Source organism: Amblyraja radiata, chromosome 1 (genome assembly GCF_010909765.2).
Source record: "Amblyraja radiata isolate CabotCenter1 chromosome 1, sAmbRad1.1.pri, whole genome shotgun sequence".
NCBI classification, from domain to species: Eukaryota; Metazoa; Chordata; class Chondrichthyes; order Rajiformes; family Rajidae; genus Amblyraja; species Amblyraja radiata.
The window spans coordinates 61,545,277-61,663,739 of NC_045956.1; the positions used below are offsets into that span (position 1 = coordinate 61,545,277).

The 118,463-nt window shown below is 43.4% G+C and overlaps 2 protein-coding genes across 3 annotated transcripts in view; one reads left to right on the top strand and one right to left on the bottom strand.

The window, feature by feature from the left end:
* The window catches only part of stpg2 (sperm tail PG-rich repeat containing 2), a 104,985-nt gene extending 104,407 nt beyond the window's left edge, over nt 1–578 (bottom strand). The window contains exon 1 of the mRNA XM_033030237.1: nt 228–578. Within this exon, the coding sequence (XP_032886128.1) occupies nt 228–351 (124 nt within the window). The 5' untranslated portion in view covers nt 352–578. The remainder of the gene's footprint in view (nt 1–227) is intronic.
* Nucleotides 579–26,120: 25,542 nt separating this feature from the next.
* On the top strand, nt 26,121–106,595 carry rap1gds1 (Rap1 GTPase-GDP dissociation stimulator 1). 2 transcript variants are annotated; one of them, XM_033022658.1, is made up of 15 exons: nt 26,121–26,537; nt 37,413–37,517; nt 49,885–50,007; nt 59,468–59,593; nt 62,901–63,047; nt 70,020–70,148; nt 70,606–70,731; nt 77,990–78,133; nt 80,432–80,563; nt 86,101–86,235; nt 88,166–88,291; nt 92,945–93,084; nt 93,833–93,959; nt 98,964–99,092; nt 105,927–106,595. In XM_033022658.1, exons 1-15 carry the CDS (start codon nt 26,534–26,536, stop codon nt 106,052–106,054), a joined length of 1,821 nt encoding a protein of 606 aa, XP_032878549.1. In that variant the 5' UTR covers nt 26,121–26,533; the 3' UTR covers nt 106,055–106,595. The 2 variants fall into 2 exon arrangements, with proteins under 2 accessions (XP_032878549.1, XP_032878558.1); XM_033022667.1 differs by lacking the exon at nt 62,901–63,047.
* Nucleotides 106,596–118,463: the final 11,868 nt, after the last annotated feature.

Genomic DNA, 118,463 nt, shown 5'->3' on the forward strand with positions numbered 1-118,463 from the left:
TCTTGTTTAAGTCTGCAGTTTCTTGTTTCTTTAACTTTAGGCTTGCCCCAGAATACAAAGTGCTGGAGGAACTCAGAGGATCAGGCAGCATCTGTGGAGGGGGAATGGACGGGCGACGTTTGGGGTTGGGATCCTTCTTCAGACTGAATGAGTGTGTAAGAGAATGTATGAGAGAGTGTCAGGGGGAGATTGTGAGTGAGTAAGAGAGACGGGGAAAGGCGGCTCACCTCCATCCGTGCCGCCACACTGCGCCCTGCTGCGGCCGGCGTTGTACGAGGCGGGCCCGACTGTCGGCCCGGTGCTGCCGAGCGCCGAGGCGAAGATGGTGTCCCGCGGGGCTCGGTCGTACATCTTTGCCCGGGGGGTGAGAGATGGTGCTGAAGGGAGAGGAAGGGGGTCGATAAAACACCCCGGGAGGGGCAAGAGGAGCGGCCGCGAAGTTTACACGCAATTCCAGTCAGCGAAAGTAGTGAGAGAGAAGTCTCTCTCGTCTAGTCAGGGCAACTGATGGTACGGTGCCGGCTGCCTTGCCTTGCCTTGCCCCTGAGTGAATGTATCAATGTGATGTATCCGCCTCCCTGTCTGTATCCCCCTCACCGCATTGTTAGATTGTATCCGCCTGACTGTGTCGCCGCTGCCATGGAGACCGACGCGAGCCTCAGCCTTAGCTTTATTATTGTCACGTGTACCAAGGTTCAGTCAAAGCTTTGCTTTGTTTTGCAATGCCATCAAATAATGCCACACACAAAGACCCTGGAGATGCATCCCTGGAGCAGTCTGAAGACAGCTCCCTACACCAAACGTCACCCCGTGCTTTTTCTCCAGAGATGCTGCCTGACCCGCTGAGTTGTCCCAGCACTTGGGTGTTCTTTTGTGTATTAACCAGCATCTGCAGTTCCTTCCTACAAGGTCCGACCCGAAACTTCGCCTATCCATGTTCTCCAGAGATGCTGCCTGACCCGCGGAATTACTCCAGCACTTTGTGTCACACTCCATGTGTAGGAAAGAACTGCAAATGCTGGTTTATACCGTAGATAGAAACTGGAGTACTTTGATTTAGATTTGAGTTAGATTTAGCTCTTTGGGCTAAAGGAATCAAGGGATATGGGGAAAAAGCAGGAACGGGTTACTGATTTTAGATGATCAGCCATGACAATATTGAATGGCGGTGCTGGCTCGAAGGGCTGAATGGCCTACTCCTGCAACAATTTTTCTATGTTTCTATGTAACTCAGCGGGTCAGGCAGTATCTCTGGAGAATGGTTCAATGGTTTCTTTATTATCACGTATACCAAGGTACAATTTTTTTTTTTAATTGACTATCACCATACCTGGTCAGACAGCACCATCCCCAGTCAGTACGAAATGTACTGAACAGTCCACTGAGTCAATATGCAAGAGTTTGGCCCTGACTACGGGTGCTGAATGTAGAGTCTGTACGTTCTCCCTGTGACCATGTAGGTGCTTCTCCTGGTGCTCTCATATTCCAAAGACGTTCTAAAGGTTTTGTAGGTTTATTGGCTTTAGACTTTAGTTTAGAGCGGAAACAGGCCCTTTGGCCACCGAGTCTGCGGCAACCAGTGATCCCCATACATTAACACTTTGGCATAATCCGACACACTTGGGACAATTTGCAGAAGCCAATTAACCTACAAACCTATACGTCTTTGGAGTGTAGGAGGAAACCAGAGCACCCACGCGCTCACAGGGAGAATGTACAAGCTCTGTAGTCAGGATCAAACCCGGGTAAGGCAACAGCTCTACCGCTGCTCCTCTGGGATGCTCTGGCGTGAGTTGGGCCTGTTTCCATGCTAAATGACTCTATGACTCTAATCTGAGTTTTTGCTCTGTATTTCATTCCAAAAACATTTAAACTGCAGAGACCATGGAAGAAAATAAAAGTTTCTATTAACCAATCTAGACCTAAAGAATTGTCTGTCCATTTGCTCCACAAATGCTGCCTGACCCGTCGAGTTCCTCCAGCACTTTGTATTTTGCTGAAGTTTCCATAACATGCTGATTTAGGTCGCAGTGTTTGCATTCACCCTTCAACCACAAGGTGGCAGTGCTGCCCACTAGCTACTTAGATTAACCCTGTGATGTAATGAGCGCTGTTTGGTTTAGGTTTATTATTGTCACGTGTACTGAGGTACAGTGAAAAGCTTTGTTTTGCATACTATCTAATCAAATCAGATCAGGCTATACATAGATACAATTAAGTTAGAGCAAGGGAAAAGATACAGAGTGCAGGATATAGTTCCCCGCATTGCAACGCATCAGTTCCAGAGACAAAGTCCAATGTCCACAATGGGGTGGAGGTGAATCAGACAGTACCCTAACTTTTGGAAGGACTGTTCAGGAACCCAATAACAGAGTCCACAAACCTGAGTCTGATGGTGCACGCTTTCAAGCTTCTGAATCCTCTGCCCGATGTGAGCAGGGAAAAGAGAGAATAACCAGGGTAGGACAAGTCTTTGATTATGTTGGCTGCTTTCTCAAGGCAGTGTGAAGTGTAGATTGAGTCAATGGTGGGAAGTCAGGTCTGTGTGATGAACTGGACTACGTTGATAACTCCCTGCAATTTATTGCTGTCTTGGGCAGAGCTCTTCCCAAACTAAGCTGTGTTGAAATCTGCCAGTATGTTTTCAGCAGTGCATCTGCTTCTAACTTTGTAAGAGTCATTGAAAACAAGCCAAATTTACTCACTCCTGCGGAAGTAGAGACATTGGTGTGCCGCCTTGACTGTTGCTTCAATGTGGTCTGTCCACGACAGATCATTGGTAATATTAATACTGTAGAGAACTGTACAGACACAGTCTGGTGTTCAAAGTCAGCTTTAATCATCGGTTATGGTGGTGCAGTACAATATGTTGTTAGTTCATCTCTACCACCGGTGTAACTATGTAATATGGGAAGTGAGTGTTAGTATAAAGTGTACAGTAAGGTGGAGCTAGTGTTAGTACATTACTCTGATTGGTTCACATGCAATAACCAATCTACATCCTTCCCCATAGAGAATAGAGTTGTTAAAACACATGCCGTTAAACATACTCACCATACCTGTCAGGCGGTCTGCTAACCCGACTCAAACGTGTACGGACAAACCCTTCCCCCTCCATTCCAGAAAAGTTAGTAGGGCTGGGTGGTGGAGAACCCGAGAAGGAGTACGCAGCCGGGGAGCCTGGAGAGAAACGGCAGGACGAGCATGCAGGACTAGGGGCACTAGGGGATGAGGGAACCGAACGACGCAGGGAATACATGCTGGGGTCAGGGGGTCTGGGACCGGGAGGAGATGGTGCGTAAGGACCGGGAGGAGATGGTCGCGGTTTGTTCACGGGCAGAAGATGTTGACGGCTGTGCCGGTACAGAACACAATCGACGTTGACAAGGTAGGAACGAGGTTCCCTGGCAGGCCCCTCAACGAAACCCAGTCGGGTATGTCCAACTGCAGTCTGCAGGCGAACCACTTGACTTTGCAGTAATGGTTTAAGTGGTTTGCTCTACTTGTCATAGGAGCGCTTCTGGACATCATGTTTCTCCTGAATGTGCATCTGGACCGCAGCTGGTTTGAGCACCTGTGGCTTCAGCTGTTGCTGGGCGACGGGGAGCTGGGGCCGTGTCATACGAGACATCAGCTGCTGGGCGGGAGAGCCTAGAACACAACACCATCCCTGGAAATGTTTCTCAGGTTTAACAGATCCAGGTAGACATCGGAATTGGCAAGATGCGAACGTTCCATTAACTGTTTCGCGCTCCTGACAGCACGCTCAGTGAGGCTGTTGGATTGAGGGTATTCGGGGCTGCTGGTAACATGCTGAAAGTTCCAACTTTTGGCAAAGTTTTTAAATGCCTGGCTGGTGAACTGTCTCCCGTTGTCAGTTTGCAGTCGAACTGGTACGCCGTGTACAGATAAATGTCTCTGAAGCTTTTGTATAACCATCTCAGACGTAATGGGAGGCAGCAGATCAAGTTCAAACCAATTGGAATAGGAATTGACCAGAACTAGATAATGTTTACCATGCCATTCAAAAATATCCGCAGCGACGGATTACCAAGGTAGTTCTGGAGCGGGTTGTTGCAGGAGAGGCTGTTTCTGTTGATGGGGTGCCAAGCTGTTGCAAGTGGAGCAGGATGCCGTTTTTTCACGTATGTATTTGGTCATTTCTGGCCAATAAAACATGCTTTGGGCACGGGCAAGTGTAGCCTCAGTACCTGGCTGGCTGCTGTGGACATCTTTGTAGTATTCATCTTGCAGGGATGAGGGAATCACAACTTTGTGACCCTTGATAATGATCCCGTCTTGTATCACCAGTTCATCGCGAACTAAGAAGAATGGCTGTATATCTAGTGGTGTGTTGGATTGTTTTGTGTGCCAACCACTCTTGATAATGGAGGAGAGCAGCTGTAGCGTTCTGTCAGCAGCTGTGTGTTCCGCAAGGCGAAGCAGTCTTTCCGTGGGAATGAAGTCGACTTTAAGCACAGCAAGCTCGTCGCACTCAAAAGGATGTTGTTCACAGGACGCCCGTGGCGCTCGAGAGAGAGAGTGTCGGCAATGAGCATGTCTTTGCCCTTTTTGTAAACAATCTGGAAATCAAAACACTGGAGCTGCATCATCATGCGCTGCAAACATGCAGGAGCTGCGTGAACAGGCTTGTTCAGGATGGTGACCAGGGGTTGATGGTCAGTTTCAATTGTAATAGTTTTCCCAAAAATAAAGTCTCTAAACTTGGAACATGCAAAAACGACGGCTAGCAGCTCCTTTTGAATTTGGGCATAGCGCTGCTCGGTGTCTGTCATTGTGCGAGAGGCGTACGATATAGGTAGCACGTTGCCATCAGCTGACGTTTGCAGACAGGCTGCGCCTAAACCGTATTGCGAGACATCACAGGTGATAGTGACTGGCAGCTTGAGGTCGAAATACGTCAAGGTGGGGGCGCTGGCTAGCTGAAGTTTTAAAGAGTCGAACACTTGTTGGTGTTGCTGGTACCAGGTCCAGGCAGTGTCCTTGTGAGTGAGCTGTCTCAGTGGCGAGATAAGTTCGCTGAGGTTGGGTATGAACTTGCCCAGATAGTTAATCATACCCAGGAAACGCTGAAGGCTGTGGGAACCGGCAGTTCATTGATGGCTGCAGTTTTCTTAGGGTCCGGCTTTAACCCTTCGCTTGTGAACACATGTCCGATGTAGGTAACCTCTGAGACACGAACCTTGCACTTCATGGGGTGGAACTTTAGGGTGATCTCATGTGCCCTGTCCAGAATAATTTTTTTAATTAGAATCGTGCTCCGCTAAATCATGGCCGTACATCAGAATGTCATCAACGATGATAGCACATGGGTAGCCTGCGAACAACTGTCCCATAGCTCTCTGAAAGACCTCGCTGGCCGAGTTAATTCCAAATGGCATTCTGAGGAACTTGAATCTGCCAAATGGTGTGGCAAATGTAGTGAGGTTTGAGGATGCGTCATCTAGAGGTATCTGCCAAAACAAGCTTTTGACATCTAGTACTGAGAACACTATTGCACAACCTATTTGTGCTGCAACGTCTTCGATGGTTCTCATCGGGGGCGTTTAATAGCTGTGTTCAGGTCTCTTGGGTTAATGCACACACGGAGCTCATCTTTGTCTTTCTTTTTTGTAACAGCCATGGTGGAGACCCAGTCTGTGGGATCACTTAATTCAGTCAGTACCCCCATGGACACCATGTGTCGCAGTTCGGCTTGAATTCTGTCACGCATAGCATGGGGTACGCCGTGTGGTGCACGGACTGCTGGGACAACAGTGGGGTCAATAGTCTTCTTCTTATCGAGTCCACACACAAGATTAGAAGTTGTTCAGCCAGAGCTGAACACACTTCTCGGCATCTGCACAATGGTGTCTGTCTTGCGCTTCTTGTGCGTCTTGTGCGTGGTGGTGGAAAGATTGGTTGAAACAGGGCCGCGACGTGAACGCTCTTTCCTTGACTCCGGGGGTCAATAGTGATCCTGTAAGTCATTGGCAACTTGCCCAGTTTGTTGTCGAACAAATCCTGATAGAGGGACAGGAGTTGTTGTGTCGGTTCGTCAGATAGGCATAGCTTGTGGATAGCGCGTCCGAAGGACACTAAATCCAGGTCGTGGCATGCATGGATTCCCAACAAAGTCTCAGAGTTTGATTTCACAAAGTAGAAAATCAGGTTTTTAGTGACATTGCCCACTACACACTTGAAATCAGCTTTTCCGAGAGGGTGCAGAAGCTCCCCCCGTAGGCATGCAAGGTAGAGGCATCCTTAGTCAAGATCTCATTATTTCTTATCTTGTTATAGACCTTCATGGACATTACGTTCACGCGCGCTCCCGTGTCCACTTCCGCAATAACAGACTTGTTATTGATGTGTACGGTAACAGCAGGGTCCAAGAGCTTACCAGATGTGCGCAGGAGAGTGAACAGCAGGACTATTGTATGAGATAATTGGTTCATTCTCGTGGGCAGCTTCGAACTGTTCATGGGAGTCAGAGACTGTTGGGTCTTGCTGCAGCAGGTGTAGATTAGACTTTGAATTCGCACTACTGTTCCCACGAGAACGACAGCAAAATGATTCATTTTCTTACAGTAATGGCATGATTTGCCGTTTGCTGGACAAAGCTGGCGACCTCTATTATGGAAATAGTTGCAGTTAGCGCATCTCTGCGGTGGCTCATTCACAAATCTTTTAGTGGCAGCTGATGCGGTGCGGTCAGATTAACATCATGTTTCTGAGTGCCAAGCTGATCACCCAGTGGGGCTACAACCTCCGACATACGGCAGGCATGCACAGCCTGTTCAAGAGTCAGGTCAGCATTTCGGAGTAGCTCTGTTTTGAGCTTCCAATCACACATGCCGTTAATGATTTTGTCGCATATTAACTCATTAGTTATCTCACCAAAGTGACATCTCGAGGCCATGTACTTCAAATCACAAATGAAGCGTTCCACAGGTTCATCAGGATGTTGTTGGTGTGCAAAGAACTTTGCTCTCTCCAGAATGCGGTTCGATGGCAGGTCACATAGCTCACGGAATTTACGTAGCAGCACGTTAGGGTTGCGCATTGTCTCAGCTGGGACCACCACCTGGCCGTTCCCGTCGAGCACAGCTGGTGCGAAGTCGAAGGTTTGCGTGCGAATCATAGCCTCGGGTCCAGCCAGGTTGAGCAGGAGCGATGCCTTGACTTCATCTGGATCGTTGCGATGGACGATATTGATGTAGTGCTCATAGTCAATTTCAAAGAGCCTCCATCGCTCGCCTATGTCTGTATCAAAGATGAGCTGGGTTGGCTTGCGGCACAAGTGAGCCATCGGAGTAAAAGATCAAGACTAATAAAATGCAAATAAATCCCGATAGACAGACGCAATGGGTAATTTCCAGCTAATCTGACACCATGTAGAGACCTGTACAGACACAGTCTGGTGTTCAAAGTCAGCTTTAATCAGTCATGGTGGTGCAGTACAATACATTGTTAGTTCATCTCTACCACCGGTGTAACTACCTAATATGGGAAGTGAGTGTTAATATAAAGTGTACAGTAAGGTGGAGTTAGTGTTAGTACATTACTCTGATTGGTTCACATGCAATAACCAATCTACAAATACCAAGAAACTCGAAGCTATCAACGATTTCCACTGGCACCATTTATGCTAATAGGGGATGTACCGCATCAAAAGGAACGAGAGAATGGGCAACTGTGCTGACAGCATCAGAATGGGCAGCATGGTGGCACAGTGGTAGAGTTGCTGCCTCACTGCACCAGAGACCCAGGTTCAATCCTAACCTTAGTTGCTGTCCGTGTGGAGTTTGCATGTGATCATGTGTGAAAGTGGATACTTCACTTTCCTCCCACATCCCAAAGACGTGCTGCTTTGTGGGGTTTTTGGACTCTGTAAAATTGCCCTAACTGTGTAGGGAGTGGATGTGAAAGTGGGATAACAAGGAACTAGTATGAATGGGTGATCGGTGGTCAATATGAGCTCGGTGAGCTCGGTGGGCCGAAGGGCCAATTTCCATGATGTATCTTTCAGTCAATCAACCATTATTTTGGATTGCGGATACAAGGAACTGCAGATGCTGGTTTACAGAAAAAGACAGAAAGTGCTGGAGCAACAGCAAATCAGGCAGCATCTTGGGAGAACATGGATTGGTGACGTTTCTGGTCCTGTCTGAATAAGGATCCCATCCTGAATCGCCACCTATCCATGCTCTCCAGAGATGCTGCTTGGCTCGCTGAGTTATTCCAGCACTTTGTGTCTTTTTTTCATTGTTTGGGGCTGCTTTTTCTGCAACAAGATAGGAAACTGAGTGAGTTTGAAGTTAATTAAAAACTGTCAAAGAAAAAATAATGTGAGATTTTGCTCAAAAGCAATTAAATATATAGCGGACTTATTTAAGGTCAGAGAGACATTCCTACTGCGTGAAGTGATTGCCTTTTAATTATTGTGTTCAATGCACCCACTGTTACTGAAAAATTCTGACTGCTCTGACCTGCAAAATAGCTTTCAGCAAGTATGCAGTTCATTTGGATAACGATAGCAAAAATTGCAAACAATCTCTCACTGTGAGAGCTCTCACAACAGGTTGTATTGAGCAGTTACTGATTTTCAGCAGTGCAATAATGGGAATCCTGTGAGCTGTTATATTAAAGCATATGAATGAGCCGGCTAAAAATGTTAACATGCTAATTATGTGTATAATCAAATGCATATTATGTCATAAAATGATCGATACTGTGTTGAAACATGGAACTGCAGGTGCTGGTTTACAGAAAAAGACACAAAGTGCCAGAGTAACTCAGCAGATCAGGCAGCATCTCTGGAGAGCGTGGATAAATGACATTTTGGGTCTGGACCCTTCTTCAGACATTTTTTTCCCGAAGAAGGATCCCGACCCGAAATGTCATCTATCCATGGTCTCCTGGGATGCTGGCTGACCAACTGAGTTACTCCATCACTTTGTGTCTTTTTTTTCGATACTGTGTTACTGTGGATTATATTTGTATAATTATGTATAATAATTATTATTCATATTAATCACTATCTACAATCATAATCAAGTAAAAACAAGCCCAGAATGCCATCTTGGTTGGCATGGACAAGGTGGGCCGAAGGACTTGTTTACATGCTGTATAACTTTATGACCCTTAAAGGTGGCACATAAACCTGAGTTCAGTCTGAGTGAATTATAATCATATAAAAATTACAAAACTACAAATGCTGGAAATTTGAATTAAAAGTAGAAAATGCCACAAACTTCAAAATCTTTTCAATGTTTCCAGAGTGTAGAAGGGTCCTGACCTGAAGCATCGTCTATCCATTCCCTCCACAGATGCTGCCTGATCCGCTGAGTTACCCCAGCACTTTGTATTTTACTCAAGATTCCAGCCTCTGCAGTTCCTTGTGTCGTCAAGTGGAGGAATTAGATTGATTTGAGAACCAGCATTGATCTAATAATGAAACGTCATAAAATATCACTATCAATTCCTTCTTAAAAACAGATAACGCCCAAATGAATTTAGTCCATTAGTCCTATGAAGAGGTTGAACAAATTTGGATTGTTTTCTCTGGAGCATCAGGGGTTGAGCGGGTAACCTGATAGAAGTGTATAACATTATGAGGGGCATTGATAGCGTAAAAAGTCAGAACCTTTTCCCCAAGGTGGAAATGTCAAATACTAGAGAACATATATTTAAGGTGAGAGGGGCAAAGCTTGAAGGAGGCAGTTTTTTACAGAGGCTGATGAGTGCCTGGAATGTGCTGCCAGGAGTGGTGGTGTAGGCAGGTATAGATACCATAATGGCTCATAGTAGGCTTTTAGATAGGCACATGTATATGCAGGAAATAGAACGATATAAATCACATGCAGGCAGAGGAGATTAGTTTAACTTGACATCGTGTTCGGTATAGACATTGTGAGCCGAAGGGCCCGTTCCTGTGCTGTACTGTTCTATGTAAGTGCCACATTAATGAGAATAAGGTACGGGAACAGCACCAGTACATTTTTTTTTTTCTGGTTTGATTGCACATTCCCAGCATACATGATTTTTGCCATTGTGCTTTTAGAGGCGGCAAGATATGTATAAAATTGTACGCAGTTGCCATGGAGAAACTCGCTTATTGTGTTCATTTTGATTGACATCACAGTGGATCAATCCATTGCCAAATTGAATTGAGGGAGCATCAGAAGAAAGGTTGGGGATATTTGAGACTCTACCTGTCTATCGAAGGGTCAAACAGGCAGACTTAGACAGCCAGAAAAATCTCACTCTTTGTCCAGCAGAGAGAAAATCAAACCAGGGGTGTAACTCAGTTGAGAGGCTGGCTGCTAGTTTATAAAATATGTTCTCCACATAACACCAGCAAAGTCATGTATGTTATTTTACTTTACATGCTACGAGCACTGGGTGGCACAATGGAGCAGCTGGTAGTGCTGCTGCCTCACAGCACCAGAGACTCGGTACGACCCTGACCTTGCGTGCTATCTGTGTGGAGTTTGCACATTCTCCCTGTGACCATGTGGATTTCCTCCGAATGCTCCGGATTCCTCCCACATCACAAAGACGTGCAGGTTTGCAGGTTAGTTGAACTCTGTAAATTGCCCCTAGTGTGTAAGGAGTGGATGAGAAAGTGGAGTAACATAGAAATAGTGTGAACGGGTGATCGATGTTCGGCATGGACCCTGTAGATCAAAGGGCCTGTTTCCATTCTATATCATTTATTCAATTAATCAGTGAAAAGATATATCTACATCATGGGAAAAGCTTACCTGTATCTTTCAGCAAATTTTCCATGTAATTTAAACCAGTGTACTACCTGCAATCACCCAGACGTCAGTAAAGTAGGGAACCATATTGCTGCCCCGCTGAGTTCCTCCAGCACTTGGTGTTTTGCTAAAGTATTAATAAGCTTACTTTGCAAATGGACAGGGGGATGCATGTGGTTGAATGCATAAAGCTTTTTAGCACAGTAGAAAAATCGATGCTTCTATGATTCCTGAGTCCATTTCCCAAATAACATATATAATAGCCAAAATGTGCCCCAGACTACCGGCAGTGCTAAGCCCATTCAAGGAAATGTGAGTGCCATTTAGCCCAATGGATTATGATTATTGATTTACAATTTTGTACTGATCATTCAAAGCTACCTAAGAAGCAGTGTTTTTCACACCACTGGTGTTATGTTCTGTGTTGTTCCCCTGTGTGTCTGAGTGGAAATATTACTCTCTCAACAAACATCTTAAAACATTACCGGGTCATGGAATCACAGAGCCGCACAGCACATAAACAGACCCTTTGGCCCAACTCATCCATGCTGACCAAGATGCTCCACTAGACCCACTTGCCAGCGTTTGCCAGTGTTTAGCCCACATCTCTCTAAACTTTTCCTATCCATACACGTGGCCAAATGCCTTTTAAATGTTACTATACTATTAATATAGATATTATTGTCACACCTCCTGAAGTCAATAATCAGCTCCTTGGTCTTGGAGATGTTTAGGGGTCGCTCCATCAGAAAGTTCAGGATCCAATCGCATATCCTGGTGGCGGTGGAGGCCTAGCTGGTGGAGTTTGGTGGTGAGCTTGGTGGGGATGACCGTATTGAATGCAGAGCTATAGTCAACGAATTTACTTATTGTAATTTAACATCTAGCCCAGCGAGTGACTGCTGTGAACAGAATAGCTGACAACAAGGGAAAGTCCATGTGACAGTTTGGAAAGACAGCTGACAGGAGGGAATAGACCCCACTGGAGCTGTTATGGGTTAGCACCTCATTGCAGTGGCGTAGTTTGTAAACAGCCTCACTGCACCCTTAAAAAGCTACGACAAATAAAAGAAAGATACCCTTAGAGTCTACGAGAGCGGGGGTGGAAGAGGACTCATGGGTGGATTATCCGGCTACAGACCACGGAACGGAAAAGACTACGAGTAGGATTAGTACATCAATGAAGGACAGCGCCTCAGTGGTAGAGGGAAGGAAGCTCCAGGTCTGTTCTTGTGGTTGGCAGAGAGTAAAAACAGCAAAGGGCCTCTGAATACATCAGGGAAAGAAGAAGTGCTTGTTAGAGGGAGTGCAGGGACATCGCATTGAGCAGTACTTCTTCAGGTCGGTCAAGTCATTCGAGTGAAGTCCAATGACGGGTATAAAACCACAGTTCACAGGATATCATTACCCCTGTTACTGATGAGGAGGGAACAAGCTCTGTAGAGGGGGATGGACTGTAGGTGGTGGTGAGGGTAATCTGCCAGTCAGGGAGAGGAACGGTGGGCTGAAACCTAGAGTTAAATGGTCTAGGGCAAGTGAAAGGAAGGAATGAGAAACTGTTAATATAGATTTGATAAAGGTGCTAGAGAGTCTGAAATGGGGCAGTGGAAAACAAGTTAGATAAGATGGGAGAGTTTATTTATCAATATGGTGCCGACACGACAGGATTAATGTTATTGAGAAAAAGAAGGTGCAGGCTCTACAGGTGGTTAGATCTAGACAAGAGAGAGATATCAAGAGATTAGTGAAGGAGACGTGACAGTTGAAAAAGCAGTGGAGAAAGGCTCTGTAGAGTTCCAGGATCAATGGTAAATTTAGTGAAAGCATATTTCCAAGATGTCTGAATGTGTTTTAGTACAGCAGACTTTATGACAGTATGGCAGAGACTAGAGATGGGCATTATGGCAGGTGTACTATTTCCATGTTAGCGTTTACAATGGCGATGGAGCTAGGGATTAGAGCATCACGGTGAGTCATCAACGGGGAGAGATGGCAGGACGGACTGCGCCTCCCTCCAATCAGGCCTATACCTTCCACACCTTCTTTGCCCGGTTCGATACTGGCAACACCACCAGGTGTGGAATAACCCCGGCCATAGCGGAGGGACAGGCCTTAACACTGAGCACTCAGGAGGTACAGTGCGCTCTGCGTAGGATCAATCCACGCAAGGCTGCAGGCCTGGATGGAGTACAGGGAAGAGTATTAAAGGACTGTGCTGTACAGCTGGCGGAGGTATTCACGAGAATCTTCAATCTATCTCTATCTCTGGCAACGGTCCCCAAGTGCCTGAAAACAGCCACCATAGTGCCGGTGCCGAAAAAGTCCAAAATCACCAACCTCAACGACTACCGGCCGGTTGCCCTGACTCCAATCCCTATGAAGTGCTTCGAAAGGCTGGTCCTCTCCCATATTAAATCCAGCATCCCTGCCTCACTGGACTCCCATCAATTTGCATACAGGGCAAATAGATCGACAGAGGATGCCATCTCTCTGGCCCTTCACACTGTCCTGACTCACCTGGACAGACAGGGCACGTATGTGAGGATGCTCTTCTTTGACTATAGCTCTGCATTCAATACGGTCATCCCCACCAAGCTCACCACCAAACTCCACCAGCTAGACCTCAGCTCACCGATATGCGCTTGGATCCTGAACTTTCTCATGGAGCGACCGCAGGCAGTGAGACTGGGCCCGCACCTGTCCTCCACCATCACCCTGAGCACCGGCACACCACAGGGTTGTGTACTAAGCCCCATGCTCTACTCCCTCTTCACTCACGACTGTGTCCCTGCATTCGACACCAACACCATCGTGAAGTTTGCAGACGACACAACAGTGATTGGGCTGATCACCAACGGTGATGAAACAAACTACAGAGCGGAGGTGCAGAACCTGGCGGACTGGTGTACCAGTAACAACTTGGCACTAAACACCTCCAAGACCAAGGAGCTGATTATTGACTTCAGGAGGTCCCATTCTGGAGAATACGCCCCAATCTCCATTTACGGGGAAAGTGTGGAGAGAGTGTCCAGCTTTAAGTTTCTGGGCACTCACATTTCTGAAGACCTCACATGGTCCACAAACACCGCCGCGCTGGTCAAGAAGGCACAGCAACGACTGTTCTTCCTGAGGACATTAAAAAAGACTGGTCTGCCCCAACAGCTGCTGACAACGTTCTACCGCTGCACCACAGAGAGCATACTAACGTATGGCATCTCTGTGTGGTATCTCAGCTGCACGGAGGCGGAGAGGAGAGCTCTTCAGCGCGTCGTCAACAGAGCGCAGCGGATCATCGGGACAGAGCTACCAGCCTTGGAGGGCATCTACCACACGCGGTGCCTCAGGAAGGCCCTCAGCATCCATAAGGACTCATCACACCCCTGCCACGGTCTGTTTCAACTACTTCCCTCCGGCAGACGTTACAAGGCCTTCTACGCCCGAACCTCTAGACTCAGGAACAGTTTTATCCCAAGAGCTATAGCGGCTCTGAACCGGCCCTAATGAGTGCCCCCCCACCCACTCCCTTTGGACAGTCTCCCTCAGATGGTCACGTCAATCAATTCAGCTTGCTTATTTATGTATTGTATTTATTTACCTTTCTTGTACATCAGTGGAGCTGCACACTAAATCTCGTTGCACTGACGTGCAATGACAATAAAAGATATATTATTATTATCCAACCGTTTCTTAAATGATGGGATAGTCCCTGCCTCAACTGGGAGCGGAGGGCACGTAATCCCTCAACGTTACTCCTCATAAAATAACGATCAAACTTCAAACTGGTAAGTTCTCGTTTAATCTTACTATTTTACTTCGGAGTCACGTGAGTGACTACGTGAAGATTTTAATATCTGTGATTTCATGCCGTGGAAACGAGTCCATGCATCACATCTGCCTTGATTATGGGGAGAATAGTGTTAACATCATTAGACATCAAAAGATATTGAAAACCCAACGATAAATATATTAACACCAAATTATAGCCCCTATGTATGGGGTAAAATTATATTACAGAACTTAAAATTGTTTCTGCAAATGTTCCAGGTTCAATGACTGGATTGTTATAAAATCGTTGGAAAGTTTTCTCCGTTGACCATCCTGCTGTCTTGAGGATTTGGTCCATAGGACCATCCAACTTCATAGCTGCCGATGTAGCTGCAGCCCTGGTGGAGTGAGATTTAAACATGCTAGTGTCTACTCCAGCCTTTATTAGGACCTGTTTTAGCCATCTAGAGATGGTCTGGACTGTCACTTTTTTGAGTGGCTGTTTGTAGCTGATTAAAAGTGACATTTCTTTGCCTCTGATGATCTTAGTATACTCCATATATAATAGTAAGTGTGTTACAATACAGAGATGATCATCTGTCGGGTAGGCCCTGAATTCTGTTTTTAGGCCTGCTGACCCCTGTCTGTTCTGTTTGACTAATTCATTGATGTGAAAAGTTAAATTTCCAGATGAAATAGTCATGTTGTCCAGCCTTAGTTTCTGTAGCGACTGGACCCTTTGTGCCGTGACCAAGGCCATCAGCATGACTGTTTTCATAGTCAGTTTCTGTAGGGACAGAGCTGTAGCTGGAGACCAGTTTCTTAACATGGTCAGTACAATGCTCACATCCCATATTTGGGAGTACCTGGTTCTTGGGGGATTAACATTAAAAATGCCCCTCATGAGTTTGGTTACCAGGGTGTGTCCCAACAGAATGCCGCTCTGTTCCTTGCCACAGGTATGTTGACAGAGCACTTCTGGCGCAGTTGATGGCACTATGACTGAGCCTCTCATCGTAATGGAGGCTTGCCAGGAATTCCAGAACAGACGGGATGTTCATAGATCTGTGGGTGATGTTATTGTTGTGACAGTACTTTTCCCATTTCTTGATGACACCAAGTACTGTTTTTTGGTGGACTGTCTGTGGGCCGCTGAAATAATATCCACTGTTCGGTCCGTCAGTCCCAGGTGTAGTAGAGGTGCTTTCAAACTCTACAAATTAATAGGTTTATATAATTATGACATGGGTAACTTCCCCTTGTTGCGGGATGAACCAGTAAATTAAGTCTATGATGGATGGTGATGCATGGTTCTAATACCATGTCGAGTATCACCGGGACCCATAGTTGAGTAGGCCAATCGGGTACTATCAAAATACCAGACGCGGAGTCTTGCTGTATTTTCCTTAATACCCGACTGATGAGGCAGAAAGGAGGGAATGCATAAATAAACAATATCCCCCAATGCAGCGAAAATGCATCTGTTGCCGCTGCCCCAGGTTCTGGTTCCCATGAACATAATTCGATAACTGGTGTGAGCCTGGATGCGAATAGGTCGATATCTGGTGTTCCATACCGTGCTGTAATTTCAGCAAATACATTTTTATCCAACATCCATTCAGTGTTTTCATTGAATTTGCGTGACCTGTTGTCTGCCACTAAATTTAGTTTACCTGGTAAGTAGGTAGCTGATATCCAAATATCTCTCTGGATACACTATTGCCAAATTGTGTTGGCCAGATTGTCACATGATGTCGATTTGTTTCCACCCATATGGTTGATATATGCTACCACGGTGGTGTTGTCAATTTGTAGTCTAACATGCTGGTGATATAACCCAGAACAATATGACTTAAGGCCATGGAACGCACTTAACATTCCCAGGTAGTTTATGCCCAGTGTTTGTAATAATGATGCCTCCTGTGCATTCCATCTCCCCCACAGCTGGAGATGGAATTGGTAGCACCCCAACCAAGTGCACTGGCATCAGTTTGTAGTACCATAGACGGGTTGCTGATAATGTTTGGATTGGAACAATGCCTAATGTTATCTTTCCCCCATTTTAGTTCCATTATGGCCTCTGTTGGTAGCTTCATTGGTCTGTCAAAATGACCACCATAATTTTTGAGTGGTCGTATTTTAGCCCTCTGTAATTTTTGATAATGTAAAGGTCCGATTTATGTGGCTGGAAACGCAGCCACTATTATGCCAATTATTCTTGCTACCAGTCTGATGGATGGTTTTGTGATGTCAATGATTTTGCTGCAAGCCTCCATTAAGGCTGTAACTTTTTCTTTCGGCAAAGTCACTGACATGTGAACTGAGTTAAGGGTGTACCCCAGATGATCCATTGTGTTAAATAACATCTGTGGTCACCTCTAATGGGTACTGTATAGTAAGCATCTTTTAAATCGATGCTTGCCATGTGGTAACCTTAGGAAATCAATTGCATAGCAGTAACAAAGGTTTCCATCTAGTAATGAATATATAGTACGAAAGTATTCAAATTAGTCAAATCTATGATGATGCGGCAACCACCATCTTGTTTATGATAAAGATTTTGGACACGAATTCCTGTGATTCGTGTTGGGTTTCCTCCATTACTCCTTTTTAATAAGGCCACTGTAGTTCAGCATGCGCTTTTGATTTTTCTTTGCCTGTAAGCATGAACATTCGGTTCGGTACATGCTGAACTGGAGGGTTATGTTTTTGTATAAATTCTATGGTATAACCCTATACTTCTGAAAATATAAGTGTCGGTAGTTAATTTATTCCATGCATCCAGATAGAATTGTAATCTCCCACCAACCTCGTAAGGAACCAGACCCACCTACCTCCATGGTTACTATTGGTAGGTTTGTTACTTTTTCGGCATCCTCCGTGGACATTGAGGCGCCGGTGTCTGGATCTGTAGTTGGGTCGGTGTTGAGGTTTAGCGCATTCCCCAGGAAGGCCGGTCTGGGCCATGGCCTAAAAAAGACCGATGTTGAGTGTTCCTGGCCTTTGAGCTTTCACCAGTTTGTCTTGGCCGACTGGTGGTGCGTAGGGGTGCTGTTTCTGGCCAAAGTAGTTTTTAGACGTTGCTTTAATGAGCCCCAGGGTTTTACCCTCTTCGTCAAGTTCTTTTACCTGTTTTGATAAGTTGCCTCCAAATAGTAATATTGGTGGTTTGGAGGTTCCAGGTTTGCATAGGCCTGCAAATTAGGGTCTAAAGCCGGTTGGATGGCACTCTTCCTAATGCTGTTTACTCGTATTGGTAGTTGCAAAATAAAGCCGGTGCATCCTGGTGATCTTGTGTCATGTCTTTTTCGTTTATTGTGCGGGCGAAAACCGTAATTCCCGCTGTTAGGACTTTCAGAACTTTCTGTAGTTTCAAGTCCCTGGCTCTGATTGAGGCTCCGACATGTTTTCAAATACACTGGTTGACACTGGGAACATTCAGTGATTTGCAGTTCCCTGGTGGTAAGTGTCTTGCTGTGGTGTCCAATAATGCCTGTCCTTATAGCTGGTTGAATGACAAGTAGTCGATACTTGCAGCTATTTCAGGTTCCAGGTTTTGGCCAGTTTGGTCGGGTTGAATAAACTGGGACACCATATCCAATAGGTTTTCTTGCACCCCATGCGCACTAGGGGTATGTTCCGCACACCCCTCTTCAGGGTCAGCCCAGAATTGATCCCCTGTACTCCCCTCTGATGAGGGAGAAACACTGAGCAGCCCTACAAGAGGTACTGCTGTAGGACTTACTAGCTGCCCACTGTGACTAGTCTCCATCTCCCGGAGCCTGTCACTTTGGAGTATTTGCTCCAACAGCCGCTCCAACTGGCTCCAATGCTCTCGGGCACTGGCCACTCGCAGCTGCTCCTGTCCTCAAGCCGCTCCAACCGGCTCCAATGCTCTCGGGCAATGGCCGCTCGCGGCTGCTCCTGAAGCCGCTCCAACCGGCCCCAATGCTCATGGGCACTGGCCGCTCGCGGCTGCTCCAGTTCCTGCAGCCGCTCCAACCGGCTCCAATGCTCACGGGCACTGGCTGCTCGCGGCTGCTCTTGTTCCCCCCTCCCAGCCGCTCCAACCGGCTCCAATGCTCACGGGCACTGGCCGCTCGCGGCTGCTCCTGAAGCCGCTCCAACCGGCCCCAATGCTCACGGGCACTGGCCGCTCGCAGCTATTCAGAGTCGGACTCATCGGAGTCAACGACTCTGTTAGTTTATTGCTTCGCTCTACCGCACGGCCGTGGCCGGTGCGGGAGCGAAGTCGGGCACAGCTGTTCCCATTACGGGAGATTGGCGTGCCGTTGGAACTGCAGATGCTGGTTTACAAAAAAAGAGACACAAAGTGCGAGAGTAACTCAGAGTGAAGAAGGGTCCCAAACCGAAACATCACTTATCCACGTTTCCCAGAGATGCTGCCTGACTCGCTGAGTTACTCCAACACTTTGTGTCTATCTTCGGTATAACCAGCATCTGCAGTTTTTGGTCTACATGGTCTTAAGAAGGGTCCCAACCCGAAACATTATCTATCTATGTTCTCTAGAGATGCTGCCTGACCTGATGAGTTACTTCAGCACTTTGTGTCTGCAGTTCCTGGTGTCTACTATAAATAAATGCAGTGCCAGTAGTAAACACACAATGTATTCCAGAGGAAATTAAACATCTGGAAAGAAAAACGTCAGTGTGAATTGGTTGGGATAAATGTTCTTTACCCTTGTGTTTTAATTTCTGAGCAATTCTCTGTAATGCCTACTGGGTTTACATTACATAATTGCCGAAGAGTGCATGCAGTGGAGTTTGAGCAATAGCCCACACATTGCCACGAGGACAGCAAACAGTCTCTTCCAAGTATGATGCTGGGAAACAAAGGGATTAAAGAATCCTCTTCACTCTGAAAGAATTCTGACTCATTTTCAAATTTGACTGCCTTGCAGGATTGACAATTTCCAGTCTTTGGTACATAGGAAACTGACATTTTGGTTGACAGAATCATAAAGGTACATTGGTTTGGACGGTTTCTTTCAGATCACATGATGATGAATTATAACGATGGGCGTCTCAGGGTCAGGTGGTCAAGAAGGTTTGAGAGGCTTTGTGAAGAGTGGGATAGTCAGAAGGATCTGGAATTTCAGATAGTGGAGAGAATCGGAGCAACTGCAGATTGGGAGTGACCTGGGAGTGTTAGGAAAGTCAGGATTGAAAGGTCAGTAAGGTGGGTGAATCTATCAAAGTTGGGCCAATAATTAGTCTCTCGTAGTGAATAAACGTAATTAATGGGACCAACTTCTACGGATGCACCACAGAAGGCAGACCGTCAGATTGCATCACAGCTTTGTTTGGAAACACTCTGCCCAAGACCGAAGACATTGAAGAGAGTTGTGGATGTAGCCCAGTCCATCATACAGACCAGACTCCCCACCATTGACTCCATCAACACTTCACACTGCCTTAGGAAAACAGTCAACATAATCAAAACCTGGTCCCACCCCAGTCATTCATTCCTTCTCCCTGCTTCCATTGGTAACAGGGTACAGAAGCTTGAATGCGCGCACAATCAGACCAGAACAATTTCTTACCCTCTGTTATCAGGCTTCTGAATGGTCCTTCCATAAGCCAGGGTAGTGTCCAATTCACCTCTACCCCATTGTGGATATTGAACTTTGTCTAAGGAACGTTGTCAATTTGATAATATGAGAAAAGAGAGGATTGTGCTGTCATGTCTTTAGGAATTTGTGTGAAGTATTTCTAACTTCACTTAAAAGATATGGCTCTATATTTTAAGCTATGTCATCTAGTCCTGAACTATCCTATGACTAAATTTATATGGTTCTTTTAACAAGTTAATTAAGTTTGCCCTTTCACCGTATAAATTTCAGAAACTACAACATTACTTCATTTAATTTGGAGTCTAGGCATTATTCTACCAAACCTTTATTCACTCCTTCTGAGGCAAACATAATTTTTCCAAGAAGCAATGCTCATTAAGAACTCACTCAGTATTGGTATTGGTTTATTATTGTCATGTGTACTGAGTTACGGCGAAATGCTTTGCATTCTTTCCAGTCAATTCATAACTGTGCATGAGTACAATCAAGTCATACACAAATATAAAGAAAAATACCACAATACAGAATATCGTGTTACAGCCTTATAATGTTACAGTTACAGAGAAAAAGTGCAAAGTTTCACCATGAGGTAAGTTGGAAGATCGGGACTACACCCTAGGAGAACCGTTCAGTGGACTAATAACATTCAGGAAAAAGCTATACCTGAATTTGGTGGTATATGCTTTCAAGCTTCTGAAGAGGAGAAGAAGAGGGAATGACGAGTCTAATCTATTTAGGTCTTTACTACAATGTAGAAACACAGAAAAATAGGTGCAAGAGTAGGCCATTCGGCCCTTCGAGCCAGCATCACCACTCAATATGATCATGGCTGATCATCTAAAATCAGTACACCGTTCCTGCTTTTCCGCATATCCCTAAGAGCTAAATATAACTCTCTCTTCAAAACATCCAGTGTATTGGCCTATGGCAGAGAATTACACAGATTCACAACTCTCTGGGTAAAGAGGTTTTCTCATCTCAGTTATAAATGACTTCCACCCTTATTCTTAAACTGGACTGTTCCAATATTGGGAACATTTTTCCTGCATCTAGCCTGTCCAATTCTTTAAGAATTTTATATGTTTCTGTAGGATTCCCTCTCATCCTTCAAAATTCCAGTGAATACAAGCCCAGTCGACCCATTCTTTCATCATATGTCAGTCCCACCATCCTGGGAATTAACCTGGTGAACCTATGCTGCACTCCCTCAATAGCAATAATGTTCTCCCTCAAATTAGGAGACCAAAATTGCACACAATACTCCAGGTGCAGTCTCACCAGGACCATGTACAACTGCAGTAGGACCTCCTTGCTCCTAAACTCAAATCCTTTCGCAATGAAGGCCAACATGCCATTGGCTTTCTTCACTGCCTGCTGTACCTGCATGCTTACTTTCAGTGACTGATGTACAAGCACACACAGGTCTCGTTGCACCTCTCCTTTTCCTAATCTGACACCATTCAGATAATAATCTGCCTTCCTGTTCTTGCCACCAAAGTGGATAACCTCACATTTATCCACATTATACTGCATCTGCCATGTATCTGCCCACTCACCCAACCTATCCAAGTCACCCTGCAGCCTCATAGCATCCTCATCGCAGCTCACACTGCCACCCAGCTTTGTGACATCTGCAAACTTGGAGATGTCACAATTAATTCCCTCGTCTAAATCGTTAATATATATTGTAAATAACTGGGGTCCCAGCACCGAGCCTTGAGGCACACCACTAGTCACTGCCTGCCATTCTGAAAAGGGCCCGTTAATTCTTACTCTTTGCTTCCTGTCTGCCAACAAGTTCTCTATCCATGTCAATATCCTACCCCCAATACCATGTGCTCTAATTTTCCACACTAATCTCTTGTGTGGGACCTTGTCAAAGGCTTTTTGAAAGTCCAGATACACCACTTCCACTGGCTCTCCCTTATCCATTCTACTTGTTACATCCTCAAAAGATTCCAGATGATTAGTCAAGCATGATTACCCCTTCATAAATCCATGATGACTTTGACCGATCCTGTCACTGCTTTCCAAATACGCTGCTTTAACATCTTTAACAATCAACTCAAGCATCTTCCCCACTACTGATGTAAGGCTAACTGGTCTACAATTCCTCGTTTTCTCTCTCCTCCTTTCTTAAAAAGTGGGGTTTACATTGGCTACACTCCAGTCCACAGGAACTGATCCAAAGTCGAGAATACATTGGAAAATGATCACCAATGCATCCACGATTTCTAGGGCCACCTCCTTGAGTACTCTGGGATGCAGACCATCAGGCCCTGGGGATTTATGTGCCTTCAGTCCCAACAGTTTACCAAACGAATGTGACTGACTAATGTGGATTTCCTTCAGTTCTTCCATCCCACTAGACCCTCGGTCCCCTCATATGTATAGGGAGATTGTTTGTGTCTTCCTTGGTGAAGACAGAACCAAAGTACTCCTTTAATTGTCTATTAATGAAGACAGAACCAAAGTACTCGTTTAACTGTTCTGCCATTTCTTTGTTTCCCATTATAAATTCACCTGTCTCTGATTGTATGGGACCTACATTTGTCTTCACTAATCTTTTCCTTTTTACATATCTAAAGAAGCTTTTAGAGTCAGTTTTTATATTCCCTGCAAACTTTCTTTCATGCTCTTCCCCAACTCCCCCCCCCCCCCCCCCCACCCCACTTAATTAACCACTTTGTCCTCATCAGTTGAGTTCTAAATTTCTCCCATTCCTCCGGTTTGCTGCTTCCTCTGGACAATGTATATGCCTTTTCCTTGGATTTAACAGTATCCTTGATTTCCCTCGTTAGCCACGGTTGACCCGCCTTCACCGTTTTATTTTTTTGCCAGACTGGGAATTTATTTTCTGTGTATACTAGTGCTCTATCTCTTGCTCTCTCTATATATATATATGGCATAATTCAAGTAACATTTTGGAATATTTTTTGGATAGTTAATGGGATTTTGAGTAATCGGTAGATGTGTCTTTCTATGCATCATCAAAGATATTAATAATAAATTTGAGATTTCTACTACAGTGATACTACTGAGACAACTTCTCGACATGAGGACCTGCCAAATATCACGGGTCTGACTTTTGCTGCTCAACATGTTTCTGAACTACTTTAATAATGTCTGTAGCTATTTTCCTTTTGATCAACCAGTTTCCTTAAAAAATATTATTTTGATTGGGTTTGACCTATTCTTTACAAACACCAAACAATGTGGCAAAATATTGGGGAGGTCAAGACGCCATCTGTGGTTTAGTGTAGTTTATTGTCACGTGTTCCCGAGGTACAGTGAAAAGCTTTTATTGCATGCTGATCAGTCAGCGGAAAGACAATATATGATTACAATCGAGCCATTCACATTGTACAGATACGTGATAAGGGAATAACGTTTAGTGCAAGATAGAGCCAGTAAAGTCCGATCAAAGATAGTCCGAGGGTCTCCAATGAGGTGGATAGTAGTTCAGGACTGCTCTCTGGTTGTGGTAGGATGGTTCAGTTGTCTGATAACAGCTGGGAAGAAACTGTCCCTGAATCTGGAAGTTCAGCAATCATCAGGCTCTAGAACACTACACAACATTAACTTCAGGAACTATGAACTTGTATGGACTGTGTATTTAGTTGCATAACGAACTTCAAGAGTTGCTTTACACTAGTAATATGGTTATGAATTTATTGAATTTTATTTTATTATCTGTTGGATGGCACAGTGGGGCAGTGGTAGATTTGCTGCCTTACAGTGCCAGAGACCCGAGTTTGATCCTCACAACGGGTGCTATCGGTACAGAGTTTGTACATTCTCCATGTGACCGCGTGGGTTTTCTGCAGGTGCTCCCATTTCCTCCCACTCCAAAGCAGGTTTATAGGTTAATTGGCGTATATGGGAATCGTTGGCTGGTGCGGACTTGGTGGGCCATAGGGCCTATTTCCGTGCTGTATCTCTAAAGTTTAAAGACTAAAGTGAGTACTGCATTTCCCAGTCTGCTATGCTGCTGCAAGTGAGAATTTCATTGTTCCATGTCAGTACGAATGACAATTGAACTCTCTTGACTCTCAAGAAAGAGACCTAACAGATTCAATGTCAAATCATTCAAAGTTCACTAATGATGCCTTGGAAAAGCAGCCAACATAATCAAAGACTAATCCCCTTTCTCCCCACTCCTGTCCAGCAGAAGTTACAGAAACTTGAAAGCACTCACCATCAGACCCAGGAACAGCTTCTAACCCTCTGTTATCAGGCTTTAGAATGGCCCTTCTATAAGCTGGGGTACTGTCTGATTAATCTCTACCCCATATTGGACTTTGTCTACAGAACTCATGCGCTACAATGCTGAGAACAATATTCTGCATTCTGTATCTCCCCCTTTTGCTCTATCTATTGTACTTGAGTTTGACTGCATAGCATTTGTATTATCTGATCTGTTTGAATGACATGCAAAACAAAGCGTTTCACTGTACCTCAGTACACGTGACAATAATAAACCTAAACTTACACCTAATCTATGCTGACCGAAATGTTTTCATGATCAACCAGTCGTTTAGTTTAGTTTAGTTTATTGTCACTTGTACCGAGGTATAGTGAAAAGCTTTTGTTGTGTGCTAACCAGTCAATGGAAAGACAATACATGATTACAATCGAGCCATCCACAGTGTAGATACATGAAAAAGAGAATCTATCCTTAAATTTATTCACACTAGTTCTACATTGTCCCACTTTTGCATCCACACCCTACACGCTAGGGACAATTACAAAGGCCATTTAACCTACAAACGCACATGTCTTTGGGATGTGGGAGGAAACCGGAGCACCTGGAGAAAACCCACATGGTCACAGGGAGAGCATGCAAACTCCACAGACAGCATCCAAGGTCAGGATTGAACCAGGGTCCGCAGTCTACAACTAGAGAGTGGTCCTGACCTACCATCTACCTCACTGGAGACCCTCGGACTATCTTTCATCGATGAGGTAGATGGTAGCTCGGGACTGCTCTGTAGTTGTTCATAGGATGGTTCTGTTAGACGAAAGGTACTCTTCTTTCATTTTGAGGGTGGCCTCATTCAGGTAATGGAGAAGGCCAAGGACAGTATGGTTGGCGGGCAATGTGAAGTTTTCTGTGTATACTATTGCTCTATTTCTTGCTCTCTCTATATATATATGGCATCATTCAAGTAACATTTTGGAATATTTTTTGGATAGTTAATGGGATTTTGAGTAATCGGTAGATGTGTCAGTATGGTTGGCGGGCAGTCTGAAGAAGGGTTTCGGCCCGAAACGTCGCCTATTTCCTTCGCTCCATAGATGCTGCTGCACCCGCTGAGTTTCCCCACCAATTTTGTGTACCGGCAGTATGGTTGGTATGGGGATGGGAAGGGGAGTTAAAATGATTAGCAACCGCTTAATGCAGCAGGCCTTGGCTGTCCAAAAGCAAATGTTTGGCTAAACGATTGCCTAGTTTATGCGAGGTCTCGCTGATGAGCAGGAGACCACATCAGAAATACCGGATGCAGTAGATGAGGTTAGAGGTGGTGCGCGTGAACCTCTGTCTCACCTGGATGGACTTCTGGAGTCCCTGGATGAAGGTGAGGAAGGAGATATAGGGACAGGTGTTACCTAGGGAGGGGATGGTTTGGGTGGGACGCGACAAGCGGACCAAGGAATCACGGAGGGAGCGGTCTCTGTGGAAAGGGGTGGGGATGGGAAAAGGTGACTGATGTTGGGATCACATTGAAAGGCCTGAGTGACCCAATGGGCCGAATTGTCTTGTGCTGTAGCTCCAATACAGGAGGCGGCTTGATTGACATCTCGGGCGGCCGGTGATGCCGACGTCCCGGACAACGCCCAATCAGAGGCGACCATTGGGGCGGGATCACCGAGCGGCAGCCAATGGGAGACGGGCTATCGCTGGTAGTCCCGCCCACCCCGACGGTATTGGTGCGCGCCCCGGAGATGGACGGGGTCCTCCACCAACGGGCGGCCGACGGGGGCGGGGCTAAGGACGCGCAGTCTCAGTGTCGCTGGTGGTGAGCAGCTCACGGCGGCGGCTCAGTGGCATCGACCGGTTGAGGGGAAGGAAGGAAGGAAAGGAAGCAGCTCGATACCCGCGGCTTGTCTCGGTCCCACCCAGCGAGTGAAGGCGTCAGTCAGGGCGCGGTGTCGGGTTGTACCTCATCGCCTGGTCCAGGGCGAGCGAAAGGCCGGCCGGCTTCACGTCCCATCCCCATCCCGGCGAAGAGCCGCGCCCCTCGCTGAGCTTCTCCACCGGCGACAACGACAGCGACAGCGACGCCGACCCCCATCCGCCCGGCTCCATCTTCCCTCCTCTCACGACCCCCTGAGGCGCGCGCGTGCGCGGGCGGACTAACGGCCGCAGATCCGTCAGCGGGGACCGGCCCCGCGCCGCCGCCCCGCGACATGGGTGAGTGGCGCGCGCGCCCGCCCGCCCGCCCGACATGGGTGCAAGGCGGTGGCGGGGAGGGGTGGATGGATGGAGGTAGAAGGGGGGGGAGGAGATGGGGAGAAGGGTGGAGGGGAAGAGAAGGGTTGAGGGGGGTGGAGGGGAAGTAGAGGAAGAGGGGGGAAATGAGGGAACGGGTTAGAGGGAAGATGAGGGTGGAGGCTGGTTGATGAGGGAAGGGGATGGAGAGGGTCGAGGGGCAGTGAAGGGCAGTCTCCGACCTTGCTCTTGCACTCCATGCCTTGGCGTGTCGGAGGCTGAGGGGTGATTTTTATAAATGTATGAAATCATGAGTGCATAAGGTGAATGTGAATGGTCTTTTACCCAGGGTAGGGGAATCAAGAACTAGAGGACATTGGTTTAAAATGAGGGGATGGGGGAAGATTTAATAAGGAACCTGAGGGCCAACTATTTCATGCTGATTGTGCTGGGTACATGGAAGCAGTTGAGGCAGAACAATAGCAACATCTGAGGGATATTTGGACGTACATGGATAAGATGGATTTATAAGGAACTGTGCCAAACACGGACAAATGGGACTAAAAGGGCCTGTTTCTGTGCTGTATGACGACACCCCCTTTCATATCAGCCTGCTCCTTTCCCCTCCTTCCCATATTTGTCTCCCATTCACCAGCAGATACTCAAGGAACGAATGTTTTCAGAACCACATTTTAAACTCAATAGAAAACGTTGTTAAGGTACATCCCCTCTGTGCTCATCACCCATCCTATGTTTCCCTTTTATCTTTCCCTTCCATCTATATCCCGCTCCAGCTTTATATTCCCTCTCTCCTTATCTGACACCTTTTTGCTTCCCTTTACATCTCTAACCTTTGTCTAATATTTGAATGCCAATTCCCAACCCCCATTCCCTTCACAGGTGCCTGTCAATTTCCCTCATATGCTGCCTGACGTGTTTTGTATTTTGCTCAAGATTCCTTGTTCTTGTTTCTTCACCTGCACTTGACAGTTTCCTGCTGAATCCTCTATAAAACTAGTGGTCGGAGAGGAAATACAGTTCATACAACAAATAAATCAGACCTCAATGCATGCCACATTTTGTTCTGTTTCCTTCTCAGCTGCAGATGTCACTTCCTTTACACCAAGTGAATGTGTGTGAAGAACAATTCCTGCCATCACATTTTAGTTGAGTAATTGTCCCAATGGGTGTTGGTTTCTTCCCCCAGTAGGTTAGCAGCATTTAAATTAGCTTTTTAACTTGCCGTGATGAGGATGGGGGAGACTAATGGGGCCCTGCACTAAATTTCCTTTTGTGTTAGAGGGTGGGAGAAGAAGAGGAGGAGAATGCCCAGATAGTTTGATGCAAGGGTTTGACCTGGAATGTCAATTCAATTCAACTTTATTGTCATTGCACCGATACAAGTATGGGTACAACGAAATGCAGTTTAGCGTCTGTTCGTAGTAATAGTGCAATATAGAAATAAAAATACAGAATAAGCAAACAATGTGGACGGAGAGACTGGAGAAATCATTCCTTCCCAACTGCAGATGCTGCTCAGCCTGCTGAGTTCCTTCAGCATTTGTTATTGCTAAAATATTTATTTCAATCAGATTCCTACTGACGTTTGTGACCTTTTGAAGAGATTGTTTAACGAATGTTGGTTTATACATAGAGTGGTAAGAAAAGTTGTAAGTTGCAAGTCATTGGCTTGCCTTGAGGCAAAGTGATCTGTAAGACTCCACGATCCTTGCCGTATTATTTATAACTGTTTTGCACAGTAAATGGTATGACTGAGAATAGGATTACCTTTGAGTGATTACCCCGTGGTAATTTATTAGTCAACATTTCTCGGGTATCAGGAATGTAGCGCTTAACCCAGAAAGGAATGGCCTCCTTTGCAATTGATTATCCTTTGAGTGGGTTTTAACATGTCTGCTTCCTTTTGCTGTCAAGTGCCTTGTCTTGTTCTCATTATCCTTGATAGCAAAACCAGATCCTGAATCTATTTCCACAGTGGCTACAAAATGAAGAAAGGATTAATTTCAGATAGTTACCAAACTCTTCTGTGCATCTTGGGAAATATCTGCAGCTTATAGAAACATAGAAAAATAGGTGCAGGAATAGGCCATTCGGCCCTTTGAGCCAGCACCGCCATTCAATATGATCATGGCTGATCATCTAAAATTAGTACCCCATTCTTGCTTTTTCCCCCATATCCCTTGATTCCTTTAGCCCTAAAAGCTAAATCTAACTTGAAAACATCCAGTGAATCGACCTCCACTGCCTCTGTGGCAGAGAATTCCACAAATTCACAAATCTCTGGGTGAAGAGGTTTTTCCTCATCTCAGTCCTAAATGGCCTACCCCTTATTCTTAAACTGTGACCCCTGGTTCTGGACTCCCCCAACATCGGGAACTTTTTTCCTGTATCTAGCCTGTCCAATCCTTTAAGAATTTTATACGTTTCTATAAGATACCCTCTCATCCTTCTAAACTAAAGTGAATACAAGCTCAGTCGACCCTTTCTTTCATCATGTATCATTCCCGCCATCCTGGGAATTAACCTGTTGAACCTACGCTGCACTGGCGCAATAGCAAGAATGTCCTTCTTCAAATTAGGAGACCAAAATTGTACACCATACTCCAGGTGCGGTCTCACCAGGGTCCAGTACAACTGCAGTAGGACCTCCTTGCTCCTAAACTCAAAGTCTCTCGCAATGAAGGCCAACATGCCATTAGCTTTCTTCATTGTCTGCTGTGCCTGCATGCTTACTTTCAGTGACTGATGTACAAGCACACCCAGGTCTCGTTTCACCTCTCCTTTTCCTAATCTGACACCATTCAGATAATTTGCCTTTTCTTGCCACTAAAGTGGATAACATCACATTTATCCACATTATATTGCATCTGCCCACTCACCCAACCTATCCAAGTTCCCCCTCTAGCCTTAACAGCATCCTCATCGCAGCTCATACTGCCACCCAGCTTTGTGTCATCTGCAAACTTGGAGATGTCACATTTAACTCCCTTGTCTGAATCATTAGTATATATTGTAAATAATTGGGGTCCTAGCACCGAGCCCTGTGGCACCCCACTCATCACTGCCTGCCATTCTAAAAATGACATATTAATTCCTACTCTTTGCTTCCTGTCTGCCAGCCAGTTCTCTGTCCATGTCAATACCCTACCCCCAATACCATGTGCTCTAATTTTGCACAATAATCTCTTGTGTGGGACCTTGTCAAAGGCTTTTTGAATGTCCAGATACACCACATCCACTGGCTCTCCCTTATCCATTCTACTTGTTACATCCTCAAAAAATTCCAGAAGATTAGTCGAGCATGATTTCCCCTTCATAAATTCGTGCTGACTTTGACCGACCCTGTCACTGCTTTCCAAATGTGCTCCTATAACATCTTTAACAATCGACTCGAGCATCTCTCCCACTACCGATACTAGGCAGACTGGTCTATAATTCCCTGTCTTCTCCCTCCTTTCTTAAAAAGTGGGGTTACATTGGCTGCCCTCCAGTTCACAGGAACCGATTCAGAGTCGAGAGAACATTGGAAAATGATCACCAATGTGTCCACAATTTCTAGGACCATGTCCTTGAGTGCTCTGGGATGGAAGGTTCCTTGTAAATGATTTCGTACAGAACTGTCAATCTTTGTCATCCATTCCTAACACTTCCAAAATTAATTATAAGGTGTGACTATCTTTCAATGCTAACACCAATTCCTTTAAAATATATTCATAAAGAAACAGTTCTGAAAGCTGATGTCTAGATTGAATAACCAAGTAGACTGCAGTAGTAGCAGTTTTCATGAAAACGTGTTCTTTATGGAGCATGGCATACAACTTCAATATTTGTTCATTTAAATGACTAACAGCCACTTGGCACCCAAGCATAATGACATATGATTATAGCAATGTCTGAGTGAATCAGATTATATTTCAGCACCTCAGACAATTTCAATCCAAAGATCTTGTAGAAACAAGAATAAACCGAGGCAGCCAGCCATGATAATGCCCGGGATGAGTTGCTACATCAAATGCTTTTAGCATAATCCATTCTGTTGCACAAGTGGGTCGTGTAGATTAAATGTTGCCCCTTGTATAGAAAATTATTGCATTTTGTCAGTGAGTTATGTCATGGTATCAAATAGCCTTTCAGTATAAATTTGCATGATTTTAAATACTGCAACAGATGAAAATTGCTGTGTTCCTGAACTGTTAATTGTTGAATTTAATTATGATTCTCCCTGCCTTTCAAAGCAGATTAATGGCTCACTCATTAACTGATTTAGCATATGGATTTGGTCTCTACTGCAGATGCTGTGCACTCTGATCTGGTCATAGCAATAATAGAGGGGTTCATAGGGATGGTTCATGGGGAAGAAGATAAGAAGAATTAAGAAATTATTTCACAGTAATTGGCCCATTGCCAGTTTGAAGCCCTATGAGTTTAGAACTGAAGTTATTCTCTCTCCCCCCCCCCCCCCCCCCCCCCCCCCCCCCCCTCCATTGGTATGCAGTTTATCTGGTACATTTGCATGGAAGGTAGAGCATTTAAAACATTGCTCGAGCTTTTAGCACAGCTAGTGATATCTAACAGTTTGATATTCAACCAAATTAGGCCATAAACCTCCAGTTTTAGTCCCTTTGGGTAACAGTTGCCAATTCAGCTGTTAGTGCAACAATTTCCTTAAATATTCCATTGTTTTTTAATCTCTATTGCAGAGAACTCTTAGTTTGCATCTTTTATATAACTGCACTGGGTAACTTGTACGAAGCTTACGTAAAAACCATTAAAAGGAGAGGCATATTTATTGAGGGGGAAAAGTAGCTAATTTTATCTTGAACAAAAATCTTGATACCAAACAAATATACTGCATTAAATTGAAAATCCTGGAAACATTCAGGAGGTACACGTGGAAAGAGAAACAATTCACATACACATTCACTTATGAGGAGAGAGAAACAACCTTTTTTGCATTCATTTTCTAATGTGTATGCAGTGAAAATCGTTGTTTACTATCCAGTCAAATTGTACATGAGTACACTCAAGCCAATGGGTAGTGCAAAAAGAAAAATATACCAAGGTGCAGAATATAGTGTTATAGCGTTACAATTACAGAGATAAAGTGCAAGCTCCACAATGAGGTAGGCTAAACGATGAGGACTACACTTAGTTTATGGGAGAGAAATAATCTGATAACAGCAGGGAAGAAGCTGTTCCAGAATCTGGTGGTATGTGCTTTCAAGCTTTTGTATCATCTGCTCGGGGGAAGAGGGGGGAAGAGCGAAAGACTGCTGCGAAAAGGGTCCTTGACTATATTGGCTGCTTTCATGAGGCAGCCAATAGTGATCCATTTGTTGAATTTGGCACCATATTTGAATATCTTTGGAGATGTTGAAGCTTAATATTTTGTTGATCAAAATGTAACTGCTGAGAAGGATTGTAATTTTGCAGAAAACTTGATTTTATTATTTCTTTCTGCATTCTACATCTACCTGCATAAATCTAGTGGCTAGATTTGTTCTAATATATTTCTGACATTTTATGGGTAGGTGAGGTCTTGCATTGGTCTATTGCTTTTATTGCCTTTTATAACAATCGGCATGGTGGAGAGGTCCAGGGTGTGGATAAAGTAAGCGCTGTACATATCATGTGAATTTGAAGGTAGCAATTATTGGCAGAGTCAAATCATTCTTTCTTGTGCTGCAGCAGTTTTATTTTAATTATCCAGGAACAAGGTGCTGTTCAGTCTCATACAATTCATTATGAAGATTTAAGTCTGGACAATAGATACCTCTGAAATTCATAACACTATTAATTGATTTTTTTTTTTGCCTAGTAGTACTTTGATTGTATCTGGGCAGAACACAATGGATGCAAAAAGTAATTTGGTTGATTGGCGAAGCCAATTGCAATCATTCACCTGCTTCATACTGCAGCTGATTCCAATTCCTGGAAAAAAGAAAGTCGTTTATGTCGCACCTCTGAACCTCTGAGATACTCTACAGCATTTTGTAGCCAATTATGTACTTTTGGAATGTATTCAGTTACGTGAACCTGCATCATTTACCACATCACGAGTTCCCACAATACCAATGTGATAATGACCAGAATATGTTTTGATAATGCATTAATGTCAGATAGTGGGATTTTCATTTTGTGTTCTGGGAAACATTAATGAATCATCATGTTTCCATAATTCATGTGGCAGTGCCTTTTCAAAGGTTTGAATCAGTTAAATGCTATTTTTTTGCACTCCACCTCAGTCTATCTTTTTCGTTTTCCACTGTTGTCCATAAGGTTTTTGTGTTCAATCATGCATATTGATTGGTTCCAGCAGCTTCCTCTATGACAGGCGACTGGATATATTCAGTTCTACATTTTTTAGTTTTCCTCCCTTTTAAAACAACGGAGGCTAAAGGAGGCTTGAAGGAGACTCAAATACGCTGTTTAAAATTATGAAGTTCCAGTAGTGGTAATAGTTCTTCACAAATCTCTCTTTAAATTTCCTCCTCTCAACTTAAACCTATGCTTTCCAGTATTTGTATTCCACCCTGGGAGGAAAAAACACTCTCTATATAAACTTATAATATTATACTTGGGTCACCCATCTGTGTCCAACATTCCAGTGAAAACAATCCAAGTTTGTCTCATAACTAATAAACTACAATCCGGACAATATCTTTGCGTCCTCTCCCAATCCGCCATGTTCTTATAATTTGGCAAACAGAACAGCAGACAATTTTCCAGATGTGGTCAACTATAGTTATATACAGCTGCAGCTTTTGTATTCACTACCTGAGAGTTGAAGGCAAGCATGCCATACACCTTCCTTACCACTCTAATCTACCTGTGTGTACCCCCTCCCAAAGAGCTATGAATTTATACCCCCAAATCTCTCTGGACATCAGTGCTTCTCAGGATCCTGCCATTTACTGTATAATTTCCCCTTTTCATCCAAATCATTAATATATTACAAACAAGAAGTCCCAGCAAGGATCCGAGAACAGTACCATCGGTCACAGTGCTCCAGTTAAGAAAACCCCCTCCACTGCCTTGTCTTATGTGACTAGGCCAATTTTGGATCCAATTTGCCAACTTGCTATGGATTCCATGTGCCTGGACCAGTGTACCAGAATGGACCTTGTGAAATGATTTACTGATGTCTGGACAACATCTGCCCATGAATCATCTTTGCCACTTAAAAATTGCAAATTAAATTTACCATACAGGAGCTCCCCTGCACAAAGCCATGCTCATTATACCTTGAGTCCGTGCTTTTCCAACTGTAAATCCTGTCCCTAAGATTCTTCGATAATTTCCCAACTACTGACAATAAATGCTGTCCCCAAGAATCTTCAATAATTTCCTTACCACTGACAACTTCCTGTGTTTTGCAAATTTTCTGATTTGCTCAGTTTGCCTCAGCCATTGTTGCACCACTGTCCAAAGGCAATCTTCAGTCTGAAGAAGGGTCTCTACCCAAACGTCACCCATTCCTTCTCTCAAGAGATGCTGCCTGTCCCGCTGAGTTACTACAGCATTTTGTGTCCCAAGGCAATATTTGACTTCCTTTTCCAAGCCCATTTTTGCAATACAATCTACTTTCTGCTCCCTTCATTTTTTTTTTTAACCTTTATTGTAATCAGAATATTGGCTTGAGTGGCTGGGTTCAGTGCTGTAAGAGTTTATGCTTGTGTCATCTTTGCCTTTACTATTTACACTCTCACTTCAAAATCACCATTGTGTTATCCATGGAAACCCTGTGATTGACCCATGTGAGCACTTTGGGGTACTTATATTTTTGGTTTGTCTGACATATTTCCATCTCTGAAGGTCTACAGTTCTTTCGGTGTTCTTTTCGAGCTATCTTCTGTGAATGGTGCATTATCACTTAGTGATAGACAGTTGTAGTCCATCCTGAAAGACAGTTATAGTCCATCTTGCCATCCTTCACTGCCTCCTTTCATGGTTCAAATTCAAGTTCAAGTGAGTTTATTGTCATGTGTCCCTGTATAGGACAATGAAATTCTTGCTTTGCTTCAGCACACAGAACATAGTCGGCATTTACTACAAAACAGATAAGTGTGTCCATATACCATGATATAAATATATACACACATGAATAAATAAACTGGTAACGTGCAAATAACATAAATGGGTTATTAATAATCAGAGTTTTGTCCGAGCCAGGTTTAATAGCCTGGTGGATGTGGGGAAGTAGCTATTCCTGAACCTGGTTGTTGCAGTCTTCAGGCTCCTGTACCTTCTACCTGAAGGTAGCAGGGAGATGAGTGTGTGGCCAGGATGGTGTGGGTCTTTGATAATACTGCCAGCATTTTTGAGGCAGTTCGTGTGGATAGCTTGTTTATCTCAGTAAAAGTAGTAAATCTCTGGAGATACTTTCCTTCTGGATTAAAGTACCCATGAGTTCACAAGCAAGTACTGTTGCCTCTCAACATCTATATCATACAAAATTCATACATTACAAAATTCTTAAGGGGTTGGACAGGCTAGATGCAGGAAGATTGTTCCCGGTGTTGGGGAAGTCCAGAACAAGGGGTCACAGTTTAAGGATAAGGGGGAAGTCTTTTAGGACCGAGATGAGAAAAACATTTTTCACACAGTGGTGAATCTCTGGAATTCTCTGCCACAGAAGGTAGTTGAGGCCAGTTCAGTGTATATATTTGAGAGGGAGTTAGATGCGGCCCTTGTGGCTAAGGGGATCAGGGGGTATGGAGAGAAGGCAGGTACAGGATACTGAGTTGGATGATTAGCCGTGATCATATTGAATGGCGGTGCAGGCTCGAAGGGCCGAATGGCCTACTCCTGTACCTATTTTCTATGTTTCTATATCATATATCTATCTATATACTTTTAAAACTGTGTGTGTGTGTGTGTATGTTTGTGGGTGTATGTCAGATTGGATTTTTGGCCTTTGATTCGTTGGTTCGCCAAAACCACACGCAAAAACTCTGAGATTTTTTCCATTTCGCTAGCGATTTCACTTTTACATTCGCTCCCCATTACATTTAGAAAGTTTTCTGTACACATTTTTAATAATGGCGGCTGCCGCCTGGCTCTCCTCCAGAAACGCCGACATTTTTCACTTTTCGTTGCTGCCGACTGGCACTCCTCCACTCCCCCCCGGCCCGGCTCTGTCACGCTGGCGGAAGGCACACATCGGCTGGTTCCCCGCTGCTTTTCGACGTCCCTGCGGGCTTGCACTCCGAAAATCCCGCGCGTCAACGGCCTGTCGGCCCGCAGGCGCATTGAGGGCGTACGCAGCGTCTCGACGGCCGTACGCAGTGTCTCGACAGGCGTACGCAGCGTCTTGACGTCGTATGCAGCGTCTTGACGACGTACGCCTAGCGCGTGGCGTTGCGCGATGACGTCAGGCCGCCCCCCCCCCTTGCAACCGCGCGTGGAGGGAACAGACCCAACGGGTCTGCACTTGGTCTAGTATACCTTTAAAACTGTGTGTGTGTGATTTTGCATGTGAAACGTATCTCCTCGAAAACCAGACGCAAATTTTTACCATTTCGGTAGGGATTTACCTTATGAGTTCGGAAATCCACTCCTTGGTCAATTTTTCCTCCCAGATTTTGAATGAAATTAATCACAAAACTCAATTAAAAAAATCTAACCGGCGTTCACCAGCTGCTGACATCACAATGCCCACATGCTGACCAATCCAGGCCCACCTGCATCCTGGCCCAGCCCCCCGCTGCTGTGGATTAAAGGCGCAGAGATATCGAGAAAGTTCTGCAGAACAAAGATTCTACAGCTGCGTTCCGCTGTAGCTTCTTTGTTCTACAGATCATGGGGCAGCGACTCCTCACGTGCTGAATTTCTCCACATAAGTTCCGCTGAACTTTCTTCTCACAGCTGGCGCAGCTCGCGAAGCCCCGCCCGCCTGCGCGTCCCTCCCATCCCCTGCTCGCTCATTCTAGCTGTGGGTTTCCAGAGAGTCAGAAGCCCACAGCTGGACTCCCACGCCCACTCCAGATTATGGGGTAAAAGGAGCAAATTAATAATATTAATATATTAACAAGGGGGGGGTAGTTAGCGTGTGTGGGGGGGTGGTTAATGTGTGTGATGCCGCAAGCTTCCCCCTCCCCCCCCTCAACCGCACGTTGGGGGAACAGACCCAACGGGTCTGCACTTGGTCTAGTATCTATTAAAGCTGTGTGTGTGTGTGTGCGCATCAAACAATTTTACAATCAAACTGCTGCATGAGCCAAGTGCCACCTCACAGATGTCCAATCACAATGGATCTCATTTACATATATCACATCACAATGGGACGGGTGAGGAAGATTGGAACCTTCACGTGGTTCCTCTAAAACCAAACTGCAGCATATGTAAATGAGATCCCATTGTGATTGGAGGACTGTGAGATCCCATGTGACATCATAGGTACAAACTGCCAGAATCTCCCATCAACTATCAGAGCAACTGTCAAGTTATTCTTCTCAGTGGGGTTTTTAAATGTCAGTAACGTGAAATATAACATCAATCTGAACGAAATGACGATAACTAGATAGATAGAACATTGGTTTAGGTTTATTATTGTCAAATGTACTGAGATACTGTGAAAAGCTTTATTTTGCATGATAAACAAATCAGATATACCATACGATAGTCAACCAAGTACAATATAAAGCAATGGGTAATATACGGTGCAGAATGCAGTTCTCAGCATTGTAGCGCATTAGATCATGCTAAATGTTTCCTATGGCGAAAATAAGTTTGACTATATACATGCACAATGTTAAGTAATTATGATATTTGCTTACACACCAAAATATAAGTCAAACACAAATCTTTTATTTCCATCCTACCCCAAAAAAACAGAAAACCTAAATGATGCTCTGCAAAAACTGAAGCTAACTGCTGATGGTACATCCGATAGCATAGAGGGATGCCTTGACTGCCTCCTTCAAGCTCTGGCACACAACAGTAAGTGGTTTACTTGGTGTACTTTTCACAGAATACTCTTATGGTCTAAAATGTTGCCTGTTCCAGCTGTTCAATACTTGAATGATTTTCCATGGCATAACTTGAGCGTCCAGTTACACATTTTTGTATTAATGCTGTCTATAATCTGTTAGAACAGAATTAGCAATGCCTCAATACGGTTTGGGTTTTCCTACAAGAAAATGCTGTTCTCCGTTGGGATGGAACAGATTTAACAGATCTTTCACCTTTCACAGTTCTTGTACCATTCCTTGAATGGATGGAACATGCTGAGAAAATATGCCTATTATTCCCTTGATTGTCTTGGTTCTATAAATTAGCCATGTCAGTTTCCAGAAGATTTGACTGGGACCTTCAGTGCCAACAAGCTACTAACTCTTAAATTATCAGTCTAAAATGATACCACTGGTTGTGAAGCCCTATCTCTGACTACTGTCCTGAGAATCCACATTGAGCAAATTATGTTATTTGGGAGCAGGGTTATAGCAAGTGAAAACTAAATTAAAAAAGATCAGCTGATCCATCATGCCTGCCTGCACAGATATGGCTGGACAATGCCGAAGTATTACTGCATATGAATGTACATTTGCCCCGTCAATCATGTAATCTAGTGGAAAGGCAAATTAATGAGGAGAAAATAACTTGGCTCCTCTGTGACACTTGGTACTGGGATATCTGGTACTCTGCCATTTCTTTCTTTTGTTACACTGAGCATAGTAAAATTTAAATGCTTATTTTGATTAATTTCTCATGTTTCCATATCAATCTGGTAGTTTCTATGTGGTGCAAAATAATTGAATGTCTTGGAACATATTCAATTCCTGTATCCTCAAGTCCTGAGGATTCCATTACAAGGAGTTCAAATATGACATAGATTACAAAAAGCTGAATTACCTTGGCAGTAATAGGTGTGAGCATGCAAATGTTGTATTGGTTACTTGCATTGTTGCGTACGCAATATTAATTTAGTTTTTTCTTACTGAGAGTAAAGAATGGACTAAACAATTGTGTGAGAATTCCCATGAATTATGTTGTAAAATATGATTTCTCACTGCAGCTTGATTTTCTCTTGGTGCCTTTAATGTGAACAATCAAGTGTTTACAGGAGCATTATTAAAATAAATGATGAAATCAAATTTCACAAAAGGATTTGATTTTTTTTAAATGTTAGGCAATGTGTTGAATAGTTAGAGGTGTTTCCACAATTTTGAGACATTTGGTAGTTTAAAGGACAACTGCCAATGGAGTCATTTTAAAATTGTTTTAGTAACAAACTTGTTAGAGTTCCAGTCAATCAAAACTGAGGGAGGAACTCGTGAGAAGTAGCCAAGTGCAGAATTGAAGCCATTGAGCAGAGCCTCGAGCAGAATTGGGTGATAAAATTAATTGATTGGAAGCTACTGCATGGAATTGGGCCCCTCAGCTGACCATCGATCACTCGTTCACAAGATCACAAGTTCTATGTTATGCCACGTTTGCATCCAATCCCGACACATCAATGCAATTGAGCCAAATTAACCTATAAACCCGCATGTCTTTGGAAGGCGGAAGGAAATCAGCGCATCTGGAGGAAAACCATACAGTCACGGGACGAACGTGCAAACACCGCACAGACAGCACCTGAAGTCAGGATTAAACTCAAGTCTTTGGCACTGTGAGGCTGTAGTTCGTTCAGCTGTGCTGCTGTGGTGCCTGTGTGAATTATAGAAGTGAGCCAGTCTGGTAATGGCACAGATGTAGTCAGACACGGAAATCGCTATCAAAACATGGGGGGGGGGGGGCACTTTCTTGACGGCCGCGCGAGGCTTCGGTCGTGGGCCCTATGGATGGTAACATCGGGAGCTGACCTGGTTGGTGACCGACTCTGAACTCCAGCAACAACAGCTTCGTCCGCCCCGAATCGTGGGGCTTGAATCAGACCGTTCACGGGGCCTTTTATCGGCTGGCGGGGGCATCAACATCAGGAGCCTACATCGCCTTGATGCAGCAGTTTGACTTTAAGGCCTGCGAACAGGCCGATTCAGCCTTCAGAAAGTGCCTGATAAAGTCCAGATCACAAAACATGGGGGGGGTTTGTCCCCATCTCTCAAAGCATAGCGGGGGCGTGTCCTTCCGTTTCCCCCCCCCCCCCAGGGTTTCCGCCCATGGATGTAGTGTCATACGATACGATAGAACTTTATTTATCCCAGGAGGGAAGTTGATCTGCCAACAGTCATAAAAACACAAAATGCATGAAATTAGAATGGAAAGGATTGGGGATGCACAAAGATTGTGAGGGGGGAGGAGAGGAGTCAATCCACCCCATGACAGAAGAGGGAGGAGTTGTACAGTTTGATAGCCACAGGGAAGAAGGATCTCCTGTGGCGTTCTGTGCAGCATCTTCGTGAAGGTTCTCAGGTTGACCACTGTCATGAAGGGGGTGATCTGTGTTGTCCAAGATGCTCTGCCGTTTGAGGAGTATCCTCCCCTCATAGACCATCTCCCATGAATCCAACTCTGCCCCAGGACGGAGCCAGCCTTCCTGATTAGTTTTTTTTTAATCCTATTTGCCTCTGCAGCCTTCGCCCTGCTGCCCTAGCACACAACAGTGAAGAAGATGGCACTGGCTACCACTGATTGTTAGAACATCTGCAGCATCTCACTGCAGATGTTGAAGGAGCAGAACCTTCTCAAAAAGTACAGCTGGCTTTATCCCTTGTACGGGCCTCAGCATTCCTGGACCAGACCAGTTTACTGTCCTGGTACACTCCAAGGTATTTGTACTCCCTGGTAAACTGCACATCCACACCATTAATGGAGATGGGGGACAGGGGTGTTCTCACCATTAACTCCTTAGTCTTGTCAGTGTTGAGCTGCAGGTGATTCAACCCACACCACCCAACAAAGTCGTTGACTACACCTCTATTCAGTTTCGCACCCCTCATTCATTCAGCCCACAATTGCAGAGTCATCTGAAAACTTTTGCAGTCGGCAGGAGGAGTCCGAGTTATATCATAAGTCCGAAGTGTAGATGGTGAACAGGAAGCGAGAGAGGACCGTCCCCTGTGGGGCCCTATGTTGCTCATTACCTTTTACAGGACAGATCTGAAGCCGGACATATTGTGGTTGTCCAGTCACGTAGTTGTTGATCCAGGACACCAATGGTTAGTTTGCTCCCTAGCAGTGCAGGCCAGATGGTGTTAAAAGCACTGGAGCAGTAAAAATACATGACGCTCACAATGCTCCAGGTGAGCATAGGAATGGTGGAGCAGATGGCATCCTCAACCCCCATCTTTGTTTGTTAAGTGAACTGCAGGGGGTCCAGGTAGGGTTTAACCAGGGGTCGCAGGTGAATGAGCACCAGCCTCTCCAGGTCCTCTGGTACAGGAACCAGGGAGGATGTTTTCCACATCGCAGGAACCCTCTCCAGGCTCGGGTTGAAGATATGCTGCAGTACTCTGCACAACTGGCTGGCACATGCCTTGAGTACCCTAGGGCTGACACCATCGGGACCCGTGGCTTTGCCTGGGCGGAGTCTGCTCAGCTCCTTCCTCACCAGCTCAGCCTTGAAAGTCAGGTGCGACAAAGAAAGGGCAGAGTGAGTGGACCAGGGGGATTGAGCGGAGAGTGTCGGGGAGCAGGGGGGAGGGTGGGCAGAGGCCCCACCATCAAATCTATTTTTTTTTTAAACAGGTTTAGCTCGTTGGCCCAGTCCTGATCGCTTTCCCTCCCCAGGCCACTGGTCTTCTTATTCCCTGTAATGCTCTTCATACCGCTCCCCACATCCCTCACTTTGTTCTGCTGACCTTTCAGCTCCGGCTTCCTCCTGTAGTCGTCCTGTCTCAGTCTCGCCTTCAAGTCTTTCTGCACCCGTTTCACCACCTCCCTGGCACCATTCCTGAAGGGCCTTTATGTCACTGGTGACCCATGGCTTGTTGGGGAAACAGTCTCCTCAAGGACAACGCTATCTACACGGAACTTTACGGACTGGTAACAGTCCGTGTCCATCAATGTCCTCTCCATGAGGACTACAGAGTGCGTCCCAGTCTGTGACCTCAAAGCAGCCCTGTAGAGCATCACAGGCCTCCTGTGATCAATGCGATCATGGCTGATCATCCCCAATCAGTACCCCGTTCCTGCCTTCTCCCCATATCCCCTGACTCCGCTATTTTTAAGAACCCTATCTAGCTCTCTCTTGAAAGCATCCAGCGAACCGGCCTCCACTGCCCTCTGAGGCAGAGAATTCCACTGTCACCACTCTCTGTAAGAAAATGTGTTTCCTCGTCTCCGTTCTAAATGGCTTACCTCTTATTCTTAAACTGTGGCCCCTGGTTCTGGACTCCCCCAACATCGGGAACATGTTTCCTGCCTCTAGCGTGTCCAAGCCCTTAACAATCGTATATGTTTCAATGAGATGCCCTCTCATCCTTCTAAACTCCAGAGTGTACAAGCCCAGTTGCTCCATTCTCTCAGCATATGACAGTCCCGTCATCCCGGGAATTAACCTTGTAAATCTACGCTGCACTCCCTCAATAGCAATGATGTTCTTCCTTAAATTAGGGGACCATAGCTGCACACAATACTCCAGGTGTGGTCTCACTAGGGCTCTGTACAACTGCAGAAGGATCTCTTTGCTCCTATATTTGATTCCTCTTGTTATGAAGGCCAACATGCCATTCGCTTTCTTCACTGCCTGCTGTGCCTGCATGCTTACTTTCATAGACTGATGTATAAGGAGCCCCAGATCCCGTTGTACTTCCCCTTTTCCCAACTTGACGCCATTTAGATAGTAATCTGGTCACAGGCAGCCTCTGGACCATTGTCTTATACCTGAGCAGGAGGTGAACCAGGTTGTTGTCGGAGGTCCTCGGCTACTCTAGTGACAGTTATGTTGAGGCTGCTCATTGTAAAAGCAGCAAATGCTGTAAATACTCAAGATAAGGTAGCATATGTCAGAGCAATAGGTAGATGATCTCAACTTTCGATTCTGACAAAAGATTTTCAATCTGAAACTTATATTTCTGTTGTGAAAGTATTTGGTATTTTCGTTTTCAAATTTACAGGAATATTTGCGTTAGGGTTACTAGGTGTGGTTTAGCAGTGACATCACTTTCTCTAGCAATTTGGAAACACAAAATGTGTAATGAAGACTAGAGATGGGAGATACACACAAAATGCTGGAGTAACTCAGCGGGACAGGCAGCATCTCTGGAGAGAAGGAATGGGTGACTTTTCGGGTCGAGACTGATGTCAGGGGAGGGTGCGAGACAGATAGAATGTAGTCGGAGACAGTGAGACCAGTGGGAGAACTGGATAGGGGAGGGGATAGAGAGGGAAAGCAAGGGCTATTTGAAGATAGAGAAGTCAATGTTCATACTGCTGGGGTGTAAGCTACCCAAGTGAAATATGAGGTGCTGTTCCTCCAATTTGCACTGGGCCTCACTCTGACAATGGAGGAGGCCCAGGACAGAAAGGTCAGATTGGGACGGGTATTAAAGTGCTGAGCAACCGGGAGATCAGGTAGATTAAGGCGGACTGTGCGGAGGTGTTCAGCGAAACGATTGCCGAGCCTGCGCTTCGTCTTGCCGATGTACAGAAGTTGACATTTGGAACAGCAGATACAGTAATGATAATGCTCTAAGGCGCTGGCAAGGCCGCATTTGGAATAATATGAACAATTTTGGGCACCTTATCTGAGGAAGGATGTGCTGGCTCTGGAGAGGGTCCAGAGGAGGTTTATAAGAATGTTCCCAGGAATTAGTAGGTTAACCTTTGATGGGCATTTGTCGGCACTGGGTCAGTACTCGCAGGAGTTTGGAAGAATGGGGGGGGGGGGGGGGTCTCATTGAAACATACAGAATCGTGAAAGGCTTGGATAGAGTGGATGTGGAGAGGATGTTTCCACTGGTGGGGGACTCTAGGACCAGAGGTCATAGCCTCAGAATTAAAGGGCATTCTTTTAGGAAGGAGATGAAGAGAAATGTATTTAGTCAGAGGTTAGTGAATCTGTGGAATTCTTTGCCACAGAAGGCTGTCGAGAAGAACAAAAGGGGAGAAGGCGGGAGAAGGGTTCGGAGGGAGAGATAGATCGCCCTTGATTGAATGGCGGAGTAGACTTGATGGGCCGAATGGCCTAATTCTACTATCACATGACCTAAAAGAACTAAGTGTTTAATTGTTATATGTGCCGAAAACAAACCAATGTAATTACTTGCAGCAGCATAACAGGTCTGTGAACCTCAGACAACACAGTGACAAGGTGGAGCAGCCAAGGAGTTGCTGCCTTACAGCGCCAGAAACCAGGGTTCGATCCTGACTACGGGTGCTGTCTGTATGAAGTTTATATATTTCCCACAAGACCGCCTGAGATTTCCCCGGATACTCCGGTTGCCTCACACACACACACCAAAGAAGACAGTTTTGTAGGTCAATTGGCTTTGGTAAAAAATTGTACATTGCCCCTAGTATGTAGGATAGTGCTGGTGTATGGGGATTGCTGGTTGGCGTGGACCTGGTGAGCTGAAGGGCCTGTTTCCGTGCTGTATCTCTAAACTAAACTAAACACAAACAAAAAAAAAGTTTAATAAATTAAAAAAGTAATATTCGTTTTTTTAAAAAGGCCAACATCCTCATTGCAACAAAGACAGTTTGTAGTATAGTTAGTGTTTGTAGTGTTCAAGAGCCTGGTGGTTGTTGGGAAGAAGCTGTTGCTAAACTGGATGTCATGGTTTTCTGACTGACAAGACAGACAAGAGACATTTATTGTCACATGCACCAATTGGTACAGTGAAATTTGGGGTTACCATACAGCCATACGAATAAAAAGAGAAGAACAGAACACGATAGTCTTTAACATAAACATCCCCCTCACGATGTTGAAGCAGCTGGCCCAACACTCCGGAGCTTCAAACGCCGATCCCAGGTAAGGCATCGCCCGCTCTGCGGTGAATCCAGTGTTGCGCCGTCGCTGAGACTTTGGCCGGTCCCCAGCAGGAAAGGCCGCGGCAATCCAGTTGGTAGGCTGGGGGGAGGGGGGGGGGGGGGCGAGGAAGCGACTCGGAGAATAGTCGCATCTTCGCCAGGAAGTGACTGGGAAACTGTTTCCCCCTTACCCTACCCACCTCCCCCACATAGAAATACTCAAGAAACCTCCACAACATACTTTTAAACAGACAAAAAATTTAAAAAAAGATGGAAAAACAGACAGACTGTAGACTGCTCGATCACTTTGTTGATGGCAGGAGTGAAATGAGCTTGGCCAGGGTGGTTGGTGCAGGTTCTTGATGGTGTGGAAGCTAACACAGTATGTTTTTTCCAAAGGACTATAAGTAAGAAACTTGGCAGCACAAGAAGTAACAGTGAGTATGTGGGGATGGAAGAAATTGGAAAGATAAATTTGAATTTGAAAGTGCTGATACCGCTGGGTGCTGATGGAGAATTGGTAAACCGATTTGAGGTTTAAGATTAATTTACTAGTCACAAGTCACAATCGTATTGGTGTCATTTAGGATGGATAAATCGATTCACTAGCTGAAACAAAAACCTAACTGGAGCCCGGAGGAAGAGGGCGAGGATGAGTGTACTGTTTTCAAAGTCGGAGGGAGGTTAAGAGTTGTGCCTTTTGGAAGATTAGTGGATTTGCATCACCCCCCCCCCCCCCCCCGCGCATTAGGTAATCTCTTGCACTGGCAATGTTGCTGTGTTACTTTAAACTGATTCTTGAAGCACCTTTGGTTGTTTGCTGTGATGATGGAAGTTAATATTTGCATTTCTGTGCATTTGGTCCTGTTGTTTAAATTGAAAGCTTGCAAATGAAGCTTTGCAGTACCTCTGTCCCAGGAAATGTGTTGACTGCTGCAATTTCAAATATTGATTTCAAATCTGCAGTGTGTGAGTTGTAAAAAGCAAAATTAGCACTTCTGAGACCAGGTCAAAATGTGAGAAATCTGAGAACTGAAAAGGGAAATGCCAATTATGACTCTGGCGATTGGACATGTTGGGGCCTTCATATGACAAGTGCTGCTGAAAAGCAGAAACTGTACAAAGCCTTTGATGGGGGAGGGGGGGGGGGGAGGGAATCGTGTCCCAAAAATGAAGAATACTGCAGTGAATTTTTATTTTTCTGACCATGTGGCAGTGAAGCCAAGAGCACAAGATGGGTCATTAACTGAGTGGGAATAGTGTTTGCTGAGAAGCATGGTTATCACTTCTGTTAATAAAAATGGATCCGCTGTCATTACCTTTTAAAATCTGTATCGGAGTGAGAACAATCCTCTTTATGACTACTTTTGAAATTTTGTTTAGTTATCAATTATTCCAAGCTAATTCTCAATGATGCGTTGAATTATCAGTCCAGAATTGCAAGATTATGTCTTGAGCCCACAATCTGTTCCCTTGAATATTATTGATCTTGTATAGTTTTCACTTTGGACTCTATCATCCATTGAGGTAAATGTATGGTGTTTTCAAATGACTGAAGATTGCAGGCATATCATTGAAGTCCTTGGTCTGCAGAATACTTTGCAGCAATTTGCCGTGGGTTCTTCAGCGGCACTTCCAAAACATGCAATCTCTTGTGAACACTGCAGTTCCTTCCTTCACCAGCCAGATTGATTGGGGAAAATGCTGTTTCTTCATCATTCCTGAGTCAATATACTGGATCTTTTTATCCATCCGCAGCTTTGGTAATGCTTATGTGAGGATTTCAGACGGAGGTGATGGCTCACCATCAACACCACAGCCAACTGAGGAGCGGCCTTGAAACAACACCCACTTTTTAGGAATTAAAAATGACAAATTTGCTTATGCTTTGAACATTTTTCATAATGATTTGAAAAAGTTATAATATAGGGAATTGTAGGAAATAAAAAATCATCTAGGTCGTCGTATTATCATACTTCTAGCCAACGTATGGATGCAAGATTTTTTAATCAAAGCTTTGCTATTACTGTTTTATGAAAATTGTACAGTAAAAAATTGTTGCCTTTGTTACACCATCGGGTGGCACCCGTAATGGCCGCCTCGCCAGCAGTCTGTCTTGTCCCTTCTCTGTTTTTATTATGTTAAGTATGTCTTGAATGTTTGTTTTAAATGTGTCTCGGTGTGTTTTATGTGGGGGGGGGGGGATCGGATCGGATCGGGGGAAACTTTTTCCAGCCACTTACCTCGACAGAGATGCGATTTTTCTCCATGGCGCATCTCCGTCCCCCCTGCGGCCTACAACATGGAGTGGTGCGGCCTTTCCTGGAGACCGGCCAGGAGCTTCAAGCCGCGGGTACGGCGCGGACTTACCATCGCGGAGTCTGGGATCTTTTTCCGAGGTTCGTCAGTATTGGAGCTCCGACTGCGGGTGAACAAAGGAGGAAGATGACTGAACTTTATTGCCTTCCATCACAGTGAGGAATATTGATTCCACTGTGGTGAATGTTATGTTAAACTTTATTTTATGTGCTGTGTGTATTTTTGCTTTTTTACTTAGTATGGCTGTATGGTAACTCAAATTTCACTGTACCTTAATTGGTACATGTGACAATTAAATTGAATCTTAAATCTATGTAAATATTTTCAAAACTTTGATTATACCATCTAACATTATGCAAAAGATTGTGTGACAAAAATAAAGGTGGTGATTGTCTTCCTATAGTCTTACAAAGCACTGGTTAGACCATCAGTGTTAACAGTATTTCAACATGCACTCTCATTGTCTTTGAAGACCGCATCAGATTTAGCCATTGGTATAATGAGGCAAATGTGGGAATATGAAATTGTTACAGACAAGGGTGGCACAACGGTAGAGTTGCTGCCTTGCAGTGCCAGAGACCGGGTTTGATCTTGTCTACGGATGCTGTCTGCACGGCTTGTACGTCCTCCCTATGACCGTGTGGGTTTTCTCCAGGTGCTCCAGTTTCCTCCCACATCCCAAAGATATCCTGATGTGTAGCTTCATTGGCCTTGTGATGTTGTAAATTGTCCCTTGTGTGTAGGATAGTGTTAGTGCATGGCATGATCGCTGGTTGGCATTGACTTGGTGGGCCGATGTTTCCATGCCTAAACTGAAAGAAAGGAATTAATGTGTAGGAAGGAAATGCAGATGCTGGGCTTAAACCGAAGATAGACACAAAATGCTGGAGTAACTCAGCGGGACAGGCAGCATCTCCGGATAGGGTGACATTTTGGGTCGAGACCCTTCAGACTGAGAGTCAGGGGAGAGGGAGATACAATGATAACAAAGTGTAGGGTTTGAAAACAAAACAAAGGTGGTGGCGATCAAGGAACATGTAGAATAGATCATTGTTGGCTAAGAGAAGGTAACAACAAAGCAAACAGATAAAATGTAATCGGGACAGTCAGACTGGTCGGAGAACTGGGAAGTGGGAGGGATGGAGAGAAGGAAAGCAAGGGTTACTTGAAGTTAGAAGTCAATATTCATACTGCTGGGGTGTAAGCTGCCCAAGCAAAATATGAGGTGGTGTTCCTCGAATTTCCATTTGGCTTCACTCTGACAATGCTGGAAGCCTAAGACAGAAAGGTCAGTATGGGAGGGGAAATTAAAGTGTTCAGGTAGGTTTAGGCAAACTGAGCGGAGGTGTTCAGTGAAGTGATCGCCGAGCCTGCGCTTGGTCTCGCCGATATATAGGAGTTAATGTTCATCAAGAAAATCCTTGATGATCTCTTGATTTGCTTTTTCTTACATAAATATCTGAATCAAATTGTAATTACTTTTGAAATTTAGATCATAATAATAGATATTTTGTGAAGAGCGCAGGTTCAATATAAATAAAACCTGGGACTTTTTAAAGTTAAAAAGTGTAATCATTAAATTTTAAATGATGCTATTTACTGATTAACCTGTTCCAGGGATCTACACAGTCAATAACAACGCTTAACAACGTAGTCAGCTTTTGGCCCTCTAATTAGCCTCAGAATGACAAGTCCGACAGTACCTTCATCTTCCCCTTTTGCCCATTTACTGATTACATTTTTTTCATATGTTCATTTCGCTAAGCTCTAATGTGAGCATCCACTTCACACCTGGCAGTTATTAATTGTCAAAGTTAGCTGGCCGTCATGCAGATTAGTGGATCTGTAAGATCTCTCTGGATAGCAATGGTAAATCCCTGACTTCTGTTTTTTCCACCCATCTTTCATAAGTGCCAACCTATTCCATCGGTTTTTTAGTGCAATTCTGAGTGAATTCCTTCATTTGGTTCCATGTTTACCAGTTCAACAGAATTTCTCTATGGTTTCTTAGTCTACGAGTGTTAATACTCTTCAGAGATCTATCTTTGTGCTGTTTTCCTTATTTTCATGTTCTCCTTTAATCAAACACGCATGGCATCAAATTCCACATGAGGTCACACAGCATGGAAACAGGCCAACTCATTCATGCCGACCAAGATGCCTCATTTGCCTATGGTCCATATCCGTCTAAACCATTCCTATCCATGTACCCAACCAAATATATTTAAAATGTTGTACCTGTCTCAATTACTTCCTCAGGCAGCTCCTATATAGGAAGTTGCTCCACAGGTTCCCATTAAACCAAGCCCCTCGCACAATAAACCTCTGTACCCTGGTTCATGATTTCCCCCTACCCGGACTTAAAGTGCATTCACGCTATCTATTCCCCTCATAATTTTATACCCCACTATGCAGTAGAGCTGCCATCTCACAATGCCAGGCACCCGGTTTGATCCTGACTATGGCGGCGTTTGCACGTTCTCCCTGGTTCCCTCCCACATTCCAAAGACTTGTAGTTCTGTAGGTTAATTGGCTTCAGTAAATTTTCGCTAGCATGTAGGATGCAAAAGTGGGATAACACAGTACTAGTGTTCGGGTGATCGATGGTCGGTGGGATGAAGGGCCTGTTTCCATACTGTATCTCTAAACTATAATATCAACTTACATACTACATCAACTTACACATTTGCACCAAATCAGTTTGCTTATCACCCCTAATCCTGGCTGGTTTAAATATGCTACTCATCCACAACAGCTAATTTATATTCAGAAACAAGGAACTGTAGATGCTGGGTTACAAGAAAATGACACAAAGTGCTGGAGTTAAAGCAGTTATGGCAGTGTCCCTGGTGAACATTGATATTAACCTAACCACCTCCAGTATTTAATTTTCAACAATCTTGCCTCTAACACCAACATTATTGTTGGCTGTCTCCACAGTTATTCACGTCCTATCCTTTGAAGTTCCTCCAGGTATAATTTTTAAATCTTCTTTGCCAAAAATTTAAAGTCGTAACAGGTAGAATATATAATCTATCCAATTCATTGTTTGGCTTGGATATGAATGCATAAAGTATGTTTTTCGTGGATCATTTGGAATTTTAATTTATTATTACCATCTCTGTTGCAGATGCAGAAACCAGCGTAAAGCTCCAGGAGAGTGGCATTCTTCAAGTTTTCCCGCATCTTCTGTCTCCACACTGCTCATGTGCAGCAAAAGTAGCAAACATTATAGCGGAATTAGCCAAAAATGGTGAGGTCTTCCACAAGAACTTTCTCTGCAGGAATGTTTTCAATTTTGCTGCACCACCACTCAATGTTGTATTTTGTTTTAGAGCAGCAGTCTTTCATAAATTTGTGCAATTCATGTTTTTGGTGCCTGGCCTCAATATTTCATAAATTAATCTTCAATATATATCCGTAACTACAGGTTTGCATTTAAAATTATTGCATGAATTTTGTATTATGGCAAGACCCTTGGAAGAATTTCAGTATCAGGGATCATGGGGTGCAAATCTACAACTCCCTGAAAGTGGCAAGGCAAGTTGATAGGGTGGTAAAGAAGTCATACAGCATGTTGACCTTCATCCGTTGGTGTGTAAAGTATACAAGATGGGAAGTTATGTGGCAGCTGTATAAAACTTTGTTAGGACAAATTTGGAGTATTGTCCAAAAAAAAGTGGGAAAACTCACTGGGTCAGACTGTGGAAGGTAATTGATGGATGACAAATTCAGGTTGGGTCCCTTCTTCAGGCTAATGTATTGGAGTATTGTGTGCAGTTCTGATCACCGCATCACATGAAGAATGTGGAGGCACTAGAGAGTGTGCAGAAGAGGTTAACCTGGATGTATTATCTGTGACGGGATTGGATGAACTTGGATTGTTTTCTTTAGAGTGTCAAAGACTGCAGGACTCCCTGTTAAAAATATTGGTGTGTTCATCGGCCACTAGGGGAGCCGCATGATGGCAGCCTCTGCCTACAGTCTGTGTACCTTCTGCCTACAGTCTGTCTGTTTATCTTTTTTATTTTTAGTTTGTTTAAAAGTATGTTTTGGAGGATTTTTTTAGTATTTCTATGGGGGGTCTACGCTCCCCCCCCCCTCTCGCGACCTACCAGCTGGATTGGCGCGGCCTTTCCTGCCGGAGACCGGCCAGAGCTTCAGCGGCGGCGCAGCACTGGATTCACCGCGGAGCGGGCGATGCCTTACCTGGATCATCGTTTGAAGCTCAAAGTGTTGGGCCTGCTGCTTTATCATCGTGGAGCTGTGGTTTGCGGAGCTTCCAGCCGCGAGTGGCGCCAACTTCAACATCATTGAGTCCTGGTATACCTTTGCCGAGGGCCGTTAGCGTGAATCTCCGTCCAGCTCGGCCTGTGGACTTCGGGAGCTGCGGTCTCTGGTAAAAAGCAGCCGATTCGGAGGTCCAAGCCGCTGAGAGTATTCTCCCGTTCCGACGTCGGAGTTCCATCATCCCGGCCCTGAACATCGGGCCGCCCACAGGGGCGACTGCGGAGGGCTCGGGAGGAGGAGGATGACTGAACTTTGGTGCCTTCCCTCAGTGGGAAACTTTGATTCCGCTGTGTGGGGATGTTTATGTTAGACTATCGTGTTCTGTGCTCTTTTTTAATTCGTATGGCTGTGGTGACCACAAATTTCACTGTACCAATTGGTGCATAGGACAATAAATATCTCTTGTCTCTTGTCTTTTAACATTGGGTGTGGGGTTTTTTTCCCCCTTTTAGGCTGATCTGACTAACTTAACTTTGTAGGTTTAACGATCTCCAGAGATTAAATATATGCTGTTTAAAAAGAAAATACTGAAGACAATTGGTTCAGATAGCATCTGTGGATAGAGAAACAGAGCTAACGTTCCATGTCAAAATCATCTCATTAGAATTTATAAAGAAGATTAGGAGATGGAGAGGGCAGAGGGAATATTTCTGATGGGGTGAGGCCAAGGTTTCCCAAATGTTTACGGGATCATTTTGGGATTTGAAGACTGTTAAGAAGGAATGCAAAGGGACAAGCATTTATTGCATTTATTTCAAGAGGGCTAGGATACAAAAATAGGGATGTAATGCTGAGGCTCTAAGGTGCTGGTCAGGCTGCATTTGGAGTATTGTGGGCACCATATGTGAGGAATGATGCACTGGTGCTGGAGAGGGTCCAGAGAAGGTTTACGAGAATTATTCCAGGAAGGAGTGGGTTAACATATGATGAGCATTTGAAAGCATTGGGGCTGTACTCGCTGGAATTTAGAAGGATGAGGGGGTACCTCATTGAAACTTACTGGATAGTAAAAGGCATAGATAGAGTGGATGTGGAGAGGATGTTTCCACTAGTGGGAGAGTCTAGGATTAGAGGTCATAGTTTCAGAATTAAAGGACAATCCTGTAGTAAGGAGATGATGAATTTCTTTAGTCAGAGGGTGGTGAATCTGGAATTATTTGCCATAGAAGGCTGTGGAGGCCGTCAATGGATATTTTTAAGCCAGAGAGATAGATTATTGATTAGTACAGGGGTTGTGGGGTGATGGTGGAGAATGGGTTAGGAGGGAGAGATAGGCCAGCCATGGTTGAATGGTGGAGTAGACTTGATGGGACAAATGGCCCAATTCTGCTCCTATCACACGACTTTATGCAGATTAGAGACAATGCTACACCCTGAAGCCATGAGAATTTCTAACCTTTTCTTGGTTTAAGCAGTTGTTCTGACTATTTTACAGTTTTAATATTCTCTTTATTCTCTCCCTAACTACTTTCAAAAATCTGTTCACTTACTGACTATGAACGTTCAGAACATTGGGCAACCCTTGCCTTGCACTGTCAGAATTATCCCCTTTGTTCTATTCATCCTTTCCTTTGTAACTTAAAACAAACTTGTTTTCTCATTTTCCAAGTTCTGATAGAAGGTCATTGATGTAAAACATTAATTAACACTTTCCACAGGTGTTGCCAGATGTGGAATATGCTTGGCATTTAAAAAAAAAATAGATTGGCAGTATCTTGCAGATTTTCCTTTTTTATATTTCAGTTCTGAATATGCTGTACAAAGGCTTTGGAAATATATGTTGACCTTCATCCCTCCTATCGTGCAAGTCTGACTTTTGAATGCCTCAAGCAGGAGAAACTGTCTCAGTTGCAGCCACCAGCATCTTTGAAATGTTGACACATCCTTTATAATTTTCCTCAAATCTTTTTTCGTGCTTAATGTATTAGACACACCATCTTTCAATATTTGTCTCATTGCTCACTACCTTATGCAGTTCTTAATCTGTTCCATTTCTAATTGATTGCTCAATGTAGCCAGCACAATATCTGCAATGATGTTCTCTCCCATGAGAATATCCCAGTTATACCTCTTTCCTCCTTCCAACAATCCTTTCTGCAGACACGAGAATACATGAATGCAGAAAACATTCAGTTTCATTACCATATTCCATGAGAGTTGTTTTCATGTATACACCTGGACTTTAGAGATACAGCTCGGGAACAATTCAGTTTAGTTTATTGTCACGTGTACCGGGGTACAGTGAAAAGCTTTTGTTGCATGCTAACCAGCCAGCAGAAAGACAATACATGATTACAATTGAGCTATTTGCAGTGTACAGATAAATGATAAGGGAATCGCGTTTAGTGCAAGGTAAACCCAGTAAAGTCTGAACAAGGATAATCTGAGGGTCCCGATGAGGTGGGTAGCGGTTAGGACTGCTCTCTGGTTGCAGTAGGGTGGTTCAGTTGCCTGGTAACAGTTAGGAAGAAACTGTCCCAGAATCTGGAGGGGTGTGTTTTCACACCTTTTTTCATATCTTTTGCCCAATGGGAGAGGGGAGAAGAGGGAATGGCCAGGATGTGACTCGTCCTTGATTATGCTGCCGGCCTTGCCGAGACAGTGTGAGGTATAAATGGAGTAAATGGAAGGGAGGTTGGTCAGTGTGATGGTCTGGGCTGCGTCCACAATTTGCATGCAATTTTTTGTGATGGAGCTTTTCCCAAACCAAGCTGTGATGCATCCCAATAAAATATTTTCTATGGCGCATCTGAATAAGTTGGTGAGGGTTGTTGGGGACATGCTGAACTTCCAAAGCTTTCTTAGGAAGTCGAGGCATTGGTGTGCTTTCTTGGTCATTGCTTCAATATGGGTGGTCCAGGAGAAGTCGTTAGTGATATTTACTCCTAGGAATTTGAAGTTTTTCAACCATCTCTACTTGAGCGCCTTCAATGCAAAATGGAGTATGTGTACCTCTACGCTTCCTGAAGTCGATTACTATCTCCTTTGTCTTGCAGACATTGAGAGAAAGGTTGTTGTCTTGACACCAGGACACAAGGTTCCCAATCACCTTCCTGTACTCCGACTCATCATTATTTGATATCCGAGCACATTGTTGGTGTTGTTTGCGAATTTGTAAATTGAATTGGATTTATACAAGGCTGCACAATCGCGGGTGTATAAGGAGTAAAGAAGGGGGCTGAGAACGCATGCTTGTGGAGCACCAGTATAATTTGTTCCCTATCCTCACTGATTGGGGTCTGTTGGTCAGGAAGTCATGGATCCAGTTGTAGAGGGTAGCAAATGGGGATTTTGGCCCACAATTTGGAAACAAATAAAATTAACTATCAAATTAAGAAATCTATCGCTCCTCTCTTCAATAGTTAATAATCCGTCATTTAAACCGTCTATTATTGATAAAACGTTTACCCATTGGGAAAGAATAGGAATCAAAACGCTTGGAGACATGTACGAAATGGGAAACCTTTTATCATTTCAACAACTACAATTAAAATACAACCTGAAAAGTGATCAATATTTCAAATACAGGTGCACAACCTTTTATCCGAAGTTCCAAATAACGAAAAGCTCTGAATAGCGGACATTTTTTCGGTCCTTGAAGAAAGGTCCTTGAAGATGTTCACCGAGGGCGGCCCGCAGAGGTGACAGCGGAACCTCCGGTCGGTCCTTGAAGAAAGGGGAACTAAATCCCCAATCATAAAAGAGAAGGTGAGGGTATATTGCGCGGGAGGGTTAATAATTGACAATCTGCTGCTGCCTGTCCGCTGAGTTAAAAAGTTCCCACGGTAGACTCGCAATACACAGTGTATCGTGAGTCTTGCGTGGGAACTTTTTAACTCAGCGGGCAGGCAGCAGCAGATTGTCGCTCCCTTCAGTTTCACCCCACCTACACCCCTCTGCTTCCCGGCCATGTGTGTGACCCCTTCCCTCCCCTCTCCAGCTCCCCGCCCATTGCACCGGCTCGGGGGCTTTGCACTGTCTTCACGTTGGCGATGCCAGCAGGTCAGTGCCAGTCACCGGAGACATCAGGACCAACGGGACTCCGACCCCCAGGCCCACTGCAAGCACGGAGATCCCAGAGACCCACAGCCAGCAGCAGCCCAGCCCCGTTCCAACTCCAGAGGAAAACTGCAAACTGGCCGGAGACGTCAGGACCACCAGAAGCCGCTCCCCGATGGGCCGCTACGGCGACAAGTGGCAGTTCGCCCACAGCCCGAGCTGCGCCCCCTCATCAGGACACCGACCTCCAGGCCCACTGCAAGCACGGAGATCCTAGATCAGCAACTCCAGTCCCGCTCCAACTCCAGAGGAACACGCTCCCCGTTGGGGCAGAAGCTGATGGTGTGCAAGGTACGTCTTGTTCTTGGGGTGGCGCAGCTCGGGCTGTGGGCGAACTGCCACTTGTCGCCGGAGCGGATTCCTCTGGAGTTGGAGGGGGGTATTGTGCTGTTTGATCGCCCCCTGCTATCCCAGGGACAGGGAGACACAGCGGCTTTTGAGACTGGTGGGCAATCACTTCCAAAGTTCTACCCACACAGTCAGTACACCTCTCCTACACTGCATTTCATACAAACATTTATTCTACAAGAAAAAACTACATTGAAGACTCAAAGTCGCGACCGAGTAACTGCCGGGATCGAGGCGCAAACTCGCGACCTAGCTAGGGGATTCAAGAATTCCCGAGCTAGGCCGCCTAAGGGCATGTGGCCCCGCTAGGGTGACATGAGTGCGAGAGGTGATTCAATGCTGCGGTCACATTTACAAATTCAGGAATTCATTCAACACACTGCATTTCATACAAACATTTATTCTGCAAGAAAAAACTACATTGAAGACTCAAACTCGCGACCAAGTAACTGCCGGGATCGAGGCGCAAACTCGCGACCTTGCGGATATGAGCCGAGCACTCTACCACTGAGCCAGCCGTTAAAATCTACGCTAAAAATCTTCCATTCCGAAGGCCGAAAAATTCCGAATTACGAAAAGTGTCTGGTCCCAAGGCTTTCGGATAAAAGGTTGTGCACCTGTACCTTCAAATCCGAGATTACCTGAAAAAACACACATAAGAATATCAAACCTTAACCTCAGATCTATTAGATGAAGGAATGAACAGAAATGCGGAATCAAGTAATTTAATATCATATTTGTATAACATCATTTTAAACACAGAAATACCATCGACAGAAGCAATTAGAAGGGACTGAGAACAAGATTTATCTATAAAAATTCCAAAAGAGAAATGGGAAAAATACTTGCTATATGTACATAAATGATCGATTAATGTAAGACACAACTTAATTCAATTTAAAATTTTACATAGATTATATTACTCGAAAACCAAACTGAATCAAATGTTTCCAAATGTTTCTCCCATCTGTGATAAATGCCTATCTCAAAACGCTACTATAGTACACTTTTGTCTCTTGCATAAAACATCAAAAATTCTGGAATTAAATTTTTGGAATATTTACAAAACTATTTAAAATAAAATTGAAGCCCAGTACAGAACTGATTATCTTCGGATCAATGGAAGACGGATGTAAGCTGACTTCGTTTAAAAAATGTCTACTTAATTATGGCTTAATAACGGCAAAAAAACATACTTAAATTCTGGAAAGATGCACCCACACCGACGCTCAAAATGTGGATTTCAAACGTCGGAAATGTCTCCATTTCTCGACTTATTACAAGCATGTGGTGCAACACAACCTTAGAAATTAATTGTGTCATAACCGGGTGAAGGGTGGGTAAAGATACAAAGGAGGAATATCCCTTTCAATTTCTCTCTTTTTTTTTCCTTTTTCTCTTTCTCTCTCTTCTATCTCTTTCTGCTTATTTCACATCACCTTCTTTACTTTTTCGAGCTATATAATATTCTCTATTTCTTGCTTTTCTTACTCTTTTTTTTTCTACCATTAAATTTAAAATAAGTTGTACATAAATGTAATTTATGTCTTATATTATTGTACATCACTTCTAATAAAAATATTTTAAAAAATCTAAACAAATCCGTGCTGACCAGCCATCATCCAGTTCGCCAGCACGATCCTACTCACTTGGGACAATTTGCAATTTTACCCAAGCTAATTAACCAACAAACCTGCACGTCTTAGGAGTTTGAGCGGAAACCAGAGCACCCGGCGAACACCCACGTGGTCACAGTGAGAGCGTACAAACTCTGTCCAGACAGCATCCATGGTCAGGATCGAATCTGGGCCTCTGCGCTGTAAGACAGCAACTCTACCGCTGCGCCACTATGCCGCCCCGTGATTAATTCTGTTCTCTGGCGTCATTGTAAATTAAGAATTTTTTTGGCAAGAGTTAACCAACAGATGTAAATTCTCTAGGTGGTGGTCAACTCACACTATTTATCCCCAACCCCTATCCGTACCCCAGCTTGGTCTGAAGATAACATTATGCAGCTGTGATCTTTATGTTTGGCCTTACATTTAGCAATAATCCCACATTCTGTTATTCATCAGCACTGTTATTCTATTCAGCTCTGTAACAGAACTATCGATTCTATTTATATGCCAACACTTGTTGACTATTTCTAGCTCTTTTCCCACCTTTGATTCCCTTAAGACATCTTGGAACATGAATTTGCTCACCATGCAGCTCTGCCGCTTACACATTTGTCTGATCTTTTGGCAGAAAATATTGTATAGAACAGGTGGGTGAAGGAAAAATAAAATATTTTTTAAGATTAGACAAGATTTATACATAATCCATTTTGATGAAAGAAAATTTATAGCAAATTAGTCATGAACTCAAGTGCTCCATTATATTTTGAGCTGCAGTTTTAATTAAGCAATTTTATAAAAATACATCACATGGAAAATTGTTTCAGATTGACCACTCTTGCAATTTGCTAGTGTGAAGTGGCTGTATCAGATAGACTTTTTCATAGTTATATCCATATAGGTATTGGTTTGTCTTTAAGTAAATGTTGTAAATCTGTACGTGTAGCTATTTTTGTATTTGAAATGTCAGTGTAACGTTTTGTCAGGTATCTTTGGTGAAGGTGTTGAAATGCGATTTTACCATTTCCGTTCTATTCAGAACAGATTGAAAGTGAGAGATTTGGAATACGTTTGCCCACCAACAACTTACTTCAATCAAGTTTTGTAAACTCCTGCCTGATACCATCAAATTTGTCTGCCACAATTTAGAACTTTATAACTTGTGGACCAGTTTTGTTCTTTATTTTAAAACTAATACAGGTGCACAACCTTTTATCCGAAAGCCTTGGGACCGGATTTCGGAATTTTTCGGATTTCCGAATGGAAGATTTTTAGCGTAGATTAGGTAGGTTGCGCGGGCGGCTTGAAAAGCCTGGAGCGGCTGCCTCCTCCCCGGAGAATCATTGTAAATCATTGCTTAAATGTTAGTCAGTTAGTTTGGAGGGATTTTATGTGGTGGGGGGGTGAAGGGGGAATCTTTAATTCTTAGTCCCCTACCTGGTCGGAGAGGCGGGGAGCGGGCAATGCCTTACCGGGTCGCCGTGCAGTAAGCTCCGGAGCGCTGTGGCCGCTGACTCCCAACATCGCGGAGCTGGGGGCTGCGGGCGGCGCCGGTTGGAGCTCCGACCCCGGCAACTCTACCCCTGGCTGCGCGGCGCTCCAAATCCAGCGCCGCCCGCGACCTGACGCCCGCAGCCCAAGCTCCGCGATGTTGGGAGTCGGCGGCGTCGCAGCGCTGGGATACCAGCGGGGAGCGGGCAATGCCTTACCGGGTCGCCGAGCGGTAAGCTCTGGAGCGCTGTGGCGGCCGACACACAACATCGCGGAGCTGGGGCTGCGGGCGTGCCAGGGGTAGAGTTGACGGGGTCGGAGCTACAACCGGCGCCGCCCGCGGCCGGACGCCCGCAGCCCCTACTGGGAGTTGGCGGCCACAGCGCTCCGGAGCTTACTGCACGGCGACCCGGTAAGGCATTGACCGCTCCCCGCGTCTCCGACCAGGTAGGGGACTAAGAAGTAAAGTTTCACCCTTCACCCCCCTCCCTTCACATAAAAGCCCTCCAAACTAACTGACTAACATTTAAGCAATGATTTACAGATGTTTAAGTGTCTCCCCGGTCTCCGGGGAGGAGGCAGCCGCTACAGTAGTACAGACCTGGGTTGACCGTGGGTCGTTTCGGGTCAAGTTTGGCACCAAACGCGAGCTTTGGTGTGCAGACGACATCCTGGAAAAAATGGCCGGTTTTCGGAGTTTTTCGGTTTCCGGAGCTCCGGATAAAAGGTTGTGCACCTGTAGAACTATAGTCACTGGTCATTGTCTGGTATTTTCCTTGTTTTAATTAATTTAAGCAAATGCTTTGAAACCTGGGCCAAATAAATAAATCTTTCATTTAAACCATACTGATTTACAGTAGGCTTATTTTAAGGAATACTTTGACGTGACAATATTCATTCTGTTTTCAGATTTCATGCGAGGCTCGTGTGTGGATACAGGATTGATTCCACCATTGGTTCTGCTGCTAAATAACAAAGATCACGAAGTGCTTCTTCAAACAGGACGTGCCCTGGGAAATATTTGCTATGATAGCCGTAAGTCCAAAATGAAGACTCTGTTAAATTAATATTCACAACCACATTTTGGGCTCTTAGAGGATCAATTTTACTAATGGCATTTTGAGTTTAGTGCCAAAATGAAACCTGTGAATCATTAAGTCATCTCTGTTTTAAAAACAAGCCATATGTAACTGCATGCACAAAAATATAGCAGGTTCAAATCCAGAAAATGTGCATGTTGTTGTCAGGTGTAATCGCTTACTATGTACAATGAAAGTCTTCATAGTAAAAGACTAGTTCTAATTAATGTCACATAAATAGTCTAAACGCATTATGTGCTAGAATTGGTTTGTTAGTATTCTTGGGCTTTACTATCAGTCTTATTTTAATTTTGTTTCTCGGCAGCCTATTAATGTTTGTATTGATTTGTTAATACAAGATGCATTACTTTGCTCTTTCCAGCATTGATGCAGTGACTCATGGTTAACAAATTAAAACCTAAAATCTGTGGAATTAGTTATAGGAGTATTGTTTTTCGGCACCGATTTTCATACAAATGAATGATAAGCATAATGAAGTATTTAATTTGTTCTTTGACCCTGTTTGGCTGGCTTGTTTGATTGCCTTCTTTCCCAACACCTCAATATTCCTCCACTTGCCCAGCATGTTGTGATATTAATCCTACACATCATGCTGCACATATGACATCATGATTAAATACACATATGATTGCACATATGATTGCATAATTACTAAATATTACTGAATGTTATTAATGGTAGATAAAAAATCAGATTTACTTTTGGACTTTAGAGATATAGCGAGGAAACAGGCCCTTCAGCTCACCGAGTCTGCGTCGACCAGTGATCAGCCCGTACACTGGCTCAATCCTACACACTAAGGACAATTTACAATTTTTACCAAAACCAATTAATCTACAAAACTGTAAGCCTTTGGTGTGGGGAAGAAACGGCAGCACCCGGAGAAAATCCACACGTTCTCAGAGGGAACGCACAAACAGCACCCGTAGTCAGGATCGAACCCGAGTCTCTGGCGCTGTAAGGCAGCAACTCTATCACTGCGCTACTCTGAATGATGATTGCCTGTCAGTCATGAGAATTGAGGGCATGTTGAGAAGAGTATAACAGTGTAGCTCTGGTGACATGAGAGGTCCCAATAAGAGTGTTATGAATTTTAATACAGTTGATAAAACGCAAAGTCCAAGTTTTCTGTAATTCCATTGAAACCATCTTCAACACAACTAAAATAATAAACATAAAAATGCATGAAACATTTAAGTAGGTCAGACAGCATCTGTGGAAAAATAGTGTTAATATCTCAGATCAAAGACCATTCTTAAGGGTGGTCTTTGACCTAAAAGACTCTGTTTCACGTTCTAGAGTTGCATTTTGTTTCGATTTCCAGCATGTGTCTTTTGACTTTTAAAACAAATGAAATTTACTGCAACTAATCTTTTTGCCTGTTTATAAATTTGAAATCATGATACCAATCATAATATATTCTTATAACTGACTTAATAGCCAGATTTCTTAATTTAGGATTACTAATCAATTGTAACTGAACCAAAGGTTTGCTCTTTATCTACAGGACTGTGGATTTGCAAAAAAAAATGAAGAATATTGTATAAAACTAGTTTCAGCAAAAATATAGCTCTGAATTTTGTGGAGTATTCTCTAATGTGTTATTTCCACTATTTTCATGTTTTTAAAAAACTCAGCAGATTTGTCTGCTGTGCATATAAGCATTGATGGTGTTTTTCTGCAGACTTTAACATCACATTGCATGGTTCAAAGCAATAGAACAGTATTCAATAGTCAGTCATTAATATGATAGACATAAAATACTATGAAAAGGAAAATCATGCAAAAGTGCCTGGTGCAAAGAAAATCTGAACCTAAATTTAAATGTGGAGCATCATTACATCCATCCCTTTTTTCATGACACTTATTACTTGGCTTGTAAAGTGCGTATATGTTGTTAATTTTGGATTCCTCGACCTGCTATGGAAGAATGGCCACATTTCAGTGTGATATACAAGGATATTATATTGTGGATTATATCCTGGTTTTGAAGAACATGCTGTGTTACATTATGTTTTTGAACCCCAAGAGTTCCATCTGTCTTTGCATGAACAAGCCTTATCTATTCTTGAACTTTTAATTTACTCCTTTAAACTATGAAGCAAATTATAAGTGCAAGAAACCATAAGCCTTGGAAGTTTGAAAGTTCATTAAATTGTAACGGATGCTTGCGCCTTCAGATATCTTGTAGTGTTCAGCTGGTTTTTCCACAGTTGGTATGGTCTTGAGCACGGTGAAAGACCTGAAAGTTTTCATGGGATACTCTTTTCATGTCCTGCACCATAACAAATCTATGATTCTTTCCTTTCTAAAAGCAGATCCAGTGATTTGATGGTCAGAAGCTTTGGAGCACATTCCATAGCCTTCTCTGGGGGCACCTTGAAAGCAGTTTGAAAGTGATTTTCTTTATATCATGTGCTTCCTTCATGAGATTTCTTCCTCAGTAATTTTCACTTTGAACCTCTAGACTCTGAGGGTAGGAGATTTTAAGTATTAAATCATTGGGGGGAAGGGGGGGAGGGGGAATACAACATTCATTTGTATTTATGCAGCACATTTTGAAGTAACAAAACATTCCAAACAATTTTTCACAAAGTAATGGATAAAGAAGTAATCAGAATATACAGTAAATGAAGAAAGCTTCGATTGTACCTTTTAAAGGGCAATGTAAGAAAGAAAAGAGGTAGCGAGACACTAAAATTTACTGACTGCTTGGGAGCTGGTGGCATGACCACTATTTCTCATGGAGGTTAGAACTAAAGAGTAATCAAGAGGGCTTTGGTTCAAGTAAGAGGGGAAAGATTTAAGAGAAGTGAGAGGCAATTTCTTTATGCAATTAGTGTCGGGGGGGAACTGCAGATGCTGATTTAAACTGAAGGCAGACTCAAAGACGGAGTAGCTCAGCTGGTCAGGCAGCATATCTGGAGAAAAGAATAGGTGATGTTTCAGGTCGAGACCCTTCTTCAGACTGAGTCAGGGAAATGGGAAATGAGAGATATAGGACAAATGAATGGAAGAAGGAAGCCACAGAATGCATCTTTGGTGAACATTAGTGGTTATGGTAAAGTGACAGGAAGTGAAGCTAATGTGGTTCTCTGGCTACATGCAAAAAGTATTCTTGAAGGTGCTTCCATATCTTAATAGTTGCTTTTTTTTAATTTAAAACATTTTGTTTTTCACTATGCATAGTTTGAAATTATATTTTTGTTGCAGATTTTTTAATTTAATTCTTTGTTTTGCAGATGAGGGCAGGAATGCAGTTGACCTCTCTGGTGGCGTACAGATAGTAGTTGCCCACTTACAGACACTATGCAGTAATATTGACGCGGCCAATCAGAAGCTCTTGACTGTCTTTTGTGGCTTCCTGTTGAACTATAGCAATGATAATGGTAAACTAAAACAAAAATATTTATAGTTTGCATATGTACATAAAGCAAACATTTTTATTCATTATTTAGTATAATGATGGCTTTGAAAAAAATCTGGAATATTCAGTATCAAACCATTGACCTTTTGTTTTGTCTTGTCCTCTATTTCCCTTTCTTATTTTTGTAATTTCTTGCTTATTATCACTAATAAGATCCTTGACTGGCATAAATATGTCTTATCCCCAACATTGGTTCTTATTGTTCAAAGGAAACTCCAATTAAATTTTAACTTTTCAAAATTGGATTTGTTTAAAATAGTTACACCTTGCAGAGGGAAAAGAGGAGGTGTGAGATTTTATGCTTATTTATGGATTATAAGCAAAACTTAATTAGTCTCAATTTTGAGCAGTCAAGAGGTTTTCTGCACAGTGTCAAAACGGTTAATCTTTCTATTGCTTTCTGCTTCATCTTGCAATGTCGGTGATACTATTTGAAAACTGTTTCATGTTCTAATTTCTCAAGTTGTGTCCACTGTAAACTCATTACTTTTCAATGCTTATCTCCTTCATCTTAGTTATTGTGAACTTCATTGCCTTGACCTGAAGTAATATCTGGTTTCATTTTAGTGCACACATTTTAATTTTTCTGCTCCTCTTTCGATAAAACGGCAAAATGTCAGGTTAGCATTTCCTGGTTGGCCAAATTCCCCAAAATGCATCGATTTTATGATATACTGAAGGAAATGAATGAAGATATGTGCAATGCCATGCGGCTTTACGGTATTTTTTATTGTACTTTAGAACTACTTTGTAAACCAGATGAAAGAGTTATTTCTGAATGACCCTTTAATGAAATGATACAATTATTTAAGCTATATGAATCGTGAGAATTAATAGTACCGTCTTCAAATAAGATGTACTAATACGTTATTAGTTGTAGTGGTGTCCTGCGATTCTTGTACAGAACTAGTGTGCAATTTTGTGGATCTGAGTTCTCATGCTGCAAATAAGCATACGGTGTTGTGAGAAACTAAATTGCTGCAAAGTTACCAGCTAAGCAATTGGAAAATATTCACTAATGTTAAAAAAAATACTAGGTCAATGAAGCCAGGTAGACACGAGCTGCTGTTATTTAATGTTTTTAGTATGATACTTGCTCACAATGGGCTCTGCTGTTTATTTTATGGAGTTTGTATTCAAAGTACATCTAATTTATCATAGTACGTTATCTATCACAGGTTTATTCGTGAGAAATTCAATTAATAAACGAGGACAATTTATTTGTCTATCTCATTGTCAGTTAAGTTAATTGGATGTATTAAACATCATAATCATACTTTATTAGCCAAGTATGTTTTGCAACATACGAGGAATTTGATTTGCCATAGTCATACCAATAAAAAGCAACAAAACACACAAAATACATTTTTACATAAACATCCACCACAGTGACTCCTCCACATTCCTCACTATGATGGAAGGCGAAAAAAAAGTTAAATCTCTTCCCTTCTTTGTTCTCTTGCGATCTGGGACCTCGAGCCTTCCATATTGACTGGACGATCTTGGCTCCTGTCGGGGCGATCTAGCTCCCGCATTTGGGGGGGGGGGGGGGATCTCAGCTCCCCCGCTCCGGGTGATCGGACCCCGGGTCGGGCCTAGTTGAACCTCTTGCTACTTTGGAGCTTCCCGACATCAGTCTCTGCCCGAGACTGCGAGCTCAATGTTGAAATCCGCAGGCCACAGTTGGAGCATCAATCCCAGGCAAGGGATCACAGGCTCCGATGGTAAGTCCACGGCTCCTTGGTGGGGCTCAAAATCAGTCGCGAGCAAGGCTTCCAGCTCCATGATTTTAGGCCGCAGAGCGACCAGAGATACGATCCGGAAAACTATTGCATCTCCGGCAAAGTAAGAGATTGAAAAAAGGTTTCCCCCTGACCCCCTCCCCACCCCCCACATAAAACAAACCAGAGAACATTGACACAAACGTTTTAAAACACACTAAAAAAATAACAAAAAAGACAGGCAGACCGTTGGCGAGGCTGTCATCACTGACGGTGCCACCCGGTGGAAACATGGTTATAAACATTCTTAATCTTAATTTCCCTCAAAGATGTAGGTTAGGTCGGTCTTGGTTGCCAACACTTTCATCTCATTTTTCGGTTGCCAACACTTTGATCCCATTTTTCAATAATTACAGCAAAATATCTGGGAAATGCACAGGTATTTCTCTCAAACTAGAAATCTTTACTCTTTGCTTTTGACTTGGAATTGAGATCATAAAAATTATATTTAGAGTCTTCAGTTGGGGATACTGACTTTAGTAATTAGTCCTCCCATATCCTGTCTGTGACTTGGCATAGTTATACCATAATCACCAACCTCAGCTCATAGCTGTTTAATGTAAGTTCATAGACAGCGGCCAGAAATGAGTGTTTCATACATTAGAGCTTATGTGTGCACAGCTCTGTACCTTGACTTACAACAGGTTGTTGCTTTCTAATGGGCACATGTCTGCCTTTTACAGCTATTTATAAATGCATTATTCACCTAGAAACCAGTGTGTTTCCACTAATCAATTCTAAATAATCAGTCTTAAGAATTCCCAAAACATTTTAAACTTCAGGTCATTCTCAATATTAAAGTTCAGCTAAGTAATATTGAATACTATTTTTTAAAAAGGGCATCGTAATTGGTCAGTTGGTCGGGCAGCCGAGAAGGAGAGTGTGTTAACAGTTTAGATTGCTTAACTTTGTCATTTTTGTTGACAGGTTGGAAATAAGAATACAAAGAATGTATCAAAATGATGGACTGGTAGCTTGGAAGGCAGGGGAGGTCATCAGATTTATTGTCATATTCACAAGTATAGTGAGAATCGGGCATTAAGAAAATCTGGCAGCAGCATCACAAGCACATAGACTCAAACAGTATACGTAAATTGCACAAATTCTGCAAGACAGTGGGGAAAAACCCCACTGCAAAACCCAATTAGGAAAATTAGTGCAAAACCCAATTAGGAAAAAAAAGTCCATGATGGAGCAAGAGATAGTCTGGAGTGTTCCATTACCGAGGTACGATTAGGGTAGCAGTGAGAAGCGGTCCTTACCGGGATTTTGGGGATCCTTGACAATAGATGCTGTCTTCTTGAGGCAGCGTCTCTGGTAGATGCTTTATACGGAGAGAAGGGCTGTGCCATGATGAAGAGTCCACTACTTCTGCAGCCTCTTGCATTCTTATGTGTGGAATTGAAACTATGGAAATACAGCGTGGAAACAGGACCTTGGCCGACCTACTTGACGCCGACCAGTGATCTCCCCGTACACTAACACTATCATAAACACGAGGGACAATTTACAGGAGCCAATTAACCTACAAACCTGTACGTCTTTGAAGTGTGGAAGGCAACCGGAGCACCTGAAGAAACTCCTGCTGTAACAGGGAGAACGTACAAACTCCGTACAGACAGCATCCGTAGTCAGGACCGAACCTGCGTCTCTGATGGTGTAAGGCAGCAACTCTTCCACTGTGCCACCCTCATTGCGCCACAATACGGGTGGCACCAGAGTGCAACCAGAGAGGATACCATCTGCATTACGTGCCAAATCTTTTAACTTTTAAGAAAGAGGAGCTGCAGGATTTTCTTTGTGATTAATCTATTTGCTGGGCCCAGGACATGTCATCTGAGATGTAACACCCAGAAATTTGAAGCAGCTAACTCCACCACCGATACACCAATGAAAACTGGCACGCCGTCTCCCAATTTCCCCTTCCTGAAGTCAACAATTAGTTCCTTTGTTTGATTGGTGTTGCAGCGCAACTCAACTATCTCCTATATGCTGACTGTTCACCATCTGTGATTTGGCCCACAGTGGTGTTGTCTGCCAATTTATAGCTAGCATCGGAGCTGTACTTGACTGCACGGTAATTGATATAAAGAGATTAGAGCTAAGCACGTGGCCCTGAGATGCAGCTTCGTTGATGGTCAGTGAGAAGGAGATGTTACAACTCAGTACCGATTGAGATCTGCCAATGAGGAAGTCAAGGATTAAGTTGCAAAGGGCTGGTCTTAGAGCTTGCTGGTGAGTTTGGCGGGGATGATACTGTTGAATGCCAAGCTGTAGGTGATGAACTACAGCCTGACAGATGTGTTCCTGTTATCCAAGATGGTCCATAGCGGAGTGGTGAGCCAGGGTGATAGCATCTGCTGCAGGCGTGTTTGTGGCGACAGGTAAATTGAACCAGATACAGGTCATTTCTGAGTCTAAATAAATTATATGATTGCGCAAGGCAACAGTTTGGAGATGGTAAAATTGAATGAAATATTGGGAAGCTAGTGGAATATTGCTATTTTCATTTGAAAACCTTTATCCTGTCTTTTGTTTTTTTTATTCAAGAACCAGCCTCTTTTACACAACATCATTGCTCTTTTTTTGTCATTTTCTATCTTGTGATGCCTTCATTCCCTTTTTTCTCTCATCCCAAATAATTTTCATTCTGATGGAAAGTTACCAACCTAAAATTTTCACTGTTTCACTCCCTCCTCATGTTTGTTGTAAATATTTATTATGGTTATTTTAGATTTCCAGCATCTGCAGTATTTTGATTGCTTTAATTCATTTATGTGGCATTCCTCTGATCACTGTTTTAACAAAAATATGAACCAATGCGAGAGATAGTCCTTGGGTGATATTATCAATTGTCACAATATTAGTTCATTTTTAACTCCATAACATAAAATTATATTATGATTTTGCAAAAGTACTTTTACTGTGTAATTATGAGCAATTATAATAGCTGGTGGTATTCCAAGTTTCTATCTTTGTTAAAGACCTTGGCATTTAATAATTAAATGTTATTTTTACTGTTCAAGTATCTAGCTAACTAATTTTCCTCCTCCAAGGATATATTTTGACAGTTTCATTTCCGTAAAAATTAAAAGTGTTTTAAAAACATTGATATAAACAAATTGAAGTCCTGAATTATTTTAGTAACATCTGTATGGTGTCCAGTTTAGTGACTCAATAGAAGTGACAGAAATCCATAAATGTGTATTTTAGTTTGAAAACGTGGTCATGTTACTAGTTTATAACTTGGTCATGTTAGGTTACTAGACTGTAGAATATAAAGTGATCAAATTATATTATTTTGTCACATGTACTATCAAATGTTAACTGACCTGATGATGCATTAATATGGCCCTTGTGTATATTGAAGGGATAACAAAGCCTCTGCTGTCCATTTTGTTTGGATTAATGTGCTAAAAAGTAGATAATTAAATTATGTGTTGAAACTGATTGTGATATTAATGTTAATGTCTTTAAATGAAATGTAGCGATGTATATGTGAGATTAAAGCACTGAAGTGTTAACCAATACCTGCATGTGCAGATTTTATCTGGATTTTAACACCATTAGTAATATTGCATTTGTTTAATGTTGTGATATGTGCCAGGTATGAAATGGGAATGATGAATGGTGCTGTTTCTATCATGTGTACTGAGATTAGTTTTATAAAGGTGATAAAACAGCAATTAGTTAGCAAACTGCACACAAGCTTACAGAAGATTAAAATAGAGCACGCCCACTTGTGTTATGGTGTTGCACTTTTTATTTCGAGTGCAAACGTTTTGTGTTTTCCATTTTCCATAAATCGTTACTAAATTTACGAGCACTAAGTGATAACTCCTGTCAGGGTATGATTCCACTCGCATTAATAGCTGCAGATTCTTTAGCTTACCCAAGCAAATCTCAACAATATTTTCATAACATTTGATTCCTATTTTTCCCCCACAAGTCCAGACTTGTTATCTGTTTTGATATGGTGTCAAAGTCATGGAACTCCTTAACTGCAAATTTTGGGTATACCCATATCTCAAGGACTGCTGCAGGTTAAGAAGCTGCCCTTCACCACCACCTCAGGGGCAACTAGAGTTGGACAATTCAGTGCTGGCCACCAAACGACATGTCCCTTGAATGATTAATAATGAAAGAAAATACCCCTGCCAAAAGCCCCTAACTCAGATTGAGAACAGAACATGCCACTTCCTGATGTCTGGAATATAGAAGCGAATAATATCTTGTTACGATTTGATGCAGCCTGCAGCTTTGTCAAATTTAAAATGATTGATATTGGTGGAAGATATTGAGTGTAGACTGTACTCCAGATATAGACACTTTAATCCACAGCAAGTGTTGAAGCAGATGTGGGCTTCTTAAATAAAACAACCATAAACAGAGTCTGAAGAAGGGTCCTGACCCAAAACATCACCTATTCATGTTCTCCAGAGATGCTTGCTACCTGACCCACTGAGTTACTCCAGTCTTTTATTTTAACTTCATAACTAGGCAGCTTATTAATTTTGTTGAACTCTTTCTGATTACGTAAATAGAATTGAGGTCTAATAAGTAATTGCCCTTTTTTAAATTGGCCATTAACTTTTCTTTAGTAAACAAGAATGTAGAGCAAAAAGGATCGCCAAATTTATCATGTTTTGTGAATCTACCTACGTGTTCAGCAATCAAGCCCTTTGTGCAGTTGGATGTTGCACCTGTCACCTCAAGGTTATATCATTACTTTTGCCTTTGTTTTTATATATTTTATTTTTATTTATAGATGCCTGCTAACGTGCAGCATATTAGTGCCGAGAAATCCGATATGTTATTTTGTTTGCTTGAGTTTATTATATTCTTTAACCGTTCTAAGCATGATCTCTTTTGAGTCCATTGCTATCTGGTTGTATGTGTAGGACGGAGCTGTAGATGCTGGTTTAAATCGAAGGTAGACACACAATGCTGGAGTAACAGCGGGTCAGGCAGCATCTCTGAAGAGAAGGAATAGGTCTCAACCCGCTGAGTTACTCCAGCATTTTGTGTCTGCTTTCTGGTTGTATTTGTTTTGAAACCTTAATCGCCATAATTTTGTCATGGGATCATGTGTGCAGCAATGCTTTTAGGCTTTAAGAACTTCACTTTCAGTTAATAAACTTCTTGTTTTACAGATGCCTTGCAGGCCCAGCTGATAAATATGGGAGTCATTCCCACTTTAGTTCAGTTGTTGGGTATACATTCCCAGCATACAGCACTGACAGAAATGTGCTTGGTTGCGTTTGGTAACCTGGCAGAGATAGGTAAGTTACGATACACCACAAAGACCAAGTCAATTTGTGATTGCTGAAAACTTGTTTCGCATAACTAATCAAGAGTTGGCTTCTGATACTTGTCAAGCATTCCAAATGTTCTTGACGGCTATTTGCATCATTTTACATCCATTATTTTGGGAGAAATTAATAAAGGGCAAATGTCTTATAAAAACACTTGCAAATTCAGGCTTGTATGTTCTAAAATTTAAATTGTGGCCACTATTCCATTAATTGCTGTTTTTTAATCAATGGCCAATTTGAGCAATTTAAAATATTATAAGAAATATTTTTGTTCAACCCAGTGCATGAAATTCATTGAACTTTTACATTATCATTATTAATATTTAAATATATAATCTAGCAGGCAAATTCATCTCTTCCTTTTAGTGTATTTTTTTTTTTTTTTACTATTTTGAAAAAGCTTCATATATCTTTTTAATTTTAGAGTCCAGCAAAGAACAGTTTGCATCAACAAAGATTGCAGATGAACTTGTAAAGCTGTTCAAAAGGCAAACTGAACACGAGAAGAAAGAAATGATTTTTGAAGTCTTGGCTCCATTGGCAGAACATGGTGAGTCTTTTACTTCATGAAACCAATTTTTACAAAAAAATTAAATTAAATCATATGTAGGTTTCTACCAGACTCAGGAACAACTTCTTCCCTTCAGTTATCAGACTTCTGAATGATTCTTCCATAAGCTAGGGTACTGTTTGATTCACCTCTACCTTATTGCGGACATTGGGCATTGCCAATGGAACTGATGAGCTACAATGCTGAGAACTATATTCCGCATTCTGTATCTTCCCCTTCACTCTTCTTATTGTACTTGAGTTTGGCTCAATTGTATTTATATATATGTTGTATATCTGATCTGTTGATCGGTTTTGATAGCATGCAAAACACTGCTTTTCACTGTACCTGACAATAATAAACCTAAATGTCATTTTGTGGTTAAAGGCATTATGCTGCTATTACTTTTAATCTTCTGAAAGATTGCTGAGTACTGAGTAGAAATCTTGTGGTCAAGTTTGTTCCTGAAACTCTGGGTATTTGGCTGCAAGTCGTCCGAGACCAAATCTGACCTGGAGTACAATGTGAAAGCACTCTAGTGAAAGTGACACTATCATTTGTATACAGGAGATTAACCAAGTTAAGTAAGATGTCCAATTTGAACTTCCTTTCCAAGTTTTTGAAACTTGATGCGCTCTGTTATGTTTTTGCTGATTTGTTAAACTTCCACAATATTTATTCAGAGATTTCCTCATATCCAAATATGTGTTTCATTAGATTTGTAGGTTGTTATTTCATCTGTTATTGTGGAAATCTACTCCACAGAAAAGTCTGTTCGCAAAAGTATATGGCCAACCAAATTTTGATAGCAAAAAATAGTAAAAATATTTTTACTTCCATTTAAAAAAATAGATTAAATGTTTATTAAGCTTCCCAGGTCTCCCCTGCTCTCATTTTGTATAATCAGGAAAGATCAGTGTTTTTAACTAGTATTTGTATGTTAGAAGGATCCCACAAATAGTGGTAGAATGATTGGTTAATGTGCTTTTGCTGGTGATGGTGGCAGTAGAAACGTACTGTTCGGAATGCCTGGTGAACTGCCTGCTAAATTAATCGAATAAGTTAAAATGGTATCTGTTTGCATTTGTCAGGAGCCACGACTCCTATTCATAGACTACAGCTCTGCTTTTAACACCATTATCCCAAGCTCATCACCAAACTCATGGGACTCGGAGTGAGGACCCCTCTCTGCAACTGGATCCTCAACTTTCTGACCAACAGACTTCAATCAGTGTGGATAGGGGACAAATCATCCTCTACAATAATTCTCAACACTGATGCTGCACAAGGATGCATTCTCACCCCCCCCCCCCCCCCCTCTTTACTCCTTGTACACCCACAACAGTATAGCCATATACAAATCTAATTTAATTTACAAATTTGCAGACGACACCACCATTGTGCGCGGGATATCAAATAATGATGAGATGGAGTAGAGGAAGAAGATTGATAACCTCATGTCCTGGTGTCAAGATAACATCCTTTCTCGGTGTCAGTAAGACAAAGGAGAAAGTGATCCACTTCAGGAAACAAAGTGGTACACTTACTCCAGTTTGCCTGACAGCGCTGAAGTAGAGATAGAAACATAGAAAATAGGTGCAGGAGTAGGCCGTTCGGCCCTTCGAGCCTGCACCGCCATTCAATATGATCATGGCTGATCATCCAACTCAGTATCCTGTACCTGCCTTCTCTCCATACCCCCGATCCCTTTAGCCACAAGGGCCACATCTAACTCCCTCTTAAATATAGCTCTTAAATATAGATGGTTGAAAGCTTCAAATTTCTAGGAGTAAATATCACCAACACCTTCTCCTGGACCACCCATACTGAACCAATGGCTTAGAAAACACACCAACAACTCTACTGCCTTAGAGGCTTAGGTAGTTTGGCATTTCCCATCAACTCTCACCTACTTCGACAAATGCGCCATAGAAAGCATTTTATAGGAGTGCATCGCAGCATGGTTTGGGAACAGCTCCATCCAAGACTGCAAGAAATTGCAGAGAATTGTGGACATAGCCTAGACCAGTGATTCCCAACCTGGGGCCATATGGCAAATTTCAGGGGATTTAGGGGGCCACAGGTTCAATGAATGGGGCCACTTTTTTTCCGCTAATAATGTCAGGGGGGGCCACAGAAAAATTAAAGAGCCCAAGAACTAAAAAAGGTTGGGAACCACTGGCCTAGACTATCACGCAAACCAACCTCCCTTCCATCGACTCCATTTACACCTCATGTTACCCTGGCCACCCCCATCTTTTCCAGATCTCCCATCAGGCAAAAGGCATAGAAGTGTGAAAATGCACTCTTCCAAATTCAAGGACAATTTCTCCCCAGCTGTTATCAGGCAACCGAACCATCATACCAACAACCAGAGGACAGTCCTGACCTACTATCCACCTCATTGAAGACCCTCAGCTCAGACTATCTTTGATCGGACTTTACTGGCTTTATCTTGCACTAAACATTATTCACATTACTCCGTCTATCGTGCATCTGTACACTGTGGATGACTTGATTGTAATCATGTGTTGTCTTGCCGCTGACTCGTTAGCCGCAGCAAAACCTTTTCAATGCTCCTCAGTACACATGACAATAAACTAAACACAATTCAACTTAGAAGAGCAGTGCTTTTGGCAATGCCTTTATGACTTAATACAGCATTGCAGTAACCAGCTCTATATTAGTTTTTGAATCTTGTAAATTTGAGGCAGCAAGAGGTACCTGGATAGCAGAAGGTTCTGAGGTTCAATTAATGTGAAAAAAAAAAACCGTGACACGCTAAATATTTTAAATGATTGCTTGTTGCAAATGAGATGATGCTCGTCACAGCAAGTGATAACCAAATTAAAATCAATTGCTTTGATATAAAATAATAATGGATGGGATTTATATAGCGCCTTTCTAATACTCAAGGCGCTTTACATCGCATTATTCATTCACTCCTCAGTCACACTGGTAAGCTACTTCTGTAGCCACAGCTGCCCTGGGGCAGACTGACGGAAGCGTGGCTGCCAATCTGCGCCTACGGCCCCTCCGACCACCACCAATCACTCACACACATTCACACACAGGCAAAGGTGGGTGAAGTGTCTTGCCCAAGGACACAACGACAGTATGCACTCCAAGCGGGATTCGAACCGGCTACCTTCCGGTTGCCAGCCGAACACTTATCCCATTGTGCCATCATAAAAGCCAGCATTAGAAATTGTCATGGGGAAAGAGAGATGACAGTATAAAACATTTACTAGCTAATGATGGTGTACTGTGTACAGTTCTCATCACCAGAATATAGGATGGATGGATAGCTCTAGAAAAGTAGCAGAGTTACTGGAATATTTAGAGGGCTGAAGTATGCTAGTCATGAGGTAAATAACTAAGTTGAGGGGTTTATCCCTCTGAAACGAAAGGCTGAGAAATATTGCTTTGAGATTTTTTAAATTGAGAAACTTGAACAAAATAAAACAAAAGGACACTTTCTCTTTACTGCGGTTGATAATTAGGAGCCAAATTTAATTGTCAGCAAGATAAGATAAAAACTGAGGAAGTAAAATATACACAGAGAAGAGTGAGTTTTAAACTCGCAATGTGAAAGTAATGTAGATAGAAATTGTTATCTCATTTAGATATTACCCGAATGAGAATATGAAGACCTCTTAATGTTAAGACTATGGTCCAAGTGCTGGGAAATGGAAATCACTTAAATAGCTCTTTTTTTTTCTGTCCCATGCATTTCTATGTCACTGAATGTAGGCAGCACAGCCAGAGCTAATCACCAGTGTCCAACATATGAGCTATAAGGAAAATAATGTTCTCTTCAGCACAATTGAGTTCTGTGTAGTACTCGGAGAATAGGGGCGGCACAATGGTGCAGCTGAAAGCTGCCTCGCATCTTTGATGGTGATTATTTTCCAATGTTCTTTCCCCTCTGGATCAGTTCCTGTGGACTGGAGGGTAACCAATGTAACTCCACTTTTTAAGAAAGGCGGGAGAGAAAATGGGGAATTATAGACCAGTTAGCCTTACATCGGTAGTGGGGAAGCTGCTTGAGTCGATTGTTAAAGATGTTATAGCAGCGCATTTGGAAAGCAGTAACAGGATCGGTCAGTCAGCATGGATTTATGAAGGAGAAATCATGCTGGACTAATCTTCTGGAATTTTTTGAGGATGTAACAAGTAGGATGGATAAGAGCCAGTGGATGTGGTGTATCTGGACTTTCAAAAAGCCTTTGACAAGGTCCCACGCAAGAGATTAGTGTGCAACATTAGAGCACATGGTATTCGGGGTAGACAGGAAACAAAGAGTAGGAATTAACGGGTCCTTTTCAGAATGGCAGTCAGTGACTAGTGGGGTGCCGCAAGGCTCGGTGCTGGGACCCCAGTTATTTACAATATATATTAACGATTTAGACAAGAGAATTAAATGTGACATCTCCAAGTTTGCAGATGACACAAAGCTGTGTGGCAATGTGAGCTGTGATGAAGATGCTATGAGGCTGCAGATTCACTTGGATAGGTTGGGTGAGTGGGCAGATGCATGACAGATACAGTATAATGTGGATAAATGTGAGGTTATACACTTTGGTGGCAAGGACAAGGAGGCAGATTATTATCTGAATGGTGTCAGATTAGGAAAAGGAGAGGTGCAACGAAACCTGGGTGTGCTTATCAGTCACTGAAAATAAGCATGCAGGTGCAGCAGGCTGTGAAGAATGCTAATGGCATGTTGGGCTTCATTGCGAGAGGATTGAGTTTAAGAACAAGGAGGTCCTACTGCAGTTGTACATGGCCCTGGTGAGACTGCAACTGGAGTATTGTGTGCAATTTTGGTCTCCTAATTTGAGGAAGGACAATATTACTATTGAGGGAGTTCACCAGATTAATTCCCGGGATGGCGGGACTGACATATGATGAAAGAATGGGTCGACTGGCCTTGTATTCACTGGAATTTAGAATGAGAGGGATTGGACAGCCTAGATGCAGGAAATTTCTTCCGGATGTTGGGGGAGTCCATTTTAAGTAGGCCTTATAGGACTGAGATGTGGGGGGGAAATTTCACCCGGTGAGTTGTGAATCTGTGGAATTCTCTGCCACAGAAGACAGTGGAGGCCAATTCACTGGATGTTTTCAAGAGTGTTAGATTTAGCTCTTAGGACTAAAGGAATATGGGGGGAGAGCAGGAATGGGGTACTGATTTTAGATGATCAGCCATGATCATATTGAATGGCGGTGCAGGCTCGAAGGGCTGAATGGCCTACTCCTGCACCTATTTTTCTATGTTTCTAAACTGACCTCAGGTGCTCTCTGTGTTGAGTTTGTACTCACTGTGTTGTGTTCTTCCTGCGACCGCACGGGTTTCCTCTGGATGCTCTGATTTCCATCCACGTCCCAAAGATAAGTTCTAGGAGCAGAAGTAGGCCATTTGGCCTATCAAGTCTACTCCGCCATTCAATCATGGCTGATCTATCTTTTCCTCTCAATCCCATTCTCCTGCCTTCGCCCCATAACGCCTGACACCCTTACCAATCAAGAATCTGTCAATCTCCGCCTCAAAAATATCCATTGACTTGGCCATCATTAGATATGCAGGTTTGTAGGTTAATTGGCCCTCCGTAAATTGCAGGTAGGTGATCGATGGTCGTTGTGAACGCGGTGGGCCAAAGGGACCGTCTCCATTCTTTCTCTAAACTGAACTAAATTAAACTAAATATGGTGAAAAGGAATAAAAATAATATAACTTTTTAATTGAGAGGAGGATAAAAATCGGCTCAAATTAGTATTTTTTTAAAATCAGTAAATCCATACATCAACCTTCAGTGCTGGAGGTGGACTTTAAAGCATTTTGCGAAACAGTTGCTGCAGTGGTACGGATTTGATCTTTTTGGATGGATTACATTGAATAGACCAAACGTACCTTTTTGTTACCTTGAAATTCGTTCAATTTTAATAAATCTGCCTTGTTTCATTTGGCAAAAGTAAAATTAAATATGGCACATTATCTAAACAGAGAAAATATTGTAAGATATATCAACATACCTTTTTTAAGAACAATGTGTTATGTTGGGGAAAAAATCACAGTGCTGGGGTAACTCGTTGGTCAGTTGCTCCACTGTCAATAAAATGCTAATTGTTGAATCACTGGAAATGTTGAAAGTAAATAGCTGGGTTTGAGTGATAGATGTTTCAAATGGAAATGAAGAAATGAGAGATTAGGGTTGTAAATGGCATACGAAAGATAGAACCTAATTTCAGTTGAATCGCTGTTTTTAAGGAGATAAAGTGCAGGCAGAGGAGATTAGTTTAACTTGGCATCATGTTCAGCACAGACATTGTGGGCCAACGATCTTGTTCTTGTGCTGTGCTGTTCTGTGCCCTATTCTGGTACATACTGAAGACCAAGAAGTTTCTGCAGCCCATAGGTACTGTCCAATTATTTCATTCTTGTTTTAAATCTCTTCCATTCTTGGAATTTCAATGTTCATCTGAAAATTTGAATATGGATCATGTATAGAAATGAATTTTCAGTGTCAGTTTCAATGCTAGCCATTACTATCTTCACAGTTATTTCAAGTTCAGTTTCTAGTTTTCTCCCATCTCTAAAACTTTAAGTTCAAGACCTTCATCTATTAATGTTTTACAATAACACATTGTGTCCCTATCAAAGGTTGCATGTGGTGGGATGGAGGGAAACAGAATCTTCATTTTGAGGATGTAGGAATTAACAGTAGCAGATGGAGGGTTGAAGGTATTATCACCAACACTTCCTTTGTTCCAGTGACTGAATCTTAAAAACAGCTGATTCCTAGCTTGGTGGTGTTTATATCTTGGGTATTCATCTTTTTTTCTGTACTATTAGAATTTAGGCATACAGAGTGGAAACGGGTCCATCGGACCACTGAGTCTGCGCCAACTAGTGACCACTAGCACTATCCTACACACTAGGGACAATTTACTGTTTACAGAAGCCAATTAACCTACAAACCTGCACGTCTTTAGGATGTGGAGTAAACCGGAGCACCTGGAGAAAACCCACCCAGTCACAGGTGTGAGAACGTACAAACTCCGTGCAGACAGCACCCGTTGTCAGGATCAAATCCAGGCCTCTGGCGCTGTAGGGCAGCAACTCTACTGCTGCACCACTGTGCTGCCCTTATTATTTGGAAGCAAATTGTTATTGAAGAAGATTTTGTGGTCCCGGAATGAAGTCTAGAAGATATCAAAGGCGATTTGTAATGTAACTTGTTTCCTTTTGTTTCAGATGTCATCAAACTACAACTGGTTGATGCAGGATTAGTGGACTATCTGCTGGAGCTTGTCGAAGAGATGGTAGACAGCAATAAAGAAGATGACGTCTCAGAGCTTAAAACAGCTTCTGATCTCATGGTATTGCTGCTTTTGGGTGGTGAGTTTGGTGCATCAGTTTTTACAATTTCAGTTCAAAAAAATTAACACCAATTCTCAGGACCTAATAAACATACTCTTGTTAAATAAACAGTTCTGCAATCTTAAAGAGAGGTGGGGCATGAGAGAAAGTCCTGCTTATCCTTCATAAACAGAAGAACCAACCATAAAGATTTTCTCATTTTGCTTTGTTAGTGGATGAATGATAGGCCATGACTATACTGAGCTAAATATGGAATGCTTTTGACTTTAATAGTTTAGGACAGCACAGTGGCACAGCTGATAGAGCTGCTGCATCAATGCACCAGAGATCCCGTTTCAAACCCCCCCCCCCCCGATGGTGTGCGGACTTAGCACGTTCTCTGATACTGAGTTGGATGATCATTGAATGGCGGTGCAGGCTCGAAGGGCCGAATGGCCTACTCCTGCACCTATTTTCTATGTTTCTATGTTTCTCCCTGGGTTTCCTCCAGGTGCTCCGGTGTCCTCCCTCATCCCAAAGATGTGCGGGTTTGTAGGTTAATTGGCCTCTGTAAATTGCACCGAGTGTGTAGAAGTGCATGAGAAAATGTGATAACAGAACTCGTGTGAACGGGTGATTGGTAGTCGGCATGGGCCGAATGATCTGTTTCCATGCCATATCTATGAACACACTATAATCTATAGTCACACTATAGCGAATCAATGAACACACTATAGTTTGGTACTACCAAACTGAAAATCCTGAAATACAAAATGAATCTTTTACCATATGTGATTTCACCATTCAAAATATGTGGACATTTCTGCAGTCTATAACGACATAATGCATCATTCATCTGTGCACAGCACCATGCTTCAAAATACAGTGATCTTGATTAAAATGCATTAATATGCAGCCTATTTTTATGCAGTGTTGCTGAAAAATTAGAATGCTGGTCTGGTTGTAACCCAAATGGTAATTTATATAATTTGGGTTTTCAACTTGATTCATCAGTTGCAAATCGGTTCTCTTTTTAAAGAAGTTCAGAGTCATAAGCCATTACTGGGATGGAGAAGAGGGGCAGAAGAAGGGAGAAGTAGAATCTAAAGATGAAAATCTAATCCAGAAACAAAACAGTCACTACTAAATTCAATATAAATATTACTGAGCAAAACCGTGCTAGAGGAACTCGGCAGGTTAGGCATTTCCTCCACAAATGCTGCCTGACCCATTGAGTTCCACCAGCATTTTGTTTCGCTCAAGGTTCCAGCATCTACCGCCTCTTGTGTTTTTATAAATATTGCATCGATGGTTATATCAGTAGCACGGCGGTAGAGTTGCTGCCTCAGTGCCAGAGACCCGGGTTCGATCATGACAACGGATGTTTTCTGTACTGAGTTAGCGCGTTCTCCCCGTGACCGAGTGGGTTTGTAGGTTAATTGGCTTTGGTAAAAACTGTAAATTGTCCCTAGTGTGTAGGTAGTGTTGTGATAGTGTATGGGATCGTTGATCGGCGCAGACTCAGTGGGCCAAAGAGCCTGTTTTCGCACTGTATCTCTAAACTAAACTAAACCTCCTCCAAAGCCATACCCTGACAGTTATTGAACAGATAGTTCTGCATCTCTGTGTGGGTACCTGATTTTAATTACTTCACTGCACACGGTGGTGACAGGAATAACTGGAATTTCCCATCAATAGAGAAATGTTTTCAATGGGCAAAATAACAAAAGGTGATTGCAACAACTTCCAGTCATCTTGGTACACCTTTTAACAATCGATTGTCATTGGAATAATTTATTCAGAAGCAGTAAGGTAAATTTGAAACAGTCTGCCAAAAATGGTGTGAAGCTTAATTAATTAAAACTGATATCGTTCAAAGACTAGGATGATAATGGATATTGAATCATAGGACGTAGAACAATACAGCACAGGAACAGGCCCCTTGGCCCACAATGTCTGTACCAAACATAATGCTACGGTAAACTAAACTGATCCATATCCTTCCATTCTCTGCATATGCATGAGCTTATCTAAAAACTTCATAATGCCATTATTGTACCATCCCTGTCAGCGTGTTCCTGGCACCCACTTCTCTGTTTTAAAAAAAACAAACTTGCCCTGCACATTCCTTTAAAGTTTGCCATTTCACCTCAAAGCTACTCCCTCTAGTCCTTGACATTTCCACCCAAGATGAAAATGTCCTGTCAATCCCATCTATGCCCTCACAACTTGATATATTTCTATCAAGTCTCCCCTCAACCTCTGACGCTCAGAGAAAACAATCCGTCAAGATGCAGAAATTGGAGGATGGATCAATAAGCTTATTTTGTCTTGCAGATGAATCTATGCAGAAGTTGTTTGATACGGGTAAAGGCAGTGTCTTTCAAAAGGTGCTGTCCTGGCTTCCTTCAAATAACCATCAGCTGCAACTTGCTGGAGCACTGGCCATTGCAAATTTTGCACGAAATGGTGAGTTTTGATATTAAACATTAAACCATTTTTCAACTTAGACTTAGGGGGGGGGGGGGGAGGGGGGGGGGGGGGGCTGTGGCATTTACCTCACCCAGCATGTTATGGCTCAGATTAATAGATGTTTGGACACCAGGGATCATCTTTAAATCTGGACATTAGGAGGGTAAATAGATAATTTAATAAAGGACAGTCATGAGCCTATTTGAATAGCTGAGCAGGCGCTGGGGCTCTCTAGACCCCTTTTATTTGTGTCTGTAACTATAATAGCTGGCTTACACACAGCATGGTTTCACAACCATTAGTGGAATAACCAACAGTAAATCTGGTTTTGATAGTAGTGTTTGAGGGATAAATCTTGGAAGGTGAACTTCGGCAAGAAGTTATTAATGTCGCAAAATCTGATAATTATGTTCCTGTGAATGGTGGTACTTTATATTTCCCCAGGTAATCATTAACTCTTCAAGTAGGTTGACAGGTTAACACTTGGCATGAGAACTCGGCATTAATTTGATAATACCAAACTGTAATATTATCCACCTTAATTCTTTAAGCGCTAGAGACTCTTCTTAATCTAATATTACTGCAGCACCGGATACCGCCAGGAAAATAATGGAAGAGTACATTTTTTAAATTATGTTTATCACTAGTTGGTGTGCTTTCACTCTCAAAAAGTCATGGAGTTATACAGTACAGAAACAAGCCCTTCAGCCCAATTTGTCATGCCGACCAAGGTGCATCACTTACACTAGTCTCACCTGCCTGCGTTTGACCCATATCACTCTAAACCATGTATCCGTCCAAATGCCCTTTAAATGCTGATATAGTACCTGCCTTAACTACCTCCTCTGGCGGCTGGTTCCATATCCCCACCACCTGCTGACTGAAAAAGGTTCCTGTTAAATCTTTCCCCTCTCACCTTAAACTTATTTCCCTTGGTTCTTGATTCCACCTACTCCGGGTAAAATACTGTGCATTTACATTATCTATTTCCCTCATAATTTTATACACCTATATAAGATCTGAGAAGATTACGGAGATTCAGCATGTCGAAGAGGATTCTCCTAAACTTCCACAGGTGCATGGTAGAGAGCATTCTGACTGGTTGAATCTTGTCCTGGTTTGGCAACTTGAACGTCCAGGAGCGGAAAAGACTACAAAAAGTTGTGACCACTGCCCAGTCCAATACTGGCTTTAACCTCCCCACAGTCTAAAGGATCTATTATAGTCGCTGCCTCAGAGGCAGCCAAAATCATCAAAGACCCACACCTTCCTGGCCACACACTCATTTCACCATTGCCATCAGGAAGAAGGTACAGGAGCTTGAAAACTGTAACGTCCAGGTTCAGGAGCAGCTTCTTCTCTACAGCCATCAGGCTATTAAACCCAACAACAAATAAGCTCTGAGCTCTGAACTGCAAAATACTATATTATTATTGCACTATATTTGTTATTTATTTAACTTATTTTCCTCGTCCCCTGTAATGTACCATGTTTACATAGTCACATATTCTGTTGTGCTGCAGCAGGTAAGAATTTCATTGTCCCATCCGGGACATATGACAATAAAACACTTGACTCTTGAAGATCACCCCTCAACCTCCCGCGCTCCAAGGAATAAAGTCCAAGCCTGTCCCTATGGCTTGGGTCCTCACATCCTGGCAACATCCTCATAAATCTTCTTTGCACTCTTTCCAACAAAACAACATCCTTTCTGTGACAGGGTGACTAAAACTGAACACAATACTTCAAATGTGGCCTCACCACGTTGTCATATCAGTGCACGTCTTTGTTCAAAAGAAGGAAGTTGGAACTTAGTGGGAGCTGCCTAATTGGCGCTGCCCAACATTTGTGAATGGCCAGGTTGAGAACTCTAATCACTCCAGAATGCCATTTGGATGATTATGGAAGTCACACCTTTCTTGGAGGTCCTTGCCACCGTAATTATTCCTGCACTCTAATTAGTCCCACAGTTCCACGTTAGAATGTTAACTTCCCACAATTTTGTGAGAGTTGTGCTGGGAAATGTGGACACTGATCTTGCTGCAATTAAAGCGGGGGGGTCTGTAACTCCATTCATAATAATACAAAGTGGCAAGCTTTACACGTTTTAATAACAATGGTGTTTTGACTCTAAGTATTTTTAACTTGTTTACATTTTTGGTGACACCTAATAGAGTTTTTAATTGTTTGAATAATTTTGAATCTCAGACATTTAACTTCTTATGACAGTTATAACGGCCAATTAGCCGTGGTTTGCTTCTTGTTGACTGCCGAATAATTATGGAAGTTGTGTGTATTTTCCGCAAGTTGAACTGACCAGGAGTTGGTTTTGGGAGCCAGTTTTCCACTGTAGATAATGCAGAAAGGGGAACAGCGTTTACAAACTGGGCCAAACCATCCTGTACATAAAGCCTTATGCCTACCAATCTAATTCCACACCATCACCATCTCTCACGTCAGATGTGCAAATATCACATCATCAGTCTTCTGTCCTGCTGATGAGTGCAGTGCCATAGAGTTGCTTCCAATTAAATTACACCTCTCTTTTAGCAGCACAATATATGGTGTTGACAGTGAAGAATTAACAGCTGCTCATTTTGGCATGGTGTTTGGAATGTTGTTTTGATTAAAAGATGTGTCATATCCGAGCATTAATATCAAGAGACACGTATCCCTTTTGCAGCATTTTTCTGAACCAGCTTACGTTTGTAAATTATGATATGTAATTTGAAGCCCCACTTTACCCAGAGTAAGGTAATTCAGTACTGTAGGTTTAAGGTGAAAGGGAAAAGGTTTAATAAGAACTTGTGGGGCAACTTTTATACACAAAGGGTGGTGGGTATATGGAATAAGCTGCCGGAGGACGTATCTGGGGCTGGTACTATCACAATGTTTAAGAAACATTTAGAAAGGTACATGGGTAGAAACGGTTAAGAGGGATATGGGACAAACGCAGTCATGTGGGACTAGTGCAGATGAGGCATGTTGCTCAGTGTGGGCAAGTTGAGCTGAAGGACCTGTTTTCGCACTGTATGACTCTCTGAATTAGGAGACTGTCTGGGGTTGCACCAATTAGCCATCCTCGGGCAAATGGAGCAACTCAACGGGTCTCTGAAAAGCATCTCTGTCCAGATCAATAGCTATCCCTCACTCAACATTACTAATTTGGGATAACTGGTCATTATGCACATCACTGGTTTTGGAGCTTAATATTCTCCGTTTTGTTTTGCCATGATTCTGTAAAAGCCACTTTACTTCCAAGAGTGCCCAGTTGGTTGTTTTAAAACAAAATTGTGACAGCCCTTAATTGTGAAAGTCTTTCTAATTCCATTGGTGAAGAATGTAACATTAACAACAAAAGATGTATTAACGAGCCACTTCAAGGATTGTAATTTGACGATTTCTGCTTGTGCATTATTAAGGGCCTGTCCCACCAGCATGCGATTGCATGCGTCTAGCGCGGGGCCGGTCCCACTTCGAACCGCGGAGGCGTATGGAGTTGTGCGGGGCTGGTCCCGACATCATACTCACCAATCAGCTGGGCAGGAGGCGGGCCGACTGAATTTGGATGTCGCATGGCGTCGGGCGGTGACGTCATCGCGCAACGCCACATGCTAGGCGTACCCCTGTCAAGACGCTGCGAACGCCCTCAATGCGCCTGCGGGCCGTTGGCACGCGGAATTTTCGGACAGTCCAGGATTTTCGGAGCCCCGCACAACTACATACACCTCCGCGGTTCGAAGTAGGACCGGCCCCGCGCGGCCGTACACCTCAAGCGACCACGTTTGGTCGCGCTAGACGCATGCAATCGCATGCTGGTGGGACAGGCCCTTTACAGTCATTAGCAAAAGAAAAAAATCAATGATTGTACTAGCTGCAATGGGCTAAAAGTTGCAGTCAGCAATGAGCTGCCTGTGCTATTAATTCCCAAGTGAACTAACAAATTTAGCTGGGGCAATCCTGATTGCAACAACTCCTGGTGAAGATCCAGCTGGATCATCACAAAAAGCCCCTGTGTGGTGAGATGCAAAAGTGATCACAAGGCACGGGCACCAAACCAGCACATAAATCAGATGGAGAGAAACATTGTCACCCACTCCAAACTCAAATGGAACTTTGAAAATGTGTGTTCAGAAATGTGTGTAATTAAAAGCTTTGTTATAATAATTATAAACAAAGTTTCTGAAAATCTAATTCCTTTAAGAGACAGTGCTGGATTATCTCAGCACGTTCGGAAGCATCTCTGGAGAATATCAATAGGTGACGTTTTGTGTTTTTCTTCAGACCCAAAATGCTGCCCATCCATTTTCTCCTGAGATGCTGCCTGACTCAGTGAGCTACTCCAGCACTCTTGTGTCTTTTATAAACCAGCATCTGCAGTTTCTTGTTTCTACTAAATTATCTAATATTCATCAATATCCCTTGCATCAGTCCCTCTCCACCAACATTGATGGAATGGGCTTGACATGATATCAATGCTGCTGATGCAGGCTGAAAGATCATAGTTTCACTGCCTTGATAAAGCCGTGGTCAATTTTTTTTTATTGTGCTTCATTTAGGAAATTTGATTGAGATATGATGAGATTCCCACATCCCGTCCTGTCATAAATTCCCTTTGCATCCTTGTTGGACTGCACTGGTTCTAACTCGCCCACTGCAATGACCTTTGAACGATTCTCTTTGCCTTCTGTTCCCACCGTAGTTTCACCTGATTCTCTTTCTTTGATCTACTCCAATCTTGTGTCTGCCCTGGCACTTTTTGCAATCTAAATCTATGCATCATCTGCACTGTTTTGTGGTCTACGATCATCTGCCTTTGTTCCAACGCCTGAGAATTAATTTCATAATTCATTTCATAAGGATTCTTATCAACATTGGCAACACCTTCCCTGTACGCATTCAAGTCTTGCAGTTTTCTCCTCTAATGCCCTCCTCCTCCCATTCACATATGTCCATCAGCCACTCCTTTCTAAAGCACTGAGAGTGTTTTATATTACACACTTGAATGTTGTTCAGAGGTTATTTTTCAGCTCCTTGATGATGCACTTACAATTTGTGGAGGGGAAAGAAATTCCCTCTAAACAGATGTGTACCTTTCAGCCCAGCACTGGGACATTCACAGTAGTTTAAGGATATTGTAAATCCTCTCTATTAATTTAACTATGGGTTTTTCATCTTCCTTTTCATCATGTCATTGTCAGCTGGCTGTAGCAAATTTAAAATATTTAGCAGCATTTATTGCCACGAACATGAAATTTCTGCAGCAGTTAATAAGATGGGCAGAAAGCCCAATGTCAGCAAAATTTCTTTCTTGACCTCTTGATTAATTAATTCCAGAAAGAACTGATTACTGAGTTAAATACAAATGTTGTGCATCTTTGCTGATCTATACAATCGTGCTGTTCTGTCATCTATTATTGACAGCTTAAAAATTGTGGAAAACCCAGCAGCCTCTTAAGTAGCAGCCACCCAACCTGAGAAGCTGGTTCAGCACATCTTTCTTGTAGGTAACATGCTTATTCCCTCATCCACAGATGGAAACTGTATCCACATGGTGGAAATTGGAATTGTGCAGAGGTTATTAAACTTACTGGACAGACATGTCGAGGAAGGGAATGTAACTGTGCAGCATGCTGCTCTTAGTGCACTCCGAAATCTGGCTATTCCCGGTAAGAGTTTCTCATTACTGTTATTGAGGTCCACTCCGATGTTCCAGCAACCTAGGTTTCAGAGCCTTGCCTTATTAACCATTTTGCTAGACCAACAGAGGTCATGGCCTGGGGGGGAGGGGGGGGGGGATTTCCAGAGACCCGGCCGCAGGGGGTGAATTTGATCCGTGGGAGTCCCGCTGAGGTTGAGATCGGCCACCTCACCAGGCCTAGACACCTCATTTTCAGGGGGGACTTGCCGGGGGGGGGTTCAAATGAGCTCTCGTAAATTTGTCGAGATTAAAGAAGGTGCCAGATCACCAGTTGCCAGGAAATCGGTGGTGGACCTGTATAAGGAAAACATAAGGGTTCTAAGTTTTGCTTGCATATTACCAAAGAAGTAAAGCAGCACAGTAGTACATCTCAGTATTTTGTTGATTTACGAGGGGCATGGGAGCGGGTGGGGTACAGTGGGAGATATCGTAGTTATTACTATTGGGGAAACTACTGCACAAAATTTGGTGATGTGGAATGCAGGTAGGTGTTGTGCAAGGCAAATGTTTGTTCAACAATATTCTAGGGGTGTGGCAGTACTGGAAGAGGAATTCTAGGGCTTTTGAACCTTTATGGGGTCTTTGGCTTTTTACCATTGAAAGTCAGTACTGCAATTTCTCCTGAATTAACGTTTATGCATTCCCAAGGGACATTCACGTGCAAGTATGTGTAGTTTATATGTAGTCTCTGTACACTATCAAATATCAGTCATTTTTTTACAGAATCTGTTCATGTGATTTGTGCAATGTCCAGTGTCCATTATTTGTAGATTCAGTTCCTAGAATCCAAAAGAGTGTTGTATAATACAAAATAGAGCTTTGTAGCTAAATTCCCATTGTGGATCCATCTGATGTAGTCACATAAGTCTGTTTTGTCAGGCTTCTGAACAGTCCTTCCATGAGCTAGAGTACTGTTTGATTCACCTTTACCCCTTTGAGGACATTGGACTTTATCTAAGGAACTGATGTGTAAAATGTTGAGAACTATATTCTGCACACTGTATCTTCCTCTTTGCGTTATCTATTGTACTTGAGTTTGAACTGACTGTAACTGTATGGTGTATCTGATCTATTTGGATAGCATGCAAAATAAAACTTTTCACCTTACCTCAGTGCATGCGACGATAATAAACCTAAACCTTCAAGAAGAAGGTTGAGTATATTGTGACATTTACAAACTTTACAGTTTAAATCTAAATGGCAGGTGTGATGTGTGAGTATGATGGCATGAATAAAAAGACTTTCCTGAAATTAGCAATACAAGTAGATACTGTGGTAAAGAATGGTATGCTTGCTATCATCAGTCAGCTCATCGAGCACGAGTAACAAAACTTAGATTTTATAATGCTGCATTTGGAATATTCTGTCCAGTTCTGGTCTCCCCTTTACAGGAAGGATCTGGAAGCTTTGGAGAGGGTACAGAAAAGGTTTTAAGGATTCTGCCTGGATTAAAGTGTAGTAGATTTAAGGAGAGGTTGGACAAACTTGGATTGTTTTCTTTGGAGTATCGGAGGCTCAGGGGAGACTGACATAAGTAGAATTTTCATTCAGAATCATTTTCCCCAGGGTGAAAATATCAAATACTAGGGATGATGGATTTAAGGTCAGATGGAGAAAGTTTAAAGGAGATATACGAGGCAATATTTTCACAGAGTGGAGGGTGCCTGGAACATGCTGATAGGGGCGGTGATGGAGGCAGAGTGGATAGGCACATGATTTGCAGGATTGGAGGGATATGGATTATGTGCAGGTAGTGGGTATAAGTTCAATATGCATCATGTTCAGCATGGACATGTGCTATGCTGTTCTATCTATCAAGCTGTAGTTTAAATCTTTATTTTCCATTATTACTGTCTACTAACAGAAGAAAATCACCACTTGATTCCCCTTTCTTTCAGTATTAAATAAAGCAAAGATGCTGTCTGCAGGAGTTGCAGAGGAAGTGTTGAAGTTTCTCAAGTCTGAGATGCCACCTGTCCAGTTCAAACTACTCGGAACGCTGCGCATGTTAATTGATACACAAGGTATTGTGGATGTGTATAAAATGTTTACAATAAACTGCATTTCAGAATTTTGCTTGTTTCAAAAAATCGCGGAGTCATAGCATTCATCAAATGATTGAAATAAGTCTGTGTATAGTAGTGAGGTATTTTAGTATGGGCAAGCAATGTCCTAAAACATGAACAAGACTCGGCCGCTCGACCCTACTTTAGACTTTAGAGATACAGCGTGGAAACAATCCCTTCAACCCACCGAGACCGTGCCGACCACCGATCAATCCGTATAGTAACACTATCTTACACACTAGGGACAATTTACAGAAGCCAATTAACCTACAAACCTGTACATCTTTGGATTATGGGAGGAAACCGGAGTACCCAGAGAAAACCCAGTCACACGGAGAACGAAAAAACTCCATACAGACAGCACCCGTATTCAGGATCAAACCCAGATCCCTGGTGCTGCAAGGCAGTAACTCTATTGCTGCAGCATTGCGCCACCTTAGAGCGTTTACTGTTTCCTTGCACTATCCTACTCTACCCTTGACACCCTTGTCTTGTCAATTTCTACCTTGAATATATTCAATATTCACCCCCACGTCTTTCTAAGATAATTTCAAAGATTCACAGAAGAAATAACCCTTTATTTCCATCTGAAATGGACATCTATTTATTCTGAAACAATCACTCCCTAGTTATTAAAATCAGTGGATGCACCCTGTCAGAATCTGTAAGTTCCCCTCAGAAATGTATCCTTCAATAAGATCACTTCTCATTCTTCCGTACTCCAGTTATCATAGTCAATCTACTCAATCTTTCATCATACATCAATTCTTCGTCACAGCAATCAATCCAGTGACCCGTCTCCCGATGAATTACAGGTCCACCATCGATTTTCTGACTCCCTTGGTTCCAGAGCCTTTCTGGATTATCCGTTTTGCCGGATCAATAGAGGTCACAGTCCCCGCGAGGAGTTCAATCATACTTGAATGGTCTGCCTAGGCTGCTGAAGTAACAAGAAACCAGCCTGCAAAGTTGGCCACGGCAATGGGAACCATTTTGCCGGCTATGGCCAGGCTGGACTTCCAGAGCCCCGGCTGAAGGGGGCAAATTCGACCCACCAATCAGCCGCAGAATTCAGCTATGGGAACGGGTCTGCCGGCTGTATCCGGACTGGAGTTCCAGAGCCCCAGCCGCACAGGGCAAATTAGTCTTGTCGATTGGTACGGAAGTGCCGATGACATCATGATCGTCTGCCGTACCCGGCCTAGACATCCAATTTTCCGGGGGACTAATGGGGGGGGGGGGGGGGGAATTTCAAGTGCACTCTTGTGATTTTGTCCGGATTAAATGAGACGCCAGACCATCAGTTGCCGGAAAATCAGTGGTGGACCTGTACTCCGGATGACATCAACAATGGCTTGTAAAGTTTATCAATTTCCTGGAATCATACATCATCCCCCTTTTTAACAAGGACTAACTATTCTTTAGACTTAATTGGTCCACCCACCTGCTGGCTTTGCGTTTTATCGAGTACAAGGACCCTCCGAACCCTGCAGCATTTTGTCATCTCAGTCTATTTAAATAATTAATCACATGTTCTCAAATTATACCCCATCTGCCAGCTACTTATCCACTCATGAGTGTGTTCCCTTTCAAATTGCTAACACAACTATTTTTCTATCGTCAGAAAATTTGGCTGCACCACTTTATCAACTTATCAATGCGTTATATGTCATGGGGTAAAGGAAAACTGACCTACACCCCCAATCTTTGTAGAATCAAAGAACTGCAGATGCTGATTTATACCAAAAATGGACACAGTGCTAGAGTAACTCAGTGGGTCAGACTGAATATCTGGAGAAAAAGGATGGGTGATATTTTGGGACGGGTCCTGACCTGAAACGTCACCTATCCATGTAGCTATAGGGAGAGGTTGGGCAGGCTAGTACTGTTCCTTGGAGCGCAGAAGGCTTGGGGTTATCTTATAGTGTATGAGATCATGAGGGCAATAGTGTTAAAATGTGTCTAAAGGAGCCTTTCAGACTGCTTCAAAATCTGCAAAAGGGACGTGGCCTGAGACGTCACTTATCCATGTACTCCGGAGATGCTGACTGACTCTCTGAGTTACGCCAGCACTTTGTGTCTCTATGTATCCCCAGTCTTTGGCCTATTTGCACACTTGTCAGCAGCTGATTACAGACTTTTCAGGGACGAGAAAGTACCTGTCTCATGCTCTGGCCCACCATATGAAGACAGGACATAATGAATGTTAGAACACTATAAATAAAAGAAGGATTTGGCCATTCTGCCCCAAGTACCTGCTCCAACATTCAGTAATATTTTCCCTGGGTGGTACATTTCTGAAATCACCTCATATCGCTTGATTCCCTTGTATTGATCTGTCTATTGAATATACTATATGACTGAGACTCCACAGCCTTTTTGGGTACAGATTTCCAAGGACTCACTGCCCTTTGGTTGCACAGACTTCTACTCATCTCTGTTCTGAATGCTGGACTTTTTTGGGGGCATTATAAATCTAACTCAGCCGGGGAAGCATTACATTGACTCTGCCCAATGCTGTCATTACTTTCCTAGTGCCCTGTACCACAAAATACATTTCATAATTTCCCCTACCAGTATCCAATCAACTGATCTGTAGTCCACGATTTCTCCTTTCCTGCTGTGATTTGTTTTTAGAGACAATTTCATCCGGTCAACAAGTAGAGAGCAGTCCTGATCTACCATCTACAGCTTGATTGTAATCATACATAGTCTTTCCGCTGACTGGGTAACATGCAACAAAGAAGTTTTTCATTGTACCTCGGTACACTTGACAATAAACTAAACTAAAGAAGCATGTATCCTTGTGGTAAGGAGTATAAAAATCATTTGGGATTCTTGTGGAGGGTTTTGATGGGAAGCTTATATCAACAATATCAGACTTAAATGGGTCACCCATCTCATAGGGCCTGCTGATGCCCATCTGTTGCCCTGCATGAAATCAGTGCTTTGCAGCCATACCAGGATAAGCTACTTCTTTTCAGAAACTGTAAGCAAGAGAAATCTGCTGCAGGGAATAGAAATCTGTGTGGTTAAACTTCAAGCATGGTTTTCGTTATCCTAGTTCTTTCATCTTCCCACAGAGCTCTAGAATGATATAGAACTTGAAACAGTACAGCACAGGAACAGATCCTTTGGCCCACAGGGTCTGCGCTGAACAAAATGCCAACATAAACTAACTCCTCTGCCTGCACCTGATCCATATCCCTCCAATCCCTGCATAGCCTCTTAAATTCTGCTGCAATACCTCCACTGTTAAATAAATTAATTTTTTTAACTGAACTAAAACCACAAAATATTGGAGGTATTGATGGAATCTAACCCAAGATAAAACATTTATTTAAAAAAAATAATTTCTGCCAGTCCATCTAAAAAGCAGCTTTCAGAGACACCAAGTAATTTGTATTGACCATAGCTATCAGACTTGAGGGGAAATTATCACTGATACCCAGGCCAGTGTTTGTTTATCAATCAAAACCATCTGGCCAGTCTCTCATTCTGTGTAAACTTCAGCTCATCCAAAGCTCTGCTGCCTGCGTCCTTCTCCACAACGAGACTGTCAGCCACCACCTGTCACTGAAAAACACGGACAGCTAATCTTATTCATTTCTCTTCCTTTGGCTCATTACCCTTTCATCTGCTTGTGAACCATCACAGGATGTTTATTAACCCTTTATGTAAAATCAGGGTAGCGTAGCATAGACAGTAATGGTAAACATAGAAATTGGGCACGGGAATAGGCCGTTCGGCCCTTCGAGCCCGCACCGGCTAGTTTTATGATATCACTTGCGTCTTTGAGTTATTGTGAAACATCATCTCCAATTGTTATTTTAATACCTGATTAGTTTAGTTTAGAGATCCAGCATGGAAACATGCCCTTTGGCCCACCGATCATTGATCACCTGTGCAAATTACTGTTTTCCAACTTTGTCATCTACACACTAGGGGCAATTTCACAGATGCGGGAGGAAACCCGTGCAGGGAGAACATACAAACACCACACAGACAGAAACTCAAGGTTGTTATCAAACCCGGGTCTCTGGCACTGAAAGGCAGCAACTCTACGCTGCGCTGCCATGCTACCCATCTAATACTAGAATTTATTGTCTATCAATAATAGGATTTCTGAAAATAGACACAAAGCTGGAGTAACTTCGGGACAGGCAGCATCTCTGGAGAGAAGGAATGGGTGAAGTTTCGGGTTGAGACCCTTCTTCAAACTTAATTTCGGATTGGATTCAAACATAATACCAATGTCATATTTAAAATAAGAATTGGAGGACCCATTTTGTTGTTTGTCTTAAGCAGAGCAGTTCAAGTGTTGAAAAAAAAGACACACTCAGCAGGTTGCTGGAGAACATGGATAGGTGACATTTCAGATTGGGGACGCATCTTCTCCAGAGATACAGCCTGACCTGCTGAGTTACTCCAGCCCTTTGTGGGTTTTTTTTTTGTAAATCTGCATCTGCAGGTTTTTGTTTCTCCAGCTCAAATGCGGAAGCTGGTTTGTAACAAAATGTAGTAAACAGCTTAGAAATTGTTGGTGATTTATAGAAGAGCAGTTTCCAGAAGCACGTTCTGCTAATTCTTTGTCTGTATACCCCACTGCAGCTGAAGCAGCTGAAAAGCTGGGTAAGAATATTAAGTTGGTCGAACGTTTGGTAGAATGGTGCGACGCAAAGGACCACGCGGGTGTCATGGGCGAATCAAACAGGCTGCTATCTGCACTGATTAGGCACAGCAAATCAAAGGTGGGTTCAAGGAACTTCTCCTTCCTAAAAGTGACATCCTGGAGTGGGAACTATGTATATCTGCTCAAGACAGTTTCAGATACGCTCCTGAGTAATTAACTAGGCGCTGAATCAGAATAGACATGAAGTGAAGAGAAAGTGATGTAGGATAGTTAAACTGAACATTTAGAAAACTTTTGGGGTGAGAAGAAACAAAACTGAATCAACATTTCTAGATGCTCTTTGGTTTGCCCGAAACTTGTTGACCTCCCAGCAGAGCAGTCAGTCAGGAAAAGTTGCTGACTGGCCCGCTCCAGACTGCAGGAATACGTGCTGAGGAATGCAGTGAAGCTTGGTGCAGCCAACTTCAAGACTGGGGGAGGACCACAGTCCAGGATCCTTCCGCTGCTGGACATTGAGGGGCAGGTGTGGTGGAGATGCCCCTCCAACAAGGGAAGGGATATTACCCCGGGGGGCCACATGTGTGGCAAGGATAGACATGAAAAGAGGGGGTAACTCAGCGGGACAGGCAGCATCTCCGGAGAGAAGGAATGGGTGACGTTTTGGGTCAAGACCCTTCTTCAGACGGGTGCCGGGTATAATGATATTTCTGAGCCTAATAAATATGTGTATAGCCCCCGAGAATGTCACGCGAACGCACACGCAAACGTCAAAATTTTCAAACTTCTGCACCTTGCTAGGTTTCATTTTGGTTTATTCATACTTAGTGCCCTTCATTGCTAAACTGCTATTTCATTTATTTTACAAGGATGTTGTCAAGACCATTGTTCAAAGTGGTGGTGTGAAGCATCTGGTCATAATGGCAACCAGTGAACATGTTATAATGCAGAATGAGGCTCTTGTTGCTCTAGGACTGATTGCTGCTCTGGAACTTGGTAAGTGTTGAACAGATAAAATCTGTATTATTATATTAAGGAGTTTGGTTCAATAGTCCTCTTATTGTCACTTGCAAAGTGCTCGCACAGTGAAATTCTTTTTTCTTCCAAATAATCCAGTAGAATATTGCCATAAATAAAGTATTGCCGGGTCTGAAGAAGGGTCTTGACCCAAAACGTCACCCATTCCTTCACTCCAGAGATGCTGCATGTCCTGCTGAGTTACTCCAGCTTTTTGTATCTATCTTTGAGTATTGCCATACTCCAGATCCACAATTGGCAAGTGTACAGAAATAGTCTAAGTGAGTCTACATGCAAAAGGCGCCATTTTTGGCACCATTTTCAAAGTCCACGTTCTAGTTCATATGAGCGGTGCCGGTTCCAGGCAAGTCCCAGGTTGATGTGGGCCTCCAGCCATTTCCTTTCTTGACGCAACATCCCTCTCGTCGCCAGTCAACCTTTGTACCCCTGGGGCACTGCTTGCAACCGACCACGAGGCCAGACTCTCCTCTCCTACCGGCCTTGCTCCTCACCTATCATCCCTGGCTCCATCCTCTGGTCTTCAGGGGACAAGAAGAGACTGTCACGATGGCCTTCCCCTTCCAGGCAGGCAGTCCGCCGGGTCCAAGGAGCAGGGGACCGGTTTGGCAATATCTTGCAGGCTGCGATCCGCTGGGTCTTCGTTTGGCCACGGGGGACCGGCGGGTTCCCCCTGAGGCGTGATCCACTGGACCTCTGGTTCGCTCGCAGGGGCCTGGCTCTGTGGGCTTCCCATGAAGCTGTGAGCCGCTCGCAGTTGTAACTTCCATTGGGTCATGGAAACTCTTGGGATAGTGAAGATTTATGTTTGGAAACATATCTGCCAATAGATTCACAAGGAACTGCAGTGCTGGTTTACATTAAAAAAAACAAAAAAAACACAATGTGCTGGAGTAACTCAGCGGGTGAAGCAGCATCTCTGGAGAACATGGATGGATGACGTTTCGGGTAGAGACCGTTCTTCAGACCGATTGCAGTGGAGATCAAGTTCAAGTGAGTTTATTGTCATGTGTCCCTGATAGGACAATGAAATTCTTGCTTTGCTTAGCACACAGAACATAGTAGGCATTTACTACAAACCAGATCAGTGTGTCCATATACCACGATATAAATATATACACACAATAACAAATAAACTGATAAAGTGCAAATAGCAGATAATGGGCCACCAATAATAAGAGTTTTGTCCGAGCCAGGTTTAATAGCCTGATGGCTGTGGGGAAGTAGCTATTCCTGAACCTGGTTGTTGCAGTCTTCAGGCTCCTGTACCTTCTACCTGAAGGTAGCAGGGAGATGATGGTGTGGGTCTCTGATGATACTTTGGGCCCTTTTGAGGCAGATGGTAGGGAGAGATTGCCAACATATGTCCGGGAGAGAAGAGAAGCTACAGAATGCCAAATCAGTTGTAATACTAGAAATACCAAAGTTCTCCATCTAGAAGACTGTGGGTTCCATTGTAGATTCATCTTCACTATTCTTGCCAGCCTTGGTGCTGTATAGCATTGTAGGCTTTGTTCTACACTTAATTTTCTCACTTTTCTAACTAATAAGATTAGTTTTAATTCTATCATCCATTGATTTTCAGTATGTTGTGACTGAAAAGAAGTAACTTTCCTCACTATGTCTACCTTCATTATTGTTGCAATTGGCTTAAGGACAATGTAGGCCATATTTTCCACTGAGGTACTTAATCACTGAATTAATAATTATTAATCACTGAAGGTTTTTTCATCTTTCATTCTCGCTTTATTCTTGAATTCTTCTTTGGGAAACTTAGTGCAGATGACGAAAAAGAAAACACTAGTTTTTGGAACACATTTGTTTCTATTCTAATAAAGAGCTGGTGCATTCGACCATGTGCCAAATCTTCTCAAATAACTGAGGAAGTTGATGCATTGGTGAGCTTTCTTTGCATCAATGTGCTGAGCCCAGGACAGAACATTACACAAGTGTAATCCAGGAACTTGAAGTTGCTGATGCTCTCGACCACTGTCCCTAGGCTTTTCCTTCTTGAAGTCATCAGTCAGCTCCTTGGCCTTGCTAACGTTGAGAGCAAGATTGTTGTTATGGCACCATTCAACCAGATTATCGATTTCCCTCCTGTACTCTGTCCCGTAATATCGTTAGTAAATTTAAAGATGGCATTGGAGCAGCCAAGGGTATAGAGAGAGTAGAGGAGTGGATTGAGCACACAGACCTGAGGTTTTGCTGTGCTGGTGTTGTTGCCAATCAATATTTATTAAGGTCTGCCGATGAGCAGGTCAAAGAGCCAGTGGCACAGGGAGAAGAAGCGATCTAGTTCCCTGAGCTTTTGACGATGAGTTTGAAAGGGATGTATGGTGTTGTACACCAAGCTGTACTCGATGAGCAACCGTCTGACGTATGTGTTCCTGTTGTCCAAGTGGTCCACTGGAGAGCCAGCGAGATTGCATGTGCTGTTGAGTTGCTGTGGTGGTGGGCGATTTGAAGTAGGACCAGGTCATTACTGAGACAGGAGTTGATTTGTGTCACAACTAACCTCTCGAAGCACTTCATCACAATAGGTGTGAGTGCCACTGGTTAATAGTCGTTGAGTCATGTCACCTTGCTCTTGGGCACCAGTGTTATGGATATCCTTTTAGAACAGTGGGAGTGGGTGGGGGTACCTCAGTCTGGAGTTGTGAAGAGTGGTAGATGTCTGTAAACTCCAGCCAGTTGGGCCACATTAGTTTTGAGAATGTTTCCAGTAAATTGTTTGTGGGGAAAAGTGATGAATTACACTGGTGAACAGTGTTCCACATTGCTTTCTTATGTATATTATTGCAGATGTACCGTTCTGCAGGTATTTTCTCCACCTCACAATTTAAAAAATCCTTTTTTTTTTTTTTTAAATGGGACTTTCAAAAAATTAATGTCCGCTAATAGGTGCTTCCGGATCAAGAGATATATCCACTCGTGAAATATTTTCCATACTCTTTTATGAATATTTGAATGAGATGACATTCATTGTCCTATACAGGGACACATGACAATAAACTCACTTGAACTTTTAATATATAATATAGGCCAGGCACCTTGATGAGATCATCCTTGTATCCCAGGATTCTGTCCAGTAAACCTTCATTGCAGGGCCTCTAATGCATTTCTTTACATATACCAGATATCTCGTCATAGCCCTTTATAACCATCACTAAAAAGTTGTTCTGCTTCAACCATGCCTTCCAAATCATACTTTAATTTTCCAAATCCTGATTTTAGACACTCCTGCTGGGGGGGGGGGGGGGGGGGGATATTTCATACTATCTACTCATGTCGATCTATACAAAGACACTGGTATCTCTACCAATATTTCTCAGACTCTTGCTTTTGAAATTACATCTTTAGATTAGAAATATCTTTAGAGAATCTTGCTTTTCTATTGTTCCTATCAAATTGGATAACACACATCCATATTATACCACTCACATTATTACACTTAAATTGTGTACCATCACTGTTTTATCCTCACAGTCCACTTTTTCACTATCATTTAAAATATAAACATGGATACATCATACATGGTCATCTCATGTCATTATTGATATAGATGGTATTTCTGTTAAAGCCGACCTATTCCACTTTTATTTGCATTTTAATCAGTCATAAATCCATGCGAATTTATAACCTCCAATTTCCTGACACTCATTCTAAATAGTAGATTTACAATGATATTGCCAGGACTGGAAATTGTAACTCTGGAAAACCTTATGAACTAGGATTGTTTCCTTTGGAACTCGGGAAGCTGAGGAAATGTAATTGAGGTATCTAGAGTAATGAGGAAGAACCTATTTTCTATAGTAGAGGAGTAAAAAATCTAGAGTAAATTGCTGTAAATTATTATTCGGATTAAAGAAGAGATTACTATTTTCACCAAAGGTGACAGTGATTGAGCTAGAATGCCTTGCTAAATTGGATGTGTACTTGAAAAGATGTGACCTGCAAGGCTGCAGATCTTGTGTGGGATGAGGTTAGCTAGTTATTTAAATTGCCACAAAGTGCTGGAGTAACTCAGTGGGTCAGGCAGCATCTCTGGTGAACATGAATAGGTCGTATTATATGGTCCGATCCATGTTTTCCGAAGATGCTGCCTGACCCGCTATGTTATTCCAGCACTTTGTGATATTTTTGTAAACCAGAATCTCCAGTCCCTTGTGTCTTCTCTTTCAATTGCCAAATATACTTCCCTGTTATATACTTTCTTGGTATCCCAACTACTTCACAAATGTTTTGCCTTTTACTGTAGAGTCACGTCTAAGTTTGTTAAACTTTTTGGACAAATCCTTATTGCCCATTAAACTTCTCTCTTGGTGCGGAACTATAATTTACTTTGGTGAATCCATTTACACAGTCGCTCTTACAATTCATCTTTTATCCCTATTGCAAGTTTATATCTTGTTTTGACATCCATCACTGATTTTTTTTTTTTAATGTTGCTCTTTGCATTTGGGTTTAGCAACAGTATTGGCTGCCTCATCTAATAATATAACTTGTGAGCAGTGTTTGGTCCATGGTTTTTTCTGAATTTCCCCCCGTCAGAATGTAGGTTAGTGAGTTATAACATTTCTCTCAATTTTCCCTTTTGCTTAATTATTTTTATTCAGTTTCCATACTGAGTTAACCTGGCCCTCTAAAGTAGTTTTTAAATTTAAATTGAAGACCCTCATTTTGGTTGCTGTTCTCGCACTCCTTTTGCTTCACACAATGGTCAGATGTTCAAGACATATGGTGGCATCCTTTGAATTAAAAGGTTTGGTGTTAGATCAAGGAAACAATGACAGTGATTCTCCAGTGCAGTACAGCGAGACATGATATTAACCTACGAATTTATTATGTGTGGGTCTTCATAGTCAGCAAATTGTTTGGTGTCTAATGGAAATGCTTATAATTTTAAATAACATTTGGTGTCTGTTGCTTAGTTTTGATTTGTATTGATATCTCCCCCACTAGGTACAGCTGAACAGGATCTGGCCAATGCTAAACTGGTGCAAATTTTACACAAACTAATTTCTGATGATATCAGTGCTCCTGAAATCAAGTACAACTCACTGATCATGATTTGTACCATAATGGGCTCGGGTAAGTAGCTGGTGGATACCAATAATTTCTGTGAAATGCATAGCCTTGCCTAATAATAATAATAATAATAATACAGCTGATGCAGTGCATCTACTGCACCAAGTCTGGTGTCAGGTTGATAGCAATATAAACATGTTTGTGTTTTTTGCCAGTGAACTCGGGATTTTGGGCCGTGTGCATACCCATTGATTTCCACTCCAGGTTTCCCACTGAGGTCTTGTTGAAGAATGGTATAGGAATAATAACATTTCTTTACAATGCACCTCCTGTCCTAACCTTTGTCCTTCCCTTTTGGGAAGCTCAGGCTGGCTTGAACTGGTGCTATGGAACCAAGTACAGATTGGGGAAATCACTTTGTCGAGCATGTGTGTTTTAATGCACTGGAGTGTTCATGTCATAGGAGTAGAATTAGGCCATTCGGCCCATCTACACCGTTCATTCATGGCTGATCTATCTTTCCCTCTCAACCCCATTTCCTTGCCTTCTCCCCATAACCTTTGACACCCTTACTATTCAAGAACCTGCCAATCTCTGCTTAAAAATACTCAATTCCACAGATTCACCACCTTCAAACTCCTCCACATCTCCATTCTGAAGATACATCCTTCTATTCTGAGGCTGTGCCCTCTGCTCTTAGACTCTCCGACCACTCTATCTAGATGGTTTATAAGTTAGCTGGCCTCTGTAAATTGCCCCAAGTAGGGAGTAGATGAGAAGGTGAGATAAGATAGAACTAGTGTGAACGGGCGATCAATGGTCGGCATGGACTCGGTGGGCCGAAGGACCTGTTTCCACGCTGTCTCTCTAAACTTGGTTGTAGTTCAATTCAAATAAAACTTCTTTGTCTATATAACGTCTTGGCCAGACTGTACAAAAGAGGGAAATACTGAACCACTATTATTACAGGTATAAATAGCCTTTCATTATTTGTGAACTAATAAAAATAGTTTCCGTGTTGCTGTGCTTTCTGTTGCCTGCCCACTGTACTTGGGTACACCCCAACCTCACGATTCAATATTGACCTCTCCCACTTTACCTACTTTGCTTTTTCTGTCTGTGTGAGAACTTGCTCTTTCTACCTGTAATAATTGTGGTTCAGGATTTCCTTTATTTTTGTACACTGGCATAATAATAATAATAATAATACTAATAATAATAATAATAATAATAATAATAAATACTTTATTGATCCCCTCAGGGAAATTCAGATGTCCAGCAGCCCCCAACCAACAAACCCACAGATTCAAAACGAACGCAGACAGAAAATACATAGAATACAATGTGGACACTACCTGAGAGCAATAAATACTTAAAAAGACCAATAATTAACAATTAAAAATTGCAAAATGCATCCCCCTACAGCCTAGCGGTCCGAATTATAAAATCTAATGGCTGCAGGGGTGAAGGATCTCCTGAACCGCTCCGTTATACAGGGCAGAGAGAGGAGCCGGTTGTTGTTCCGAGTGCTCTTTTGACTCTCCAGAATTACATGGAGGGGATGCCCGGGGTTTTTCAGGATGACCTGCACCTTGTGCCTCATACGCCTCTCAAGCACATCCATCCCAGAGTCTACTCTCCCCTCCAGCACTGAGCTAGCTTGTTTAACCAGTTTGACCAGCTTCTTGTTGTTTTTTGCACTAATGCTGTTGCCCCAGCAGACAACAGCGTAGAAAATAACACTTGCAACCACAGTGTTGTAAAACATGTGCAGCATATCATTACACACATTGAAGGATTTGAGCCTTCTGAGGAAAAAGAGTCTGCTCTGGCCTTTTTTGTAGAGGGAGTCAGAGTTGACAGACCAGTCCAGTTTGTTATCAAGGTGCACTCCAAGGTATTTATATGTCTGCACCACCTCAATGTCAGCCCCTGCAGCGTTGACCGGCTGAAGGGGGAGCTTGGACCTGCCAAAGTTAACCACCATCTCTTTAGTCTTAGTTGTGTTCAGGATGCGACAGTTCTCTTCACTCCAGGCACAAAAGGCACTGGTCAAGTTCCTGTATTCCTCCTCCTGCCCGTTCCTTACACATGCCACAATCGCTGTATCATCTGAATATTTCTGTACGTGGCATATGTCAGACTTATAGTTAAAGCCTGCTGTATACAGGGTGAAGAAGAACGGGGCCAGAACCGTTCCCTGTGGGGCTCCAACATTGCACACCACTGTGCCAGAGACACTGCCCCCCAGCTTGACAAACTGGTCGATCCGTCAGGTAGTCGTATATCCAGGAGATAAATGTGGAATCCACCCCCATCTTCTTAAGCTTGTCATTCAGAATCGGGTTGGATGGTGTTGAACGCACTTGAGAAGTCGAAGAACATAATCCTCACATAGCCACCGGGTTTGTCCAAAAAGGAGTAGATCCGGTGCAGCATGTAGAGGACTGCGTCATTCACCCCAATGTTCTCCTGGTATGCAAACTGTAGTGGGTCGAGTGCGTGCTGGACTTGTGGTCTCAGGAGACGAATGAGTAGCCGCTCCATTGTTTTCATGATATGGGATGTAAGGGCCACCGGTCTGTAGTCGTTGATCTCGGTCGGCGGCCCTGCTTTGGGAACCGGCACGAGACATGATGTTTTCCACAGACCTGGTGCCCTCCCTGACTGGAGGCTCAGGTTGAAAATGGTCTGGAGCGGCTCCGCCAGCTGAGCCGCACAGTCTTTTAGTAGCCTGGGACATACACCATGAGGGCCAGCTGCTTTACCAGGGCACACGCAGCCTCCTCAGCTCAGCTCTCACCTCGTCCGCCGTGAAGAACAGTTGAGGACATGCCGGCATAGGAGGTGCTGCAGCTGTGGTGTTGGGGGGGCTGCCTCGTGGAGATGATGGTGGGGGAGAGGCTGCACCTGTAGAGGTGGGAGGGGATACCAGATCAAACCTGTTATAGAACAGGTTAAACTCATTGGCCTTGTCCACGTCTCCTGACGGCTGGCTTCTCTTCTCCTTGAAGCCAGTGATGGTCTTCATTCCTCTCCACACCTCTTTGATGTTGTTGTACTGCAGTTTCTTCTCCAGCTTCCTTTTATAGTCCCCTTTTGCCTGCTTCATACTCCTTTTCAAGTGGTGCTGTACCCTCTTGATTTTTTCCCGACCACCAACCTTGAAAGCCTCCTTTTTCTTGTTTAGGAGGCTCTTGATGTTGCTTGTAATCCAAGGTTTGTTATTGGGAAAGCAACAAACAGTTCTTACTGGCACAACAACATCCCTACAGAAGTTGATGTAGTCCGTTATGCATCCAGCCATCCTGTTGATGTCCATACAGCTGTTTAATTCCTGTGGCATGAACAACACATTGTATAGACACACAAGTTTTAGCCGATCTTAATTACTTTATGAAGTTTAGAGATACAGCATAGGAACAGGCCCTTCGGCTCCCGAACCCACACCGACCAATGATCGCCTGCTCATGCTAGTTCTATGTTATCCCACCTTTGCATCCACTCCCTACACTCTTGGGGAAATTTAAAGATACCAATTAACGTGCAAACCTGCATGTCATTGGGGCGTGGAGGTAACACCTAGAGGAAGCCCACACGGTCACAGGGAAAACGTGCAAACTTCACACAGCGCCCAAGGTCAGGATGAAACCCCTGGTCTGTGGCACTGAGAAGCAGCAGCTCGACCAGCTGCACCACTGCACCGCCCCTGTCATCTGATGGAGATATTACCTTTCTCCTATCCATCCTTCCCCTATCTTTTCTGCTACTTAAAGTTAACGTATTTTTCTCTCCCGGTTCTGATGAAGGGTCCCAGACCAGAAACATTAACTGTTGCACTGTCTACAGCCTGTTCTGCTGAGTGTTTTCAGCATTTGGTTTAAATTGAGACAAGCAACTCACGATATTGGCTGCCTCCTCTTGGCTCCACTTACAGCATGGTGCAGTTATGGACTGGATATCTAGTCTTATAATTAGTGGGCTATTGTACCACATACGTTAATAGCATGTGATGTGCATGCCTGTTCAAGCTAAACTAATAACAGGCAAGGCTGCCTTCCACACAGTGCTATAATCGCTTGTCATACAATCCAATTTTGAATTGGCCAGATGTTAATTAAGTGCCAGATACTTACAACACTTTATTACTACACCTAGAAGTTGATTAGGCTTGGAGCTACATCACTATCTCATTAATCATAAAAGCAGTTGAAAGTATTGAGAGGGTGGAGAGAGGGAAGATGTGAATGTCATTGGTGTTGTTTTGGAGGAGTTGCTCTGCCTGACACTCGGACATCAGAATTACAAGGTTCAATTAAAATTAAAGGGTTGTGAGAGTATCTCTAAAGATCTTTAGCAGTACTGCTAAATTCAATACTGTTCATCTGGTCCCCATATCGTGTGATGTATTTGCACTGTTTAAAGATCAACTCCCATCATTTATGGCTCTCTTTGGAGTTAAATATTGCACCTTACAAAAGCAACATTGAGGGGGGCATCACAAAATTGCTGGGGAAACTCAGCGGGTGCAGCAGCATCTATGGAGCGAAGGAAATAGGCGACGTTTCGGGCCGAAACCCTTCTTCAGACTGATGGGGGGTGGGAGAAAGAAGGAAAAGGGGAGGAGGGGGAGGAGCCCGCGGGCGGATGGGAGGGTGGGAGGAGACAGCTAGAGGGTTAAGGAAGGGGAGGAGACAGCAAGGGCTAGCAAAATTGGGAGAATTGAGGGGGGCATAGTGGCAGAGTTACTGCCAGAGACGCAGGTTCGGTCCTGACCAGGTGCTGTCTGTACGGAGTTTGTGTGTTCTCCCTGTGACTGTGGGTATTATTTCTGTGCTCTGGTTTCCCCTCATTCCACAAGCATGCGGGTTTGTAGCTTAATTGGCTTCTGTAAATTGCTCCAAGTGTTTGGCTAGAACTCGATCGATGGTTGGTGTGGATTCAGTGGGGCGCAGAGCCTGTTTCCACACTATATCTCTAAACTAAACTAAAATTACTTTTTGCTCAATTTTGTTTGCAATTGATGCTGACTGGCAAATCTATTGGACACTAATTTGAGAGTAACTAAACTGGTTGGTACTGAGTCACCCAGGAGATATTAGATAGTATTTATATAATTACTTTTTGCCTTTTTAAACTGCTGCTAGTTATCTGCCTATCATAACAGTGATATTGATGTTTACATTTGGATAAGACCTTTTACATTTTTTCCCCAAGAAGCATGCTTCGATAAACAATCAAGATTGGTGCTATTTTTAGTTAATTCTGTAAGATACCAATGCAGCATTTGATGCCTAAGAACTCTGTTTTGTAATATTTAGGGCACCGAGGCTCAGTTTTTACTCTTTAATTCTCTGAATCCATTAATGTTTATTTTTCTACTATCGAAAATAAACTTCAGATGCTGGTTTATACCAAAGGTAGACACAAAATGCTGGAGTAACTCAGCGGGTCAGGTAGCTTTAGACTAAAGGAATAAGTGACGTTTCAGGTCAGGACCCTTCTGCAGATTTTGAAGAAGTCTGAGTTTCCTCTACTCTGAGCAAAAGGCACAGGTTCAAGTTATCTATTTCCCTCATGACCTCATACACTTCTATAAGATCACCCCACAGCCTCCTGCGCTCCAAGGAATAAAATCTTAGCCTGTCCAACCTCTCCCTATAGCTCAGGCACTCAAATCCTGGCAGCATCCTCATAAACCTTCACTACACCTTTTCCAGCTAAATGACATCCTTCCTACAGTAGAGTGACCAAAACTGGACACAATACTCTAAATGCGACCTCACCAATGTCGTACAACTGTAACATAGCATCGCAACTTCTATACGCCTTACCCTGACTGTTGAAGGCTAATGTACCAAAAGCCAAAAGTCACTATCTATCTGTGACGCCATTTTCAGGGAAATTGTACCAACACGTAGGGCGCAGGCGGCGCAGCGTTAGAGTTGCTGCCTTGCAGCGCCAGAGACCCGGTTCGATCCTGACTAAGGGTACTGTCTGTACAGAGTTTGTACATTCTCCCTGTTACCACGTGGGTGTTCTCTGGTTGCTTCAGTTTCCTCCCACATTCCAAAGACTTACAGGTTTGTAGGTTAGTTGGCTTTGAAAAATTGTCCCTAGGGTATGTAGGATAGTGTTAGTGTATGGGGATAGCTAGCCAGTGCGGACTCGGTGGGCCAAAGAGCCTGTTTCCGTGCTGTATCTCCAAAGTAAACACAACACTCCTCGATCACTCTGCACTAAAATATTCCCCAGAGCCCTGCCAATAAACTAGGAAGGTCATGCCCTGATTTGACTTCCCATAATGCACCTCCTCTCACTTATCTGCATTAAACTCCAACCATTCCTCTGCCCAATTGCCCAGTTGTTCAAGAACCTGCTTTAATTTTTGATGCCTTTAAGCTCAGAGGGGTAAAGTTTAAAGGAGATATGTGGGCAACACAGAAAAACTGTAGGAAAAGGTGGGTGGCTGGAATGTGCTGCCAGGAGTGGGTGGTGGTGGAGGCAGATATGACAGTGGCATTTAAGAGGCGCATGATATGGATAAGACACGTTTGAAGAATATGGACCAAAGGCAAGTAGGTGGGATTAATGTAGATGTTGGTCAGCATGGGCATGTGGGCCGAAGGGCCTGTTTCATTGCTGTATGATTCTGTGACTCTATGAATATGCTTGGAATGGATGTATATAGATCATGTGCAGGCAGAGCAGATTAGTTATCTTGCCGTCATGTTCGGCACAGACATTATGGGCCGAAAGGCACGTTTCTGTGCTTGACTGTTCTATAATGTCCAGAAACCTGCCTCAGCCTGACTTAAAAAGCTGATTTTTAAAAATACAGTTTTGCTTATTTGTAATTATTGATTGTAAATCAGGAATTTTTTTTCTTTCTTTCAGAACAACTTAGGAAGGAAGCGCAGGACATGCCATTCAAAGAGATTGTGTCAAAGCTTCGTCGCCACGAGAATAAACTCGTAGCCCAACAGGCATTAGTGACGGAGCAAAGACTGGTGATAGAAAGCTGAGATCTGTATCCTACTTGCCTGTTCAGTGTCTTGTCACTGGGTCACCTTCGTCTGCTGTGAACTGCTCCTGCACCACCCTCGCTTCTCACTTCCTGTGCATGCGTTAGATTGGTCCAGTCTCGGCACAAATAAACTGGCACCAAGTACTCACAGCCATAAGCTGTGGTTTTTAAAGAGGAAAAAAAAAGTAGCCAGTTGTCATTCCATTGTTGACTCGATGTCCCTTGTTGCCTGAAACAATGTGGTAGAACTTGCATGTTGTAGTAAAATAACAAAGTGACAATGTTTATAGGAAGAAATGCACACCCGTCGCAGGTCGTGATATAATGCCTTGGGGACTGTGCAGGATGCAGAAATTAAACCTGGGTTGTCTTTTTGATTCAGATGTTGAGGCTTGCTCCATTCTTAATACTTCTAAAAGCCACAAAAAAGTAGAAACTATAGTGTGCTTCATCAGTTCTTCCCAGGTAATCAGATGTTGGCTGTTAATGGTGTAAAATCATGGTACCTAGAATTAATAAATTAAATCTTGAATTCCCAACTCTTTGTGGTGTTTTAAGTGTGTGATTTGATTTCGTTTTGCTCCAAGACATCTACATGTTGGGAAAACTTTGCCTCACCATCTGACATTCTCCTGTCATATTGACCTGCGTGGGCTTTCCTCCGGGTGCTCCGGTTTCCTCCCACACTCCAAAGACGTACAGGTTTGTAGGTTAATTGGCTTCGGTAAAATTGTAAATTGTCCCTCGTGTGTGTAGGATAGTGTTAGTGTGCGGGGATCGCTGGTCGGCGTGGACCCGGTGGGCCGAAAGGCCTGTTTCCGCACTGTATCTCTAAACGCTGAAAATGCGGACTGCTTCTAACAATGGAAACTTGCACTTGTTTTCATTTACAATTTGTTTGCTGCCCCTCAACCTCTGGGGAAAATAATCTCTTCAGAAACTGGTACACAAAAAAACATTGAGATGCTGAGATAAGCATGGTAAACATCTGAAGTACTAAATGCACATTGAAATGGCTTTCTTCATACTCTCAATGGCTTGCAAATAGACTGCATTAAAATTTGAGACGCATCTTAAAATACTAATTATATTCCATAATAAAATGTAAAAAATTATACAAAATTCAAATAAATAAAAATAATAACATTACGAGAGCAGACTTGAAATCCCCCCCAGAAATCCCCCCAAAACTGTGGTGCTTAGGCTGGGTGAGGCAGCTGATCTCAACCTCATCGGGACTTCCGTTTGTCCCCTGTGGCGGGGGTTCTGAAACTCTGGGTCAGTCGGAGCCGACAGATCCGTTCCCATAGCCAACTTCCAAGGCCATATTTGCGGGCCAGTACCTCCGCCAGTTTTGGAAAAGTATTTTAATTACATTTAAAAGGTTTGTTGGGATGTTAGGACCTAGGATATTTGAGCAGCCGCTGACACAAAAGGGTTTCCCGAAAGTGTAAAGAGCATTCCTTAAGGAGAAGATTCTACCTAGTTAAATTGACGTACATCAGTCCTAATCATTGTACCAAGTGGCTCCTAGCAGAGGCATTCACCATCTGAACAGTGAATTCTGGCATCAGTAAATTTTCCCTAGAAATGGTGGTGCAGCGGTGGAATTGCTGCCTTAGTGGCAGAGATCTGGGTTTGATCCGGGAGGTTGAGGATAGATCTGATAGAAGTGTAGAAAAAATATAATGCTGAGCGAGAGTAGACGGTTCGTAACTTTTACCCCCCCCCCCCCATGGTGGAAATGTCAAAGAGCAGAGGGATTAGATGGTGTCCATTATTCCCGATTGTCCGCTATAATAGAATAATATGTACAGTACTATTGGTAAAAACAGCCAATAAATATACACTTTACAATATTATTGAAAGTCCGGTCGGCCCGTGCACTCGGTGTTCTGGAGCAGTTCCCGCCAACCAACATCCCTCTCCACGCCTCGGGGTGGTGTGGTGACAATACAATACAATACCTTTTATTTGTCATTTGAACCTCACATGAGGTTCAAACGAAATTTGGTTTCTGCAGCCATACAAAAAAAGAACCAAGACACACCAAAACAATTCAATTCACATAAACATCCATCACAGTGAGTCCTCTTCACTGTGATGGAAGGCAAAACTTAAACATATCTCTCCCCTGCACTCCCCTCTCCCCCCCATGTCAGAGTCAAAGACAGAGTCAAAGACCCCGGCGGGTGATGTTAAATGTCCCGCAGCCATTAAAGCCACGCCGGGTGATGCAAGGCCACGCACCGGATCTTGGTGTTGGAGTCCCAGCGGGCTCTTGGTGTTGGAGCCCCGGCGGGCGCTCACAAAGTCCCGCGGCCATTCCAAGCCGCGCGGGGCGGTGATGTAGGCCCCGCTCCAGGTAATCTTCAACCCTGCAACTCAGGCGGGAGAAGTCGCCATTGCGGAAGCCCCGAAAAGCGGTCTCCCACCAGGGACCCGCGGGCTCCCGGTATTACTGTCCACAGACCTGCGGTAGGAGCTTCCGAATCTCCGGGTGTCGGGCCACAGCAGCGCTCCACCTGCTCCGGACTTGGCCAGCTCCGCGATGGTGAGTAGGTCCGCAGCTCCGCGACTGGAGCCCCAGGTCATTCCTGTTGGAGGCCGCTCCACGTTGCAGCCCCAACGACAATGGAGACCCGACAGAAAAGGTCGGGTCTCCCATGCAGGGGAAAGACCTTAAAGTTCCCCCAACCCCACACACATACCCTGACAATAAAAACTACATAGAACAAGACAGAAAACAATAAAAAGACAGACGGACTGCAGAGGCCGCTGCTGACAAGGGTCGCGCCGCCCACCCACCTGCTGTAGAGCTGTTGCCTCACAGCGCTAGAGAACCGGGTTAAATCGTGACTACGAGTGCTGTTTATACAGTGGAGTTCGTACGTTCTCCCTGTGGTCGCATGGGTTTCCTCCAGGTGCTCCGACTGTTTCTATCCGACACATTGAGTCGTCTGTAGTGTGTGAGGTGGAACTGTAAGTGGAGCGCCTGGGGTCGTGAGGGTGCCATGTCATGGGAGATGCCCTGGGTCATGGGGCACATGATCACACTCTAAATTGTCCCTAGTGTGTAGCACAGAACTAGTCTACTAGTAAACGCTGGTGGACATGACGGGGTGGGCCGAAGGGCCCGTTTTCATACTATATCTTTAAACTATTTTTGTGGGGGTGGGGGTGGGGGTGGGGGGGGGGTACCCGGGGGAAACTCATATTGTCACAATTTCTGCCTTTGCACAGTGGGAGGAAAGACAGAACCACTGCGGTAGTTCTATCTTAAATTGTCCCTAGTGTTTAGGATAGAATTAGTGTACAGGGTGAACGCTGGTCAGTGCGGACTAGGTGTTTCCACACTGTATCTCTAAGTTAAACTAAGCTAAAATGGTGCAATAATACCATTCGCTCCATCCATCCAGTGGGGATTCCATGAAACTATTAACTAGGGTGTCAAGGGTTATGGGGAGAAGGCAGGAGATATGGAGTTCAGAGGGAAAGATAGATCAACTATGATTGAATGACGGAGTAGATTTGATGGGCAAAATGGCCTCATTCTACTTCTACAATTTATGAACTCTTGAACATATTGGCATTCAAGAGGCTTTAGTTAGTGCATGGCTGCATGGGGAATGAAGGAATACGGATCATGTGCAGGCAGATGAGATTAAGTTATCTTGACATGTTCAGCATGGACATTGTGGGCCGAAGGCCCTGTTCCTGTGCTGTACTGTTCCATATACCTATGTTTTCCAAGTAACAAACTAGTAATCAGCCATAGGTACACAAAAAAGCTGGAGAAACTCAGCGGGTGCAGCAGCATCTATGGAGCGAAGGAAATGGGCAACGTTTCGGGTCGAAACCCTTCTTCAGACTGAAGAAGGGTTTCGGTCCGAAACGTTGCCTATTTCCTTCGCTCCATAGATGCTGCTGCACCCGCTGAGTTTCTCCAGCTTTTTTGTGTACCTTCGATTTTCCAGCATCTGCAGTTCCTTCTTGAACACATAATAATCAGCCATGATCACATTGAATGGCGGTGCTGGCTCAAAGGACCGAATGGCCTACTCCTGCATCTATTGTCCATTGTCTATATTGATTGATAGTTGCATAGTTTGCTAAGGGTATAAAATTAATTTCTACGTGGTGATCTGACGAATTTCAAACATTGCACCAAAGTCTTAAACTTCAACATAACTACAATGCTTTAAATCAATTGTCATTGGTGCAATGAGAACATTTAATCGTGCACAATATGTTTTCAGTGACAATTAGGCATTCACATCATAGAACTTGAAAGCAGGTCCTTCAGCCCACTCATGCCATCATCAACGCTAATCACCTTGTTCCTCTCACACCACCATTAAACCTCCGTCCATTCTTATGTAAATTCCCCCTGAAGTGGGTTGGTCACAAAGGCACTTAATCTACCAGTGGGTCTTTGAGAGGAAAATGGAGCACTTGGGGAAAACCCACACAGTCAAACTCCATCCAGTTTTTGTTTAGTTTTGGAATACAGCATGCAAACAGACCCTTTGGCCCACCAAGTCCATACTAACCATCGATCACCTGTTCACACAATGTTATCCCACTTTCTCGTAGAGAGAGCGAGAGAGAGTCATACAACGTGGAAACAGGCCCTTTGGCCCAACGCCCATGCCTGCTTTTGGTTCCACCTGCCTGCTTTTATAGAAACAAATAAATAGGTGCAGGAGTAGGTCATTCAGCCCTTTAATATGATCATGGCGGATCATCTAAAATCTGCACCCCATTCCTGCTTTTTCTCCATATCCCTTGATTCTGTTAGCCCTAAATCTAACTCTCTTGAAAACATCCAGTGAATTGGCCTCTACTGCCTTCTGTGCAGGATTAAATTCCACAGATTCACGACTCGCTGGGTGAAGAAGTTTTTCCTCATCTCAGTTCTAAATGGCCTACCCGTTATTCTTAAACTGTGAACTCTGGTTCTGGACTCCCCCAACATCGGGAACATTTTTCCTGCATCTAGCCTGTCCAATCCTTTAAGAATTTTATCTGTTTCTATAAGATCCCCCCTCATTCTTCTAAATTCCAGTGAATACAAGCCCAGTCGACCCATTCTTTCATCATATGTCAGTCCCGCCATCCCAGGAATTAACATGGTGAACCTACGTTGCACTCCCTCAATAGCAAGCATGTCATTCCTCAAATTAGGAGACCAAAATTGCACACAGTACTCCAGGTGCGGTCTTACCAGGACTCTGTACAACTGCAGTAGGACCTCCTTGCTCTTAAACACAAATCTTCTCGTAATGAAGGCCAACATGTCATTAGCTTTCTTCACTTCCTGCTATACCTGCATGTTTACTTTCATTGACTGATGTACAAGCACACCCAGGTCTCGTTGCACCTCTCCTGTTATTAATCTGACAACATTCAGATGATAATCTGCCTTCCTGTTCTTGCCACCAAAGTGGATAACCTCACATTTATCCACATTATACTGCATCTGCCCACTCACCCAACCTATCCAAGTCGCCCTGCAGCCTAATAGCATCCTCATCACAGTTCACACTTTGGCCCATACCCCTCTAAACCTCTACTATCCATGTTTCTTAAACCTTACAATAGTACCTGCCTCAACTACCTTTGTTCCATACACCCACCACCTAATTGAGTGAAAAAGTTACCACATCAACTTCGTATGAAAGCTTTCCCCCCTCACCTTAAACCTGTCTTCTGGTTCTCGATTCCCCTACTCTGGGCAAGAGACTGTGTTTTACCCGATCTATTCCTCTCATGATTTTGTACACCTATAAGATCACCCTTGATCCTCCTGTGCTCCAAGGAATAAAGCCCTAGCCTGCTCAACCACTCCCTATAGCTCAGTCACCAGAGTCCTGGCAAATCTTCTCTGAACTCTTTCAAGCTTGACAACATCTTTCCTATAACATGGTGACCAAAACTGAACACAATACTCTAAATGTGGCCTCACCAATATCTTATATAACTACAACATGACGCCCCAACTTCTATACTCATCCACTCCCTACACACTAGGGATAGTTCACAGAAGTAACCTACAAACCCGCACGTTTTGGGGATGTGAGAGGAAACTCACACGGTCACAGGGAGACACGTAAACTCCACACAGTCAATGATTCAGTGATACTTTGTTGTCACATGTACCTAGGTACAGTGAAATTCTTTGTTTTGCATACAATACAAAAAGTAAGCCTAGAGGTGCTACATATAGGGTGTTGAGAAAGTTACAAAAGTATTCATAATAGTCCCAATGGTCTCACTTCCTTGTTGGCCACGACCCCCGTCCCCCTGCTTGGACTCTCTTTGTACTCAGCGGCCCATCCTCGACCGGCCGGGCTGGCGAGTCGTTCGTTGCAGCTCCGGCCATGGAGCAGCCTCAGTGCAAGAGTCCCGGGCTGTCGGAGGCGTTGCGCCGAATTGGCCCAGGTGACCAGCATGGACCAGGCAGCGGATCGGTGCATCCTGGAGAACAACCAAGACACAGAAGACAGTAGAGGCCAATTCACTGGATGTTTTCTAGAGAGAGTTACATTTAGCTCTTGGGGCTAGTGAAATAGCGAAAGGGATATGGGGAAAAAACAGGAAAGAGGTACTGATTTTAGATGAACAGACTCGAAGGGCCGAATGGCCTACTGCACCTAATTTCTATGATCCTATTGAATGGCAGTGCTGGCTCGAAGGGCTGAATGGCACATTCCTGCGCCTATTTTCTATGCTTGAGTATATGGCAATAAAACTCGACCACTTGATTTTGAAGCATTCATGCATGGTGGAGGTATAATGTAGTCATAGAATGATACAATGTGAAAACAGGCCCTTCGGCCCAACTTGCCCACACCCGCCAACATGTCCCAGCGACACTACCTACTTTTAATATAATAATAATAATAATATATCTTTTATTGTCATTGCACGTCAGTGCAACGAGATTTAGTGTGCAGCTCCACTGATGTACAAGAAAGGTAAATAAATACAATACATAAATAAGCAAGCTGAATTGATTGACGTGACCATCTGAGGGAGACTGTCCAAAGGGAGTGGGTGGGGGGGGGCACTCATTAGGGCCGGTGCAGAGCCGCTATAGCTCTTGGGATAAAACTTCCTGAGTCTAGAGGTTCGGGCGTAGAAGTCCTTGTAACGTCTGCCGGAGGGAAGTAGTTGAAACAGACCGTGGCAGGGGTGTGATGAGTCCTTATGGATGCTAAGGGCCTTCCTGAGGCACCGCGTGTGGTAGATGCCCTCCAAGGCTGGTAGCTCTGTCCCGATGATCCGCTGCGCTCTGTTGACGACGCGCTGAAGAGTTCTCCTCTCCGCCTCCGTGCAGCTGAGATACCACACAGAGATGCCATACGTTAGTATGCTCTCTGTGGTGCAGCGGTAGAACGTTGTCAGCAGCTGTTGGGGCAGACCAGTCTTTTTTAATGTCCTCAGGAAGAACAGTCGTTGCTGTGCCTTCTTGACCAGCGCGGCGATGTTTGTGGACCATGTGAGGTCTTCTGAAATTTGAGTGCCCAGAAACTTAAAGCTGGACACTCTCTCCACACTTTCCCCGTAAATGGAGATTGGGGCGTATTCTCCAGAATGGGACCTCCTGAAGTCAATAATCAGCTCCTTGGTCTTGGAGGTGTTTAGTGCCAAGTTGTTACGTGCGCACCAGTCCGCCAGGTTCTGCACCTCCGCTCTGTAGTTTGTTTCATCACCGTTGGTGATCAGCCCAATCACTGTTGTGTCGTCTGCAAACTTCACGATGGCGTTGGTGTCGAATGCAGGGACACAGTCGTGAGTGAAGAGGGAGTAGAGCATGGGGCTTAGTACACAACCCTGTGGTGTGCCGGTGCTCAGGTTGATGGTGGAGGACAGGTGCGGGCCCAGTCTCACTGCCTGCGGTCACTCCGAGAGACAGTTCAGGATCCAAGCGCATATCCTGGTGGCGGTGGAGACCTAGCTGGTGGAGTTTGGTGGTGAGCTTGGTGGGGATGACCGTATTGAATGCAGAGCTATAGTCAATGAAGAGCATCCTCACATACGTGCCCTGTCTGTCCAGGTGAGTCAGGACAGTGTGAAGGGCCAGAGAGATGGCATCCTCTGTCGATCTATTTGCCCTGTATGCAAATTGATGGGAGTCCAGTGAGGCAGGGATGCTGGATTTAATATGGCAGAGGACCAGCCTTTCGAAGCACTTCATGGGGATTGGAGTCAGGGCAACCGGCCGGCAGTCGTTGAGGTTGGTGATTTTGGACTTTTTCGGCACTGGCACTATGGTGACTGTTTTCAGGCACTTGGGGACCGTTGCCAGAGATAGAGATAGATTGAAGATTCTCGTGAATACCTCCGCCAGCTGTCCAGCACAGTCCTTTAATACTCTTCCCTGTACTCCATCCGGGCCTGCAGCCTTGCGTGGATTGATCCTACGCAGAGCGCACTGTACCTCCTGAGTGCTCAGTGTTAAGGCCTGTCCCTCCGCTATGGCCGGGGTTATTCCACACTTTGGCCAATATCCCTCCAAACCTGTCCTATCCATGTATCAGTCTGTTTCTTAAATGTTGGGATAGTCCCTGCCTCAACTATCTCCTGTGACAGCTTGTTCCATACACCCAACACCCTTTGTGTGGAAAAAGTTATCCCTTAAAACGTTACCTTAAAAATACTTCAAACAAAAAACATTGAAATCATACTTCTACAATGCACTAAAACATGATTTTAATACATCAAATTTCAAAACGTCCCTACCGTGGGAATGGGGGTAACACCCACTGGGTCGCTCCACTCCCTCGCCGGGTACCCCCAAGATCAGTGATCGCTCAGCCCCCCCACTTTCAAAAATGCTCCGCAGCCCCTGGTTCAGACAGACAGGACTCCCAGATGTGAGCGGGGAACTGAGGCCGGTTGTCCGTGATGTCTGGAACCCAAAGCTCAGCGCGTCGTGTTTCAGAGTTGGCTAATGTTATTGATTTGTAATTAGCCTGATTTGTAATTAGTTGACAAAACCTTAATTTATTAATCCGGAATATCCAGGGGGATGGGATAAGTGTAATATTAAAATGACATGCACGGTGTCAAGCTGTCTGTCATAACATACAGCACCGATAACCCATTATTTCCTTTAGTTAAATATTGGGAAGGTAGCACGATTGTCATTTGCCACTCAACTATTGTTTGTTTACATCACTGACTATTTATAACCCCCCCCCCCCCAAATTCCTTTGACAGGTTGAATAGAAATGTCCCCAATCTCGTTGTTTTATCAAGGAATGTAATCAGATGGAAACTGATTCAGATGCGATGTTTAAGAGCTTGTTCAAAGAAGGGGCATATTTTAAAGGAGTGACAGAGATACTTGCAGGGGAATGTGTGAGGAGGTTATTATTTGTCTTTAGTTTTAGCTTGAACCAGGACATCTGAAGATTCAAAGTTTAATATAGTAATTGTGCTGATACTGACTCCAACCAACCATGTAATGAATATCATCCATTCCGGAGGTTTTATTTTTCTGATGCCATTTAAACCTCACTTGGATTTCAATCACTTCAATGTAAAAGTAATTGGGAATGGGGAGCATTGGAACAAAAATTTGCCCTCGCTACATATTAACTGTAATATAATAATGTATGCATGTTGGTAGGTGCAATCAAAACAAAGATCATTTTATCATTGTTGTGTTTATTGATACCACAGAAAATATTATGTACTCTAAAGATCACATTAAATAGAATATTATTGCTTAAATATATTGTTATTGGACTTTGCATTTCGGAAAAGTCCCAGCTGAGAGGAAGACAGCAAAATACTGAAAATATTGGGGGTGAAAATGACTTCAGGACAGTTTGTTAGGAAAATGAAGGAAATGTTAACAGAATACTTATACAGCTGAGTGAGTATAATTTTATGGATGAGAGATTGTGTTCAACCAATTGATGACTTATTTGACAAAGTAGCTAGCATGTTATACAAAATTTGGTCTGTGAAGTGCCCCATAAAAGATTACCGCATTAGATAAGCACCTGTGGACCTGAACGTAATATGTTAAGTCCAGTTGGTCAGATATGGGGCTTTATGTGTAAGCCAGATATATTGTCAGTGCAGAGGGGCTAGGAGCAAGGCCAAGTGTGCATCCAGAGTCAAGGTCTGGAATAGTACTAGGTGTGCAGTCAAAGCTGGGACAATGGGAGTGTTCAGCACTGGGAACCTATGCAGGTAAGCAGCTATGATCAGGGTAGAATAGGGGGCCAGGTGTAAGGCTGGACTCAGGGCAGGAATGAGAGAAGGTATGCAACTGGAGTCAGGGTCACGAGTAGTATCAGGTGTGCAGTGAGACCCAGGTTGGTCAACATGGGCCAAGTGCTTGATTATAATCTGATTTCCATACATGACTACACTAAGATCATTCATGTGCTGCACCTGTTGATCAGAGCATGGCTCTATTGTGGAATGTAATTAGGAATGTAATTTAGCCTAACCTTATTCATAGCCAATCCAATTTAAAGCATAAATATTACATTCAAGTGTACGTTAAAAGACTCGCTACAGTATGCACCTGATTGCACAATTTCAAGCTGAAAAAATGCAAAAGCTCCGTACCAATGGAGACACCCCCTCCCCTACCCTCCATCCCCTCCCTCCCCCCTCCTCCCCGCTCCCTCTGGCTTGGTCTCTCGCAATTTCTCACTCCCAATTCTGACCCAATGTTGATAGCGCTGCTCAGTGCACATGACAATAATAAACCTAAACCTAAGGATGTTACCTGGGCTTGTGGGCTGAGGTACAGTGAAGAACTTTGCATGCTCTCTGGTTAGAGTAGATAAAACTAGACATGCCAGACAGGCTGGGACTTTATTCTTTGGGTCGTAGGAGGCTGTGGGTGACCTTATTGAGGTGTACAAGATCATCAGGGGCATGGATAAAGTGAACGCTCAGTCTTTCTCCCAGGGTAAAGGATTCTAAAACCTGAGAGCATAATGTGAAAGGGGAGAGGTTTACTGTAAGAGGGACAGCAGGGCAACCTTTTCACTCAAAGGGTAGCTCGTATCTGGAATGAGCTGTCAGAAGAAACTATGGAAGCAGCTTCAATTATGACTTTTAAATGTCTGATATGGATAGGAAGTATTGAGGAGGCAATGGGCCAAATGCAGACAAATTGGACCCGCCCAAAATGCCAACTCGGTCGGCATGGACCTAGGCGACTGAAGGGCCTGTTTTCTGTGTCGTATAGCTCCGTGTTATTAATCTGGAATGGGTGCAGAAAATATTTACGAACATGTTGCCAGGACTCGAGGGCCTGAGCAATAGGGAGAGATTGAGCAGGCCAGGACTTTACTCCTTGGAGTGCAGGAGAATGAGGGGTGATCTTATGGAGGTGTACAAGATCATCAGGGAATTAGATAGGGTAAATGCTGACTCTTTTACCCCGAGTTGGGGAATCAAGAACCAGAGGACATAAGTTTAAGGTGAGGGGAGAACGATTTGATGTGAACCCAAGGGGCAACTTTTTTTACACACACAGACTGATCGGTGTATGGAACAAGCTGCCAGAGGAGGCAGATGCGGCAGATACTCTCACAACATTAAGAAACATTTATACAGGCACATGGATATTACAGGTTTCGAGGGATATGGGCCAAATGCAGGCAAGTGGGACTAGTGCAGATGGGGCATGGTGGGTCAAAGGGCCTATTTCCACGCTGTATCACTCCATGACTCTGCAGTTGGTTTAAAGAAAAAAACACACTGATATCCATCGATATACAAAAAGGATTTCTTTTTATTTAAAAATTATTACCACCATCCACAACCCAAATGCCGTCTCGATGAAAGTGCACCTTCACCAGTTGTGGATCTTGCGAGTGTTGTTTGGCAGATTGGACGGGTTTCCGCTGTCACCCAAGAGAGGGGAGGGGGTGTTGTGCACTCTCCCCCAACACGAGGCGCAGGGCAGTCACGCTATCGTCTTGCGGGCAACGTACATGCAACGCTGCTCCATCCGCAGATTAAGCATGCTGACTAAACATCGAACGTACAGAAGCTGGATGCAAGCAGGATTAACACAGTACAAGCAGAGTATCAGCAGCCTTAGACACAATAATACTGAGTGGTTTACCACAGGGAACCTCATTCATGTTACAATAAGGCCAACCGCTGGATTATATTGCAAAGTAAAAAGGACCATCGTCATACTGAGCGAGGCGAGAGAACAGCCAGGAGCAAAGAGATCAATTTGTTGCATTTTTATAAAATACAGTGTAAAAATTACATTATTCGTACTTCAATATTTTACTATTATTGTAGTATTTTACTTATGATTATAAATCTGGAATATATTGTGTTTTTTCTACAGATTTACAGGATGTTGCCCGGACTCGATGGGCCCATGGTATAGGGAGCGGTTGGGTAGG

Bases quoted from the DNA above. Each gene is read 5' to 3' on its own strand.
- rap1gds1 (XM_033022658.1), top strand. The intron at 50,008-59,467 runs GTGAGGTCTTCC...TTCTGTTTTCAG, and splicing joins AGCGGAATTAGCCAAAAATG to ATTTCATGCGAGGCTCGTGT. The intron at 86,236-88,165 runs GTAAGAGTTTCT...CCTTTCTTTCAG, and splicing joins CCGAAATCTGGCTATTCCCG to TATTAAATAAAGCAAAGATG.